Raw genomic sequence first — 104,241 nt, forward strand, 5'->3', positions numbered from 1 at the left:
GAAGTATTGATTTTAAACTTTGAAATTGGCAGCAGATATTTCACAATACTGTTATAAACACATTTTTTAAAAACATCATTTAAGCGACAATAACACGGTCAATGGAAATGCTTAACGCCATAACTCTGTGATGTACAAATTACGTTTGCTCTAACTGTGGTTCATTTAAAAACTCAAGTACTTTAAATGTAAGGATGTTGTTTAGAACAATAACAACGTCAACGTTATAGACAGAAGGAGTTATTTTAAGAAAAGATCAGAAGTCAAATATACATACATATAAAGATTATGTCTTGATTAGGTGAGAAGACAATAATTTATAACAAATATGAGTTGCTTTGTAATTAGAGTATTATTTTGTTTATTATTTAAACATTTTAACTTAAAATAATTTACAATAAATATCACATGCAATTAGAGAAACGACATTTAATGTTAATAAATTATAGTATAAGCAGTTGTAAGCTTTTAGTTTGACAATCTTATAGCACATGTTATCAGCTGAATATTTTGAAGTGTGATCCATCATGTTGACGTTTGGGAGACTTACAGGGTGATTTTCTTAACAAACATTTCTTGATATTTTGTTACTGAGAAAATTTTCTTCCGAATTTTTCTCGAAAGCACTTCATATTTTTTTCGGGATTCTTGAGCTTCTTCGGCGAGTTGCCCAATTTTTCGTCATGGGTAATTTTTCCTACTTTCATAACCCCTCGTCCCATTCGGTTTCGTTATTTTCTTCAACTTTTTTTTTGTTTTCCTCACCTTAAGAAAGCCATTGTTTCGAAGGAAGCTAATGGGTGATATTTTGTACACATCCGAAAGTAGTTTAAAAATGCTCATTCGACTTAAAGCTTCATTCTTTCCGTATTTAGTTCTATGGAAGTCAATATGTTAAAGTCAAATCTACGCAGGTGATGAGTTCCGCCTCGATACTTCAAATGTAATAAGATAGCAAATAAGGTACATCAATTTTACCATTAATGAGTTGATGAAAAAATACATAGACATTATTAACACGCCTTTGATGAAGAGATTACAATTGAAGAAGATGAATACGATGTTCATAGGGAGGCAGATCGTAAATATCATCGCAAGGAAGACCCTTTAGGGCAAAGCGAATGAAGTTATGTTGAATTGATTGAATACGTTTTTTTATGAATTTCGTCCATAAATGTGAAGATAGGGATCATTAAAATCCTTTGCCCAGCGTTTTAAAAAACCCAACCATAGAACTTGCCTTATTGACAATAAAATTAATGTGATGTGTAAACTCTAATTTGCAACTGAGTAAACACCTAAATCTTTAAAGGTGGAGACGCGACAGAGTATTTGCTGTGATATACCATAATCAAATACACTAACGACTCGTTTTTTAGTAAATGGTTGAGGGCAAGGCTATTTTTTCCACACCAAAATGTGAAACTATCAATGTCGGCTTGTAAAAGGATACGATCTTGGGTGGACTTTATTATCTTAAAAATGTTCATGTCATCAGGAAAAATAAGAACTTCACTTGAGCGTAGACATGACGATACTTCTTAATAGACAGACTGAATAGAAATGGCCCAAGATGGCTTCCCTGGGGAACACCAGATTGATCAACAAAAGGTTCAGAATGACAATTTCTAAATTTTAACTCATAGTTTTCAAGTTATGATTTGATCCAAGCTAAGAAAAATGGTGGAAAATCAAGAGCTTTAAGTTTAAATAAAATAATTCCATGGCTTAGTTGGACAGTGTACACACAGTGAACGTCATAAGCTTATTAAAAAGTGCTACACTTTCACAAACAACTTGTAACAACAATTTAGGTATGCAAGAAAACTTTGCAATGGGCCTGTTCTTTGTTATATCCGCCTTGTTACCTTTCTTGAAAATTGGTGTTAGAAATGACTTCTTCAATATACTGGGAAATTTGACTGTTTTTAGAGAAAGTTTGAATAAGAATGTAAGGGGTTCAACTAAAGCATTACTGCACTTTTTTAGTACTATCGGGGGATTTCTATCGGGAACGGCTGAGCAGTCATTCATTCAACTCGGATAAAAGATCAAGGACCGTACTCTGTAGCACAGGGATGTGACTACAGCTAGTTTGCGAAAAGGAGAGAAGTTTATGTAAATATACTTCATCAACTTCTTCAGGTCTATCAAAAATGATTCACCGAAATTTGTTGATCAACAGTTTTATCTATTCTTGTAAGTGAATTTAACTGGAAAGCCATCAGATTTTTTCTTTAAGTTTAGAAGTTTCCAAAATGTAGGACTTTTTTTTAAAAAAAGGTGCCCATATCAGTGACATAACTTGCGTATAAAAGATTAGAGAAAGACTTAAATTCGTTAAAGAGTTCAACAGTTGATTAGAGGCAGAACTTTTAGGTAAGTTTTCGATGCATTATTTCTTTTTTTACGCTTTATTTCCTGATTTCATTGAAGCAAATTTTTTTCAAACATTATTTAAGGATCTTAGACAAATTTAAAACCACTTTATCAATATTTAAAAATGCTAATGTATCAGCACTTCCAGAAAAGGTTAAATCATCAGACAACAACTGGAAATTAGCTCTTCTGAAGTCAAAATTATAGAAGCAATTAAAGGAATTACTGTGTTCAGTAAGGTGATTACTTAAGTCAAAAAAAAAATGTCGAAAGGGGTGTGATATTTATCAATATTAGTAATTCATGATTTAGATTCTAGAACAAGAGTTCTAACAGCGTCAGAAGAAAATACTAAATCGGGAATCCGATTTTTTGTGTTTTTAATACAGCTTGTTTGCTGTAAGTCAGTAAGAAGGATTGTATCGAGAAAAGATAATTCCAATTATTAAGAAGAAAAAGAGGCTTCAAGGAAGGATTCGTCTTCAGATGGAATCCAGTGAATGTGTGGTAAATTAAAATGACCTTGAAGTAAAATATTAGTTTCAGGGCTGGAAAAATCAATAAGAAAGTCTAATGCCAAAGAGAGTTCGTTACAAACAGACTCCAAACTTTTTGGAGGAATGTAAAAGTTTACAATGAAAATAGTCTTAGGCTGTACCATTAACTTTACACATACCAGTTCAATTGATAGTTCAAACGAAAAAGATACAGAAGACGAGAAATGTGTATTTTTTACCGCTATGAGAACACATCCAACTTAATTTTTTGCATTACCAACATGACGATCATTTCTGTAAACTTCGAACTCTTGACTGAAAAGTTATGTGTCGGAAAAGCTTGAATTAAGCCAAGTTTCTTTCTAAACAAAATTTCAGCAGTCTTACTACGAGCCCCTTACGTTTTGGTAGAAGAGGGCAAGCCCGTTAAGTGCGAAGTTATATCTTCTTGGTTACTGGTTTCAGACGAGATATGAGAATAATTTTTGGTTTCAAGACAGCTTTGATAGGGATGGAGTTGTTTATTACTGTAACGGAGTCACTACTGGGCGCTGAAGTATGACGTAAAATTTCAAAAAATCTTATCTATGCATGCAAGGAGGATGACTCAAAACTCAGTTTAGATTTGTCGAGGACTTATTTGTTCATCATCAAGTCTTTTTTGTTGAAATTCTTTGATGTTAAATTGTCTTCGAATTTTCTGACATTTTTGCATTCGTATTGGTGAATGTATAGAACTTTGTCAACTATGGACTAGGATCTTGCCACAATATTAAAATAAAAACTAACTTACTTATTGTATTACAACATTATTTGATGTTATAAAATGTCGGCATCAGAAATATTTTTTATATATTCACTCATACCCAAACTTCCTTCAAAACCCCGTTTAGAAATGTAAAATATACACTAAAATCTAGTAAAAAACAAAATTGCACTAATTATAAAATGCCACTGTTAATATTGACGAATTTGTGTGTTGGGTGACGTAAAAGAGTCATCATGTTGACATTATACATACTTACTTTCTCAAAGTGGTCAATAATTGAGCCAATGGGCCAGTTTCAGTCCCTTAAAAAACTTGAGAGGCTGATTATGCTGTTAAAGAAGAATTCTCCTAGGTAATTTTTGCATTTTTGAGCTAAGGCAGGGCATGTACAATAAATGTGAAGAACTGTTTCCTCCTCTTCCTCGTCCATACAACTTCTGCAAAAATACGGATATGAGATGTTGATATCACGTTTTCTTTCAGACAGGACAAGACTTCTTTTATCGCCAATAGTTCCGCCTGGAACACGCTACAATGATTGGGAAGGGGGAATCAAAGACTTAATTTTAGGCGTTCAGAGTACACACTTCCACCAACCCCTTCTTTTGTTTTTAAATCATCTCTATAAAAATGGATTGATTCGTCTTCCAGCAATGCCCTACCCTTCCAGAAAGATCTGGAAGCTATAGAAATCTAGAAGTTTCTGTCAAATTGCAGTTGGTGTCGTCTGTGTGCTTTGGAATTGATTCTAAATACCTAAGAATTACGGAGTGGCCAATGTTGTTGTTAGTCCACTGCGACGAAGCTTTGAGGCGAATATCAGAGCTTGGAGCTATTTGTTTGCTAAATATGTCAAGAGGTGTTAGGTAGAGCAAGGTCTCCGGTGCCGCAGATAGGGTCGTGCGAAGCGATCCGTTTATACATAGGGCTGAGCCTTAGACTTTATTTAGCTTATCCCTTTTTATACCTTTCTCTAAAGCAGTCCACCATACTGCCACACCGTACATTAAAATCGGTCTGATTACCGATGTGTATAGCCAATGCATGATTCTGGGTTGCAAGCCCCATTTATTACCAATTGCTTTTTTGCAAGAAAACAGAGCTACAGTAGCTTTTTTGACCCTTTCCTGTACGTTGCCAGGTATTAGGCTTGTCTGAGAATTTTAATTGGATTCTTTTAATATAGGGAGGGTTGACAAATGGAATTTTTTATCTCCTCGAAAATAAGACCAGATCGGTTTTGTATGGGTTAACACCCAGTCCACACCGATCAACCCAAAGTAATAGTCTGTCTAAGGCATTTTTTAAGAGTTCTTTTAAGGTGTTAAGATGCTTTCCTGGAACCGCTATAGCAAAGTCATCCGCATAGAAGATCACCCTGAAACCCTCTGCATCCATACGAGTTAAGATTTCATTTACCTTTAGGTTCCAGAGGAGAGGGGATAGAGCACCACCTTGCGGTGTCCCTCTACTAATGAATCGCCTGCCAGAAGAGTTGCCAATTTTAAACGTTTTAAAATTACCAACAATATTTTTTATATGAAGAAATAGTTTAGTTTGAAAATATAGTTTTATTAAATAGATTTTTAGTCGAAAACAAATTTTTACCAATTTAAGTGGCATTTCTTAATTTTGTATAAATTGGATGAATACAATTATTTTGAGAGATATGAAGAACCGAGCATCAACTTTTACCAAATTTGAGTTCTATTTTTGTAGATTTTATTCTATTGAATATCGAATATACAAAGGCCAATCGTAAAGTAAATTCTAAATGGAATCGAATCAAATTAATATACAAAGCAATTTGTATGCGTTGTGCGATAGTTAAGCGATCCATTTCCGTAAATGTCAGACCTTCAAGTGACCAAAAAAAGAATGGTTTTACAACATAGTTTGACCGATGTCGAATCATAATTGAAAACTCGGGGATATAAGTACTTTTTTTAACTATCATTTTTGTTCAGTTTTACCATTGATTAATTACAATTTGTAATTATTCAATAGTTTTTTTGTATACATTTAAATAGAATATATATATAAGTACTACAAGCAGATTCTAATTAACTTATTAGAAGTTATCTTTTTCAACTTTCCAATTCATGTAAATCTAATTGGATGTTATATACTTAATTTTAGGATTACCATTTACCTATAAATACATATATGATTTACATTTATCCCAAAGTATAAGTCTTAATCATAATCACATCAATATTCATTCATAATTATTGAAATGAATATGCTTCAATTCAAAATATTTTCCAAAATACATAATCCTGTTTTACAAATTTACTACACTAAGCACATTATGCACATGTACGAGTATGTTCATATATGACTGTAAATATGCAATTGTGTATGTGGAAGTAAAGGAGATACTTACATAGGCACAACACAAATTGGATTCAAATACCAAGAATTTCTTGTTTTAAGGTAATAAATTTGGATTTGGTTTGAATTGGCTTCATCCTTGAGACAAGTCTTATGGATCTTTGCAATTTTAAATAAATAAAGGACAAAACATAAATTTGCATTATGCACCGAGATTCATAGAGCCCATCTTAAATAATTATATTACTTTATATAAAGGGTGGTTTTAAGACGTGTGGTATTTAAAAAAAAATATAACGTCTGTAATTGAATGTCATGGCCAAGAAAGTATAGCTTCATTAAAAGGATACTTCTGTGGCACGATAGAAGAAACTTCTGAAGCCTCTAGGTTACGGAAAATTCTTTCAACTAGTCAAGCGATGCCAAGCTGCTTGAAAAATACAAACGGCTCCTGGACAAATTCAAGTAATGAATCGCTGAACTTACTACTGGTAGTTCTCATATCGAAACTTGCAACAATCGTATCTGCAGGTTCCAATACTGGTCACAAGGGACAAGCTACATTGGGCTCTCAACAAATTCAAACCATTTAAATCTGCAGGACCAGATGGCATTATACCAGCATAACTGCAAAAAACTTCAGATATAATTGCACCAATTCTGGAGGCAATTTTTACCAGCTGTTTAAACCTGGTCCATATTCCCTCGGCATGGAGAGAAGTTAAAATTGTTTTTATACCCAAAGCAAGTAAATTCCGCAAGTCAATTCTAAAGATCTAAAGTATTAGACTATCACCATTCTTTCTTAAAACCTTGGAAAGATTGATTGTTATCCATTTAAAGGCAAGTATTGACACGAGACTTCTGTCTTCGTCTCAAAATGCCTACCTTAAAAGTAAATCAGTGGAAACGGCGTTGGAAATCTTAGTACACACCATCGAATATTCCCTCCATCATAAAAAGTTCACTATGCTTGCCTTCCTTGACATCGAAGGTGGACACATCTGCACTAACATCTCTAAACGTAGAGATGTTAGACAACTTTTTTAACCCAACACGAAAACCTACAAAACTTTTAAGAAAGACAAATCGACAGACCGGATGGGAAGTTATCAGAGTGGGTCGCATCCCAGCCTCTTTTTTTATGAATAGTATTGCTTAAACCCTCTGCGACTGACGTGGTAGTCTGACAGACACCACAAAATTTAAAATCTAGTATTCCGTCGTTATTTTTTAAAATTTGACCTGCGCGTTCTCAGTACCTTTCAATCATACGTTCAAGCAGGCGTTAGTGTATAGTGTAGTGAGCTGTCGTGGCGTGCGCTGCGAATCAAGTGTTGTGTGAAGGAGAGTGTATACGAGACCACCACGTCAGCATTAAGGTATGTGTCTGTGAGACCACCACCTCAGTGTTGTTGTTTTAAGTTCATAGTGTCTGTGAGACAACCACCTCGGTGTTGTTCTTTGTCTTCATAGTGTCTCCTAGACAACACGTCAGTAAATTGTTTGGTTGAGTATAATTTTTTGTTTTTTTAGATGGCTCACTCAAATAACAACGGAGAGTCGCAAAAATTGAAACGAACATCGAATGGAAACTTTGCAAGTCACGACCTGCTAATGGAACAGTGGTTGGACGATGAAAGCGAACACGATTTTAGCGATTTCGACGATGAAGATGATGACCCAACTTTTCAACCAGAAACCGAATTCCTGGAAGCCGATGAAGTTTCAGATGAACTGGAGGAACCAGAACATGAAGAAGCGTCACCTGAAGCACCCGTCAAACTTAATGTGCATCAAGAAAAGTCTTACAAAGGTAAGAAGGGATTTACGTGGAATCGAGAAGAGTGCCCAAGAACATCTCGAACTGCAAATCACAATATAATTAGATTACCTGGCCGCTTGCATACTCCTAGTTTTGAAGGCTATTTTGAACTTTGGTCCAAGCTTTTTTACCCCTCAATGTTGGAAAATTTGATCACATTTACGAACCAAAAGCTAAATAGCTTCCGGACGCGGTTCAAACAAACAACTAAAGTAGAACTGAAGGACACAAATGTCACCGAAATGAAAGCATTTATTGGTCTATTGTACTATTCGTCAATATTCAAGTGTAATGACGCTGATCTTCGTTTGATATTTGCCACCGATGGAACTGGCCATGAAGTTTTCCGATGTGTTATGTCCAAATGGCGATTTTCTTGTTTGATCAACTGCCTCCGATTTGATGATTCCACCACTAGAATGGAACGACTCAAAGATGATAGACTTGCCCCAATATCAGGTATGTTCAATAGGTTTATTTCGAACAGCCAGTCCCAATACACTCCTGGAGCGTACCTTTGTATTGATGAAATGCTGTTGCCATTTACGGGTCGTTGCAAGTTCATTATTTACATGCCCCAAAAACCAGCAAAGTTTGGCATAAAAATAATGTTGTTGGTCGATGCCCGCACTTACTATGTCTACAATGCCTACGTTTACCTTGGCAAAAATTCGGATGGAATAGGCCTGACTGAAAAAGAAAGACAAATGTCAATACCAACTTAATCAGTTCTAAGACTTGTGAAACCTGTCGAAAACTTAAACCGCAATGTTACAGCTGACAATTGGTTCAGTTCAATTCCACTTATGGAAAAATTGCTGGAAAGGGGACTGACGTACTTAGGCACGTTGAAAAAGAACAAAGCTGAGATACCACCATGCTTCTTGCCAAATAAAAATAGAGAATTGGAGAGTTCTCTATATGGATTCACAAAGGACTATACCTTGTTATCGTATGTACCGAAAAAAAATAAAGCTGTCCTCCTGGTCTCTTCTTCCCACCATAATGAAGGTATTGATACTGATGTAGGAAAACCAACAATGATTGCAGATTATAATAACACTAAAGGAGGAGTTGACGAAGTCGAAAAGAAGTGTTCAATATATTCTTGCAGCAGTAAAACTCGTCGTTGGCCTATGGCCATTTTCCAAAGGATTTTAGATATGGCAGGTATAAATAGCTTTGTACTGTATGAAATGTGTGCTGACAGTGATAATAAAATGAGAAGAGCAACTTTTATTTTGAACATGGCAAGAGCACTAGTGCTAGATCACATGAAAAGCCGTGTGTACAACGAAAGATTGCCAAGAGAACTGCGGATGACGGTCAGTAGAGTTTTGGGAAATGATCTTCCCCCTCCACCCCCAAGATCACAACCGATATCACATACTGGAAGAAAACTATGCTCGATTTTTCCAACTAAAATTAAAAGGAAGACTGGATATTGATTTTTATTTTTAATTTTATTTTTTTTGAACCGATGAAGTGATCTTTTTTTTTTTCTTATTACTATAACTGTTAACCTTAGTAAATTAATACTTTAAATGAAGAAAATATTTATGTTAATTTTTTTTTTTGATTTTTTTTATATGTGTTAGTTTTTGAAAAACTATTTATGTTGGGTTAATACAAAATTTTTAACTTTATGTGCGTTCTTAATTTAACATCATAAGTACAATTAAAAATAGGAATGGACACTCTAAGCTTCAAAATAGAATAGTTAAAAATATCAATATGAGACAAGTTTTTGAAATACAAGCTGTTCAAATGGTGTCTGGTATACTACCACGTCAGTGGAATTGCAACAAAAAAGTCACGTCAGTGGCAGAGGTTAAATATTATTATTATTATTATACTTTATTGAACAATAATATAATTACAAAATTCAATAAATATTTATCAGAGCATTAGTTATCAGGGCTCGAAATGCTAAAATATTTTCCGGCATCCTCTTTCATAGCCTTGAAGTTTGGTAGAGGAAAACAGATTACTTAACGAGTTTCAAGCAGGCTTTCGTGCAGGTTATTCAACGATTGATAACCTCTAAGCTGTTCAAAACATAGTTGATTCTTATCTTGAAAACAGAAAAAAATTGAATATAAATTAAGTATGCTAGGAATTTCATCGAAAGTTCTAAATGTTTTGGGATGGAGAGAAAATGTCAGGATGGTTCCAAACTTTAAGTGGGGTCCGACAAGGATGCTTATTGTCTCCTTTGCTATTTGCATTACACATAAATGATATAGTGGATGCCTTGCCAAACGGGATTTGGGTTGCAGGACTAACAATAAAATGTTTGTTATATGCCGACGACTTATTATTATTAGCTGACACACCGGAAAGCCTACAGCTTATGATAATATATATTGTGAAAGATGGAATTTGGTGATAAATACGGTAAGTAATGATTTTCAAACCAAGTAGAGGTAGGCATTGTAGGAATGAGAAATGGGTCTTAAATGGGGAATACAACTACCTTGGCATGATAGTCATACCTAACCTAAGCCCAAATAAGTACTTCCATTTAAAATTTAAACAATCAATGGCTGCTATAAATTCAACTTAAAAATTTTTATTTAAAAACAGAAGAGTTGCACATAGCGTAAAGTTCAAAGTTTTCGAAGGTGCTTTAAGGTCAATAATGAGTTATGGCTCTCAAGTATGGAGATATCAACAGTATGATCTGGTGGAAAAATTGCGGATTTAAAAAAAAAAAAAACTTTTTACTTACCACAGACAACTCCCAATTATATTATTCTTTTTGAAACCGGACTACAACTTGTATATCTCTTTACTTTAAGAATGCACTTCAAGTATGTTATGAAAGTTCTTTCATTTAATGATTTGGAAAATGGTTTTAAAAATGGAAGGATATATTCTTGTTGTGGAATCTGGAATCTTTAGATATTTTTAATGGATCTCTTAAGTAAAAATTAAAAAACATTCTAGAATTAAAAGATGCTCGAATAGCATCAGAACTACTAGAAGAAGCCAAGTCGTCATCGCCTCGATCGTTTCTTTATACCCAAAACTTAAGTATAATTTAAACCAATTTCATTATTTCACCGATCATTTGAGCTTGTTTGAACTATCAAATATTTTCCGTGTTAGAGGAGAGCTATTCAATTTGAATTATAGACCTTAATTTAACGACCGGAGAACGTTTTGCTCCTTGTGTAACCTGAGAAAAAACGTCCTATCACTTTTTACACATTTCTTCTTGGCTTCGTTATTCTGGCCAGTCAACACCGGACGGAAGGTTTGTTGAGATCTTTGCTGAGTTAAATCAATTAACTCAGCTTGTCGATGAGCCAAGTCGAATCCCTGCCGTTGCAGGTCAATCCGCCAACACCCTATACTTATTTCTTACCTCTGACCCTAATAAATACACAATCAGTGTATTACTGCCTCTAGGCACATCAGACCATTGAATCGTATCTGCAAAATTCTCATGTCTAAGAACCCAGTTAAAGAAAAAACTCCTATGAGATTGGAACCGTTTGGCAATATGAGAAAGCCAACTGGAACGGCCGCAATGAATTCTTCAGGAACTTTAACTTTTCACTATGCTTCCTCGATAGTGACGTTGACGCCAGCGCTGATATGATAACAAGTTTAATTCTCCTGAGAATGAAAACTTTTATCCCGAATAGGGTTTAAAGCATCAGACCTAAGGAAAACGCATGGTTCGATGCGAGCTGTAAAGAGGTTATTAGGGTCAAGTAGGTATGTTTCCGTTGTTTTAAAGCCAATTCAACTGAGGAAAACCGGAATAAGTTCAAACAAGCCAGGAAGGCCTGCAACGCCCATATTCGACGGACCAAATTTTTACATGAACAAAAATTACGGCAAAAAATACTGCAATGTCAAAAAGGCAGTTAAAATGTTTGGTCATTTGTAAAAAACATGAGGAATTCATCCTCATCATCGGTCCCTACGCTCGTTGGGAATGACACTCCATTTATTAGCTCTTTAGAGAAAGCTGATCTCTTTGCTAGGCAGTTCGCCATCAATTCTACGCTGCCAGTGAGTGTTATGACTCCGCCTGTACTTGAGCGAGTTAGTAATTCTATGGGACCAATCTTTTTTCGCACTCGTACTCAGGCAGAGTCCTTAGAGATCTAAACACACATAAATCCGCTGTTCCGGATGGTATCCCCGCTATTGTTCTGAAGAGGTGTTCTTCAACGCTGGCAAAAACCACTGTGTAAGCTTTTTCATCTGTCCTACTCCTCAGGTCTCGTTCCGAGAGGATGGAAAACTGCATTTGTCCAACCCATACCCAAAAAAGGCGAATCTTCCTCACCCTCTAATTACCGACCGATTGCACTTACGTCCCTTCTTTCCAAGGTCATGGAAAAGCTGATTAATTATTAGCTCAAGAAATATCTTAAAAATTGAAAGCTTCTTAATGTCCGGCAGTACGGCTTTCGAAGCAATAGGTCGAATGGTGATCTTATGGTTTATCTCACCGAACAGTGGAGCAAATCTTTACATCGCTTTGGAGAAAGTAAGATTATTGCACTTGATATTTCAAAAGCATATGATAGGGTTTGGCATCAGACTCTCTTATCGAAAATGCGTGCTTTCGGTTTTCATGAATCCCTCCTTCATTGGATCAGTAATTACCTTTCGAATCGTTCAATACAAGTGGTATTGAATGGATTCAAGTCTGAAAACCATAAAATAAATGCTGGTGTGCCTCAGGGCTCTGTTTTATCTCCAACACTCTTTCTCATTTTTATTATTCATCTCTTGTCTGCAACTTCTAATCCAATACATTGTTTCGCTTACGATAGTACTCTTGGTTTTTCATATTCGTTTTCAGACTCACATCCCTCTTCTTCGGATGTGGAACTGCAACTACAAGCTCATTAAAGTCCGACCTTAACAGCATTGTTCAACAGGGATTAAAAAACCGCGTGGAATTTAATGCTTCAAAAACGCAATGCTGTCTTGTATCGTTAAAGCGAGGTATAGCCCCATTGCCATTATCCATGGATGACACTTGCATCAATGAGACTCATCACCTCGATATTCTCGGTATGTGTATCAACAACCACCTCTTGTGGAATGATCACATACGCGATGTCGCCAAAATGCCACAATGTGTTTGGGTTTCCTTAGGCGATGCAAGAAATATTTCACCCCTTCTGATCTGGCTGTTATCTACAAGACTTACATACGTCCAAAGCTTGAGTACAACTCCCATCTCTGGGCTGGTGCTCCTGCAACTTACTTAAGCATTTTGGATAGTATTGAACGTAGAGCATTTAAATGGATAGATGATAATATCATCATAAGTTCATTTACTTCGCTTGCACATCGTCGTAAGGTCTCTTGTCTGACCCTTTTTTACCAATATTTTAACGGCTTATGCTCTAGTGAAATAGTCAGTTGCATTCCTTCCCTTAAACAGTTCAACCGTAATACTCGCGCTTTTAGGAATGCTCATCAGTATCGAGTCCAATTTCGGCCGTACTGTCAAATACAGAGATTCGTTCTTTAGCCGTACTACGCGAATGTGGAATGCCTTACCACACTCTGTCCTTCCTAGTCATTGCAATATTCAGGAATTCAAAACCAATGTGCACCGACATCTTCTTTTTAACCCTCTCTTCACTTCATAGTGCTCACACTGTTCCTCTGCATAATATATTGTAGAAATTATATTGAGTACAGGATGTTCGCAGTTGACTTAAAGCTTCAAGAAAACAAGTTGACTATATGACTAATAACAAGCAAGTAAGGAAATTTTATTTATGAAGAAAAATATACAAATCCAATGAATATATGACTGAATAAGTTCTTAAACATAAAGTAGAATCATGCAAAGTAGTTAAATTGAGATGATATACTTAAAGGTAAGTGTTGCATTAAATAATTCATTTTAACACATATATTTTTACGTTACAGACCGCTGCAATGGTTTCCAAGTTCGTGCGATTTAATGCCGTTTGGCTATAGGTATGTATGTACTCGTATATATGAAGTCGCTTATAGTCTACACCGATAAGCCCGAAATGTTGGAAAAAGTCATCAAAAAATATGCATTTTAGTTGAAGCCTAAAAAACATTTGAATATCTATTGATTATTAAATTAAGTATTTCCAAAAAATCCTTATTTCGCCGTTTTCATAAAAGAATAAATTAACGAAAATAACACAAGCTGGAAAAACTAAAAGACTGTTTGTCTTTCTAACTCTTGCCTTGAGTGAAATCAGCTTCTTCTTCGGTGTACTGTCTTCTGACTTAACTACATATATTTGTATGGGGGTAAATAGGTTTTCTATTTTTTTTAAAGTTCCAAACTTTCAAACAAAACTTAAAAATACCCCGTTAAATAGATGCAAAAGTAGAAGAAGGTAGTAGAAAGTAGATATACGATGCAGCCACAAAACCGTTGCATAAAAATCTCAAGGCAACGCAAATTGTAGAAGGACAAAAAATAAAGTTCCTTAACTTCTACGCTATCATGTCAAACACATCTTTTTTTGACATTTTATGTTGTTCACTTAAAGTTTGGGCTTTGTTTTGTTGACGATAAATTTTTTTGTTTTTTTTTTATTTATTTATTTCTTTACGTTGTATTTTATAAAAATAAAGTTTTCGCTGACGACGATTAGTGCCATAAAGTGAAATTATATAGTAGGTAAACACAGGAGCTCTCTGTGACAAAGTTGTACGCTGCCTGCTGATATATAAAAGTTTTTGGCCTTTGGTGGTTGTTGTGAAATATACATTTTAATGCAGTCTTTCAAATCAAAGGGCGAAGTTTTCAATATCAAAAGGCTATTAACTTCACAAAGGTAGGTTGGAAGTTAATTAAAAGACAAACACTACGTTCTTGTACACAAAATAATTTCCAAGTTTTAAGTAGGTACCGTAGTTTTTGGCATTCTTAGATGTATTAAAAGGCTATTATGAGGAAATTTACCAAGAACTACTTGTCGAATAAAATAAGATACCAAAAGATAAACTCGATACCTACTGGAATATTGAGGGTTGAAAATATAGTCCAATTTTCACCATAAGCTAAAGTTTTGAAAACTACTAAAAATATGTTTGCAATAATTATTTATCTTTTTTTATTTTAAAAAGTCAAGCTTTCTTTTCTTAAAAACTTTTGAAGGCGTTTTAATTCCGTCAATTTTCGTATAGTTAAGTGTTGTCAACCATAAAAAAACAAACAACATGACAGGTTTTGAGGAGAACATGACAGGTTTTGAGGATTTTTCATTGTTGAGTAGGTTTGTGGCAACCAAAATTAGAAAATATCTCCGTTCCGCTTTTTTGCTCTTTATTCAATGCTTTATAAAACGTGTCACAGTGATCGGATTCAATTCAAATGGTAATCACTTGGCGATATGTCCAAGCTTTATGGTGGATACGATAAACCCTCCCAAATGAGCTCCCGCAGCTTCTGACGAGTCATCAACGAAGTGTTTGGTCTGGCGTTGTCCTGGTGGAACACTACACCGTTCCTGTTGGGTAATTCTATAGACACTTCTGGTCAATTGCCTGCTTCAAGCGGTCTGGCGTCTGGCCATATGGGAGCAGCTCATAGTGGATGAGTCCCTTCCAATTCCACCAAGCACACAGCAAAACCTTCCTGGCTGTCAATTTCGGCTCGGCCACTGTTTGGGACGATTCACCAGCCTTCGACCACGACCGTTTTCGACTGATATTGTCGTGTGTAATCCATTTTACGTCGGCAGTAACCATCCGTTTCAAAAATGGTTCGAGTTCGTTCCGTTTCAGCAGTATATCGTGGGCGTTCATTCGGTCCAGAAGGTTTTTTTGCGTCAAATCATGCGGCACCCAAACATCAAGCTTTTATTATTCCCAGCCTTCTGCAGATAGTTTTAAATGGTTTGGTGACTAACTCACATCTCACGAGATATTACGTACCGGTCTAACTCGATGTTTTCCATGATTTGATCGGTATTTGTCGTCACCGGTTTTTCCACCGGCTGGCTTATCGATGGTATCGATTTCACCGCCTCTAAATTGTCCATTCTAGAGTACCATCCTCCAAAACACAATTAATTTCATGGAGAGTTTCTCTAGCGGAATTGCCTTTAACGAAGGACTTAAAGCGGCTGTCCATGATGGAAACGAACACAGTTAGGCCAGTTGAATGGCCCATTGTGATACCACATTGATCTTGAGGCTTCCTCCTAAGCTCAATGGAACCAGTTTGAGTCCCTTTCGAAAAGTGAAAGGCTGATTATGCTGATATGATTTAGATCGTTACAGAAGAATTCTTCAAGGTAATTATTGCGTTTTCGAGCTAGAGCAGGGCATGTACATAGAAGGTGAAGAACCACCTTGCGGTGTTCCTCTACTGTCGAATCGTCTGTCAGAAGAGTTGCCCAGTTTTGAGTTTATTATTCTGCTAGTCAGCATTAAATGAATAAACTCCCTACATTTAATGATGTGATTGCAGATGTGTCCACTTTTTACGGCGTAAGTTAACTCCATGTTAAGATGATATCATCCAAATTGCCACCACGGCTTCAGTTGCAACACCATTTCCTATTCATATCATATTCCGTGAAAAATTGCCGATTTTGAGTTTGTATTTCTTAGATAACTTCACAAATTCCGTCTTTCACGAGGCCTTAAATAAAAAAGTCTAATGGTGTTTCATAGTTGCGAAGCACCAACAAGCCTTGGATACGGACGGACTTACTGTTAACAATCAACGCAAACGAATTAAGGACAACGAACTTCGGATATGCACGTGCAATGTTACGAGCAGGTCCCTTAACAGATCCAGGAAATACGATGGGATGGCCCGGGCAGAAAGAGGATGAAAAACTGCGATATTTACTATGGTGACTGCTACCACGAAAACCAACAGCGCTTATTTGGATGCGGCCTCGTCATTGGAGCCAGACTTAGGCAAGAAGTCTTGAGCTATAGGTGCATCAATGAGCGCCTCGTGACCATACGCATCAAGGATAAATTCGGAAACATTAGCCTGATATGCGCGCACGCCCCACAAGAGAGAAAGACGACAACACCAAAGATATGTTCTTGAAGCTCCAAGACAAAACATATGAGCAGCTACTACATTAAAATAGTCCTGGGCGATTTTAAGGCCAAGCTAGGAAGGGAAGACATCTTTGGTGGAATAATCGGGAAGAACAGCCTGCACGACAACACCGACTACGGATTCAGGCTCATAGATTTTGCTGCGGAGCGAAACGTCATGGTAGCCAGTACGCGTTTTCCACATCTCAACATCCACAAATCAATTTGGACTTCTCCAGCTCAATCTACCGTCAACCAGATTGACCATATTGCGATCGACGCCAGACACGCTTCCAGCATTATGGATGTACGAACTTTACGAGGAGCTAACATTGACTCGGACCACAACCTCATTGTAGCTAAGGTAGCACTTCGGATTTCAGACCCTAGGCAAAAGAGGAAGGTGCTGGGAGAAGGGACAACGTCGAACGGCTACAATCGCCAGAGATCGCCAAATCCTTTTCCGACCGAGTTACAAGTAACCTTCTTGAAGTTCCCTGCCGCCAACACAATGTATCGAAAACCAGTGGCAACAATGCCAAGATGCAATCAGAGAAGCCGCCTCTGATGTGCTGGGTTTCAAACAGCCACCAACAGGCACGCAAAGCGGCGCTGCATAAAAGGACGAAAGCTGCTCATGAGCTCTATGAGCAGAAGAGGCGAGAGGAACGCCGAAGGAAAAAGAAAGGGGATGACAAGCGTGCGGTCGAAGATGTTGAGAGGTTTAAAAGCAGAAATGAAGTTCGAAAGTTTTATGAACAGGTGAAACGCAATTCACAATGACATAAACCTAGAACCGAAGGCTGCAAAGACGAAAGTGGAAACATCATAGTGGAACCGCAGTCAATGCTGAGGATATGGAAGGACCACTTCTGCAGACTGTATAACGGCGACGACGAACTGAATTCCGCTGTCAGGCAGGATGATCCATTCAACATAGACGACGAAAGACAACAATCCCGTCCTCCCGACTTAGACGAAGTAAAGATTGCCATATCTAAGCTGAATTCTAATAAAGCCACTGGAGCGGATAGCTTGAATGCCGAGCTTTGTAAAGCAGCTGGAGATAAGTTGGTTAGGAGCATGCACCAACATATCTGTAAGATATGGTCGGTAATATGTGAACGTCTAAGGCCCATCGTCAACAACCTGATAGGTCCTTATCAGTGTGGTTTTAGACCAGGAAAGTCCACAGTCAATAAAATATTCACTTTACGGCAGATCCTGGAAAAAACCCAAGAACACCAAATCGACACCCACCCTCTTTTCATCGATTTCAAGGCGGCATATGACAGCATCTACAGGGACGAGCTGCATAAAGCCATGTCTAGTTTTGGCATTCCTGCCAAACTCGTCCGTTTGTGCAGAATGACCATGGAGAATTCACGCTGCTCCAGATCGGTTGGAAACAACTTAACACAACCTTTCAATGTCAAAAAAGGTTTTAGACAAGGTGATGCGCTTTCGCCTGTCATGTGATTTTTTTAACATCGCACTTGAAAGAATAGTCCAGAGCTCACACGTCAACACGAGAGGCACTATCTTTCAAAAGTCTGTCCAATTACTAGCATATGCTGACGACATTGACATAATCGGAAGAACTCAGCGTGATGTAAATGGGGCTTTTGTGAGTATTGAGGCAGAGGCGACAAAAATGGGTTTAACGGTTAATGAGGGCAAAACAAAGTACATGCTGTCGTCAAGAAAGGACATGCAACACCGACGTCTTTGTCAAAACGTTAACATTGACAGACGTAACTTTGAGGTAGTCAAGTACTTCGTCTACCTAGGCTCCGCTGTAAACAACACCAGCGCTGAGATCAAACGCAGAATAACTCTTGCTAAGCAATTGAGTGGACCTCGAGGGACCAAGGTATTGCTATACAAGACCCTTATCATCCCTGTCCTGCTACGGTGCAGAAGTATGGCAAAAAAAAGCGGATGAAAACACCTTGGGTCGCTTCGAGAGAAAAGTTCTTCGTGTGATCTACGGTCCCGTATGCATCGAAGGGGAGTGGAGGAGAAGATGGAATGACTAGAATGACTAGATGTACGGGCTGTACAGCGACGTAGACTAAGCCAGAAGGGTACAAGTCCAACGACTAAGATGGCTGGGTCACGTAGAGCGCATGGAAACCAATGCTCCGGCCCGGAAAGTCTTCGAATCCGCACCCACAGGACAGCGCAGTAGAGGACGACCGCGGATCAGGTGGCGCGCACAAGTGGAAGGTGACCTCACCAAACATGGAGCGCGAAACTGGAGACATCTAGCTAGGGACCGAGCTGGATGGAGAAGTTTGTTGGGTGAGGCCCTAGTTCACACAGGACTGTAGCGCTACCTTAAGTAAGTAAGTAATGGTGCTAAGTCATCTCTATCGTCTATTATGGTCATGAACTAAAATGATCACGAAAAACTATTAAATTAGGATCAGTTCTTCACTTTAACCATCGGTTCCTCTTCAGAAAAAAACAACCCTATGAAGCTTCCTCAGGCTCCGGAAAAACCTTACTCGAAAAAACATGGCGAACCCTGAAAATCAAACAAACCTATTGCTAAAAATCATCACAAAAGATGACCGACACTTCTATAAGTGTCTCTGCCTGAAATCCAAGTTGTCAATGCCAAATGGCAAGTCCGGCAATGTTTAAAACCTTTCATGTTATTGATATATTTATTTAATTTTCCCGCTAAGTTTACAATTTCCATTACTTTGTTTTCGTGTGAAAATAAAGCGTCACTTTAGGAAATTTATAAGTAAACAAAAAACCATGAATAAGTGAATACTCCACCTACTTACGAGTAAAACAGAAAAAGGAAAGATTGATACGAAAACTTCTTCTGCATAAGGAACAAGTATAATTTATGGAAAAAGTGAATTGGCTGCAATTGCAACGTCTGGTCCATTTCTAGTTCAATTATTCTCCTTGTTCATATTTTCATATCCGCCTCGTATTTTTAAAATTGTTTTGTATTAACGTTTGTTTGTAGTTTTTAGTTATGGTTTTTGGTATATAAGAGGTAAACTTTGGGTATTGATTAAATCCAAGACTTATTACGTTCATAACTATTTTAATAACAAAAATGTTTACATAATTTAAGAAACAGTAAATTCAAAAGAAAGGTGGTTTCCTTTTCAAAAGGGTACAACTAACTACAGGAGCGGATTTCGATGCTGGGTGCCTATATTTATTTTAATTTGTAGTGATCTCAGAAAATTTTGTTTGGCATGAATTCAAATCCTTCTTCTAAATTACTGTGACCCATATTGCCGCTGTCGACCATCAATCGGATCGAAATATTCCGATTGGTTTTCATATTTAATATTGTGCAACGGAATCGATAAGACAATGCCCTACTATGAATAAGCCTACAAAATGCACTCCTCGTCACATGGAAATGACACACTGTGTAGTACACGAAATCGGAATAATAAATAATAGAATTGTGCCCAAAATTATTGTCCAGCTAGTTATCAACGCACAAATATCAAGTTCTGGACAAAAGCCGTTATACGTTTATTAAAACTAAATTTTTGCGCCACTTAAATAGAATATGCGTTTAGATTGATGAAAAAAACCTAAAATGGGTCGAGAAAAAGGGTTCACCTAGAAGAAAAGAGGACAAATCAAAGCATACAAGGACGCTGGCTTATCTTTTAACAAAAAAGCTAAACAAATCGAGGGGGAGCCGGCACGTTATATCCACATTCTTAAGTTATCTGTGTAAATATAATTTAGAAGGTATATCTATGGTCTGGGATTGTCTCTGAAGTTCGGACGCGTTCTAGAAGAGCTGTATAGAGGAACACAGGCTGCAGTGTAGAACGGAGCCGAGCTTTCTGATTAGTTCACAACCAAATCGGGAGTAAGACAGGGGTGTACATTGAGTCCCGTCTTGTTTTCGCTCTTAACAGATGACCTTCTAGATTACCATTCAGGTGGTGTTGATTTAGCAGGATTTCGTATTAAGGCATTAATGTTTGCTGATGATATAGTAACTTTTGCGTATTCCCAAGAAACACTACAACTAATGATAAATAGAGTATACCACTACTGTTGTCTTTGGAACCTTACAGTTAATATTCAACAGTCTATGGTGATGATCTTTAAGACAGGGGGTGGACGAAATGCATCGAATGAAAAGTGGAATTTCAACGGAGAAGATATAGAATGTATTAACGAATACAAACACCTAAAAGTAATTTTGTCAGGAAACCTGAATTTGGAGAAACATTTTAGCGAGAAACTACAAAAGGCAAAAACTGCCATTAATATTTCATGTAAAAGATGCTTTATGAACGAAAACATAGCGCACAGTAGTAAATATAAGGTATTTGAAGCAGTTGCAGAAAGTATCCTTTTGTATGGCTCACAAGTATGGGGATGCAAAAAGTTTCACACGGTGGAGAAACTCTTAACACATTATGTCAAGAAAATATTTTGTCTGCCAAAAAATACTCCAAATTACGTGATTATGCTGGAAACCGGACTATCACCTCTATATATAAATACCCTACAGATGCAAGCAGATTATCTCTTCCACAATTTTAGTATATGAACTAATACCGAATTTTTAGAAAACTATTAGTAAAAGCTGTAGAAGACCAAAATCACTGGTACAGTGAGTAGTCGAGTCTCGTAGAAGGATAGGTAAGGTTAGGTTGGAGTGGCTGTCCAGATGTCATTGACGCACGTAGACCTCATGGGTCTATTGTGATACCACTAATGAGGTTACTCATGGGAGAGTAATGAATTTAAACAAACTATTTTGTACTTTTAATAAAGTTAGAGAGACGTTTTGTGTCAACCGTGGCCAGTTCACTGGTGTTATCGAAGAAGGATTTACCGAGAAAGTTATTCCTTCTAATGGAGAGTGCTGGACATGTTCATAGAAGGCGTTGCACTTTTTCCTCCTCCTCCTCGTCCATGGAGCTTCTACAGAAGGAATTTGTGTAGACCCCTAGCCTCAGAGCATGTCTTCCTATGAGGCAACGTCCCGTTATTACTCCAATTGTAGAGCTTATCTATACTTTGTCTGCTCAGTGATATCAAGCCTTTTGACCGTTTTAAGTCAATACTTGGCCATATTTGCTTGGTTGCTAGGCAGGTGGTACTTTGTGACCATCTAGCATTTGTTGTTTCTAGAGCATATTGCTTGAGAAGATATTTGCATGTAGCAAGTGGTGTTCCTATGTTATGTTTTTGTCTAACATTAGGCAGAAGTGTTCCGTTTTTGGCGAGCTCATCGGCTTTGCAATTTCCCGGGATGTCTCTGTGGCCCGGCACCCAAATGAGGTGAATGTTAAACTGTTCCGTCATCTCATTCAGAGATGATTGACAATCGTGGACTGTTCCAGAGTTTGTGGAGACAGATGCAAGAGATTTAAGAGCGGCTTGGCTGTCTGAGAAGATTCGTATATCCTTACAAGATATAACGTTTTCTTTGAGCCAGGATAGTGCTTCTTTAATCGCCATTACTTCGGCCTGGAATACACTACATTGATTGGGAAGTCTATAGGATAGACTGAGATTCAGTTGTTCTGAAAAGATACCACTTCCAACTCCGTGATCGGTCTTTGAACCGTCAGTATACAAGTGTACCGCATCGTCTTCCAGGGGTCTCTCTTCTTCCTAGGAGGATCTTAAAGGGATGGACACATGGAAGCTTTTACCAAATACCATTTTTGGGGTGGTATAGTCTAAGCGATCTGGGATAGATCTGAAACTGTCTAGAATAGTAATATGTCCAGTATTATTACTGTTCCATTGAGAGGTGGCTCTAAGCCTCACATGAGTTTGCTGCCAATATTTCGGAGAAGATGTCAAGAGGTGTTAGGTTTAAAAGCACTTCCAGTGCTGCGGTTGGTGTTGAGCGGAGTGCGCCTGTGATGCACATACCTGCTGACCGCTGGAATTTGATGAGCTTATTTAGATTTACCATCTTGTCCAGTGCGGTCCACCATACGACGGCTCCATAAATGAGTATCGGCCTGATTACCGAAGTGTATAGCCAGTGGGTTATTTTTGGGGAGAAGCCACTTTTGATCCTATTTTAGAAGGATGCAATTTAAATTTAAATTTAAATGTGGAAGATGTATTGCACACTAAAGCTCTTATGTACAAGGTTATAGCAGCGGTAGATGAGAAGTGTAGAGAAGAATATGCAGCTGAAGCAGTTGGGTCCTTGTTAAGAACAACTTACAGCAGGCTTAACCATAATCTCGCAAAAAGGAACTACTTCCATGATGCAAATAATGTAAACGTCATTGCTACAATGGTCAAGTTAAGAAGCGAACTACTCAACCTGAACTTCATACCGCACAGACCCGATTTACCACTGGAGTGTACTATTTGTAATTTAGCAGAAAAAGAGAACGTCATATATTTCGTCGGAACGTGTTCAATTTTAAGGGAAACTAGAAGAAAATTGGAAATGACTTTTTATCAGAGGAACAAGTTCTTAGTAAGCTGAATGAGAGAATGAATATCTCAAGCTCTATAACTATTGCGTTACTATATAGATCCAGAATTATGAATGAAGACTTCTGACGCTTTAAATTTGCTAGTCATTTTTATCTGTTTTTGAAATGGGCCTTTTTAAAATTTTTTTTTTTCTTTAAATTATATATACAATATATTTAAGTTTATATACAAGGATTGTAATTGTTCCAATTTTGTACTGTTCCGATCGCATCATTTAGGGGCTTGTTACAGCTTTCATTGCCTTGCGTTCAATCTCAGACAGATAGGGTATCCGGATATCTTTTTGTAAGTGTTTTACGTGTAAAATAACAGCTGATCAAAAACAGCTGAGATGTCAAAAAAGGAATCCATAGGTATCCGAGAATTTCAGGGGTATGTATGTAGGTATCTGACAGAACAGCTGATTAAATACATGGTTAAATTTCAAGAAACTTGAAAATTGATTTGAGCTTTTTGTATTTGTTGGTAAACAAAAAGGTACAAAATGTTAGTTAAAGTTGTATTTGAGGATGTTTTTACATAATAGACGAAGAAAAAGCTATTTGCCTCCGAATTTTAGAAGTTAATTATGACGAATTAGTTGAATTATCCATTAAATGTTTTATCTTACAACAATTTTGACTTCGAACCTTAAATTTTTGTCTACTTTTTGTGCATAGCTGAAAGTTGTTTTTATTTTTTTGACAGCTATCCCAATACTCGTTCAACAAGGTATCTAAAAATCCGTACAGAACCAGGGCCTAGTGACTTACAACTCTCAACTACGAGTTCTTTTGTCAGGTATGGAGCCTACAGTTTTAAGCCGAATCCGAACGGCTAATTTGAGAAATCACTTCTCATGACAAGAATTCCTCTTGGAGAATTTGTCAATTCCTGGCAAGAAGCAGTACCCAAGAACAAAAATAAGGTGGCACAGGTAGTGATCGAACCCAAGATCTCTCGCATGACAGTCCAACGCACTTTTTTTCTTTTTTTTTAAACTAGCCTAATTAACCATAACTTACAACTAACTTACTGATCCCACACGAACACTTTAAGTTAAATAATAATACTTAATTATAATGCATTTCGGCACTTAGATCTATTTTACTTCAATTCAATTTTATTAATTTTTTATTTATTAGAAAATTTGAAAAAAATTTAATTTTAGTTAAAATGAAACTTAAACTACCTATAAGCTACTAAAAACTAGAACAACCACAGCAGCAAATCTAACTATCTAACAATTTTTGTTTTTCATATTTTGTTGTCCTTTTTTTTAATTTTATCTTTATGTTTTTTGTGCCACCATGCCTATTCTAGTTAAAACTAAACCCTAAAACTATAAATGAAGATTGTAAGCCGGCTAAGGCTTAAAACCCGATCCCGACTACCCACTAAAAGTACCGATTGAAGCCACCAAAACTGGTTCTCCTGCTTCACCCTATCAGTTCGGTCCCGTTCGGACACAGCCCTACTGACCGAAGGAGCTCTGCTCCGCCTTGTGCCATGACATGCCGATTGTACATGAGTCGCGGAACTGCCAATCTATCCTGTATCAGACTGCATCGATCTAAGAAGAGGAATGGTTCTGGTGGATTGAAGCCGCTCAAGCGTGCACTCTCAAAATACTCGTTCGGATAGAACGCCCCGAAAATTAAATTGTTGGTCGAAAACATAGCTCTTGCAATGTGAACTCAAACGAGTTTTATCACGAAATTGTCAATTCTGTTGATTCGAGCATCGTTGTATAGGACCTCGTTGGAGTAGAAATGCATGAAAAATATTCGGCTGTTCGATATAAGCCGGTACACCGTCGTAAACACTCCTGCTTGAAAACCCAAAACTTCTCCATCTGGGAAGAGACAACCATAAACGATCATCGGCCGTATGAGGGCCATGTAGCAAATAACCTTCACTCTGGGGTCAAGCCGACTGCTGTAAAACAGTGCATACAATTTTTCAAAAAGTTATTAGATATCATCTGTTTTTCAAGAATCTGCGACATAAACTCTTATCCGTTTTTGCTAAAACGGTTTTCATCAGTTTGAAAGTTCAAACAATTCTATTCTACTAATTTTCTGAGATATACAGCCCTATTCTGCTATTCACGTGGATCGTATATTCGATTCACCCATTTGATTCCCTTTTACACTGCCTTAGCATTCTGCTATCCATCGGGTGAACTACATTATCCCAAACCAATTTGACATTCAAATAAACAGTCGTTCATGTAAAAATCTTGGGAATGTGGGATAAGTTATTTTGATTCATACAAAAATGAAGTTTAATCAATCCGCCTAACAGAATAATTTGAGTAATTTTTGAAAATGGACAGTATTGGATTTTTTATTCCAATTGTAAGCAGAGGAATAAGAGAATCCTCACACAGATGGCTTCGGAAAAATGTTAAAAAGTGTCTTCCTTCCCATAAAAATGTTAATATTCTTCTACTTATAAAACAAATATTCTTAATTTGAAAATAAATTAGTTTTCATTTACATTTTGCTTACAAAAATTAACAAACCAGACATCAAATGAAAAATCCGCTGCATTTTATATGCGGATCTGAATTGTATAGAATGAATAGAAGAATACCGCGCAGTATTACCGACATACACCAATTCACTTCGGATGAATAGCAGAATAATGATTAGTGAAAATTCAAGTTCAATTCCCCCCCCCCCTCAATGGTGAATAGTAGAATAGGCCTGATATTAATAAAAACAGACTGGAATCCCGTCTGTCTATTTGTCTGGCTTAAAATTTTAATAATTTAATTTTTGTGAGATAATTAATTAGAAGTCAACGTATTTCGTTGTTTTTTTTAATATTTTAGTCGAAAACCATTTTTTATCAGTTTTTTGTTGGTATGTTCACTTTTTTTTTAAATCGCTATGGTATAAAAATCTTCCACTCATTTTTAACTTTCTATAGGAAGTTATTGTAATGGGTTCGATTTGTTTCCGACGTTTCAGGGTCCCTAGAGTCGAAATAAAAGATTTTTAGAAAGATGTCGTATGAAGATTTCGTACGTCCGTACGTTCAGAAGAGATTTCGATTTCAAATAAATTTTGTTATACAGATAATAAGGCAGAAAGATGCAGAAAGGGCTCTCAAGAAAATTGCGTGGGTTTTTTACCATAGCAGTTTGAAAAAAAGGTGAAAATTTTGGTTAACCCTAAATAACTTATGAAATTAAGTTTGAAAAACATCGAATTGACAGTTTTTTTAACAAAAAATTAAAAACCAAAAAAAAAATTAATAAAAGTTGGTAAAAATTAATTTTCGACTCAAATATCTTTTCAAAAAAAGATAAAAGCTTCTTACTAATTTTTACTTATAAGAATCTCTCCGCCTGATCTGGCTACAATCTACAAAACCTATATACGTCCGAAACTTGAATATAACTCTCATCTCTGGACTGGTGCTCCAGTAACTTATTTAAGCCTCTTAGACAGCATTCAAAAAAGAGCTTTTAAAATGATTGGTGACATAAACATCATCTAGTCGTTTACATCACTCGGACATCGACGCAAGGTTTCTTGCCTCACCCTTTTTTACCGTTATTTTAACGGACTATGCTCTAGTGAAATAGCCAGTTGCATTCCTCCCCTTAAACAATTTAACCGTAATACCCGCGCTTCTAGGAATGCCCATCAGTTTACCCTTGAACCCAACTCCGGCAGTACTATGAAGTACAAAGATTCTTTTTTTAGCCGTACTACGCGAATGTTGAACGCCTAATCACGCTCTATCTTTCCCAGTCATTGCAATGTTCAGAAATTTAAAACCAATGTACACCGACACCTCCTATCCAACCCTTCCCTCTTTCCTAATGCTCACACTGTGTCTTTGGCATATTAAAGGTATAAAAAACCCTTTTAGTGTTTGCTTATTATAAAAAAAAATATATTGTTTTCAACATTAGGACAAATTTTGAGAAAATTCGAACTGACACTTTTTTTACAAAAAAATAATTCCTAAAAAAAAATGTATAAAAGTTGTTAAAAATTGATTTTCGACTCAAATATCTTTTCAAAAATTGTAGATATTGGCTTTAAACTACTTTTATCTTTCAAAAAATATTGTTGTCAACATTCAGTAAAATTTAAAAAAAAAAATCGAATTGACAGTTTTTGTACAAACAATTAAAAACCTAAAAACAATTTAACAAAAGTTGGTAAAAATTAATTTTCGACTCAAATAGCTTTTCAAAAATTAAAAATATTATCTTCAAACTTATTTTATTTCACAAATCGACAGACGGGATGGGAAGTTATCAGTGTGGGTAGTATCCCAGCCTCTTTTTTTTGAGAATCATTTCTACATCTTTCTGCATTGATATCTGTAAAAAATTTATTTAAAGTCAATACAAAAAAAAATCTTCCCGGACGTACGCACACACAAACAAATTTATTTAGATTCCAGGGACCTTGAAACGTCGGGCCGATTTCAATGGGTACTTTTAAAATTTAACCAGATACATACATAGTTAAAATGAAAGTTCGGAGTATGAAAGCATTAAGTTTAAGATTTGCTTAATACAGAGTCAAATAAGGACGAAATAACTGTACCTGGAGGAAAATGATTTGCACTTTTCAAAATCATCATACAGTTTTTTGTTAAGGGATATTTTGTGCCTTAGTTTAGCCTTAAAAACCTTGTTTTTGGTTGTCTTAAGCATTTTTAAAGTTGAATATTTTTTATAATATACGTTATTTTACGAGTATTTAGATTTCTATACAATCAATTAGAGCGGGTATGGGAAAAAAGAATCTGAAACATTTCAGAAGTAGGTTAGAGCCTCCCCCATTCATTGTAAGCACATTTATCATCTTCCGAAGCCTACCAGCACTTAAGCTTGTTCTATAAACCATAAAATTGTCCTTTCTAAATGAAACATTATTGTATTATTTTACGCACATATATCACAAGCGAAATATTATTTTGACAGTTTCTATAAAAGGATTAATTAGGGGTGTGGGATGTCTGATTTTGTAAATTATGTCCTTATAAACATATACAACACATATGTATATATAAATACATATTTGATATAAAACTGTGTTTTTATGTTTTCCCGTACATTAGTTTCTTAAGTTAGATTCAAATCTACAACAGTTATTTATACCGTAGACCACTCATGCATACATATGTATAACATCTACATAATATATGCACAACCGTTTATACCCACATAACCTATATAATGATATGTAAATAAATTATGTGCCTTGATTTTGAGTAGAAAACTTAATTTAAGCCTCGCCGACGACGATACGACGACGACGATGGAGTTAGTATGTAGGTCAAATTATGTGTAGGATCTTGAATTCTATAACCAAACAACTTGCCACATTTAATGTTATTCAGGGTGACAGGATACATTAGGATGTTCGTTGTTTTGAATTTTTGTATTGGCCCGCTATGCATGTATCTATCCGTTAAAAAGTATCTACGTACAGTTGCGGGGGAAAAAATACCACCATTGTTACTTCATACAAACATGGTTCAAATTCAAAATCTTTTTTAATCAGCCCAATTCTAAATGACAATTCAAGGGGAAATATTTCCCTTTTCCCTTCTCTCTCATTCTAAATAAAAAATTCCCGGGGATTTTGTTCCCTTTTCAATTTCCCTTATTCTAAACAAGTTCGAAAATGGGAAAAAATACTCCGGGAAAAAAGTAGCTATTCTAAATGTCAAAAAAGGGAAAATTCGAATTCACTTTGCGCGAGTTTGTTCCCGACACTTAAGCTGGAGAGTTACGAAAATAAATATAAGTTTTTTCTTTTTTCGCAATAATAATTGATAACATACCAAATATGTTAAGGTCAAAAACAACAAACAAGGGTCAGCTTCAAATGCTTTTGAATTTGATGGAGGCTCAACGCGATATTGCATGTAGCTTCCACAAGAAAACAAATGTTTTGGCAAATTGTAGAAAATGAGCTCATTTGTGTGGACCACCTGCTTAAAATGGACCCTTAACGCGCTTATATTCCAAATGAAAGGAGTATGATACGCGCCTGGATGGGAGGCATCAACGTATTGAATTCTTAGCTGACCACCACAAACTAGCATAACATTTAGGCTGTATGTTTCCTTTATGTTATAAAATAAATGTTTGTTTACAGATGGGGCAATGATCCGAACTTGCTTTCCATCAACGTACCCTACAATGCCAGAAAAGTTATGTTTTGAGTAGAAGGCCAGCGCAACTCTTCTTTTTTCTGCGGCCGATTGGCATACTTTTATCCATTCTGGACAAAGTTGCTTCTCCAAAACGTTTAAGACATCGGCAAGTACTTGGCTAAAACTAGGTTGGGCCAGTCCAACATTATAGTCTTTTCCCACCTCTGTTTGGTATCCTCCTTCAACGAAGAAACGCAAACAAGCACTCAATTTTGTTATTGGTTGAATCGCAAAACTTTTTTTAGCTGGATTACAGGACCTATCGAGGAAATACTTGAAGACAATCTTTTTAACTCTATAATAATACTTTTGAAACTTAAGAAACAAGTTGTTTAATAAAACTAGAAAAACAAATTTTGAATAAATATTTGCGAATTTCCAAGTACTTACAACCATTGAGGCAACTCCAGAGGGTTCGAACTGTCCCTCAAGGATCGTCTAACAACCTTTGATCCTTTAACCTGGCCTTTGGCTTTGATGTTCTTCTAACTCCTCTTCAAAAAGGATTCTTGCTGCAATATTGAACATTTTTTAATTAAATTTACTTATATATGCATTTGTTTATGCATAAATATCAATTTCAAAATGTTTGTTTTCTTTTCTGAAACTTTTGTACACCTACATTCTTGTGTCAAATACTTCGGAACAGCTGTTTCGAACATAAACAATTTTCAATCCCGAGTTCGAAGGGAAAAACTGTCTCCCGGGAAATTCGGAATAGGAGAGTTTTACTCTCGGGGGAACGAATCTTCCGGGTAATTGTTTTCCCCGGGAATATTAAGAATTGGGCTTAATTACTTTTTTTTCTTAGATGTTGGCGTCCTAGATTAATATTTATGCGCATAGCCGCTGTCAGATTGACTGCTTCACACTGCCTGGTCATTGATTTTACTAGATTTGTTGGCACCTTTCAACCTTAATATTCCAGTACTACTGCTTTGCTGATGTTTTTAAGGTTATAAACCGCTTTTGGAGGCCTTCTAAAGTAGGAACAACATCCTATACCCCCAAACAACGCGACATTCGAAATGCTGCTGAGCACGTTTAGCAATTAAGAGAGTTATTTTTCTTGAACTACACGCAGTTAAATTGAGTTCCCTTAATCTGTTCTGTCAATGCTTCGACGCAAGAAGTAATATATAAATCCTTTTTTGCAGGCTTGAAGGGATTCTTTTCGATTTCTCTGACAAGGTGCCTGTTGAGAGTTGTTTACATAACTATTTTGTGTGGTTTTTTTTTTCGGACAAGTATATTATTGCATTTCATATCATTTTGTTGGAACTACTACTAACGAAATTTCATTTAATTATAAAAAAAAAAAAATATATTTTCAAAAAAAATGTTTCCCCTTGACTCCCTTTTTGTCCTTTTCAATCTAGTATCCCTAACTGCAAGGTCAAAAACAGAGGTTGGGATGGGACCCACAGTGATAACTTCCCATCCCGTCTGTAGATTTGTCTTGCTTAAAAGTTTGTAAGTTTTTTGTATTTTGTTGAAAAAGTTGTCACTTGAATTATTCTTAAAAATTTCAAAATTACCAACAATATTTTTCAAAATCTGGTTTGTTAAATAGATTTTTAGTCGAAAACATATTGTTACCAATTTTAATAGCATTTCTTAAATTTTTACAAATTGGATGAATAAAATTAATTTGAGAGATATCAAGAACCGAACATCAATTTTTACCAAATTTGCGTACTATTTTTTGTAGATTTTATTTTTTTCATGAAAAACGGACTGTTGAATTCTTATACAAAAAATTACTAAATAACGAAAACAATATTTTCTGTAAAATAAAAAAAGTTTGACAATATTTATAACTTTTGAAAAACTATTTGAGTCGGAAGTAAATTTTTACCAAGCTTATGTATTGTTTTTTTTTTAGGTTTTTATTTTTTGTAAAAAAAATTGTCAATTAGACTTTTCTCAAAATTTTACTGAATGTTGACAACAATATTTTTTAAAAGATAAAAATAGTTTAAAGCCAATATCTCAAAGTTTTGAAAAGATATTTAAGTCGAAATTCAATTCTTACCAACTTTGAGCAAAATTTGTTCAGGTTTTTATTTTTTATAAACTGTCAATTTGATTTTTCTCAAAATTTTACCAGATGTTAAAAACGTTATTCTTCGTTGCTCAAAATTGTTTTTGAGATAATATCATTTTTTATTCGTAAAATTTTCAAGGTGACAATTTTTTTTCAGTTTTTTTGATTTATAAAAAAATGTTAATTGGATTTTTTTTTTAAATAAATTTGTTTGGTTACAATATATGCTATAAAATCTAATCCAAGTCTCTAGAATTATTGGTTCGTGAGAAAGGATAACAAAAATGTTCACTTTTATTTTAAACTGCTATGGTAAAAAAAATCACCCAAGCAATTGTCTTGAGAGCCCTTTCTGCATCTTTCTGCACATACGAGTATCTGCATCACAAAATTTATTTGAAGTCGATATCTTTTCTGGTTCTTGAGCTCTGGACGACAAAAAAACGTCGCCTCGCGGACGTACGACATCTTTCTAAAAATCTTTGATTTCCGCTTCAGGGACCTTTGAACGTCGAGAAATGTCAACATTTTCGACAGATCGGAGCCATTACAATAACTTTCTATGGAATGTTCATAAGTAAGAAAAAGCTTCTTAATTTATTTACATTTTTCTTGTAATAGCATTTTGACAAAAAAAATATGGACTTTTAGAAGATGAATCCGGGAGATTGTTGCATAATTCTCTTTGTTATATCAATCGTTTGAGCGATAATGTGGCCTTCTTTAGATTCTCATAAGTTGATAATAAAGCTTAATTGATATCGTCTTGCATTAATTTTGAAGTTTGTAGGTGACTAAAGTTGAATAATTAGGTTTCCACTCTATATGATGGTATTGTTTCAGTAGTATTGACAAATTGAGTCTACAATTTTTCGGGAAAGTAATTTTCTTATTTAAGAAAATATTTTAAAAGTTAAAAAGGCGGTTAAGGGATTAATGTAATCCTATACATATATCTTCCAAATCATATGTACACAAGTATGATTTTTATCGTAATCGTAATGATTATATTTTCTAGTTTTGATGGTCCTTGAAATGATTACCTACTCAAACTGAAATGTCGAAGGATGTGGTTTTGGGGTGGCTCTAGCGAAAAGCACTGTGTCCAAAATACTGCAATTAACTCTTGGAAAAGAAGCTACATAAGTGCCTTGTGGATAAAATAGAATCCAATGAAATCGAAAAGGCCAAAGCAAAGCAAAAAACTAATAATTTTTTTAAGGAGCCTATAAGCATTCAATTTTGTAGCCAAATCAGCCCACAATTATTTAACTTCATTTTTGGGTTGCAAGCAGTTGGGCTTATATCTCCTGGCTAGATGGGGATTGCTATGGTTATCCATAAAGAAAGTTCAAATCGCAATTATAGATTGCGCGAATGTTCAACTCAAATTTAAGAGCTTCTAAAATGCATCAAATGGTCTTAAACTGCAAAGGATAGTTATGATGTAACGTTAGGCAAATCATCGACGTTTTTGTCGACGATTACTGTTTAGAAAATGTAACCAGTCACGAAATTTGTCGCATAATTTTTTTCTATCCGATGGAACTGTTCAAAAACATCAGTCGGTAAGAATAGGTACCAAGTAGTATGCGGCTCTTACCGGACTAAAACCACCGTTCAATCAGGACCAATCCATGGATAGGTTCAGTATTAGTTTTTTTTGTACAGCCTCCAAGTTGAATAGCATAAGTCCAAATGGGTTCTGAGTATTTGCTTTTATAGCATTAGTTCGTTCTGGATAGATAGATCAGGGTTCTTGTCTTTCCCATTAACCTGAACATTCTTCTGTACTTTATTATTATTATTATTATATATTCATTAAACAAGTAATAAATTACATATTTATATAAAAATATTGAGTACCTCAGGGTTTGAATGATATCGTTTCCATTTATAATTTTCTTAACGATTAGCTTAGTTCTGTTGCAGTTTTGGAGCAGGTGTTGGAAGTCAGATGTAGTATTGCAGGTGGGACAAATGGGAGGAAGTTCTTTTTTGAGGAGGTGGAGATGGGTGGCAGAGGTATGGCCAAGTCGCTGTTTGCAGGGTATATAGGTTTTGTTGGATTGTTGGTGATTGTATATTCTCCATTCGTTTTCTTCGGTGCTGATCAGTTTCTTGTGAGGTTCTTTACAAGGTTATTCTTGGTATAAATATTACAGAGGTAGGTTGGTGTGAGGTTCTTCACAAGGTCATTCTTGGTATAAATATTATAGAGGTAGGTTGGTGACTTGCTTGCAAGGGTTGCTGCTTTATCCACGAGCTCATTGCCACGGATTCCAACGTGTCCAGGGGTCCACATTATTTGTATGTGCCGGGTTGAGTTTACTAATAAGGAGCGGATGTTGTTCATGAGATTGGTAGTGTTTTTGTTGGTATTTTTGACAGCTCTGATCGTAGAAATACTATGGCTGTATTCATAAACGCAGAAAATCTGCGCTAGTGCAATCGCATTTCTTTTCTGATGCATTTTTGAACGCACTCCCAATGCAAAATATCTGCAATAGACAAAAAGGTCGGACTTAGTCCGATTCGCATGTAAACAGAGTTCATAAACGTCAGAGAAAAATGGCTACCAAACGCAGTTCTTAGTTAAGCTGACGTTTATGAATACACCCTATCTGTACAGATAACCTGCTTATTTCCCTATTTTATAGCCTCTTGAATGGCAGTTAAAATGGCAGAGGCTTCTGCAGTTAAAATGGCAGAGGCTTCTGCAGTTAAAATGGATGCGGTTTGTGAAAGTAATCCAAAAATAATCGTGCTAGCGGCTTAATTTGTCATTGCAAAAGTTGTAGTCTCTGAGGTTTTGGACCCATCCGTAAAAGTGAATTTCCAGTTTTTGAACTTAAGCTCACATGAAATTCTTGGAAAAATCTTGCGAGGTTCATTATAAAAACATTGGAGCTTAGCTTTTCTCTTTTGTTCTTGCAATTCTGTTATGTTATTGGAATCTTAAATGGGTATGTATCATCTTTATCAGTCTTGAATCGCTTGAATTTTTAGTCAATTAATTAAAAGTTTTAAATTCAGCGGCCCTACTATACAACTCGATTCTACTTTTGATTCTATTCGAAATTCATTTCCGATTCTACTTTCAAATCATACTACGTATGAAAGTAGAATCGAATGCCGGTTATACCAACTTGTTTTTAAAAAAAACTTGTACTTTCGAACGATCATCGAGTTGTTTGACAATTTTAAAAATAAATAAAACATCAAATTTTTGGACAAGAATAATTATTACAAAAATGGACACCGGTGGAATTTGGTTTAACTTGCAAGAAAATGAAGATCGGTACGAGCAATTAATAGAAGAATAAAAGATAATTCCAAAATAATGGATTTTAGTGAGAAAAGGTTTGTTACATATAAAGGATGAATTTTAAGCTATTATATTTTTAAACAGGTGACGCACGTTTCGTGTTTTATTTTACTGTCAAATATCTTCAATTTGGTCTATAATTTAACCATTAGTAGTCTTACAAACGAACAACGCTTGCAAATTATTGAATTTTGTTACCAAAATGCGTGCTCTTTTAAGAAAGTTCATCGCGTTCTTCTTCTATTTCATGGTCAGTTTAATCGACCCATTGAAGCGGCTATTTTGACTAAATTTCGCACCAAATTTACATTTTTGGACATTAACCACCAACACCAACACGCTTACGTAGAGTGCGAACAACGTGTAAAATTTTGTGGAAGGATTTAGGTGTGATGCCTTTCAAAATACAGCTGGTGCAAGAATTGAAGCCGAACGACCTACTGAGACGTAAAGTTTTTGGTTAATGGGTTCTCTGAGGGCTTATGTCACGTGCGGCACCTCTCAATTGGCCACCTAGATAACGTCTTTAGACTAGTTTTTGTGGGGCTATGTTAAAGCTCATGTCTATACAGACAAGCCGGCTTCAATTGACGCATTGGAAGACAACATTAAAGAATTTATTCGTGAGATACCGGCCGAAATATTGGAAAGAGTATGCCAAAGTTGGACATTTGAGCCGCAGTCAAGGTCAAAATTAGCATGAAATAATCTTCGAGCATTAAATTGTATGGACCGTACTATCCACTGAAATAAAGAATTCATGCATTTTTCTGAATTGTATGTTTCTTTTGGAAAACTTTCTTATATCTTTTAAAAAATTGCCCTATATATATGGTAGAACATTCGAACGCATTCTTAACGAAAAATATATACTTTTGGTTTAGCTTTATTAAAAGCTATCATCTTCTTGCAGAAGACAAAATGACAGAAGCATTGAATACTTTTTCAACAGGAGGTTACCAAAACCAAATCGGTGGTGACAAGACCGCTGGAATTGCACAGAAAACCATGTCAAAAATACTTGTCGAAGTTTTGACTTCAATCGAAAGAGTCATACTATGCCCGCTGATACAAACGCATTTGCAACGGTCCTTTCTGGGTCCAATAATAATTCCGTTGTTATTAACTGAAATATCCATTGCATATAAGAGACAAAGTTGGTCCTAGAACACTTAATTTCGGTACACCAGCTTCTATTTTCTTAACTATCCAGTTTTTTAAAACTGTTTTCTAACGAAAGATTTCAGCATTTCGTAATACAGAGCTATATATAGATAATGGTAATCTTTTAAACTAAGTAATAATTTTATTTAATGTAAAATGGCATAGTATTTAATTTATAAAATTCTTAAAAATTGTTTATTTTTTTGCCATTGCCTTTTAAAATATGGAAGATCTTTTTGCCGGGCCCATCTTTTTAACCGACCCTGTACTACCTTGGAATATTCCTATACATTTTTTTTCAAGTGCCTTTACCACACCCGTAATTCGATGTATAGACTTAGTTTATCGTTGAATGTTAAATTCTAAATCAAAGCTGATAGTTCGGATTAAGTTGTCTTTCTTCTATTATTGGGCTTTCCCGTTGGTTGCTTACCATGTTTAGGAAAAAAAAGTGACTTCCAATGATGTGGTACATACCTTTGTTTAAAACATGCGTTTATTATAAAGTGGAGTTTTTTAAGGCTTTCGAGGGCATTTCTTTTAAATCTTAAGCAGTGATAAGATCATACCCTGGTGATGGAGGCACAAGGATTTTAAAAATTCAATTTTAAATAAAAATGAATTACCATTTGAAATAAAACAACATTTGTATAATTATTGGAATAAATACTTTATTCCCACTACCAAACGTGAATTTTGGATTATTATTTTATTTGTTTTCTTTTGAATTGTTATTATTATTATTATAAAAGTGATAATTTAGATTCATAAAAATAAAATAATATAGGTATAGCTTTGTTTTAAAACAATTACTACCGCACTTTTTGTTTTACCGATGAAATGTTTTAATCATTTTATTTAATATTTATTTATTTTTTTTAATTATTTCTAATTAATCAAAAAACTAAATTTTAAAATTGAAAAATTTATAATTCATTTACAAACAAAAAAAAAACAAGCATCACCTTCATTTTGCAGTTTCAGGATGTTGTGGTGGACTAGCAGTACAGCTACATCTAATATTGAGATCCTTTCTAGCCGTGCGTATGTATTATTTTTCTTTTTTGTATATAGAGTTGATAGAGTCGGGTTAGGTTTTGAATTTTGTAGAAATATAGTCCTTTGTTGTCCTGATTTTAAGAGGCTGTGTGGTTTTATGGGATTAACATTTTGTTCGTTTACCTGTTTGATATTGATGTGTGGTGTGGGGCCGCCCGGCATTGGTTATTTGCTTGGTTGCTTTTCTGTAAGATTAATTAATCATAGAGAATAATATCTAGACAAAATAAAAGGTTTTTATCAAGGACTATATTATTGATTAAGACCCCAAAAAACAACACATGTGCCAAGTGGAGTAGGTATTTGTGGAGATTTTCATTTATTTTTTAATTCTTATGTTTAAATCTCACGAAATGAGTATAAAGACGGTAGAAGTAGTTGAAAATATGTTTAATCTTAATATATTAATGTGAAAAAAGTTAAGAATGTTTTGAGTTTCAGTAAATTTTGTAATAATTCCTTTGAATTGGATGAATTGGAGAGTAAAGTAAAAAATTTGGGGCATTGGCAAATATTTCGTAAACATAATAAAAAAAATATATACAAAAAATATCGTAAAGACTTAAAACTCATTTTTAAGAAATACGGTTTTTGGAAGAAAAATAAGCACATACACTGTGCGTCATCAGATTAGCACATCCCCATAAGCTGAATATAATTATTGGTCTTTTTTATTCTTATACGACTTTTTGTATGCATTGTTCTCATTTTTATTATACCCTATCAGTGGAAAAAAGAACTTGCGTAAGACATATCACGTTGTACTGTTTTCGATTTTTTTAAAGTTTGCTGTTCTATAATTCCGCTTAATAGTGCATTTAATTTTAACTCATTTTGCATATTGAAAATAACATGGCTTGAGAAAAATCGATATATGTCTCAAGGAGCAATTCGTCGATGACAAATAAATGTTCTTCCGTGATATCTGAATTCCTGTTCATTTAGGTAAGAACACTTAAGGATGTTATAAAATTTTCCAATGCTGATTAGAGAACGAGTTTGACAGAAGCATTTAACCCGAGAGAAATGCTTAGACCGAAGAGATAGAAAATGCTGTTTTTAAAGCACATCTAGGAGATAAGGGAAAGGTTCAAGTCTCTCTGACTCAATTGGGAATGCGCTTCGATTTAAAACGAAAGCATATGTTCTAGAGTTCTTTTAATTTCCATGATCTTCAGAAGGACAAATATTAAAATTCAACATTTATGATTTGATGATGGTAGTGTTGGGTTAACATAATTATGGAACCTGTGAGTGTTATACTTTTTTATAATAAACATTCACAAAACAAATCTTGAAACTGCTTTTTCCTCATTTTAAAAATGTTGTTAGTATCTAGCAAATAAAGGTATGTCAACGTAAAAATACTCCGATCCACATTGTTCGGGTTGTTAGTATATAATAACAGGTTGAGGGCCAAAGTGGAAGTGACTTCAATATACAGTCCCTGGCCATATTATTAGACGCACTGCAGAATTTTTATTAGATTTTACGCAAGAATGGATGTATGGTTACATTTGTATGCAAGATGGAGCTCCATGCCACACAGCCCGGTCCATAAAAACTTATTTAAAGAAAGAAAACATCCCTCTTTTGAACTGGCCGGGAAACAGTCCTGATATGAACCCAATTAAAACGTGTGGGAGCTGATGAAAAGGGAAGTAGCTTAAGATGCGGCCACTTATTGAAAGAGTAGTTCACGTGTGGAATCACCACCCACAAATGCAGGAAACAGTCAAATCATGCATTGACAGTATGCCGTGCAGAATTGAGGCTCTTATTAAAGCAAAAGGAGGTTCAACAAAATATTGACAAAAATTACAAAACTAAAAATATTAATTTAATTAAAATTCTTTAAATCTGTAGCTTTATTTCTATTAAGAAGCTTATATTCTGCATACAAAATAATTTAAATGCATTACAATATTCGAAAACCTGATTAAAATAGCTTGAAATTAAGATTTTGCATAAAATTTAAAGTGCGTCTAATAATATGGCCAGGGACTGTAATGGCAACTAGTGAATAACTCGTAAAGTTTACGAGTCTGGAAAACACTATACCAACTAAAAAAGGAACCAATAGCCAATAGGTATCAGGCGTGATTGGTCAACCACTTCTTTGGATTACATTGGAAAATTGTACGGCCACTCTTCAATCTCATCTATGAGGTCAGTATCTACACGTCAAGATTGACACATGGTTAGATTTGTTAAAAAATATTTAATTTATTTTAAATATTATAAGATTAGAAATAATTTCATTGATAAAAAGTCATAAAAGATGAATATACAAAATGTTCTTTGCTAACCTGATGACCGAAGTTCAATCAAGTAAAAAATGTTTGAAAAATTGTCTTTTATTTGACTTAGAATTATTGAGCAAGGAAGTTGCTTTCCTGATGACGCATAATGTATTGCTAGACAAAATCATAGCTCAACAGTCAAACAATGTTTCCTGTCATTTCGAATATCAGCTTTATTTTTTAGATGGGAATTTATTAACCATTTAAGCAAGTTTTTGCTTTGCTGAATTTGAATTTCATCCACGATTATATTCAATACGATCTTAAAAACGTAGATGCCATGAAAAAATTTAAGGATGGTATCTTTTTGAATAAAGAAAATACGATTTTTCCATCAGGAAAAAAATTATTCAAAGACAACAATAGTAATTCAAAATAGCAACCGTCTTAATGATGATGTCGGCATTCTTCCGTATTTATTGAATAGAACTTAAAGCCTTATTCAAGTATATTAAAACATCAACTTCGGAAAAATTTGATGTAAAATCATGCAACATTTAATAGAGCCTTGATCACTTGTATAAGACACGCTATGAATGAATATATGATTTCTTGTCCTTGTATTGAATTTGAGAAAAAATTGTATTCTCAAAAACAAGCTAGATAATGAAATACACTGTCACGAATCAGTTCCTTTTTGAAGTGACCATTCGCTGAAAACGGCATTGGCCTGCTCAATGTCCACGCAGAAGAGTTAAGGTATAATTTCAACAAGATAACAACAGGCATTAAAGCAGAGAGAAGATGAAATTATTTAATTTTGCACTCTTCAATACAAGTGATGTAGATTCTTACTTTTTTGAGACTTAACATTAACGGTAAGGATGATTATACAAAAGTTAGGTAAATTTTGAGGATATTTTGTTAACGAAAGTTTGAACTCAAACTTAACTAATCTAATTTATATATTGTTTCCAATCGGGCCAGTCACTTTTTTGAGCACATTGTAAGATATTTAATAATTTCAGAATTTGACTGACGAGGTAACATACTCGTAGTTCTGATGCATGTTATACACAGTTTTGAAAGTATTGTAATAAAAGTTAATGCAAATTAGTACAATTATCAAAGGATTTAATAATGATCACTTAAAATCACTTAGTAACAATTGAAAATAATTATGAATATGTTTTACTGGGATAGAATATAGAATCAGTTTTCAAAAAAGACCTTTGAAATTTAACGTAACGTTATTCACTTATCTTTTACTACTTTCACATAGTTTTGCTAAATATTTCTAAGTTATCAACAAAAAATATAAACAAAATCTAACAATATTCATCTTAAAAGGACTAATAATCATGAAAGAAGAACAATAACAATATGCCTAACACAGGACTGATGCCATGGGACAAAATTTGAGATTATAATCAGGACTAATTTTTTTTTGTAATTTCGAATATCAACAAACTACATTTTAACAAATCAAAGTTTAATATGAATAAACAAAAATAAACTTTAGATTAACAAAAAAATAACGACTGGTTTAGTGTGTAGACAACAAACATAACTCAAACTGTGGTACAGTTATGGTGGCCGTCAAATTGTGCAACCCGCAACTAACTTTATTCCATCATTAAAATTCAAAGTGGGATTTGACATTGAGTCGACTATATTTTGCTCGAATTTTAAAATTAAATAACACACAACGAACTGGATGAATGAAACTGAACACAAAATTTCTTATTTTGTTAAATAAAGTGGAGAACACAGTATTATAACTGTTGTAGTATAAAGTGATGGACAAAACAATAGGACATTTTTTATAGTTCTTAGTAACACGCAAAAAACTTAAATTTTTTGTTTTTGACAACAATTTTTTTATTTTATTTGATATATATTATAAGTGAAAATTGTAAATTAATTCATTAAATTTTTCCAAAATGTATACTTACTTACTAAAACAGAAAATAAAGAAAAAAAGGTTATGTTTTAATGGACAAAACAATAGGACCATTTATGTAATAAATTATTTTGTTTGTGTTTTTGATACGTTCCACAATTGGTTGTTAGTATTTTGTGCTATAACTCTTGTTTTACAACACATCTTGGACTCTATTTGGCATTGACTCCACAAGTTTGCTGCAGTTACTTTGTGGTATTGCAAACCAAACTTTTTGAAAGTTGTTCTACAAATCTTCATTATTTCTTGAGTTTTTCCCAGCGAGTGCTTTTTTAACAATGGCCCATAAGTTTTCCAAACGGTTTAAATCTGGAGACTGAGAAGGCTAGGCCACTACATCAATCATTTTCTCTTCTACCCAGTTTTTGGCTTTTCGAGATGCATGAACTTCCACCTCAACGGCTACGATTAATTGGACCTACCCCGCCGTACCACAAAAAAAATCCCCACACCATGATGTTTCCAACTCCGTGCTTTACCGTTTTCGTAGTATACTGTTGTTGATGTGCAGCTTTTTGTGGACGTCGTCGTACCCATCTCTTACCGTCTGATCCAACTAAATTTACTTTCGTTTCGTCGGACCATAGAATGTTTCGCCATTATTGTCCATTACCTGGGCTTACCCAATTTAAACGATCTTTGGCGAATTTTATTCTATTCTGTCGGGGTCTTCTGGTAAGAAGTGGTACAAGATGCTACTCCTCAAGTCGTCTCCTAACTGTTCTTTCACAGATAGGCAAGTCTAGTTCCTTTTTAATATCCACAGAAGACTTAAACGGGTCCTTCTTAGATAAACGTTTAATTTGAGCATCAAGTTTTTGGGATGTTTCCCGTGGTATGCCTGTTTTTGCGTTGGTTTTTTGGCGCTGTATTGCATTATACACACATGTCTTGGATCTCCCAATTATTTTGGCCATTTCCCGCAGCGACTTTCTATCTTGCACCTGTTTGAGGATAATTTCCCTCATGGTTTGAGTGCAATGTACTCCGCGATCCATTTTTTCTATTTTCTTGTGAATTCTCTTTATAATTAAAAGAATTGTGTTAAATATTTTATTAAAATCATAATAATTTAAACCTGGTCTTATTGTTTCATCCACCTCTAATAAATTTGTTTTATGTTTGTTTACTTTTTGACCATAATACAACTGTTTATTCTTTATTTTTTTTTGCTTGAGTCAAAAGTTTAAAGTTTATCAACGATCATTTACACAAAAAACGTCTTCATTTTAAAGAGAGAGAGAGTTAATTGTTAAGGCATCCCTACTGGTGTTATTGTTTTGTCCGTCAGTATATATTAAACTTTGTACATCACAGATTGTAGTAAATTGATAAGTTTTCTCGAATTAATGATAATGTTAATAGACATTCACTTAATTGTTGGTTTTCGGTTTGTGACATACCAAAGGACTGACGTTTTAAGAACTAATTGTGTTTTTTTAATAACGTGTATTTAAAATGAAGAACTGAAATTGGGTGACTAAATAAAGGTCTTTTCATTGTTTTAAAATAAATTGTAATCTCAATAAAATATAATAAGACTTTGAATAAATTGGTAAATGGCATTGAGTTACCAAACTTTTGTATAATCACCCCTAAGAAGTTACAATCAATAGAGTAGCACATAATTTATTTTAAATATATTAAAAACACATTCGTCTTATATTTTATTATTGTTAATATGTTCTTGTTACGTTGATTACTATCTTTTCCAAAAATATTAAATTAAATTACATGATTTTATCCTTATACTCAATTTCGAATATTTAATCGGGTGAAACTTATTAGTCTATGTAAGGTACTGGAATGTTAAAAGTAAATAATTGCGGGAGATTACTTCTGTTTATTTTCCAAATTTCCAGCTTTTATGGCTGCATTCAGATTAGTAAGCTGTTCATGCACTCAATTTTCTATCGCTATAAACATCTTCAAAGTACATGGACCATTTTTCTTCTTTTTTTTCAAGAAGAACAGTTTAAGCTTGAACAGTTTACCAGTCTTAAGTCACCTATGCAGTAATTTAACACTCAAATTACTGTTTTTATGAATACCTCCAAGCACTAACAACCCATTTAAAAAAAAAATATAAAATGTTGTACGCGCTTAATCTAAGAGAAAAACAATGAATCAACAAGAAAAAATTACCTCATTATTTGGTTTTTTGGGGCAACACATCTTTCATTCTTCTCTGAACAAAATTATTCAATTGTGATTTAATAAAAAAAATTACCTCGTTTTGTGTCATTTCAATCTAGTTAGCTTTTTTTTAGAACCAAAGAACTCCTCTTAGAACCACAACCGATAATAACAGAAAAATATTGATGCATTGCATTTTTTTTAATTCGTAAATTACCTTTTTTCGTTTGTATCAAGATCAAGGATATTTTAGAAAATATGCCCTTTTTTAAACAGTCAATAACTGACATCGTGGAGCTAGCGATCTTCACCGTTTTGAAACGAGCGTCGTCGGTTAATTACGATCGATCTCTAGTTGCTTTAGATTGATTTGATTAAATAAATGTTTGGGTATTTAGCAATTACCTCTCATAAATCATATTTGGCACATTGACCACAAAGATGATGTGTGTGAATGTTTTTTTTTCAGTGTCAACACATCTTCCTTGCCCTGGCCCCTTTCGATTCGATTCGATTCGTTCAATTCGTCGTCTGGTGGCTTTAAGACACGCACAAGAGAGGATTTTATTTTTGTTTTTTTTTTTGCTTTTTGAAAAGCTTTCTCAAAACAAACAACAACAAAAAAAATCATAAGTAACTAAAATAAAATAAAAAAATAAGAAAACACACTCATCGATTGAGATGAAATGTGTGATTTTAACACAAATGTACCTCATTTGTTAATTTATAGTAGCTCGGTTCTGGAAATTTGTGTACTGGTGCAAAGGAAGGAAACCATAAACGAATGGACGAACTCTCGTTGCGGTTGCGCGCAAAACCTTTAGTTTAGTAGTTTTAACAATTTAAAAGCAATTTAAGATTAAAAAGTTGTTAAAGTGCAAATACCTTTATATTTATGATTCCCAATTACTCTATACACACATTGTCCCTGTTTCTCTATATCTCGATTCACAGCCGAAAGTAGATAAAAACACACAAGTTCTAAATCCTATTTAAATTGTAATTGTACAATGATTTTATGACGATACACCAACCTGGACAGTTGACCAACAAAAATTCTACATTTCTTTTTTATTTTTAAATAGATTATCATTTTGTGGAAAGACAATCATAAAGGAGATAGAGTTGATTGGTTGATTTTGGTTTTGATTTTGGTAGTCATGGTGGTGATGTAGTGGAGATTAAGTTTAAAAAATATTTACGTTTTCTTTGTTTTTTTTAAGCACTAAAAATTGTCCTAACTAGCTTATAGAAAAAATAACATTTATCAATTTGGATAATTGACAAATTGAACTCACCTTCGAGAAATTGGTTTTGGATAAGTAACTGTAAACAGTTTTTCGTTAAATTTGTTTATTTTTTGTTTTGGGGTACCTCGTTTGATGTTTTAAGGGGTACGTCTTTGGAGAGATGATTGTTGAAACAGAAGCACATAGGGATACTACTGGTTGGTAGAATATTCCTGCAAAATTTACTTGCGACTACTGTGGCTCCTACTACGGCTGCGACTTGTGCGACTGTGACTATTACTGTGACTATGACTGTGACTGTGGCTGTGACTGTGACGACTGGGACTTCGAGATCGCGATCGTCTGTGTGATTTGGAAGAATCTAAAATAAACAAATATAATAATAAAATGGAAGAAATTAAAAACGATAATAATTATGGGGATATTTACATCTGTCATCGCGTCTACGATCTGGGTAACGATCGCGGTGACCACCGCCTCGTTCTCGGGAATAGCCTCTCCTGTCACGAAAGTCCCTTTGAAATAAAATAAAAGTAACAATAAAGTGGTTATAGTCAAATATTCAAAGAAATTTGTTTTCTAAGTTATTTAATTTTTGTTTTTCTTTTGTTATTTACCTAAACTTGTTTCATTCAATATCTTGAATTTTTAGCATGGTCTTATTGTTATTGCTTATAAAGTTTCGATTCAGATTAGAGAATACAACTACAAGTTGACGTTTCAGTTAAGATTTTACAATTGTTGTTGTGATGCGTGTTCGTGGTTTCGCTAATAACAATGATAATGGTGAGAGGTTCGAAGATCCAACGGAATAACACAAGGCCCCAAATTCAACATCGCCAGACTAAAGGATCCCACATCGAACACCATTGGAATGTTGTGGAAAATGTTTTCATTTCAGGTGCTGACAGAAGTCGGACGGAAAGAAGGAAGCAACAAAACTTGGCTTTCATAAGAATCTTGCGCAAGGAACAACGAACAAAAAAACAGTTAAGGGCTTTTACAAAAGCAAACTGCTTTATCCGCTCATAAAAGAAGCCTGGACTATCGATGAGTGGAAGAATCGTCAAGCTCTTACAAAGTGGAGAGGAATTTGCGTTCTAACTGGAACGCTTCAGAGAATACCTTGAAGCCACACTCGATGCCGAACAAGCAGGATTCCGCTCTGGATCCTCCTGTATTGATCATGTAACACCCTGCGGATCATTATTGAATAGTGCGTTGAATATCGATCACCAACCCACCTGTTCATAGACTTCGAGACCGCCTTTGATAGCGTTAACAGGGAGTATACCTGGTAAGCTTTACACAGAAGGGGCATCCCAGAAAAACTAATTGCTATTATTAAAGCAACATAGGATGGATCAACCGGTGGAAAAAGTGGAGAGCTTTCAATACCTTGGAAGCATCGTTTCCATCGAAGGCGGAACCGAACAAGACGTCATCTGCCGCAACGGCAAAGCAAAAGCGGCGTGGATTGGAAGACTTTCCGGGCCAGAGCATTGGTTTCCATGCGATCTACGTGACCCAGCCATCTTAGTCGTTGGACTTTTCCCTTCTAAATAAGTCAACGTCGGTGTTCAGCCCGTACAGCTCGTCGTTCCATCTTCTTCTCCAATCCGCTTCGATGCATACGGGACCGTAGATCACATGAAGAACTGCCCGTATAACGACAGGGATGATAAGAGTCTAATATAGCGACACTTTCGTCCTTCGAGAGAGGACTATGCCACTCAATTGCTTTCTAGCCCAAAGAAACAGCAAGAATTATTCGTCGCTTAATCTCAGCGCTTATGTTGTTTTCTGCTTTTAGAGCGGAGCCTAGGTATACGGAGTCCTTGACTACCTCAAAGTTACTTCTGTCGATGATGACGTTTTGATCAAGACGTCGGTGTTGTAGGTCCTTTCTTGACGACAGCATGTACTTTGTTTTGCCCTCATTAACCGTTAAACCCATTTTTGCCGCCTCTGCCTCAATACTCCCGGTTGACATCACGCTTTGTTCTTCCATTTATGTCAATGTCATCAGCATATGCTAGTAATTGGACAGACTTTTAAAAGATAATGCCTCTAGTGTTGACGTGAGAGCTCTGCACTATTCTTCAAATGTGATGTTAAAAAAATCGCATGGCAGCGCATCACAAGACCGTTTTTGACATCGAAAGGTGGTGGCCGAGTTTGGCAGGGATGCCAAAACTAGACATGGCTCTCTACAGCTCGTCCCTGTAGATGCTGTCATATGAGGCCTTAAAATCGATGAAAAGATGTTTAGTATCGATTTGATTTTCTTAGGTTTTTCCAGGATCTGCCGTAATGGTAATATGTGATCGACCGTGGTCTGTGGCCTGGTCTAAAACCACACTGATAAGAACCTATCAGGTTGTTGACTATGGGCTTTAGATGTTCACATATTACGGTGAGAAGATTTTGTAAGCGATGTTAAGTAGACTAATTCCTCTATAGTTGGTGCAGTTTAGAGGGTCTCCTTTTTTCAGGATGGGGCAAACAATACTGAGGTTCCATTCATCGGGAATGCTTTCTTCCGACCATATCTTACAGATAAGTTGGTGTATGGTCCTAACTAACTTATCTCCAGCTGCTTTAAAGAGATCGGCATTCAAGCCATCCGCTCCAGCAGCTTTGTTAGACTTCAGCTTAGATATGGCAATCTTTACTTCGTCCAAGTCGGGAGGATGGGATTGTTGGCTTTCGTCGTCTTCGTTGAATGGATCATCCCGCCTGACAGCGGAATTCAGTTCGTCGTCGCCGTTATAAAGTCTGCAGCAGTGGTCTTTCCATATCCTCAGCATTGACTGCGGTTCTACTATGATGTTCCACTTTCGTCTTTGCAGCCTTCGGTTCTAGGTTTATGCACTTGTTTAAATCTGCTGTGTATGCTGTGATCACTATTTTTTAGGTGAGGTTTTACGTGTATCGTCCATTTTTTAGATTTCACTGATTAATGTAAAAAAAAAGACAGCTTCCAAAGTAACAGTCATCAAAATAGAGGGCTATTTAAAAATAAACTCTTATTGCCCAGACGATGAGATGTAGTTTTATAGTGGGACCAAAAAAAAATTCAAAGTCCGGGTTCATCAATTCATTCATAAGTCGCTATCATCATGATACTTGAATCTATAGAGATCAAGAACAATTTAGTTATTGTGGATATTTTTATAAGATAAGATGTGACCCGATTTCCACCAGAGCATAATCCTCTGGTCCTTCTTCTTTCTTGGCATCAATTGGGGCAGCAGGTGCACAAGTGTCGGGAATCAAGTCATTGATGATGACATCCTACAAAGCCTTTGCAAAAAGATCTGGCCTCCAATAGCGACATCATTGCACAGCCTGTTACCGGCAAAAGGCAGCAGAGTTGTAGCAATTGATGGGAAATTTACCAGTTGCAAGAGTTTGCATGGATAGACCATTTTGTTAGCAGAAACATTTAGAAGTCGTTTCAGACTTGACAACAGAAGCATTTGTAGCAGCGTTTAGAAGATTTACTGGCAATCCATAGTAATTGTGGTAACAACTTTGCCGGTGCTAGTTCCGAACTAAGCAAAATGTTAATATCTGGACAATAGGTGGTTAGGTTAGGTTGGAGTGACTGTCCAGATGTCATTGACACACGTAGACCTCAAGGGTCCATTGTGATACCACTAATGAGGTTACTCATGGGAGAGTAATGAATTTAAACAAACCATTTTGTACTTTTAATAAAGTTAGAGAGACGTTTTGTGTCAATCGTTGCCAGTTCACTGGTGTTATCGAAGAAGGGATTACCGAGAAAGTAATTCCTACTAATGGAGAGTGCTGGACATGTACACAGAAGGTGTTGGACTGTTTCCTCTTCCTCCTCGTCCATGCAGCTTCTACAGAAGTCATTTGTGTAGACCCCTAGCCTCAGAGCATGTCTTCCTATGAGGCAGTGTCCCGTTATTACTCCAATTGTAGAGCTTATAGTTTGTCTGCTCAGTGATATCAAGCTTTTTGACCGTTTTAAGTCAATACTTGGCCATATTTGCTTGGTTGCTAGGCAGGTGGTACTTTGTGACCAACTAGCATTTGTTGTTTCTAGAGCATATTGCTTGAGAAGATATTTGCATGTAGCAAGTGTTATAAGGCAGAAGTGTTCCGTTTTTTTGCGAGCTCATCGGCTTTGCAATTTCCCGGAATGTCTCTGTGGCCCGGTACCCAAATGAGGTGAATGTTAAACTGTTCCGTCATCTCATTCAGAGATGATTGACAATCGAGGACTGTTCGAGAGTTTGTGGAGACAGACGCGAGAGATTTAAGAGCGGCTTTGCTGTCTGAGAAGATTCGAATATCCTTGCAAGATGTAACGTTTTCTTTGAGCCAGGATAGTGCTTCTTTAATCGCCATTACTTCTGCCTGGAATACACTACATTGATTGGGAAGTCCATAGGATAGACTGAGATTCAGTTGTTCTGAAAAGATACCACTTCCAACTCCGTGATCGGTCTTTGAACCGTCATTATACAAGTGTACCGCATCGTCTTCCAGGGGTCTCTCTTCTTCCTAGGAGGATCTTGAAGGGATGGACACATGGAATCTTTTACCAAATACCATTTTTGGGGTGAAATAGTCTAAGCGATCTGGGATAGATCTGAAATTGTCTAGAATAGTAGTATGTCCAGTATTGTTACTGGTCCATTGAGAGGTGGCTCTAAGCCTTACACATGAGTTGGCAGCCACCTTTTTAGAGAAGGTGTCAAGTGGTGTTAGGTTTAAAAGCACTTCCAGTGCTGCGGTTGGTGTTGTGGACAATAGGAAAGGAAGGAAATCGCTGAAAACCTTGAAAATCGAGGTAAAGAATGACATTTTATTCCGCCAGCTTCTCCACACTTGAGTGGATTGTGGGAAGCCCGTGTTAAATCCGTCAAGTACCATCGAAGCGTGCCTGAATTCGAGACCCATATGTCCCTTTCTGATAGTTTAGATGTATTAACCCCAGCACATTTTTAGATTGGTGAATCCTTAAAAAAAAATTGAATACACAAAAATGTGAATTAATTGAGTACACCAACAGCAAACTGCTAGGTGGAACGCTTTAGCTGCAAAACGATTCCTCACTTTGACGACAGGTTTTAATTGTTTTTAAGAAAACATGACAAAGTCAGAATATAAATCAATAAGCAGGTAATGATGCATGTAGAATAAGTTCAAGTTCGATTCGGTAACAATAACCTTATGTTTGGTATCCATAGTAACTATATCTATGGATTTTTTAATTGTTAATATTAATTGCTTTTCTTTTTTTCCGAAGTTGAATATGATTTACATATTTGCTATCTTCCTATTTTTATTGTGCAATAGAGAATAAATGAATCCCAAAAATCTCATTTTCAGAGTTTAACAGCACTTACCTCCTACGATCCCCGCCTCCACGGCGGTCCCGATTAAACTCGGCATCTCCTCGCACTTTGCGTTCTTCCTCGCGACGTTTTTCCTCTTCTTCACGTTCCTTCTGTCGCTTCTCGTGCATTTCTTCCACAGCGTTTCGCAGCTTCGAATAACCCAGATGTTGCTTACCCATTAAATGGTCTTCGATTCGCTGTTGAGCGTCGCCCACAATTAGAAAAGCCCCACAAACTTCGCAAACTTCCATTTGTTTCTCCGGAATACCATTCAGATCCAGCATCCAAGGGGGCAATTTTTTTTCTGTAGTTGGTGGTTGCGACACTGACGTCCCGTCTTCGCCGGCTTCTGCAGTCTTTGCAATCACTGGATTTACATTATTTTGATCGTGCTGTGCTATTAAAGCCTCCTTTTCATCTTTCAACTGTTCACATAGTGTCATTAAATCTTGTGCCTGGTCAACATCTCCTCTATGACCTGCTTCCTCTGCCTCCGATAGAAGTTTCTTGATACGTGCATTCAAATTATTCAACTGTTCTTGGTATTTTGATATGTAGACAGGTGCTGCTGGCATGCCATTTTCTGTTTTGTTCATTAGAAGCAGTCGCTGGCGCCCTTTTTGAATCTTTCGATCCACTTCGTTTAACATGTTATTGCAAAAACGTAAAAAGTCATCTTCGAATTGCCTCTTTCGAGCACCAGGACGTGCGTTTTCATACATTTTCTTTGCCTCCTCGTCGTGCAATCGTGGACATGGACCCAAGTCAGCCCGAGTGTTCACAAACAAATCATGCGGACAGAATTTCACCAGAAAATACTGGCAGAACTGAAATTAAATAAAGATTTTAACACTTTGAAACAATGCACAGGGTTTCACAGTTCGACTTACATCCGGATCATCCCAGTTAACTTTTCTGCCTTTTTCTGTAGGACCCAAGTTACGATTTCGTCCCATGAGCTCATCAAGCATTTGCCTTGCTGCGTCAACCATCTTGGTTTTTATTTTTCAGAAAACGACAATTCTGATTACCTTTCGTGTTTTTATTTATGTTTTTTTGATTACTAAAAGAGGAATTTTAATTCTCTGCTATCTGTTGGTTAGTTTTTCATATAATTTATTGTTATATTTAAGAAAATTTTAAAGTTTTACTTGAAGAGACAGCAAAAACGATGGCGGTCAATCAGTTTTTTTTTATAATTGATTTGACAAAACAAAATTAAGTCTTGCTCCTACTCTCGACCTTTTATTTTGTCTCTTTTTAACACTGGAAATCAAGTCGGTAAGGCAGTTTTAAAAGCAGGGCCAGTTTATAAATCTGGGAACTCAATTGTGTGAAAGAGGATAATTTAATAACCACAACTGATTGCTTCAATTTATAATTTGTAAACATTTCTGCGATTTCTTAACTTGACAGATATATTTCTCCATGTGACAGAGCAGGAGAATTAAATTTAAAAAAATTGGCTAGAAAGTCAAATTAACCTTATATTTCTTATTCTTGAGTTTTGCCTTAATAATCAATGAGAAATTGGAAAAAAAACATACATTTTGTTTATATTTCTAATTTTCAAACACAACGGGGTGTATTCATAGAGAATTACTTAAGTCGCGTTTTCTTGATCTATAGTTTAAGGCTTGTTGATTTCCCTGATGTATTTAGTAAAACCCCAGTTTAAGGTTGTATTCTACTACAATTATACTTCAAATGACAGGTCAACGCAACAAAATACTGTTATATTTTCAAACTTGTTGTTTTGCGCTGTCACTCCTCAAATTGGATGTATATATATAATAATAATATTAAAAAATGTGACTATTTCTTTATCCAAACGATATCATTCCTAAAACTTCTTGTCGCTTGATTCGAACCGTGTTTTGTACATTTTTCTTTTTTTTTGCAGTACACCAAATAACTTGAACTCCTCTAAAAATTTATATTTTCGTCAATTGCAATGTCAATCGACATTTTTATTTGATATTTGATATAATTTCAGCTTTTCAATTCACAAACAAAAATAAAATATGACATTCGGTTGTGATAATAACAACTTTAACACAGCAATTGCTACGTTTATAGTTAAACCACAGATTGAGCCCAAAACTAAGGTTTGAATTTATTTATGAATAGCCTAAACTCTGATCTTGGTTAGTTACAACTTAGCAAGAGTTTAGCAAATATTTATGATTATGCCCAAATCAGTTGATTTTTTGTCGAAGAAACTTAGGACTTCTATTATTATTATAAAATTTGACAAAATAAACAAAATACAAAAACAATCTCAAAAGTTTCTCCCAAATTCCGCTGAATCTACAGAAGGACTTGTAGCCTTGAGGAACAGGTAACACCAGTCCATATCTAGTAGGCCAATGCTCTGGGATTTTAGAAATATAAATTTAACATATATTCAGCATTATTTCGGGGAAAGAATATTGAAAGGTTCCACAAGGTTGTGGAACTTAAACATTTGTTGAGATAAAATCTAGTTATTGGCCACTTTCAATTTTAATAATTTAACATCTTAATAGACATTACTGGATGTAGTTATTTAAACGAAATAACTAAATAGTGGTGACTACTACGCATTTTAACCGCAAAACGTGTGATGCTTTTAGTTAAAAAATAATATAATATGTAAGGTTATTAAATTTAAAAGGAAACCGTTTTAAAAACATAATACTTATTAGGGATTTTTTTAACGAAATGAAAAAGTTTAAAGAAGAAAACTATGTAATCTTGATTTGTGTTTTCAGAAAACTTTATTCACATAAAAAAAGTTGGCGGTGAATCTTAAACTATTATACATTATTTTAGATCCCAAAACAAATTGATAATCATTCCAAATCTAGGGTGGAATCGGCTTAGCTGATTGTTGATTATCGACAACCAAAATAAACGAATGTGATCTTTGTAAGGTGATTGTCAAATTGATACCTAAAAAGAGGCTGAGATGCGACCCACACTGATAACTTCCCATCCCGTCTGTCGATTTTACTTGCTTAAAAGTTTGTCTATATGTACTCGTATCAATTTTTACCAAATTTGCGTACTATTTTTTGTAGATTTAATTTTTTATGAAAAAGCGGACTGTTGGATTTGTATATAAAAATTAGTGAATATCGAAAACAATGTTTTCTGTGAAATAAAATAAGTTTGAAGCCAATATTTTTAATTTTTGAAAAGCTATAAAGAAAATTTTTACCAAGTTTTAGTATTGTTTTTTTTAGAGTTTAATTTTTTGTACAAAAAAACTGTCAATTTGATTTTTTTCAAAATTTTATCGAATGTTGAAAACAATATTTCTTATAAGATAAAATTAGTTTTTTTTAATTTTTTGTACAAAACTATCAAATTTTACTGAATGTTGAAAACAATATTTCTTCTATGATAAAATTAGTTTGAAGCCAATATCTACAATTTTTGAAAAGATATTTGAGTCGAAAATCAATTTTTACCAACTTTTATACATTTTTTTTAGGTTTTTATTTTTTGTAAGAAAAGTGTCAATTCGATTTATCTCAAAATTTGTCCTAATGTTGAAAATAATATTTCTTATAAGTAAAATTAGTTAGAAGCTATTATAACAAATTTTTGAAAAGATATTTGAGTCGAAAATCAATTTTTACCAACTTTTATGCATTTTTTTAAGTTTTTATTTTTTGTAAAAAAAACCGTCAATTCGATTTTTCTCAACATTTTTCAAAATGTTGAAAACAATATTTCTTATAAGATAAAATAAGCCTAAAGCCTAACTTTTAAGTTTTTGAAAAAATATTTGAATCTATATTGAACTTTTACCAACTTTGAGTAATGTTTTTTTTAGATTTTTATTTTTTTATAAAAAAAACTGTCAATTTGATTTTTCTCAAAATTGTATCAGATGTCAAAACATTATTCTTCGTTGCACTAAATTGTTTTGGAAATGAAATCAAATGTTAGTCGTAAAATTTTGGAGGTGACAAATTTTTTTTTGTCAGTTATTTTGATTTATAAAAAAAAACCGTTAAATAGATGGCGTATGCTGGATGCTCCTTTTTTATTAAAAGGCAACTAATTACTAAATTTTTAAATCCTTAACAATAGTTTGTTCAAAATTTGTAGCCTATGCTTTTATTTTACGGCGAAATCTTTGGAACACCATGAGATTTGTAATTAAAGTAAAACTTCTCTTTTATTTCAAATAATTTAGAGCATATATGGCACATACTGAAGTTTTTTTGTTTATTGATAAAATTAAAATTTGGTTGAAATCTTTTGAAGCTTTAATCTATTATTGATATTCAAAAACCCAGTATTTTTCATGAGAAATAAATAAATGTTTATCTTGTTTAAAAGAATAAGTCATGCCATTAACAATGCAAAACTATATCAGAAAAATTGCCACAACGACTACTATTGCTATCATATTCTTTTGATGACATTTTCTATGATTAATCCACATTCCGTAAATTTACGGCTATATGTCAAGGTCAACGGTTTTGGCATATGTCGTCTCATTTTTGTGTGACATTTTGGAATTTTAACAGTTTGAATGCGTTGATGAAGGATGTACAACTACATTTTTAATAATGACGTAGTTTTTACTTATTAAATGTCAAAACATGACAGCTCCGAAAGTTATAGGGATTTAAACAAAATTAAACATCTTATTGGAAAAAAAACTTTAACTGTTGGAATTCAATTATGGTATTGCTTGTTAGCAATGGCCGTGTTGGGTTCGCAATCCAATTGGCTATATATGAGGATATCTTTATGAATTACACAAACCGGATAGGTAGCATCATCTGACAAAATAAAAGTAAAAACGGGTGACAAAAAGAATTAAAGGGATACGAAAAAAGTCTTGAAATGAATCATTATTTTCATGCAAACAAAAGTCGCTAATTAACCTAATAGGTAATTTTCAATTTCATATGCAGTCTTATTTTAAATAATACAATGTACATTTGTTTTCTAAATTTTGTACTACGAAAACAAAGGTCAAACAATCATTAAACAATACCACACCTAAAAGCTAAAAGTGAACATAAGGCTCAAAACTTGTTTTATGATCAAAAAACGAAAAACAAAAAATGATGGGATAAGTCCTAAAAAGAAAAACTAAATTTTATGACTTAAAGGTGTTTCCTCGCCTTAATATTTAAAACATGTTCTATTCGTACTGCGGTAATGGAAAGTCGCCCCGAACATAATATGCCAATTTATGATGACAAATGGATGACAATTTGGATGTCAGAGTGTACGATACAATCTGGGACTAGCTTGAGATTTTTTTTAACAACAGATGATTTGCTCATCAGCTTTATTTTCCTATGCAATTACAAGACAAACCTATCCGGATAGCTTTGGATTGATCGCCGAACGAGACCACTAAGTGCACGTTAAGTATGCATGCAACGTTACCTACTCGCTCGTGTAGCATCTAAGAGGTTATCACTTATATGAACTCAAAGCCACAGTTCAACCTATGAAAACCCAGAAAACAAGTGAATAGTGAACCATAATTCTACATCTGACCCCCAAGCTTGCATTCATCAACCTTAATGTAGCTTCAATATAAAAAAATTCTTTTTTTTCTTTTCGTATCATTTTAAAGTGATCAATCTCCTCTCCTGTATTTTATTTAATTTTGTAAAAAAAGCTTTCAAAAATAAACAATTAAATATCATCCGACTTTAAAAGCTTCACGGCAACATGGTACGAACTATAAAGTTCTTTTTTGCCTTCTCTTTGTCTTTCTTCTTGAATTATGCTGCAGCGTTACCATTTTACTTCAAATGAAGAAGATCTACTTCTTTTTTTTCAAATAAATTTAAAATCTACTTCGTACTTCGCACCATCATCAAAATATTGAAATCTAATTCATTTTTAAGATCTGTGTTTCCACCTAATTCAATTTTAATAAAATTAGACTGAATCTACTCCTTTTTTCTCCTAATCACTCTTGTATGTAGTCTTAAAACTTTCTAGAGAATTAAAAATCGCTTGAGTATTTGCATCCGTTTTATCTAATGTATCTAGTTTAACCATTTTGTCTTTTTTATTTTCGACATATAGGACCTACATGGCAAGTTTTGCGTTCATAAACCAATTCGAATTCGAGATTTTAATCAAACATTACATTACGATGGTAGAGAAGTTGAAAAAAGTGGGTCCCGATGTTGTCGATTTGTCTATATGTCTTTCCTGTTTTTTTTCAAACTAAAAATACCAGTAGTCAACTCCCAATACAAATTTGTACGGTCAAAAATCGATAATTCGAATTGTTTTAAAAACAAACTGATAGATTTTTTTCAAATTCTTGCTACAATTTGTGTTCTTAGTTTGGTTTCTTTTAATTTAAAAAAGTATTGCTCCTGAAGGGTACCTCAGTTTTCTCAAGAACTGAACTTTTTTTTCTGCCAAAAAATTCATTATTTTTATTTTTTATTTAAAAACAAATATTATTTTTTTCGAAATTTGATACCCTGAAAATGGCTCATCATTTTTTACAAAACTGAAATGCAAGACGTCTAATAATAAGTTAAAAACTATATATCAAATATATTTTGAAACTAAAATTTAAAAAAGATTTTCAAATACAAGTTAAACAAAATTAAGGTTTTCTTGAGAAATCAAATGGCATTTACATTAAAAAAAAAAAACTTTTTTTCAGGTACATTTTGATTCTTAAAATACAGGAAATAGTTTTAAACAGACCTTTTGGATATACGAGCGAGTTCATGCGAACCAGTCGTGCATTTTATTTCTTTTCTGTTTGTTACTGTTATTTGTGTTAAGTTCTCTAGTGTTATTTTGGATTTGATTTTTTGTTTTCAATATGAAAAGATAATTTCAAGTCTTCTAAAAAAAGATAAAAGATTTGTTGATGTACTGAAATTGTATAACTATTTCTTGTAGAACTCATCCTTTGCATTCAAAACATCCTTAACTCATTTCATTTGAACAACACGAGCCCAATCTTTACGTTTTCATTGCCGACAATCAAAAATTAATTTAATTAATGCTACACCAACATATTGAATTATATGGTATGAAGGTTTAAACAATTCTAGTTTTTTTTTGTATTTTTATTGAAACAAAGTAAATTATAAATATGTGGAATAATGTGAAAAATTTAATTATTGAAATATACTTCAATTTTTTTCATCTACTTCCACTTTTTTTGAGAAGTGGTAACGCTGTAGCTGCACTAACCACCCGGCGAACGGGAGAAGAAGAGATATCAAAAAAAGAATCGTCGGAATAAATAAATTAAATTGTTTTTTGTTGGAACTTGGTGGAAGAGGTTGTCACTTTTAAGTCTCCCAGTTAGCAGTGCCTGTGCCATATTTGTTTGTTATTTTTAAAGAACTAATTTGGTAAAATGTTGCGACTTTTAAAAACTGCTTGTGTTGGAAAATTGTCGAGAAAAATTGGAGCACAATCGTTCTCCGCTGCTGCCCTTGCAAAACCTAACCAGAATCCAGAAGTTTTGTATACAGGGGTAAGTTAAGCACAAATCTATCTAATATTTTTACATACATAGCTGAGTCTTTAAATCATCTAACAATAAAATGAAGTATTTTTTTTTATACTTATCTACCTATGTAGCTATATATGTACGTCATAAAGATTAAAATTTATTTTTATAGAAAAGTTGATCTATTTATGGAAAACGTGTCGTGTTTTTCTGCAAAGGGAATATACCTATTTTTTTCTATGACCTTGGATTTCCTTTTTTTTACTTATGCCGGTGTTCAATTTGCTTTGTTTTTGTTTAGTATTTTGACAGGTTTTTAGCCTAGTCGTGTTCAGATCACTGACTAGTTTTAAAATGTCTCCACTTGCGTTATGTTACTTGGTGTTTTTGTATATAAATTATTTGAAAAAAGTTATTTCACTTTTCAATAGGTAAAACGTCTATTTTTATAGTTTTTCAGAAAGTGGGTTTTTAACTTGCAAACTTTGTTAAAACAAAAAATAAGAAGGATATGAAAATACAGTTTTCAGTAAAAAAAAGATTTTTGGTTAAATATCTCAACTTGACATAAGAGATATTTGATAAATATTTAACATAAAATCTCTCCGATTTTCTTCCGATTCAACAAGGAGTTCCCCAAGAATCAATTTTATCCCCTCCTTTATTTTCATTATATGTCAATGAAATCGGTTTCATTATAAATGAAGTATCAAAACATTTGTATGCCGATGACATTCAAATTTACAAAAGCTGTCCTTTAGGTTTAATTGAAGACTGCGTTTTCACCCTGAATCAAAATCTAGGAAAGATATCTTACTGGGCGTTGCAATGGGTTGATTCTCAACGCAAGTAAATGCAAATGCGTCGTTATATCAAGAAAAGAATTAGATCTAACATAGTTTCCTTCCATAATTTTAAACGAGAATCCATTAGAATTCGTAAATTCCAGTAAAAATCTGGGTGTAATCTTCAATAGAACATTGACCTGGAATGATCACATCAACCAATTGAACTTATGGAACGCTTAAAACGCTGTGGAGCGCCCAAAACATTACTTCATTTAAAACCAGACTAATGCTAGCAAGGACTGCGATCTCATCAGCAAAAATAAACTAAACATAGCCTTTAATAGTATCATTCGATACATCTGCATTAAGAAGGTACGACCATGTTCAAATTTCCTAGAGATTATACTTATTATGCCTTTAAATGGCTTAATGAAGCTTCGAACATTGATACTCTTTTTTAAAATCTTGAAAACACGTAAACCAGCCTATCTCTTTGAAAAATCAGAATTTCAACATCGAACTGATCGACATCAGTAATTTTGCCACGCTTTTCGTGTTTGACCTCAGAAAGGCAATTTTTCATCGCTGCATGTCGCCTTTGGAACTCACTAACCACTCATCTGCGGGATATACAGTATTGTTCGTAAACTAAGCAACCGATTTTTGAATTGCATTCAAGTTCTAATTACGCCTTTGTATATGATTTTGTGTAGAATGCCCCATTTTTTTGTAATTACTTGATAGCCACCTATAAGCCAACAATAACAAAATTATGCTCTAATCTAAAAATAGAATATTACAAATAGTCAAACGAATATACTCCATAAAAAGCTGTTCGTAATGTAAGTAACTTTTTCCGTCGCTGCTAAGTGCCCTTCAAAATAAGAGGTCTAACGGTATTTTTTCACTTTCTTTTTAACGTTTTTCTATTTTTCAAGTGTAAATCCTTAAATATTTTAGTTGCTTTACGGTCGTCATCTCGTGATCTGGTGTTTTTACGATGCCATATGTACAATATAAACAAGATCTAAAAGAGAAAATTATATTTTTTTTTTTAAATGGTGAGTCGCAAATTTCGATCGCCAAAATATTTAATATTAATAAATCAATAATTTCTCGGCTTATAATAAAATATAAAGCGACTGGGTCGGTAAATAAAATGTATTCAAAAGGTTGACCACGAAAAACTCAATACAGAGAGGACAAACAAATCGTTAGTTTTATAAATAAAAATCCTTTTGTGTAATCAAAAAAATTGTTCAGGATCTTAACTTAACTTAAATACAAGTTCTAGCACAGTAAGGGTACAGTAAAGCATGGCGGAGGTAATGTCATGGTGTGGACTTGTTTTTCTGGAACAGCAGTACGGCTCTTCATGGAGATCGATACAAAAGGGATCGATTTATATAAACACACCTCAAAGCTTGTAAAAGAGTGGTTTACAACAAAGGGGTCCAAGTCATGAAGTGGCCGGCGCAATCGCCAGATTTATACCCAATTGAGATTTTTTTTTTGGAATACTCAAAAGAAAAATCGGCAGTTGTCGATTTAAAAATAAAATTAACTTCTTTTGGGCCTTAAAAAAGAATGGTTTCTATTAGTAAACGGTTAATTGAGTATATGCCAAAACGATGTCGAGAAGTTATAAAAAACAAGGGATATTACACTAAATATTAAAAAGTTGCTTAGATGACGAACAGCTGAATATAGAGTTTTAAGTAAATATTTTTTCCTTAGTACTATTGAAAATTAATTATTTTTATTTTCGTTATAAACCTTACTCATAATAAAAAAATTAAGTTTAAAAAGTTTGTAAACAAAACTATCATGAGACTTTGAATTTATACCACGAAACGGTTGCTTAGTTTACGAATAATACTGTAAGCGATATGGACATTTTCCAAAAAAGTATTAAAATCTTCTTTTCTAACCAAAGCAACTAACTTAACTTAGCTTATCACCTCTTCTTAACTCTTACTATCTTTTTCTCCTTTTTTTCTTCTTCTTATTCTATTATTTCTTTGTTTTCAAGTAAAATAACATTTTATCGATAAATTTAGTTTTTTCTTTTTCTTTAATTGAATTTTATATTATTTGCTTTTGTATTTTGAATTGTTAAGTTAAGTCATAGGTTCTCACAAATTTATAAGATATCTGTTATCTTACTGTGTAAGCTTTATAAATAAATAAACTAAACTAAAAGGAAACTAAGATATTTTCCAAAATTATTATTTATGTCTATTATCTGATAAATAAAAAAATTGATACATAAGTTGTTTAACCTTTTGCAATATCCTACGAATTAAACTTTTTTACAAAAGATCGTAACTTTCTTGTTTTAAAAGATTTATCAACAAGTGTAGAAAATAGAAAAATTGTTTGTAGCGAGAAAATATAAAAAAGCATAAACAGTTTCAAAATTTTCAGTGGACTTAAGAGCCTTTATCTTTTGAGTACAGAGTTAAGGCTAAAGTTTCCTTTAGTGAAGCAAGAAATTTCATACACGGTTTGTTCTATTTGATAGATAAGCAAAAAATATGTATTTTTCATTTTATTTCTATTTTTAAAAAAGTAATTAGTTTCATTCTTCACATCATAAAACACAAAATTGATTTCCTTTGACATTTCCTTACATTTTTTGTGACATAGATGCATTTATAGGATTTTATTAAAAAAAAATGTAAATTGTTTCTTAGAAGTTGTTTATTCATTTTATGAACATTTCAAGACTTTTCTTTTGTTTTGTTTGACTAAAAGGTACTTTTGTTAAGGAAAGAAACACGTTTTTTTCTGTTACATGAATAAAACAATAAAATTAAATTTTTCTATTACATCAGGTTTTAAAATATAACTTTTCAAAATTTTCAATTTACGTCATCATTAGTGAGACTCATGTTCTCATATCTTAGTTCTAGACACCAAGCAGTAGTTGCTAACACCCAAACTTCAAGTTTTCTTCCGCTAACACGAAGTGTTCCCCAAGGGTTTATTTTGGGCCCATTACTTTTTACCATGTATGTTAATGAGCTCCCGTTTCTAAGCTTTAACTCATCCATACATTATGTATGACGATGATGTACAGCTTAGGTACAGTTGTCCACTGGGGTTAGTTGAAAATAGTATTTATGAGATAAACGAAGATCTTAATAAGATTTTGGTCTGGTCTCGATCAAATGGACTTTGTTTAAATCCTACTAAGTCAAAATGCTTAGTCATTTCAAAAGACCCTACAGACATATCTTGGTTTTCTCCAATATTACTCAATGATAACCCTATTCAGTTTGTTGACTCAGCCAAGAATCTTGGAGTAGTATTCAATAAGACACTCACTTGGACAAATCATATCTAACTTATCATAGGTAGAGTTTACGAAGCCTTACGTATGTTATGGGCCACCCAATGAATCACTCCAATAAAAACAAAAATGATACTTGCTAAGTCGCTGCTTATTCCGCTTTTATTATTTGGGTGTGAACTATTTAGTAATTGCGATTCCAAGCACAAAAGAAATCTTAATGTTGTCCATAATAGTGTAACAAGATATATTTTTGAACTACAGAAATATGTTCACATTTCCTCATATGCAAGATCAATATATGGTTTTTCTCTTAATAACCTTTTCTCGTTTAGGACCTTAATGATGCTCCACAATGTCATGCAAACATGGCAACCGCCGTACCTTTACAACAGAATCCTTTTTCCGCGCTCTAATCGAAGCAGCGATCTGATACCAATACGCCACTCCGTTGTGGAATTTCCTACCTTAAACTATAAGGATGATTGTCTGCACTACTCGGTTTAGAATTAGACTTAGACAGTATTTTGAGTCATTGCGATGATTTTAACATTTGTTTTTTTTTTTTTGTATACTTTAACTCTTTCAGTCACGATTGTATTCTAAGAATATTTTGTCATTTCTGTTTTACTTTTATAATTAAAATCGACTAAAACATAGCAGAAAATATTTAAAAAAAAAAATCTGATTGCTTAGGTTTTCGAGAAATGAGGTGGTTAGCAACACTAACCACCATGACTATTGACGAAGAGGAAACTATGATGGATTGTTTATACTTTTTATTATTAATTAATATTTCTTTCACGAAATGAAATTATAAGCTTATAACTACTTGGTATGAAAATCTGCAAAATAGGTTTTTCCCTTGCGGATGGAAAGGGGAACTTTGCACGTATTGCACTGCCATATTGTCCTCACTGCATTTGCTTTTGTGCTACATTTGCAGCATCTTCTCGAAGTACTTCTTTCTGGTTGATGTTGACTGCATTCTAGACGAATTTCCTCTGCGACTGTAGGCTTGTGGCGTTTGATAAATGAAACTTCGTTTTCTGTGTTCTAAGCCAGGCCTTTGCTTCTGTCTGACATATTCCGGCCCAGAAGACACTGGTATATGCACCGTCTGAAGCGTTTCAGAGTTAATGGGTTTAGGTCCGTGCGAGAAGAAGTCTGCAGTTCCTTATAAATTAAACAGGCATTGACCACACAACAATCAAGGAAATGAAAAAAAAATCCTGTGCCACCACTTGTGTGATTTTCTATCAACAGCATAACTTCCTTTGAGCTGGTGAAATTTAGCTGGTCTTTAACTGCTTCTGGACAGGAAACCCCGTTATAGGTACCAACGCGCTCTCTGCGGTTAACTTTACCAACGTTCTTAGGATCATGATAGTTTGACAACATGAATACTGATCTCTTGTCTTTCCATTTCAACAAACTAACTTTTGTCTCACTTATGCGGTAATCGTGTTCGCCTCTGCGTAAATGCATGTTTTCGTTTAGCTTCGGCAAGAACTTTCTATTTGAATTCACCGTACCACAGGCAAACATTTTGTCTTCTTGTAATCTAACTTGTAAGGATAACTGTTGAAATAATTGTCAAAATAGACTATGATTTTTTCCTTTCAAATTTTCACAAAATTTCGTTACAACTTTACCGCCTAAGTCAGTTTCAATATTAGTTCCCTGCTTGCAAGTATAAAAATCGAAATCACGGCAGTAACCTGACTCTGCACACATCATCCATACCTTGTACCCTCGTTTTGTCGGTTTTTTTGGAATGTATTGCTTCAAAAAGTTCCTTCCCTTGAACTTTATCATACTCTCATCAATAGCAATTCTTTCTGATGGCTTGTAATTGTTTCGAAAATTAGTTCGTAAAATGTCCAGTAGAGGTCTAATTTTATACAGTTTGTCGAAATTTGGGCAGTTTCTGTCAGGCATTACGCTACTGTCACTCACGTGCAAATAATTCAGAAGCCAACTGAATCTATTTAAGCTCATAAACTTCGAGACATAGCTGTCATGAAAATCAGGTGCTGAAGTCCAGTAATCCTTGTAGCTTGGCATTTTTTTATACCCATCTCCAAGTTCAACGCAATGAAAACCTCAAGCTCTTCAGTTTTAGTGGGTGTATAAGGTTTTCCAGATTGAGTTGCGTAAAGGTTAGTTTGAAAACATAAAATGTTTTGTAAATGTTCTGTCCAAAATAGCCGAAATAGTGAAAGAGGGGCAACATTCTACATGCCCAGAATTTCATCTGATATTCCCACACTTTCCGAAAACTCACTAGGATCCTGGTCACTACAAAAACTGTCGTTTCCTGAAGGAATATCTTCCAACAAATATTCGAATGTTTCTCTTCCTTGTAGCCGGCGGCGCGACATACTGTAAAAAATCAAAAACAGCAATTATATTTACATGTATAAATTTCATTTGGACTGTGACCACAAACACACAACATTCATGGTGGTTAGTTTAGTAACCACCATATTTTCTCCATCAGTACACAGTGAAAATACAAAAGTAACATTTTTTCTATGTAAACACGTATAAAATATATTTATGAGAAAACATTGAGTATAAAAAAAATCTAACTTTTCCAATTCACAATTTTCTTATCGAACACGCGTATAAAATCACTTTATCACAAAATTGAACCGAACGCAAAATAACAGTTATGCATTCAATTTACCGCAAATCTGTCGAATCCTGTCAAACATGGTTCGAAAATTCATCACACTTTAAAAAATTGTAGCTAGAAGCTGTAAAACTCAAAATAAAAATTCCGAAAGAGGTGGTTAGTGACACTAACCACCCAGACTGAAAGGTGTTTTATAAGGTATTATAATAAAGTCCATAGATCATATTTTTTTCATTAATTAAATAGTATAAAGTAGTTTTGTTTATATTAGTGTTTTTCAATGTAAACCAATTGTAAAACTGAAGCTTGTACTACCTTAAAAGATATTGTATATTACTGTGCAAGACTAAATAATATGTGATAAATACAAATAAATACAAATACCAACAAAAAATGTGTTTGTTTTTATACTACGTAGATATGATAGGATATCTGATTTTGCCTCGCGCTTACTAGACATGCCCTTCGAAAAATATATTGAACTTCGTAGAATTTGCTTTTCGACATACTTATCGTACACTAACCACAATATTGGTTTGACAGTATGAAGGGCGACCTTAAACAGATCTCATCAGCTAATTATTCCCTCCTTACTCATATTTACTATCGGAACGTCGATTTTTTGTAAATTGGGTTAAGCTTTGGAACACTTTACCTCGTACTATAAAACAAAATCTGAACGCAAGCATAAAAAGATTGCTTGGATCTCATTTTTAATAGCCATAGAATTTTTGTATCTTATGATAGTTTTGATAATTAAACTCATTTTTTTGTATCATTATCTTCGCTCAGCTTTTTTTGTAAAATAAGCTTACAGCTACTTTATAAGAATTCTTAATCTTACTGTGTTAAGCAATTACGATATATAAATAAAATAAAAAATTAACTGAAGCACAAAATATTCCTTAACAATAAATAGTATGATGATTTTGCAATGTATACCTGTTTTCCTGATATAATTAAAAGCATTATAATATATTACTTAGCTTCAAACCTTGAAATCAATGCTTTTATAGTTTTAAAAAATACGTTTCGAACTTAATTTTTACCGCTAATTGCGAAATCGAACGTCGATTTTAACTATATGTTAAATTTTAAAAATTATAAAATTCTTTTTATATTTTTTAATATATTTCAAAAACTTGATATAGTAGAATTATTTAGACGACTGATTCGTTACAAGAAAAAAAACTTAATTTCAACTTTTTTGACTTTTTCTGTTGAAAATCATTTTAGCACAAATGGTTTAGCGTTTTTTTAAAGATTATTTTGAGATACGTGAAATTTGGCAGCTTATGAATATTTTTCCTATATTTTATAAAATAGCATAAATATTTAAACTGAATATCAAAGAAAGGGATTATAAATTTGTGAAACCATCCTGAATTAGATCAAAAGTTACTTCATGAATGTATGTAGATAGCTTCAAAAAGTTTTATTTAAATTTTTGAAAGTAATCTGTCAAAAAAGTTGGACCATCTTCAGAAGCTGAATAAAATAAAATATCCCAGAATCTTAATGCTTCTACTCAACCTCTACCCTTAACTGTCTTCTATGTGTTTTTAGGACCGAAATAAAAGTTCTTTGACCGTCTTATATTTTTTCTGCATCATATCACTAAACGAAATTATCTTTATTTTTGTATAAATAACATATTTTTTTTAGATTACTACAATTTGAACGTTTGAGGTGTTTGATTGCAATAGTTAACCCATGATTCCATAATTGTTCCACTTGAAAAAACTGCCTTGATTTAAATTTAAAAAAGTATTTGAAGCAAAAAATGGCTTTTTCTTCTGGAGTCGCACTAGCAGTTTATTAAAAAGCTGCATTTCTTTCGTTTTCGAGTTTGGACTTTAAATGAGAGACTGGACATTTTATTTTATTTATCACTTTAACACCTATGGTATTTTGTCTATTATCTCTCCATCTGCTCTTAAGTTTTTTTATCAAGTAACATTCAAAACTAGTGAAATTTAGCCAACATCCCAAATGTATATTTAAATATTTGGTTGGAATCAGAAGAATCTTATATTTTTCTAGGCAAGATTTGCGTGTTTTTCGACAAGTGTCCAAAAGTTAAAAGAAAACAAATTATATCTACAAATTGTAGTACAATTTTTAATTAAGTGTTTTACTTAATTAAATTGTAAATCCTTTAAGAAAGAAAGCATTAATTTCTATTATTTTTGCCATCACTTTACATATCTATGTATCTATACTTACATTCATATACCAGTATGAAGTAAACTAATATCAATATAAAGTCTATTAAACAACTACTCTCTAAATTCCATTAGACTTACTTAAACCCATATTTACCTTGTAGTTATTTCAAGATAAGTTTTAAAAAAAACAAACATTTTTACACAGATAAAGATGAAGAGAAAAATGAGAAAAAATCATGATACATGATCCCTTTTCAGTTTCGTTAATTTAATCTTTATTAACTTCTTTTATTTACCTACACACAAATATACACATGTATGTTGTTATTATACCTATCTGCTTTCATTTATTTTTAATATCGAAGCCAACTCAGTGTTGCGTAGTCTTAAATGATAAGAGAAAACTTGAGATTTAATTTTGCATTATTTTAGCAAAAGGCAATAACATTATGGGAAATGACATTCAATTTTTAAATGCGATAAGCTAATCTAAATTAATAAAATAACAAAATATTAATAAACACAGTGCTTTATATGCACGCTGAGTTGTTATGGTTAAGTTGAGTTTGAAGTTGATGTAGAAAAGTGAAAATAAATAACAAGTTCCTACAAACAGAAATAAGCTACGGAATACTTAAAAGTAGGTGCATGCACTTCAAATTGAATATTTATGTTAGCACTAAATTATTTTTCCAATTGTAGTGGTTATTGATTTTATTTTATTTATTATTTTAAGATGAAAGTAATTAAATATCGCTCCAAGTTACATGAGGGATGCGTCAGAAGAGATAAATTCCATTTCTATAATTTAATCATAGGTACATAAATAATATAGATGCTATATTGAAATAAATAAATGTTTATTTCATCAAGAAAATTATTTTGCAAAGAAAAAAACAAATTGAAAACTGGTGAAAATTACTACCGATAACTGTGATGTTGAAGTGCTTTTGATAACAATGTTTCTACTTAGCAAAGAGTTCGGGGAATATCTAGACATTATTGAGTGCATCAAGTAAATTGATTAGCTCCTTGTTTTATTCAATCATTTAAGGTTTAAAAAAAAAACATGACTACTTGGGTAGGTAATGACATTTCATGTACCCCAAATGTATTTAAAGAAAAAATATACTCGAAGTCAATAACACTCATTCGATAAGAGAATTTTGAACTGTTCATGTTTCTTTTAAACTGAAGAGATACTTTTTCCAAATTACTGTGTTAATTATAATATTTCTTAAATATTACTTTAAGTAGAGTAACTTTCAAATGGTAGACATGTGCATTCAAGAGGACAGAAGCGTCCACAGGTTTTTCTCAAAACCCACCTCTGTCTATCAACTCCTACTCTCACCTCCCCGCGGTGAACATCGGGTGCCTAGTACCTCAACTGGAGATTGGGTTCCAACCCCAGTGGAAAGTTGTTGGGGGCAACAAACGAGAGAGGGGGGGAAAGGTGTTTCCACTAAGGCACCTTTCCTTATCCAGGCGGCAGCGGACGAATTCTCGAGATAGAATCAACGGTGGTGTCTACAGTTCCAGTAAGGTTGAACTACTTACTGAACACCTTATAGGGCTTCTTCGACATATTCGGAGCCCAGGCCTGTAAGGAGCGGTTTATCCGGCTCCCCTTCCTTATATATATATAAGGATCTGGCCCTCCAGGTTGGGGGTTGTGCCGTCGGGGTGACTTCCTGGCCACGTAAAAATACCTTAAGTTTCGAAGCACCAACAAGCCTCGGATACGGACGGATTCACTTTTGACAACCCACGCAAACGAAATAAGGACAACGAACTTCGGATATGTACGTGGAATGTTAGGTCCCTTAACAGACCACGTGCAGCCGAACAATTAGCGGAAGCCCTAAACTACTGCAAGGCAGATATTACAGCCATCCAAGAAGTGCAATGGGATGGAGCGGGCAAACGCAAACTAAAAGACTGCGATATCTACTACGGTGACTGCTACCGAAAACAAAGACAGCGTCTATTTGGGTGTGGATTTGTTGTTGGAACTAGGCTCAGGCAAAAAGTCTTGAGTTTCAACAGTGTGAGCGAGCGCATCACGACAATCCGCATCAAGGCTAAATTCGCCAACATAAGCCTAATATGCGCGCATGCCCCAACAGAGGAGAAAGATGAAGACACCAAAGACATATTCTTCTAGCTCTTGGACAAGACATATGAGCAGTGCCCTGGCTAGGACATTAAAATTGTCTTAGGAGATTTTAATACCAAGCTAGGAAGAGAAGACATCTTTGGTGGGATAATCGGGAGATACAGCCTGCACGACACTACCTCCGACAACGGATTCAGGCTGGTCGATTTCGCTGCGGGGCGAGACGTTCTGGTAGCTAGTACGCAGTTCACGCATCTCAATATCCACAAGGGGACATGGAAATCTCCTGATCAATCAACCGTCAACCAGATTGACCACATTGCGATCGACGCACGACACTTCTCCAGTATCCAGGATATCCGAACATTCCGAGAGGCCAACATTGACTCGGACCACTACCTCGTTGTAGCCAAGGTACGGCTACGGATATCCCGATCCAAGCCAAAACAAGGAAGTACTGTGAGAAGATTCGACGTTAGACGGCTACAATCGCAAGAGACTGCCATGTCGTTTTCCGATCGAGTCTCTAATAACCTCTTAAGGAGTCCTATGCTTCCTGCATTAAGCATTGAAAACCAGTGGCAACATTGCCTTGCAGCCATCAGAGATGCCGTCTCTGAAGTGCTAGGTTTCACACGGCCACCACAGCGAAACCCCTGGTTTGACGACGAATGCCGGCAAGCGCACGCAGCGAAACAAGAGGCATACAAAACGTCGCTGCACAAAAGGACTAGATCTGCTCGCGAGCTCTACGAGCAGAAGAGGAGAGAGGAACACCGGCTTCTTAGATGGAAAAAAAGAGAGCATGAGAAGCGCGCGATCGAGGAGATAGAGGGATGTCACAACAGGAATGAGGTTCGTAAATTTTACCAAAAGGTAAAAAAAACCTCCCAAAGGTACCAGCCACGAACTGAAGCCTGTAAAGACTATCAGGGGAACATCGTAGTAGAACCACAGTCGATGCTGAGAATATGGAAAGATCACTTCTCCAAATTATATAACGGCGATGAAGAACCGAATTCCGCTGTAAGGGAGATAGAACCACTCAACCTCGGCGACGCAGATCAACAATTCCGCCTACCCGACCTTGACGAAGTGAAGATAGCTATATCTAAACTTAAATCAAACAAAGCAGCTGGAGCTGACGGCATCGCTGCCGAACAATTCAAAGCAGCAGGTGATGACTTGGTACGGAGCATGCACCAACTCATCTGCAAAATATGGTCAGAAGAAAGCATGCCCGATGAGTGGAATCTCAGCATAGTGCCCGATACATAAGAAAGAAGACCCTCTAAACTGCGCCAACTACAGAGGCATCAGTCTTCTTAACATTGCGTATAAGATCCTCTCTGCCGTATTATGTGAACGTCTGAAGCCATTCGTTAACAACCTGATTGGTCCTTATCAGTGTGGCTTCAGACCAGGAAAGTCCACTATCGACCAAATATTCACACTACGGCAGATCTTGAAAAAACCCAGGAGCTTCAAATCGATACCCACCATCTCTTTATCGATTTTAAGGCCGCGTATGGCAGCATCTATAGCCCTATAGGGAAGAGCTCTACCGAGCAATGTCTAGTTTTGGCATCCCTGTCAAACTTATCTGTTTGTGCAGAATGACGATGGAGAATGCACGCTGCTCTATCAAGGTCGGAAAAGATCTTACCGATGCATTTGATGTCAAAAAAGGTTTTAGACAGGGCGATGCACTGTCATGCGACTTCTTCAACATCGTTCTGGAAAGAATTGTGCAAAACTCAACCGTCAGCACTAGAGGCACAATCTTCCAAAGGTCCATGGAAAGATCACTTCTCCAAATTATATAACGGCGATGAAGAACCGAATTCCGCTGTAAGGGAGATAGAACCACTCAACCTCGGCGACGCAGATCAACAATTCCGCCTACCCGACCTTGACGAAGTGAAGATAGCTATATCTAAACTTAAGTCAAACAAAGCTGTTGGAGCTGACGGCATCGCTGCCGAACTATTCAAAGCAGCAGGCGATGACTTGGTACGGAGCATGCACCAACTCATCTACAAAATATGGTCAGAAGAAAGCATGCCCGATGAGTGGAATCTCAGCATAGTGCCCGATACATAAGAAAGAAGACCCTCTAAACTGCGCCAACTACAGAGGCATCAGTCTTCTTAACATTGCGTATAAGATCCTCTCTGCCGTATTATGTGAACGTCTGAAGCCATTCGTTAACAACCTGATTGGTCCTTATCAGTGTGGCTTCAGACCAGGAAAGTCCACTATCGACCAAATATTCACACTACGGCAGATCTTGAAAAAACCCAGGAGCTTCAAATCGATACCCACCATCTCTTTATCGATTTTAAGGCCGCGTATGGCAGCATCTATAGGGAAGAGCTCTACCGAGCAATGTCTAGTTTTGGCATCCCTGTCAAACTTATCTGTTTGTGCAGAATGACGATGGAGAATGCACGCTGCTCTATCAAGGTCGGAAAAGATCTTACCGATGCATTTGATGTCAAAAAAGGTTTTAGACAGGGCGATGCACTGTCATGCGACTTCTTCAACATCGTTCTGGAAAGAATTGTGCAAAACTCAACCGTCAGCACTAGAGGCACAATCTTCCAAAGGTCCATCCAATTACTCGGATACGCAGATGATATTGACATAATTGGAAGATCAAAGCGTGATGTCAGTGGAGCGTTTTTGAGCACTGCGACGGAAGAAAAGAAGATGGGTTTAGTGGTCAATGAGGGCAAGACCAAGTATATGCTGTCATCAAAAAAGGACACTGAACGATGACGTCTTGGACAAAACGTCACCATGGACAGCTATAACTTTGAGGTAGTTAAGGACTTTGTCTACCTAGGCACCGCTATTAATGCAGACAACGACACCAGCGCTGAAATCAAACGAAGAATAACTCTTGCAAATCGCTGCTTCTTTGGACTTAGAAGGCAATTGAGAAGTAAAGTCCTCTCTCGAGCATCTAAAATCACCATCTATAAGACACTCATCATCCCGGTTCTCATTTAAGGCGCTGAGGCCTGGACCATGTCAAAGAAAGATGAGAGCGTCTTAGGATGCTTCGAGAGAAAAATTCTTCGGGTGATTTTTGGTCCCGTACGCATAGATGGACAATGGGCGAGAAGATATAACGACGAACTGTACGGGCTGTACAGCGACACTGACCTAGTTAGAAGAATTAAAGTCCAACGGCTTAGATGGCTAGGTCATGTAGAGCGGATGGACATCAACGCTCCAGCCCGGAAGGTCTTCGAATCCAATCCCGAGGGACGGCGCAGTAGAGGAAGACCGCGACTCAGGTGGCGTACGCAGGTGGGAGAAGACCTCAACCAACTTGGCGTGCGAAACTGGAGACAGCTAGCTAGCGACCGAGCTGGCTGGAGACGCTTGTTGGTTGAGGCCCAGGTCCGCCCCGGACTGTAGCGCCACCTTAAGTAAGTAAGTAATTAAGATTAACTTTTTTTCTGGCGTTTCTTCTTTGTCCCCAAAGTTTAGTTTTGATGTTTGTGACGAAGAAAAATTCGTTTGGTATAAAATTTGAACTGTACGGTAGATGACGCATCAATTCAGTAATTCAGTTTTTTTTAACTGACTTTTGTGATTCAGTGCTTTTAACGTTTTAATAATGAAGAATGACTCGTTTTCTCCAATTTCACCAAATACTTTCGAATTAGTATTATATAGGCCAAATATCCGGCGATAACAAAAAAATAGGCGACTGTTGTTTTCAAATTAATTAAGCTCTGTGCAAATATTGTGCACGACCACCACCGCGTTTCCTTGACCAATTGACAAATTTTTGTTTTAGTTTTAAATTATATGTATTTTAGACATCTTCACAAACTTCGTCGCTGATGTAAGGCCGTCGATTATTGAATTCTTTATTGGAGGATCTAAATATCTAACTAGTACTTCAAGTTGAACCATCAACATTGAATATAGATTCAATGCCTTGATAATCGACGTTGTAAAAAAATACTTCATAAATATAAACTTTGCTTATTTTTTGCTTCCCATAGGAAGTTTTTGTAATGGGTCCGATTTGTCGAATTGAAAATTTTGACATTTCTCGACGTTTTAAGGTCTCTAGAGTTGAAATACATTTTTTTTTAGAAAGATGTCTGTGTGTGCGTGTGTCCGTACGTTCGTGAGGTTTTTTTCGTCGTGCATAACTCAAGAACCAGCAGAGATACCGACTTAAAATAAATATTCTTATACAAATAATAGTTCAGAAAGGGCTCTCAAGAAAATTGCGTGGGTGTTTTTTTTTACTATAACAGTTTAAAAAAAAGGTGATCATTTTAGCTAACCATACATTTCTCACGAACCAATGACGCTAGAGACTTGAATTAAATTTTATGTTATATATTGTAACGTGATACCGAACCAGTATATTTTTGGGAAAAAAAATCTGATTAACGTTTTTTTATAAATCAAAAAAACTCCTAGAAAATTTTACGAATACAAAATGATTTCATCTCCAAAATAATTTTGTTGAACGAAAAATAAGGTTTTTAACATCTAGTGTGGAATCGGCAGGGTCGGATTTAGGGAAGGTCAAAAAGGGGGTCCCCCCAATATAGACTTCGGAAATTTTTTTTTTTAAATTCCAACTAATAAACACTAGTAAACATCTTTTCCCTTGATATGTATATTATTTTATTCTTTTACCTTTACCTACAGCCTACAGTACTTTGTACATAAAGGATTATTTAATTATATTAATCTTAAATAACAGAAATTATTGATCTAGATTTGTTCCGTTCAATCAGGCAATCAGTGGAATATCAACATCTCAAATGGCCCTAATAAGAAGCACTTCTAATTCACTACCCATCTTGAGGGAGTACCCCAATGAGTTAATGGCTGAGTGGAGTGATACTTTCCCGCAGCCTTGGAGGTTGGGTATTCGATTCCGATTCCAATTTTTTTTCTTATATATACATACACATACATATGTACATATAAATTAATCGCTGTATATGAAGAATCGGTGTTCTTCAATTCGTGGAAAAATCAATTATTATTGACTAATTGGTAATTTGTCCATCGGCTGTTCAATTCTTTGATTTCGTGCAGAATTTGTACACGTTTTTCACAGCCAGTACAGAGTGGCATTCTGATCTGAGAAAAAAAAAAACGTCAGTTTTTAGGCTTGAAAAAGCTCAGCGACACTCGTTGGTCTTGTCGAGCGGAAGCTACGAAAGCCTTAGTCAAATTCTATTCGGGAAAGAAGCTCTAACCTTCTACATAAAATGAGTGGTCTGGAAACCGTTTTGTTTGTAACTTTTTTGAACGATATCTTGGAGCGATTCAACGCTACAAACAAGCAAGACCCGAAAGTGATTCTTGAATCGGCAATGCGTGCACTAGAAGCATTGAAATCATTCGTGGAATTCAAACGAAATGATTTTGATGAATATGTACAATCAAGCAACAGCACCAGAACGAGAAATGTCAGGTTGAAACCGCTCGATTACGGGAAAGCACAAGGCGCAAATCTGTCACCCTAGGAAGAATACAAAGTAACCGCCTTCATCCCAGTGAATGGCCTGGCCAGCTATCCGTTTCTCTAACTGAAAGATTGCATGTCTATGAAGCTGTACGTTCGAGATTTGGATTCCTAAATCACATCGAAAAGATGGAAGCTGAAAATTTGCACGCTACAACAGAGGCATTGGTGAAAGTGTATCCGGATGATTTAGAGCCTAGTCTAGGTAATGAGTTGGTTCAATTTGTGTCTTTGATTGGAACTGTTTTATTACCAAATTCTCGAAAATCAAAATTTAAGAGCTACATTCCCAAACCTCGAAATTGCATTGAGAATGTGTTTGGTTTTGATGGTAACAAATCGCACTGCAGAGCGCTCATTTTCAAAAATGAAAATTATAAAAATTAGGCTTCGAACCACCACGGAAAAAACCGTCTATCGAAGCTTTCTCTTTTGAGTATTGAAAACGATGTACTCCGAGAACTGGATTTCAACGAAATCATCAACGATTTTTCGGCGAAAAGAGTTCAAAAGGTTCCGTTCGTTAACCCAAAAATTTAATTTTAGATAATTCTTTTTTCTGTTTATATTAAAATGTGTTTGTTTAATACTGAAGAAATCTACTTGGTTGCACAATAAATTATTTATTGAAAAACTCGAGTGAAAAAAATGGTTTACTTTATTTTGAAAATAATTTGGGCGAGGGGGCCTCCGCTTCTTCTCTGGACCTCTGGATCTCTAAATCCGGCTCTGGGAATCGGCTAAGGTGATTGTTGATAAATGACAATCATAATGATCGAATCTGTTCTACGTAAGATGATAGTCAAATTGATACCTAAAAAGTTGTCACAAAAAATGTGATAGTCAATTTCAAACAAATATTTTTATTCCGAATAGAGCTACCAGACGTTTACACAAACGACTGGACAATTTTCTAGTTCACTTTGTTTCTTTAAAAAAAATTCCTGTGAACGACAAAGCTTACGACATTCGAAAAAAGCAAGAAAATAAGAATTTTATTCTATTTATTTCACAGACAATTTGACACTTTTATTTGATATTTTTATGAGAATCAATTTAAAATTTTACCAAGGCAACAACGAATTTTGACAATTTGAATCTGAAATTGTTTAATCGTCTTACACAGAAGGAATGAAAATGATAGTCAATTTGGCAATTAAAAAAAATAATAGTCAAGTATCGCCTTAGCCGATTTCCCCCCTGGTAAAATTTTCAAAAAAATCAAATTGACAGTTTTTTTTATAAAAAATAAAAATCCAAAAAAACATTACCCAAAGTTGGTAAAAATTGAATTTCGACTAAATATTTTTTAAAAAAATTGAGATTATCGCTTCAAACTAATTTTATCTTATAAGAAGTATGGTTTGAAACATTCGATAAAATTTTGAATAAAATCTAATTGACAGTTTTTTAACAAGAAATAAAAACCTAAAAAAAAAAACATTACTAAAACTTGGTAAAAATGTACTTTCGACTGAAATATCTTTCAAAATTTTAAAAATATTAGCTTTAAACTTATTTTATTTCACACAAAGTATTGTTTTTAACATTCAGTAATTTTTTTTATAAAAATCTTACAATTTGTTCATACAAAATTAAAATCTACAAAAAATAGTACGCGAAATAGGTAAAAATTTATGTTTGGTTCTCGATATCTCATTGACTTTTTTTTTATAATCTTATTCATCCAATTTGTATTAGTTTATATAAGAAATAAAAGCTTTTAAGAAATGCGCCTAAAATTATTTGTGGTCAGAGAAGGAATTCTCTTTTCAGACATGCCAGTTTGAACGTACAGAGATTAATCTGTACTAATCGCAGCATTGCTACTATTAGTCAGATCAACCTCCACCACTGTTTTGTCGGCGTTTTCCTCGTCTGAGGAGGACCTAAGCAGGTCTTCCTCACTCCGGGTGATGCCTGAGGTGGCGTCTTCAGTCTCCATGTCGGAGTTAGTAAAAATTCGTTAAAGACTAAAAATCTCGTTAACAAAACTAGATTTCGAAATCAAACTATTTTATCATAAGCAAAATGTTGTTGGTTATTTTATTTTTTTTAAGAATAATTTAACTGATAACTTTTTTAACGAAACATTTATTTATTTATTTATTCCATCTATAGAGTACAATCTCTTTAAGACTAACATACTTAATTATAATCTTTATATACAAAAAGAAAAATATAAATACCTACATATATAATCTTAAATAAATAGTAAAATAATTTACAAAATTGAAAGCCTCATAAAAGAATTACATCGCATACATAGTTAAAAAAGCACAAGAACGAGATATGAGATCACTTTTTCCACAGTTAGTGTAATGACGCTGTATTAAAAAAATATTTCTTTCCTTGAGAAGCCTTGAAGGAACATGAATTGTGTAAAAGGCAAGCAGCATAGAACAATCTATATGGTTACATATAACATCTCTGGCTAAAAGAACAAAACACTGTTTCCTTCTGATTTGAAGGGTTTTCAAGCCTAAAAGTAAGCTCCTCTGGTTAAAGGAGGGCACAATATTACCTACCCAGTTCAATTTACTTAGAGCATATCTAGTGAATTTACGCTAAACAGCTTCTATTCTATTAATGCTTACTGCATATACTGGGCACCAAATGCAACTAGCATATTCTAACGATGATCTCACCTATGCAATATAAAGCATTTTTAAAGTGCTTCCTTTGAATTCCTTTGTAAATTCCTTTGAATTTCTCATTAGAAAACCCAGCATTTTATTTGACTTCGAAATAATATAGTCGTAGTGATCATTAAAAGTTAACTTCCTATCGAAAACAACACCTAAATCCTTAAAAACCGAAACCTTATCAAGGCTTGTATTATTAACCTTATATTCAAAGTGAATAGGGTTGTGTGATCTAGTATAAGACATTTGCTTACACTAAGAGATATTGAGATGAAGGCAGTTATTTTCACACCACTGAAAAATACAAATTGAGGTCATCTTGCAAAAGATTGCAATTAAGTGCGTATCCAGCCAGCTCGGTCCCTAGCTAGCTGTCTCCAGTTTCGCACGCCAAGTTGGTTGAGGTACTCTCCCACCTGAGTGCGCCACCTGAGTCGCGATCTTCCTCTACTGCGCCGTCCCTCGGGATTGGATTCGAAGACCTTCCGGGCTGGAGCGTTGATGTCCATCCGCTCTACATGACCTAGTCATCTAAGCCGTTGGACTTTAATTCTGCTAACTAGGTCAGTGTCGCTGTACAGCCCGTACAGTTCGTCGTTCTTCTCCTCCATTCTCCATCTATGCGTACGGGACCAAAAATCACCCGAAGAATTTTTCTCTCGAAGCATCCTAAGACGCTCTCAACTTTCTTTGACAGTGTCCAGGTCTCAGCGCCATAAATGAGAACCGGGATGATGAGTGTCTTATAGATGGTGATTTTACATGCTCGAGAGAGGACTTTACTTCTCAATTGCCAGGGATGTTTGACAGGGATGCCAAAACTAGACATTGCTCGGTAGGGCTCTTCCCTATAGATGCTGTCATACGCGGCTTTAAAATCGATAAAGAGATGGTGGGGATCTGCCGTAGTGTGAATATTTAGTCGATAGTGGACTTTCCTGGTCTGAAGCCACACTGATAAGGACCAATCAGGTTGTTGACGAATGGCTTCAGACGTTCACATAATACGGCAGAGACGTATGCACAATTGATACGTTTGTAAATTTTCAAATCGTCAGCACATAGTAAATTTTCAGAAAATTTGACACAGTCGGGAAGGTCGTTTATAAAAAGAACAAACAAAAGTGGTCCGAGATGGCTTGCTTGTGGAACCCCTGAAAAGTTATAAATTCTTTTTGATGTTTTACATTACATTTTCACAAACTGTGTATGATCTGTTAAATATTGATACAACCAATTCAATAATTGAGAATGAAAACCGCGTGTGAAAAAAGAGACAAGTTAGTTGTAGTTGATCGTTTACTCACAAAACCGTGTTGATTCTCTGAAATCCCTTGCTTAATATTTTCATAAATATATTTTTGGCAATGGCTTCAAACATTTTTGGAATAGTTTGAAGCTTTGAAATCGGTCTGTAGTTAAGCACATCCTGCTTTGAGCCTGTTTTATGAATTGGCGTGATGACTGAAGTTTTCCAAGTATCTAAAAACTGACCAAAGCTTTGTTATTGGCTGGTGGTTTATGAAAATGTTTGAATTTGAATTTTCAAATACAAAATTCGACTGAAAAAAAGTCAGCAAACATATCACAAATCTCTGTTTCATCGCATGAAATTTTATTTTCAAACCTCATGTTTAGGGGTAAACCATAAGATTTCCTTTTACCATTTAAAAATGTCCAAAAAGCTTTTAAATCAGATTTGATTTTCATTTTTAGACCCCACATATACTGATGGTTAAACACAATCTTTTGTTAGAATTTCGTATTTTTTCCTTTGGTTTATGAACTGCTCACGGTAAAATGAACTGGATTGATATTTTTTTTTTTAATTTAATGACCTTGTTTTTCAAATGACTTAGTCTTTTAGTAAACCAGACAGGTTCACAGTTCTTGACTATTCTTTTAACTGGCACAAAACCCTTCCCATGAAAACCTACAAACCTTTTAAGCAAGACAAATCGACAGACGGTATGGGAAGTTATCAGTGTGGGTCGCATCCCAGCCTCTTTTTTTGTTCTATGAGGGCAACACTTTCAGCTAATTGCTATCAAATACCAAAACAAATTGAGGATATGAACTATCAAAAATGACAAACTTTTGGAAGGCAATGCATAAAATCACCGAAAACACTTAACTTTACCAAGGCTGATAATTTTAAAAGCAGCCTCCGTATAATACATAAATAGTTTGAATAATTATAACGCAAGATCTAAAACTAAAAGAAAAATATCGACGATATTTCATAATAACATTCTATTTTTTTTAAGATTTTTATCAACAATGAATGGCACAAAAGCAAATCTGGAAAAACATTCCCAACAATCAACCCGGCTACCGAAAAGACAATTGCTGAAATTCAGGAAGGTGGCAAGGAGGATATAGAAATTGCTATAAAAGCTGCACGAAATGCTTTCGAGTAAGTCACATCAGAAGTGAAATAAATATTTTAACTTTATTAATTAAACGTTTTCTTTAGGATGGGTTCGCCTTGGCGGAGAATGGATGCTTCCGAAAGAGGTGAACTTTTATATTGTCTAGCCAGTCTAATGGAAAGAGATCAAGCCTATCTTGCAGTAAGTTTAAATACTTGTGAAAAATTCTTTTGTGGAATTCTTAAAACTATTGTTTTATTTGAATAGAGTTTAGAAACATTAGATAACGGAAAGCCCTACACAATGTCATACAATGTTGATCTGCCAATGTCTATTAAGAACCTTCGTTATTTTGCCGGCTGGGCTGACAAAAACCATGGCAAAACTATTCCAATGGACGGACCATACTTTAATTACACTCGCCATGAACCTGTTGGTGTTTGTGCACAAATCATTCCATGGAATTTCCCCATTCTAATGATGGCATGGAAATTGGGACCTGCTCTAGCCACAGGAAACACAATTATCCTTAAGCCAGCTGAACAGACCAGTTTAACTGCTCTCTACATTGCCCAGTTGGTTAAAGAAGCTGGCTTCCCAGAAGGAGTGGTAAATGTTGTTCCTGGTAAAGGCCCAACAGGTGCCATATTGTCCAATCATCTCGATGTAGACAAAGTAGCTTTCACTGGATCAACTGAAGTCGGTAAATTGATTCAGCAAGCATCAGCTCAATCGAATCTGAAGCGAGTAACACTTGAACTCGGCGGAAAGAGTCCCAACATCATTTTAGCCGACAGTGACATGGATTACGCCGTCGAGACGTCTCACTTCGGTTTATTCTTTAATATGGGTCAATGCTGTTGTGCTGGTTCTAGAACATTTGTAGAAGATAAAATATACGATGAGTTTGTTGAACGAAGTGCTGAACGAGCTAAAAAACGAACTGTTGGTAATCCATTCGATTCAAACATAGAACAGGGTCCTCAAATCGACAACGAGCAGATGACCAAAATTCTCGGACTCATTGATACTGGCAAAAAGCAAGGTGCAAAACTTGTGGCCGGTGGAAATCGTTACAAAGATATGCCTGGTTACTTTGTGGAGCCAACTGTTTTCGCCGATGTTAAGGATGACATGACAATTGCTCGAGAAGAAATCTTTGGACCGGTACAGCAGTTGATTCGTTTTAAGAATCTCGATGAAGTTATTAAGCGTGCTAATGCCTCGGAGTATGGTTTGGCTGCGGCTGTGTTTACGAAGAATATCGATAAAGCAAATTACTTGATACAAGGGCTACGAGCAGGTACTGTCTGGGTCAACACTTACAATGCACTGGCTGCGCAATCTCCATTTGGTGGGTACAAAATGTCAGGGCACGGACGTGAAAACGGTGAATATGCTCTTCAAAATTACACGGAAGTTAAGAGCGTTATAGTCAAAGTAAATGAAAAGAGCTCCTAGTGGTGGCATGATTTAAAAATAAATATAAATTTGTTATTTTAAATAAAGTTTATAATTATACAGAAAATGTTCGGACTTAATTTTTTTTTTAGTTAATTTTGTTTATTTTGGAACACAAAAATCGATTTATAATCGGTGGAAAACGCCGTACGTACTTATACGAAAACGTGTCATTTTGTGTATGGCTTGCATACACCATCATGTTTTTGAATATGACGGTTACAAACGGATAATTTTGTTTTGTAGCAATTTTCAAAGCTTTTGCTACAAAAATTAATAACTCGTTATGACGTTTTAAAGAAACCTTAAATTTAATACTTCTATAGGTCTAAACACCACGTCCTGGAGTTATTTTGTAATCGTGATTTCGAATCCGAACTTCGATTTTAACTATCTGGGTCCTTACTCTGTATTTCGTTTGGAAAATCAAAATTTATGGAATGTTTTGAACTCTCTATTTCGAAAATGGAATAAAATGGTCGCATTCACAAAGCTAGTGGCTACGTATTCAAGGGATTCTGATTGGCTAAATATAACACAAAAGTAGTTGAAATTTCACCTCAGACGTAGTGTAAAAAATTCGACTACAAAAGTTAGTGGAGAATGATTTTGACGTTTCAGAATCAGCTGCTTGGTAAAGAATAAGAATGATTTTGACGTTTAATGATCAGCTGCTCGTTAAACACGAATTCAAAATAAAATAAATTATTCAATATTTAAACAAAAGAATATTAATCCTTCAAATTGTGTCTTAAATTTGATTTTATTGAATTTAAAAACACAAAAGATAAGTTAAAATTATCAAATCTAAAATGTTTCTTATTATATATATTTGCATTTGTCAATAATATGACAGTTCCAGATTGACTAGCTTTGTAGTGTAGTTTTGCATTCACAAAGCTAGTTGAATTTTGACTACGTAGCCACTAGCTTTGTGAATGTGACCAATGTACTACTTTTGAAATAACAATTTTTAAAGCGGAATTTTCGTACCTGGCAGCTCGTTTTAAGTAAATAAAAGATTTTGGTCGACTTTATGTGCCGGCGTCCCATCGAAGGTCATTTAAAAACCCCCGACGCCAAACAAACGTCGAAAGAGGTTTGAGTCCTAGTTTAATGCCAAAGGCCCACCGATAATTGTGTCCTATTTGACGTTGATAGCCTCCTTGCCCTAACAATTTGAAGCTGATACCTAGTTTTAAGATTTTTTGACCTGCAGCTGACTTTAAAGGAGTTATATTACATTTAAGACATACAAAAAAGCGTCCTGCAAAAGACGAAAGTTCTGTACAAATACAAAACTAAAATAATACACAATTATTTTCTTCCAACAATTATAATTTAACTATACTTTTCCAACAATAAAATGTCCAGTCCCGTATGCATTGAAGGGGAGTGGAGGAGAAGATGGAACGACGAGCTTTACGGGCTGTACAGCGACGTAGACTTAGGCAGAACGATAAAATTCCAACGGCTAAGATGGCTGGGTCACGTAGAGCGCATGGGAACTAATGCTCCGGCCGGGAAAGTCTTCGATTCCACACCCACAGGACAGCGCAGTAGAGGAAGACTGCGGATCAGGTGGAGCGCACAAGTGGAAAGCGACCTCACCCAACTTGGAGCCCGAAACTGGAGACAACTAGCTAGGGACCGAGCTAGATGGAGAAGTTTGTTGGGTGAGGCCCTAGTTCACAGAGGACTGTAGTGTCACCTAAAGTAAGTAAGTAACAATAAAATGTCATCCTTTAAAGGGTCCGCCAAATAATTTTTTTTTTTTTTGAAAATGTTATAAGAACATCGAGTATAGCTTCGGCTGTGTGGCACGTAGCGCAGTCCCGTTGAAACCAAATGTTGCCAATATTTTCCTCCTTTTGTGAACAAAAATTAGTTCAACATTTCCCAATAACAATCGCCAATTACTGTAACGGCACCTCCTTGCTCATATTCGAAGTAAAATGGTCCAATTATTCCTCTGGACAAAAATCCGTACCAACAGTAACTCGTTTTGGGTGTATTGGCTTTTCAATGTATGCGTGCGGGTTTTCTGTGCCCCAAATGCAACAATTTTGGTTCTTTACATACCCTCCAAGATCAAAATGAGCTTCATCTGAAAAGATGATTTTTTTGGGAAAATCTCTAAGCGTTGTTCAAGCGTAAACACAATTCGTTCAGCGGAAGGATAAAACAAATTATCCATTTGAAGGCCAATGCATCCATAATAAAATGTATGTATAAATTATTTCCTTAAAATTACAAAAAAAAATCTCTTGACCAATTCACCACTGCTAAAGTGAATCTACCACATAGTGATGAGGTATTCTTAATGGCACCTAGTGGCTATGGCTACATTAGCTATTGCATTTTTTGGGGAGAGTACGGCAAGTTTAATGACGGATTTGTATAGAACAGTTAAAAACAAGCATTTTTTCCTATGAGGGGTCTATTTTCCCCCGTTTAGGTGGTAGGGGCAATTTAAAAAATATGTACGTTAAATACCTAAAAAGATATGAAGAAATACTATCGCTCCTAACCATAAAAACCACTTAACGTAAATGTATTAGCCTTTACTATCAAAATGTAAGAGGGTTAAGGTCTAAAACCTTCCTTATGACATCTTTGCCCTTACCGAAACCAACCTCACACCTGATATCCTTAGTACTGAACTCTTCACTACCGACTATTCCATCTATCGAATGGATGTCGTGGAATGTGCGAGTAATACACACGGTCGTGGTGTGCTTTTAGCTATCGCCCACTTCAATCGAATTTGAAGGTGTATCACCTAAGGTTACACTCCCTAAGTTTTGTCTTTTTGTCCTTTGTTGTTATATTCGACCAGCCCAACAAATTAAAGCATACCAAGCCGCTGTTAATGCCATTGATTATCTGCTTGAACTAGTGCAACCTAATGATTTGATCATCGTTCTTGGTGACTTTAATCTTCCCCATCTCAATTGGTCTACCTCAGATGATCAGACATCCTTCTTTCCAACTAACATCTCTTCTGAATCTGAATCGCTGTTCATTGATCGTCTATCTGATTGTGGTCTTTTTCAACTAAATACAGTAGCAAACTTTATGGGGAGATACCTCGATCTCATATACTCATCTGATTGCGATACCTGTGTTGTCTCCGCGAGCCCTCACCTTCTATTAATATTAGTTTATTTTTATTAATTGTTTAAAGGAAAAAGATGGAGTGTACAAAAGTAAAGTAAGTATATCAAACAGAAAATTCGTTGTAATACAAAAAAGCAAAAGGTAGTTCAGAAGTTAGTCATACAATAAAAACTCAGCAGAGGGGTTTAACTTTAAATTGATATGTGTACATTATAATTTAACATTTAGATGTGCGTATTATTATTATTACAACACCTTCTCTCAACCTTGGATAGCTATCATCCTCCCCTTAATCTCTCCTTCCCCATTGCATTTGAAAAAAACTTTTTTGAAATGGAGAATTACTGTTATGATTTTCGTAACTCAACACTCTTCTTAGCTCAGCCCACTTTGAATTAAGTTCCCTCCACTCAACAGTAGAGTCCCTTTCAAATTGGGTTTTATTTGATTCTCTCATACTGTATTTAAGAATCAGTACCGATCTCTCGTAAAAAATATTTCACCTCTGCTCCCCCTTGGTACAACAGAGAGGTCCGTATAAGAAATACCCGTAACAAGCTTTGGAAGATCTTTTTACAGTCCAAATCTGATACTGAATTATTAAGGGAATCCCTTTATAGCCAATACCTTAAGCAAATGGAAAATAACCTTCTTTTTGATGCAAGGACATTTTTCAAGTTTATAGATGTCAAACGAAAATCTGATGGGTTTCCACCTTCAATGAGTTTCTCCAACATAATCTCCTCTGATCCAACAACCATATCAAATCTATTTGCAAATTTCCTTAGCAAATCGTATACTGAACATCTTCATGATCCTGATCCACACTACTTTAGTTATTTAGATGGTTGCACTCAAACCTCCCTTTCAACGTTTACAATAACTGAAGAAGTGGTACTTGCCAAAATCGTAAGCCTCAAAGAAAACTTTAGCCCTGGTCCTGATTGCGTCCCATCAGTTGTTCTAAAAAAATGTATGCATTCCCTGTCAAAGCCTCTAACTGCACTCTTTGAACTCTCTCTTTCTCAAGATGTGTTTCCTCATATATGGAAAGATTCATTGATATTTCCGATTTATAAACAAGGCAATAAAAACTGAAATAAACAATTACAGACCTATTGCTAAACTTTCATGCATTCCAAAACTTTTTGAAAGCTTAGTTTATGATTCCGTTTATTTCCATTGCAACCCTTTATTCTCCCCCGCTCAACATGGTTTCCTAAAGGTAGATCCACTACGACTAACTTAATTGAAATTATATCCAAAGTTTTATCAGCCCTTGAGAATGGCAAAGAAGTTGATGTCGTATACCCTGATTACAGCAAAGCCTTTGATAAAATATCCCATAACATAATTTATCTCAAACTAAGAGCTCTAGATTTTCCATCTATATTTATAAACTGGATAAGCTCCTACCTTTTTTTACACTTCAGAACTTCAGAAAGTAGTAAGCTTATAGCAAGCGTCAAACTACGATCAGAGGCTCATCATAAGTGCATGTGTTAGTTGTTAGTAAAAAATAATACAAATATAGCCTAACACACGCACAAAATACAAAACAAAATTAGCATTTAACTATTACAGAACAAAAAATTACGATAGTGGAGCACTGGTTCTAAACAATGATTTTAATCCCACCTTATTTAAATTTAAATCTATCGATGAACAGTTTAAGTTATATAAAATGCTCATTCGACTTAAAGCTTCATTCTTGCCATAGTTAGTTCTATGGAAGTCAATATGTATAAAATCAAACGTGCGCAGGTGATGAGTTCCGCCCCGGTAATTCAAATGTTAGGTTAGGTTATAGTGGCTGTCCAAGATGGAACGGACACACTTAGGCCAGTTTAATGGCCCATTGTGATACCACATGAATCTTGAGGCTTCCTCCTAAGCTCAATGGAACCAGTTAGAGTCTCTTACGAAACGTGAGAGGCTGATTATCCCGATATGATTTAGATCGTTAAAGAAGAATTCTCCTAGGTAATTCTTGCGTTTTCGAGCTAGAGCAGGGCATGTGCAGAGAAGATGAAGAACCGTTTCTTCCTCTTCCTCGTCCATACAGCTTCTGCAAAAGTCATTTGAGAATACGCCTAGTCTCATGGCGTGCTTTCCTATTAGACAGTGTCCGGTTATGACACCTATTATCGAGCTTATATGCGATCTGCTTAGAGAGAGCAAGCGCCTTGAACGTTTTAAATCCAGTGTTGGCCAGATGTTTTTTGTGGCTTGACACGTGGTGATGTTGGTCCACCTGGTGCCTGCCCTCCTCACAGCGTCTTGCATTAGTAGCAGTTTACAAGTAGCGATTGGTATGCCAGTACTTGCCAAACGTGGTAGGATGGGTTGTACTGTACCGTTCCTGGCGAGTTCATCTGCCTTACAGTTACCTGGAATGTCTCTATGGCCCGGCACCCAGCAAAGGTGAATATTAAACTGTTGTGCCATCTCCATTAGAGATGATCGACAGTTATGGACTGTTATAGAGTTTGTAGAGACTGAGTCCAGAGATTTGATAGCGGCCTGGCTGTCGGAGAAAATACGGATATCAGATGTTGATATCACGTTTTCTTTGAGCCAAGACAAGACTTCCTTAATCGCCAAAAGTTCCGCCTGGAACACGCTACAATGATTGGGAAGGCGGAATGAGAGACTTAATTTCAGTCGTTCAGAGTACACACCACCACCAACCCCTTCTTTGGTCTTTGAGCCATCTGTGTAAAAGTGGATTGACTCATCCTCTAAGAATGTCCTATCCTCCCAAAAAGATCTGGTAGGTATAGAAATCTGGAAATTCCTATCGAATTGTAGTTGGGGGATGGTGTAGCCTGTGTGCTTTGGAATTGATTCTAAGTACCTTAGAATTACGGAGTGGCCAATGTTGTTGTTAGTCCACTGCGACGAAGCATTGAGGCGGATAGCAGAGCTTGCAGCTATTTGTTTACTAAATATGTCAAGAGGTGTAAGGTAGAGCAAGGTGTCCAGTGCCGCAGACGGGGTCGTGCGAAGCGATCCGCTTATACATAGGCAGGCTGAACGTTGAACTTTATTCAACTTATCCCTGTTTATACCTTTCTCTAAAGCAGTCCACCATACTGCCACACCGTACGTTAAAATCGGTCTGATTACCGATGTGTATAGCCAATGCGTGATTCTGGGTTGTAAACCCCATTTATTACCAATAGCTTTTTTGCAAGAAAAGAGAGCTACAGTAGCTTTTTTGACTCTTTCCTGTATGTTGCGTTTCCAATTTAGTTTTTTGTCTAAGACAAGACCTAGGTATTTGGCCTCGTCTGAGAATTTTAATTGGATTCCTTTAATGTAAGGAGGGTTGACAAATGGAATTTTGTATCTCCTCGAAAATAAGACCAGATCGGTTTTGTGTGGGTTAACACCCAGTCCACACCGATCAGCCCAGAGTATTAGTCTGTCCAAGGCATTTTGTAAGAGTTCTTTTAGGATATTAAGATGCTTTCCTGAAACTGCTATAGCAACGTCGTCCGCATAGGCTATCACTCTGAAACCCTCCGCATCCAGACTAGTTAGGATTTCATTCACCACTAGGTTCCAGAGGAGAGGGGATAGAACACCACCTTGCGGTGTCCCTCTACTAACGAATCGTCTACTAGAAGAGTTGCCCAGTTTTGAATTAATTATTCTGCTAGTAAGCATTAAATGAATTAACTCCCGAAGCGAACTCTCTACATTTAGAGATGTCAGTGCAGAAGTGATTGCAGATGTGTCCACGTTGTTAAAGGCACCTTCGATGTCAAGGAAAGCAACCATAGTGAACTCTTTATGATGGAGGGAATATTCGATGGTGCGTACTAAAGTGTGTAACGCTGTTTCCACCGATTTACCCTTACAGTAGGCATGTTGAGACGAAGACAGAAGTCTTGTATCGATACGTGCCCTTAAATGGATATCGATCAATCTTTCCAGGGTCTTAAGAAGGAATGATGATAGACTTATAGGTCGTAAATCTTTAGGATTAACTTGGGAGCATTTACCTGCTTTAGGTATAAAGACAACTTTAACTTCTCTCCATGCCGAGGGAACATGGACCAGGTAAAGACAGCTGGTAAAAATTGCCTCAAGGATTGGTGCAATTATATCAGAGGCTTTTTGTAATTCTGCTGGTATTATTCCATCTGGTCCTGCAGCTTTAAATGGTTTGAAGCTGTTGAGAGCCCATTGTAACTTATCCTTTGTGATCAGACCTTGTGGATATGTTGTATTTGAACTTGAACGTGCAAAGCTGTTGCAAGTTTCGGTAAGAGAACTACCAGGAAAGTGAGTGTCCAATAGTAGGTTCAGTGATTCATTACTTGAATTAGTCCAGGAGCCGTCTGCATTTTTCAAGCAGCTTGGCATAGCTGGATTAGTTGAAAGAATTTTCCGTAACCTAGAGGCTTCAGAAGTTTCTTCTATCATGCCACAGAAGGATCGCCAAGAAGATCGCTTGGATTTCCTTAGTGCCTTCTTGTAGATTCTTAGGGATTCTTTGTAGGAGTCCCAATAAGAGGCTAGTCTTGCAGCTTTGGCTCGGTTGAAAAGTTTCCTGCATTCCTTCCTGAGCGAGTCAAGCTCTGAGGCCCACCATTGTGGTTTCCTCTTTCCTCTTATGTGTATAAGTGGACAAGAAATTTCTAGCGATCTGTTCATAGCTGAGGTAAGGTCATTGACTTTGTTGTCAAGTTCGTTAGCGTTAGAGGAAGGACTAGATAGTCCAGGTTCTAGTAAACTCTGTAATAAGTTCCTGTATAAAGCCCAGTCAGTTTTCCGATAGTTTCGAAAAGTCAATGGACTCGGGTTATCATCCACATTTATATTGAACTGGATATATCTATGATCAGAGAACGAGTGTTCTTTGGATACTTTCCAGTCCAAGATCATATGGTGTATACTATCTGAGACAAGAGTTATGTCTAAGACTTCTTGTCGAGTTTTAGTTATGAAGGTTGGTTCATTACCAACATTACTTACTAAGAGGTTAGTACCAAGAATATAATCAAAAAGAGACTCACCTCTGTCGTTGATATTCGTACTGCCCCATACAGTATGATGAGCGTTAGCATCGCTCCCAATAATTAGGCGGATCCTTTGCCTTTCCGCTTCAGCGACGACTTTCTCCAGGGTTTTTCCAGGGAGAGGGCCAAGGTGGTCATGCCCAAGATACGCCGATACCAGCCAGAAACTTCCTTTGGTTGTTTCTAGCCTAGCTACGGTGGTATCTTTGTCACTGAAACGATGGAGTAAAAATACATTAATGCTACGTTTCACTAGTATGCAAGATCTGGGTTCACCTTTATCTGTCACACAAAGTGTGTAGTATCCAGGAGTCCTGAGTCCTCGAACAATGGATCCTGCAACCCATGGCTCTTGGATCAGGACAATATCTTCCCCGTTAGTCGCCAGACGGAGAAGAAGTGAGGCCGAGGCCTTTATGGAGTGTTGGAGATTAATCTGTACTAACTGCAGCATTTTGGCTACAATTAGGCAGATCAACCTCCACCACGGTTTTGTTTTGATCCTCTGTGTCTGAGGATGAACCCAAGAGTTCGTCCTCGCTCAGAAGGATCATGTTAAGGTCGTCCTCAGTCTCCATTAAGGATGGACTGTCCACGACTTTTGTAGAGGGTGCATTCGCGATTGGAGAGGACAAGAGTGCATCGTCACCCTCTGTTAGGAGAGAAGACGACGTCCCAGGTTCACCAACCGCTAGTTCACCTTCGGTAGTTTTTGGAGGCCCGCTTTCCGCGTTAACCTCATCTTTTTTATATATTCGAATTTTAATGGTTTCGAAACCATAGTTTATGGAGCCCTCGTTTAGGGCTAGAGGAGCCAAGGATTCTTTATTGAGTACCACAATGGCGCTCCTATAAAGACCCTTCACCTCCTCTAGCTTGGCTATTTTCCAGTTATGCGTCGGAAGGGACGGGTTACACACTTTGACCATCTCGAGAATGTCCTCGATACCAGCAGGTTCAATCGGTATCCAGATACGGGCTCTAGGTCTGCTGGGAATGTCTTCCACAGCGACAACCTCGAGCTTCGCACCTGGCCAAACTTCACCTAACCGGCTGACAGCAAGCTTGTAAAGGTCACAAGATCTCTGGTCGCCACAAACCATGAGTTTGACATGGCCTTGATGCCAACCCCCATCGCTTATGGAAGGAAGTGGTCCTGGAAGCTCTCTCAAAATGCTCAAAAAGCCACCCGAGAGCTTAACCTTGACCAACTGCCAACGATCAGCCGATATTGTGCCATCATCATCGCTCCTGTCAATGACCGCAACCACGACTTTGCCCTTCGCGACGTCACTGAAACTAGATTGTTTCCTGATGGGATTTAGGGGGGTGCTCGTGTTATGCACCCGAGGCCGTTTTGGTGTCGGTACGGCCCCCTCAAGAGATCTTTCTCTTTTGGACGTAGAGTCCTTATTGGATCTATTTGTAGCAATTATGCTTTTGGCCCATTCGACGCTAGCGGTTTGCTGCGGTGTCTTTTCAGCCCCCGATGATGCACCAGAGGCCTTCAAGATTCTCGCCGCATGCCGCCTTTGTCTATAAAGACCTTTAGAGATTTTTCCATTTCTGGAAGTGTTCTCAGTAGTAGTGGTAGGGCCATTTTTCACAACCCTGCCACTACTGAAATTAGGTATCGCTACCTTTTTATTCTCGTTGCTACCAACAGCAGAGGAGGGTCCATGGTTAGCCACTACTCCCTTCTCTGTGTTGGCCGCAAGAGATACGACAGCAGGCTTTGACACCAAGCTGCCGCCCGGTCCTGAAGTGATACCGGTCTCACATGTGTTTTTGTTGTTGGTTTTGTTCATTTTGGTCCCACGAGATGCGAAGAAAAGAGGTCCATCTGCACAGAGATTCGCATGTACAGATAAGGCTAGTTAATCCGGAGGTCGCCAGGTATCCGGATACTCCGTTAGAGACTGGGCTATTTTTGAATTGGGCCCCCAGCCAGGCTGATCATCGGCACGGGTCGTTTAACACCTTAGATCCAGCCCAATAATGATGAGAGGTGGTGGGGAGGAAGAGAAAGGGTGAGGAGTCAGTTGACGTTAATTCATCATTCTGACTTGTAAGGAAAGATTGGGATTCGGTAACAGCAATTCAGCTAGGTTACCTAGAGTGAGAAGGAGTATAGGAGATAGGATCGTTGCTAGCTTTTTCGCCATTACAAACGTGGGAGGTGGGATGGGAGTTGGTGACATAAGCGTAGGCCGGTATGCCTTGTTTATGTGGGAATGGATGATGATTTTGGGAAGGTAGAGGGATAAGAACGTCCTTTAGTTTCAGGACTCATCTGGAGAAAATTCTCGAGAATCATTGACCTTACTCAGCTTCTACAACTCGACAAGTTCGACGTTCAGAGTAGAAGAATTCAAATGTACACAAGATAGCAAATAAGGTGCATCAATTTCACCATTAATGAGTTGATGAAAAAATACTAAGTCATTATTAACACGCCTTTGATGGAGAGATTGCATTTGAAGAAGTAGAATACGATGTTCATAGGGAGGCAGATCATAGGGATCTTCCCAAGGAAGACCTTTTAGAGCAAAGCGAATGAAATTATGTTGAATTGATTCAATACGTTTTCTATGAATTTCGTAATAGGGAGTCCATACCTGCGAAGCATATTCAAGACGAGGACGAACATGGCAATTATACAAAGAAAGGGTAACATAGGGATCATTGAACTCCTTTGCCCAGCGTTTTATAAAACCAAGCATAGAACTTGCCTTATTAACAATAACATTAATGTGATGTGTAAACTCTAAGTTGGAACAGAAATGTACACCTAAATCTTTAAATGTGGAGACACGACAGAGTTTTTGCTGTGATATACAGTAGTCAAATACGTTACTGATTAGTTTTTTAGTGAAAGTTATAGTCTGGCATTTTAAAGGGTTGAGTAAAAGGCTATTTTTCCCACACCAAAATGTGAAACTATCAATGTCGGCTTGTAAAAGAATACGATCATGGTTTGACTTTATTATTTTGAAAATCTTCATATCGTCAGCAAAAATAAGAAGTTCACTTGAGCGTAGACATGACGTTACATCGTTAATAGACAGGATGAACAGAAAAGGGCCAAGATGGCTTCCCTGGGGAACACCAGATTGAGCAACGAAAGGTTCAGAATGACAATTTCTAAATTTTACCTCGTAGGATCTGTTTTCAAGGTATGACTTAATCCAAGCTAAGAAAAATGGTGGAAAACCAAGAGCCTTAGATTAAATAAAATAATTTCGTGGCTTAGTTGGTCAAAAGCTTTAGAAAAGTCGTTGTATACACAGTCAACTTCATAACCTTGTTCTAAAGCGTTTGAACATATGTTTGAGAATGTGAGGAGATTAGTAACGGTTGATCTTTTTTTCACAAAACCATGTTGCTGTTCGCAAATGATATTTTTACTAAAATATGCTACGCTTTCACAAACAACTTGTTCAAATACTTTAGGAATGCAAGAAAGCTTTGCAATGGGCCTGTAGTTGCTTATATCCGACTTGTTACCTTTCTTGAAAATTGGTGTAAGAAATGACTTCTTCCATATACTGGGAAATTTGCCTGTTTTTAGGGAAAGTTTGAATAAAAACGTAAGGGGTTCAACTAAAACATTACTACACTTTTTTAGTACTATCGGGGGAATACTATCATGACCGGCTGAGCAGTCATCATTCAACGTAGATAAAAGATCCAGGACCGTACTCTGTAGCACAGGTATGTGGCTACAGCTAGTTTGCGAAAAAGTGTGATTATTATGAAAATATACTTCATCAACTTCTTGAGGGCTATTAACAAATGACTCACGAAAATTCGTCGCGAAAGCGTTACAGATATCAAAAGTTTTATCTAACGAAAGGTTCTTGTAAATGAAGATAACTGGAAAGCCATCTGATTTTTTCTTTGAGTTTACAAAATTCCAAAATTTTTTAGGATTCTCTTTCAAAGAGGTGCCCATATCAGTAACATAACAAGCATATAAATAATTAGAAAGAGATTTAAATTGGTTAAAGAGTTCAACATAAAAAGAGAAGTTGACTGGAGACAGAGTTTTGACATACGTTTTCCATGCCTTATTTCTTTTGTTACGCAGTAAACGCAATTCTTTCGTGTACCAAGGATGGCTAAAGTTTGTATTTCTTGATTTCTTTATCGGTACATTTTTTTCAAAACAACAATTAAGGATCCTATAAAAAGTTGAAACTGCTTCGTCAATGTTAGAAAATGCTAGTGTATCAGCAATTCCAGAAATGGTTAAATCTTCAGACAACTGCTGGAAATTGGCTCTTCTGAAATCAAAATTATATAAGCAATCAAAAGAATTACTGTGATTAGTAAGGTGATTACTTAAGTCAAAAAAAATGTCCAAAGGGGGGTGATATTTGTCAATATTAGTAATTCCTGATCTAGACTCTATAACAAGAGTACTAATAGCGTCAGAAGAAAAGACTAAATCGAGAATTCGATTTTTTGAGTTTTTAATACAGCTTGTTTGCTGTAAGTCAGTAAGAAGGACTTTATCGAGAAGAGATAGTTCCATTTGTGAAGAAGAAGGAGAGGCTTCAAGGCTTGCGAATATAACTTATAAGAGTCCTTTTCCTAAACTCAGTCTCCAGTCCTATACATGCAACTTCTGGAGTCCCACAAGGTAGTCACCTTGGCCCTCTTCTCTTCGTCTTATCTGTTAAGGATGTCTGTCTTAAATTAAAAAACTCAGATATCCTGATGTTTGCGGATGATAAGAAAAATTTTAAGATTATCATTACTCCATCTGATTCCTTACTTTTACAAATTAATTTCCTAGAGTTAAATGTAAACAAATTACCTTTTCGCGCAAACAAATCCCAGCTCATAGAGTATACTACTTCCTTAATGACGCCGTCAACGTAGTCGATTCTATTAGAGATCTTGGTATTATGTGTGACAAACACCTGAATTTCCATTCCCATTTTGACCAAATTATTAATAAAGCTAATAGATCTCTCGGTTTTATTAAGAGATGGTCAAAAGAATTGTCCAACCCCTATGTAACTAAAGCGCTTTACATTTCCCTAGTCCGTCCTTATCTTAAATATGCAGGCCAAGTATGGTCTCCATTTTATGAAAACCATTCACTCAGAATTGAAAATGTTCAAAGACGTTTCGTTCGATTTGCCTTACGTGGCCTCCCCTGGGATGATACATCCAACTTGCCTCCTTATGCCGATCGACAAAAACTGATAGGTTTGCAGCCCTTATATTATTAGACGCAAAAACGCTGATATATTATTTGCTCACCAATTGTTAATGGGCAATATAGATTCCCCGGCACTCCTGAGTGATATTCATCTTAACACCAACCCTCGAAATCTGCGATCTGTTTCCCTTTTCTATATTCTTCATCACCGCACTAATTACGGGCACTTTGAACCAATGTCCAGAATTCTTCTTCACTGCAACGCTGCTATCGTAGTCTTCGATTTCAACATTTCCAAATCCCAACTGAAAGATACCCTTTACTTTTTCCCTTTTTGTAGTCCGAATTCCTCGTCCCTTGTAATTTTAAGTCAAATAAAATCAAAATTGTTAGTTCTTGTACATTAAAGAGCTTTTATGTGGGCCTTATGGTCCACAGTTGAAAACTGATAACAAGAACTCCAAAAACATGATAAGTTAGTGTTAAGTTATGATAACTTGTATTAAGCTGAATAAATATGATCTAAATATAGATGCATCCAATTAAATTAATAAAAAATAGAATTAAAGTACAACTTATTTCTATTTGTGTAACAAACTTTATTTTTAAATTAAAAAAAAAAAAACTTTAAAAAATCAGAAAACACAAAGCTTGTCTTTTGTTTTCCGCGACATTTGTTCTTTTGCCAATGAGCTTTCGCTTCTCCTTAGCCCACCCAACTCTTGATTCTTCGCTTCTAGCTGCATTTTTAATCGTTTGTGCACATCGGTACCGACTTGATGTCGCCTCATTGATTCCTTGACTTTTGATATCTCCCGTTCTTTCTTACGAATGTCATCTGAAATCCGAACACTCTCTACGTTCAGCGTCTTTGTGGTATGATTTTGGAAGGCGTTCTTCATTGGAGGAATGGTTGGTGGCTTTGATGCCGCTTTCTGCCCATCGCCACTTGCCAATATTGTTCCATTTAGAAATGAAAATACATCTGTTTTCTTAGACTCTCTGGCATATGCCTTGGCGTTTAGTGTCTCTTGTCGTTTTTGATGCTGTTTGAGTTTTTTCTCCACACTAAATAGATTCTGATCACCATTAGCAGCTTCACGGAGTTCCATGCAATGATCTAAGGACTTTCCTGGTGGCAGAATTTGAGCACTTACAGGCGTGACAATGCCCTCGCCATTCCATCCCAGGCCTGTACCCGTTATATAGCCCATTTTGGACATCAACTTGGAGCCAATACCCTTAGTGTGCTTCTCCCACGCACCCAAGGGTTGATCCGCAGCATAAGAAAACAGACTTTGTTCGATGAGTCGTGCCCTCCGGGCAGTTTCAAACTCATCCGATTCTCCGTCCGATTCATCATCAGAACTACCACTGCCACTGCTGAGATCTTCATCTGGAAAAAAGAGATGGCACATTATATTCTTGAGCAATAACCAATAACTTAAAAAAATAAAGTTTACCATGGAAAATGGGGAATAAATCTTCGAAATTGAAGTCAATTTCCTTTTTCTGACTGTCCAGACGCACCCGACAGTTCTTCTCAACGAAGTTAGCACACAAAACTCGCCCCTTGTGCCACATGCGGTCCTTCATCTTTGCAAGAACAACACAATTTCTAGCCAGCTTATCAAATTCGGGTTCTTTGTACTCCTTGAGCTCGGCAAACTCCACACACTCTCCATGGGAAAAGTGACACTTATCGCTCTCAAATCTACACTCGCCCTCAAGGTAGTACGAGCAAGGAATCATTTCCTTGTGAGTGGGGTTTGTGAAGAGAACTCGTACGCTTAGATTATCCGAGGAATCATCTACTCCACAAATTATTGCATTGTGGTAAGTTTTGGTTCCCCACGAATGTTGATGTGGGGCCGAACATTTCTCACCTATCTTTGATTCCAATAATTCCTGAAACGAGATGCAATCAGGTTTTGTCTGATGTTCCCGCGCCCGCCACAAAAATTCAAAAACAACCTACCTTAAGTTCCTTACATTTAACATCTGTTTCGCTCTTTTTATCAATTTCGCCAATTTCTTTCATGAAAAGAGACATTTCATCGTCGTTCTCGTCATCGCCGATTTGGTTGGTTCTAGATTCTGAGCTTCCTAAAACAGGATCAATTTAATGTAATATCGATTTTTTTCCAATTGGAAAAAATCTTACCATTATTTTCCGAGGTAGCAATTGTTTCCCTTGTGAGTTCCAAAAGCTCGTTGAGATCATTTTTTAGACTTTCTAAAGATTCTTTTTCCACAGGGTCGGTTGAACGTAGTAAGGCTTCTTCTACCGTACGTAGCTTGGATTTGGATTTAAGGAACAATTAATAAAAAACTATTGCACATTTTTGGAACAAACCTGTTCGTAGTATAGATCGAGTTCATTAGACATTTTATAAAAACCATTTAGGTCCTTTTTTTATACAAAACAAAAATGTTGGAAAATTTTCAGTTTTAGAAGTTTTTGGCGAAAAATAAAATCGAAGCGAAACAAAACAAAAAAGACAACAGTTGAACAGTTGTGTATCTGAGCTGAGCTCAACTGAACTGTCTTTATTCTTGTTAAGAAATTCTATGTTTTTCGGAACCATATTAAGGGCGTTCACATTGGTGGAAGTTTAGTCCCCATTCACATACGGAATCAAGTTGCTTGCGATTTCTTGGACGTTTTTAATCCTTCTATTCAAAATCACTCTAGAAAACAATGTTTTTTAACGAAGTAATTATGCGGTGATTTATTATTTTTATGTAATTAACTTACTTTTTGCCCTCAAATTTTGGGTAGGCTGAATTGGTCTGCAGTAGTAGTGTACCAATAATAAATATTGTGACCAATATAAATAAAAGAAGAAATTATTATTTGAATCGTATGATATCCATCGGAATTGAAATCCAGTATCGATTATACTATTAACATTTGAAATCCATATTAAGAAACTCGCAACAAAAGGGCGTTGCGGCCTGCATTTGACCTTAAACGCAACGCTTAACTTCAAATTATTTATCATAATACCCATAATATCATTTCAAAGTAAATAACAGGCCGTGAGATGACCTTGATAAGGTTTTTGTAATTAGAAAATTAAAATTTAACTTTGAACCGTCAGAGTTGGATTGTACGTCAATACATTTTTTTAAAAATAAACTTAAAAATAATCAATTTGTCGAAGTGGAACTGAGTTTGTCCTGTATGCCAGGCTCTAGCTAAATGGTTCTGATCCAATTAAACTAGCAAAAAAAGTTTATTTTCTAGTCCGAGCTTGCTACATGAACATAAAATAAAATGACTGATCTAATGAACTAACCTTAAAAGCTGAGCAGTGTAAGCTTTTATTTTTTTCGTGTGTAGCTGATATCAACGCCGGTAGCTTTGTAATTTCTAGAGTTTTTCTTACATAAATTCTCAAGTGCGTTTTGTAAAATAAATCGGTTTACTCCGATCAAACCTTGATAAAACAATAAACTGCTCTTTGCTTTACTAAAAAGAAAATCACTGATTACCTTTTTTTATCATTAGCGAACACGTCTTGGTCAAATCGTCACCATCGACAGATATAACTTTGTGGTAGTCAAGGACTTCGTTTACCTAAAGTCCGCTGTAAACACAGAACACAACACCAGCACTGAGATCAAACGCAGAATAACTCTCGCTAACCACTGTTTCTTTGAACTAAGAAAGCAATTGAGGTCCTCTCTCGAGGGACCAAGGTGTTGCTATATAAGACCCTTATCATCCCCGTCCTGCGAAACGGTGCAGAAGCATTGACTATGACAAAAGAGGATGAAAGGACCTTGGGTCGGTTCGAAAGAAAAGTTCTTTATGCGATCTACAGTCCCATATGCATCGAAGGGGAGTTGAGGAGAAAATGGAACGACGAGCTGTAGGGGCTGTACGGCGACGTAGACTTAGCCAGAAGGGTGAAAGTCCAACGACTTAGATGGCTGGGTCACGTAGAGCGCATGGAAACCAATGCTCGGTTCATAAAGTCTTCGAATCCACACGCATAGAAAAGCGCAGTAGAGGTAGACAGCGGATCAAGTGGCGCGCACAAGTGGAAGGTGACGTCAACCAACTTGGAGCGAGAAACTGGAGACATCTGGCTAGGGACCGAGCTAGATTGTGAAGTTTGTTGGGTGAGGCCCTAGTTCACACAGAACTGTAGCGCCACCTTAAGTAAGTAAGTTAGAACACTAAAAGGGTTTTGTATATCTTTAATATGCCAAAGACACAGTATGAGCATTAGGACAAGAGGGAAGGGTTGGATAGGAGGTGTCACTGTATATTGATTTTGAATTCTTGAACATTGCAATGACAGTGATAGAGCGAGGCAAGGTATTCCTCATTCGCGTAGTACAGCTAAAATATGAATCTCTGTACTGCTGTATGGCCGAAGTTGGGCTCAAGGGTAAACTGAGGGTCATTCCTAGAAGCGCGGGTATTACGGTTAAATTGCCTTATTTGGTAAAGCGACTGCTAGGCCACAAAAATATGTTCAAATGTTTTGCTTGCAACTCGGAGCAACTTTTAGTTGCTTGCCCTCATCCACCAATTAAATTTTATTAGCTGCAATGTTGTATTTTCCGTTTGGGATGGTTTAAGATGTCACAATAGCTTCTCCACATGTCATTATGTGACTATTTGTAATATGTATTTTATTTTCTCCAAATTATTAATCACATATTAATTTGTCGATACAAAATATTCTTCATGAACTTAACAGAATATTTGCTGAACAAATTCAACCTGAAGCCACAAAACATAAATTTTATTAGAGACAATTTAAAGTTTCCCGATATGAATCTTTTATTTTATACATTAAGGATATTCATGCAAACACAGAAAACCCATAGAAACCTTAAAAACTATAGAATTTTCTATCGGTAGAAATCAACTGTCAAAAATTGTATGGGAAAAATATTCTGCAAAATATAGACTTTTATCTCTCAAATTTGAAGCAGAAATCGTAAAAGAAAAAAAAAAAAAACAGATACATTTTGTCACGTTTATTTTGACATACCTAACACATAGCGCGCTCATATTATTTGTCAACACTCAACAGAAAACAAAAGAATAAAATGAAGAAGGTAAGGAAAACAATTATATTTTAGACAATTTATTAAAATTTATTTTTTAATCCAGAAACAAGATCAATAAATTCAAAAACGCCCAAGGCCGTATCAATCATCGCACCGCTGGACACAGTTTAAAACTATGAAGTATTTTTACATTTAACGCCTCTTTTTCAGCTTTGTTTTAATGAAAAATCTTTTCCTTCCAGAAACCAACAGCACAAAGATTTTTTCAAAGACATTTCTCCACAGCTGGCCAGCATCGACTGGATATGCACGAAGGGCAAAATGAGGTACCTAAAAGGAACCTATATGCCAGCGGGTAGACTGGAAGGGAAAAACAGGTGCCAGTCTCCTGAAAACTCAAAATCAAAATCAAATGGGGTGGCGCAACAGTCCGTTGTGAACCAGGGCCTAGTGACTTACAACTCTCAACCATTCCTGTGTGCGAGTAATGTTGTCAGGAATGGAGGGGACCTACAATTTTATGCCGAATCCGAACGGCTAGTTTGAGAAAGCACTTTTTCATGACAAGAATTACTCTTGAAGGATTTGTCAATTCCTCGCAAGAGGCAGTACCCGCGAAAATTATATATATATTTTTTTTTTTTTTTTAATTAAGGTGGCACGGGCAGGGATTGAACCCAAGACCCCTTGCATGACAGTCCAACGCACTAACCATCATGCCACGGGTACTACTCTCCTCCTTCTGAAAACTGGAGAAGAAAAAAGTGTTACAGATTTTTTGGGGCTAGGAAAAATATAATACCAAACATCGTCTATCAATCAAACTACTCCGCTGATGATCTCATCAAGGAAATCCCAGAGGAGGACCCAGATTATTATGAAAAGGAAAGCCACAATTACACCAACGAAAACACAGAAAGATCCTGGTTCGTGAAAAATCTCGTCATCTTTAATTAGGTCTAGGATGATATTAAAATTTGCCCAATTGACGCGAACGCTCTGCTTGAACCAATCTTCACCCAAATGAGCAAGACATTTTCCAAAAATGTGTTCTTTTTAGGCACAAAAACGGAACTGCATATCGGGAATTTTCAGTAATTAACATTACACCAACGAAAACACAGAAAGATCCTGGTTCGTGAAAAATCTCGTCATCTTTAATTAGGTCTAGGATGATATTAAAATTTGCCCAATTGACGCGAACGATCTGCTTGAACCGATCTTCATCCAAATAAGGCAAGACATTTTCCAAAAATATGTTTCATTTAGGCACAGAATGCTGCAAAAACGGAGCTGCATATCGGGAATTTTCGGTAATTAATATTAAGATCATAAAGTCTTCTCTTATCTTGTCCTCTTTGTCTTGCTGTTTATCTAATTTATAAAAGGTTTAATTTAACAATTTCAGAAATTATGTACATTTTACGTTCATATATGTAGGTACCATCGTTTTCAACAAATAATTCCAACATCAACAAACCATTTAAAGCGATTTGTTCATGCAATTAATTAAATTTTATTTTATAGCTAGTTCATGGCATTTTGAAGAGCGAAAATATTTGTAAAATGTAATTAAAACAATCACGTTTTAATTTAAAGTATCGAATGACGTAAATTGAACAAATTTTATAAGTTCATTTTGACGTTAATCAAACAGCTGTTTGTTTCTAACGTTTCCGCAAATATTTCTAATGGGGTGTTCATGTAAACCCTCTGCGAAAATTTATATTTTTCTACAAAGTAGAAAATTATATCGTTACATGAATACCCTTATTACACCGCCTTTCTTGTGTACATGATATGCATTCAAGAACACCATCATTATATACTTGAAGTGTGTTCACTGCCTAACAAATCGGAACAATTCTATATAAAACCTGAAAACGACAATAACACTTTCGAATGGCAATGCTGCAATGAAAAGTCAAATTTTGCCTGTCAAAACTAAAATTTTGCACATAACCTCATCTAACAAAGAACACAACCGTCATCGGTATTCGCTTGCTATTTTTACTTTTACATTCTTTTAATAAATTTAAATAAATAAAAATGAGCTCTATTGGTACAGGTGTAAGTAGCCATTCAAGTTAATCCAAAAAGAGACTTCCATTTAACAGAAAACTTCGTTTTTAGTACGATCTTTCAGCTTCGCAATTTTCACCCGATGGCCAAGTTTTCCAAATTGACTATGCCTCCAAGGCAGTGGAAAAAAGTGGAACAGTCATTGGGGTGCGCGGTAAAGATGGCGTTGTATTGGCCGTCGAGAAAATTGTCACCAGTCCTCTATACGAAGAAGACGCAGGAACCAGAATATTTACCATCGACAAAAACATTGGATTAGCCCTGGCTGGTCTCCTTGCAGATGGACGTTACATCGTTGATATCGCTCGTCAAGAAGCAGCCAATTACCGGCAACAGTTCGACCGTACTATCCCTCTGAAACTGCTCAATGAAAGAATTTCTGGGTACATTCATGCCTACACTTTGTACAGTGCCGTGCGTCCATTCGGTGTTACTGTAATTCTCTCAGCCTGGGATGAGGATCAAGGCGCACAGCTTTATAAAATTGAACCCTCCGGCCACTCATATGTAAGCGTTTTGAATAGAATAAATTAGTTTTAGTTTATAAATTATGCACTCTCCAGGGTTACTTTGGCTGTGCTAGTGGCAAAGCCAAACAGCAAGCAAAAACCGAGATGGAAAAATTCAAATTTGTGGAAATGAACACCGAGGATCTGGTGCAAAATGCTGGCAAAATGTAATTCTATAAAAGAAACAACGTTATAATCCAATCGAATGTTATCCATTTTTGTTTTTTGCAGAATCTACCAGGTCCATGATGAACTAAAGGATAAGGATTTCCGTTTCGAAATGAGTTTGGTAAGCAAGGAGACCAACGGAGTTCACCGTTTGAACCCAGCACCATGGCATGCAATGGCAATTGAAGCTGGACAGGCTGCCAAGCGAGAAGATGATAGTGATAATGAAATTTAAGTTATTTTTTCGATTTTTTTTATGGCTTATATGAGATTTCATTGCAAGGTTAACGGTAACAAAAATAAACAAACATTAAAATTATGATCGATAACATTTTTTCATAATATGTTTTCTTTCATCTTGGGTTATTTTTAAGGAAATGACCCTGCAGACATTTTTTCAACTGACCTAAACGAATAGAAGACAAGTAAGCAATATGGCAAAAGTCCTAATCAAATAAAATAAGCTTTAAGGACTATTACAAATCTTTTGTAGTTGAGCTTCAAGAGTAGTTTTTTTTTCGATTACGATGAAATGGGAATGATGCACACTATTTGGTTGTTTATATCTTCAAGTGTAGATAACAGGCTATAAGGATCTAGTTGCCCGTCACATTAGTAAGCTTATAAGCCTGCCTGGGTCGAATCTCACTTAAACCCTTTTTTAAGAAAATCCTAATGTAAAGAGCATAAGATTAATTCTGTAGACTCATTTCTATGCTGATTAGGGAGCATCTGCATATATTTGTACCTAAGGGAAGATCGAATCTCAATTCTGGACAGCCTTTAGGAAAAAAGTATGAAAAGTTCATCTTTCAAATGAAAAAAATGATACAAAAGAAAAGCATTATTGTGATATCACGCTTAAACTGGGACCTGATTATAGGGTTCGCGACAGATCGTTTTTAATTTGACCTTTCAAATTCGACTCGCATTCCTTATTAACGAATTCGCGGCGAAGCGAAAATAGTTCTTCCTATATTCCAGTGATTTAACACTTTTGGTTTGACTTTGGGCAGGTTCAGGCGACATAAGGGACTTGAAAGTAAGGCAAGTTTCTACTATCTGATTGGCTAGCTGACGAAAAAATGCCTTCCAATAAAAGCAACTTCATTGAAAAGTTAGTAAAGAAAATTCTCCCCAACTATCAAGTCAAGTGAACTTACGTCACAATGATAACTGATGATTTATTATTAATTCAACAGAAAGCTGAACTTTATTACTCCATACTATTATAGATAATATTGTTTTTCATAGATTTTGTACAATGAACTGAACGTAGAGGTTAGTGAAATAAAGTTATAAGTTTGAGGATTATGACAGTTGAAAAACTAACTAATTACTTACTTAAGGTGGCGCTACAGTCCTGTGTGAACTAGGGCCTCACACAACAAACTTCTCCATCTAGCTCGGTCCCTAGCTAGATGTCTCCAGTTTCGCGCTCCAAGTTGGGTGAGGTCATCTTCCACTTGTGCGCGCCACCTGATCCGCGGTCTTCCTCTACTGCGCTGTCCTGTGGGTGCGGATCCGAAGTCTTTTCGGGCCAAAGTATTGGTTTCCATGCGCTCTACGTGAGCCAGCCATCTTAGTCGTTGGACTTTTACCCTTTTGGCTAAGTCAACGTCACTGTAAAGCCCGTACAGCTCGTCGTTCCATCTTCTCCTCCACTCTCCTCCGATGCATACGGGACCGTATATCACACGAAGAACTTTTCTCTCAAAGCGACCCAAGGTGCTTTCATCCGCTTTTGTCATGGTCCATGCTTCTGCACCGTATAGCAGGACGGGGATGATAAGGGTCTTATATAGCAACACTTTGGTCCCTCGAGAGAGGTCTTTAACACTCAATTGCTTTCTTAGTCCAAAGAAACAGCGGTTAGAAAGAGTTATTCTGCGTTTGATCTCAGCGCTGGTGTTGTTTTCTGCGTTTACAGCGGAGCCTAGGTAGACGAAGTCCTTGAATACCTAAAAGTTACGTCTGTCGATTGTGTAGTTTTGACCAAGACGTTGGTGTTGTATGCCCTTTCTAGACGACAGCATGTACTTTGTTTTGCCCTCATTAACCGTTAAACCCATTTTTTCCGCCTCTGCCTACAAAAGCCCCATTGACATCACGCTGAGTTCTTCCGATTATGTCAATATCATCAGCATATGCCAGTAATTGGATAGACTTTTGAAAGATAGTGCCTCTAGTCTTGACGTGTGAGCTCTGCACTATTCTTTCAAGCACGATGTTAAAAAAATCACATGACAGCGCATCACCTTGTCTAAAACCTTTTTTGAAATCGAAAGGTTCTGTTCAGATGTTTCCAACCTTTATGGAGCAGCATGAATTCTCCATGGTCATCCTACACAAACGGACGAGTTTGGCAGGGATTCCAAAACTAGACAAGGCTCTATACAGCTCGTCCCTGTAGATGCTGTCATATGCGGCCTTGAAATCGATGAAAAGACGGTGGGTGTCGATTTGGTGTTCTTGGGTTTTTTCCAGGATCTGCCATAATGTGAATATTTGATCAACTGTGGACTTTCCTGGTCTAAAAGCACACTGATAAGGACCTATCAGGTTGTTGACGATGGGCTTTA

General features: G+C 35.8%; 5 protein-coding genes across 5 annotated transcripts; 3 read left to right on the top strand and 2 right to left on the bottom strand.

Annotated features, from left to right (window-relative positions):
* Positions 1-7,309: 7,309 nt before the first annotated feature.
* LOC129946962 (piggyBac transposable element-derived protein 4-like) lies at positions 7,310-8,607 on the top strand. Its single transcript, XM_056057347.1, has 2 exons — positions 7,310-7,361; positions 7,516-8,607. The coding sequence occupies exon 2, from the start codon at positions 7,516-7,518 to the stop codon at positions 8,527-8,529; it is 1,014 nt and encodes a 337-aa protein (XP_055913322.1). The 5' UTR covers positions 7,310-7,361; the 3' UTR covers positions 8,530-8,607.
* A 28,127-nt stretch (positions 8,608-36,734) lies between these two features.
* Positions 36,735-51,314, bottom strand: LOC129945707 (luc7-like protein 3). Its single transcript, XM_056055570.1, has 6 exons — positions 51,226-51,314; positions 50,965-51,166; positions 50,084-50,901; positions 45,123-45,208; positions 44,742-45,054; positions 36,735-37,286 (listed from the first exon to the last, which is right to left on the bottom strand). The coding sequence occupies exons 2-5, from the start codon at positions 51,064-51,066 to the stop codon at positions 44,915-44,917; spliced, it is 1,146 nt and encodes a 381-aa protein (XP_055911545.1). The 5' UTR covers positions 51,067-51,166; positions 51,226-51,314; the 3' UTR covers positions 36,735-37,286; positions 44,742-44,914.
* A 6,013-nt stretch (positions 51,315-57,327) lies between these two features.
* On the top strand, positions 57,328-80,610 carry LOC129945774 (aldehyde dehydrogenase, mitochondrial). The gene is made up of 4 exons (XM_056055694.1): positions 57,328-57,560; positions 78,978-79,126; positions 79,187-79,283; positions 79,350-80,610. The coding sequence occupies exons 1-4, from the start codon at positions 57,441-57,443 to the stop codon at positions 80,541-80,543; spliced, it is 1,560 nt and encodes a 519-aa protein (XP_055911669.1). The 5' UTR covers positions 57,328-57,440; the 3' UTR covers positions 80,544-80,610.
* Positions 80,611-94,482: 13,872 nt separating this feature from the next.
* LOC129945325 (zinc finger CCCH-type with G patch domain-containing protein) lies at positions 94,483-96,401 on the bottom strand. The gene is made up of 5 exons (XM_056054994.1): positions 96,223-96,401; positions 96,031-96,163; positions 95,845-95,972; positions 95,330-95,774; positions 94,483-95,262 (listed from the first exon to the last, which is right to left on the bottom strand). Exons 1-5 carry the CDS (start codon positions 96,253-96,255, stop codon positions 94,502-94,504), a joined length of 1,500 nt encoding a protein of 499 aa, XP_055910969.1. The 5' UTR covers positions 96,256-96,401; the 3' UTR covers positions 94,483-94,501.
* Positions 96,402-100,811: 4,410 nt separating this feature from the next.
* On the top strand, positions 100,812-101,988 carry LOC129945565 (proteasome subunit alpha type-3). The gene is made up of 4 exons (XM_056055374.1): positions 100,812-100,970; positions 101,034-101,489; positions 101,546-101,658; positions 101,723-101,988. Exons 1-4 carry the CDS (start codon positions 100,950-100,952, stop codon positions 101,892-101,894), a joined length of 762 nt encoding a protein of 253 aa, XP_055911349.1. The 5' UTR covers positions 100,812-100,949; the 3' UTR covers positions 101,895-101,988.
* The last annotated feature ends 2,253 nt before the right edge of the window (positions 101,989-104,241 follow it).

The sequence above is a fragment of the Eupeodes corollae genome, chromosome 2 (assembly GCF_945859685.1).
Source record: "Eupeodes corollae chromosome 2, idEupCoro1.1, whole genome shotgun sequence".
Classification (NCBI taxonomy): Eukaryota; Metazoa; Arthropoda; class Insecta; order Diptera; family Syrphidae; genus Eupeodes; species Eupeodes corollae.

Excerpts from the sequence above, each read along its gene's own strand:
- LOC129946962 (XM_056057347.1), top strand. The coding sequence starts at position 7,516 with ATGGCTCACTCAAATAACAACGGAGAGTCGCAAAAATTGAAACGAACA.
- LOC129945707 (XM_056055570.1), bottom strand. The coding sequence starts at position 51,066 with ATGGTTGACGCAGCAAGGCAAATGCTTGATGAGCTCATGGGACGAAAT. Across the intron at positions 45,209-50,083 it reads GGAGGCGGGGATCGTAGGAG|GGACTTTCGTGACAGGAGAG; the intron begins GTAAGTGCTGTT and ends TTTATTTCAAAG. Across the intron at positions 45,055-45,122 it reads TCGTAGACGCGATGACAGAT|ATTCTTCCAAATCACACAGA; the intron begins GTAAATATCCCC and ends TGTTTATTTTAG.
- LOC129945774 (XM_056055694.1), top strand. The coding sequence starts at position 57,441 with ATGTTGCGACTTTTAAAAACTGCTTGTGTTGGAAAATTGTCGAGAAAA. Across the intron at positions 57,561-78,977 it reads CAGAAGTTTTGTATACAGGG|ATTTTTATCAACAATGAATG; the intron begins GTAAGTTAAGCA and ends ATTTTTTTTAAG. Across the intron at positions 79,127-79,186 it reads GCTGCACGAAATGCTTTCGA|GATGGGTTCGCCTTGGCGGA; the intron begins GTAAGTCACATC and ends CGTTTTCTTTAG.
- LOC129945325 (XM_056054994.1), bottom strand. The coding sequence starts at position 96,255 with ATGTCTAATGAACTCGATCTATACTACGAACAG. Across the intron at positions 95,775-95,844 it reads TTAAATGTAAGGAACTTAAG|GAATTATTGGAATCAAAGAT; the intron begins GTAGGTTGTTTT and ends ATCTCGTTTCAG. Across the intron at positions 95,263-95,329 it reads TTTATTCCCCATTTTCCATG|ATGAAGATCTCAGCAGTGGC; the intron begins GTAAACTTTATT and ends TCTTTTTTCCAG.
- LOC129945565 (XM_056055374.1), top strand. The coding sequence starts at position 100,950 with ATGAGCTCTATTGGTACAGGT. Across the intron at positions 100,971-101,033 it reads TGAGCTCTATTGGTACAGGT|TACGATCTTTCAGCTTCGCA; the intron begins GTAAGTAGCCAT and ends CTTCGTTTTTAG. Across the intron at positions 101,659-101,722 it reads GTGCAAAATGCTGGCAAAAT|AATCTACCAGGTCCATGATG; the intron begins GTAATTCTATAA and ends TGTTTTTTGCAG.